The sequence below is a fragment of the Cinclus cinclus genome, chromosome 5 (assembly GCF_963662255.1).
Source record: "Cinclus cinclus chromosome 5, bCinCin1.1, whole genome shotgun sequence".
NCBI classification, from domain to species: domain Eukaryota; kingdom Metazoa; phylum Chordata; class Aves; order Passeriformes; family Cinclidae; genus Cinclus; species Cinclus cinclus.
Genome location: NC_085050.1, coordinates 5,827,563 through 5,971,741, shown reverse-complemented (window position 1 = coordinate 5,971,741; position 144,179 = coordinate 5,827,563). Strand labels below are relative to the sequence as shown.

Below are 144,179 nucleotides of genomic sequence, written 5' to 3'. Positions count from 1 at the left end.
ACCCTAAGGCATCCTGAAACCATGACACCTAAGGATCTCCACCCCTCAAAGCAATTCCATCCTTTCCCTTTTGGGAGGTGCCATTGGTTTAACAACCTCCTGCATAATGCAAACCTTCAGAAGAGGAATTTCAGGAGACATAGTCCAACTGAAACCTTTCATAAATGCCCCCTTTTCTTTGCAAATACAGACCAGAGGCAAAATTTTAGGGTATTAGTCTAGTTTCTTACTGCAGGGAAAGTTGTTTTATAGAGAAAAACCATGCCTGTTCATAACCCTGTATAACCCAGCTAAAATCAAATGTCAAATCCCCATAAACATCTGTCTCTAAGCCAGAAGTTGTTTTTCTTCACAGATGAATCAAACATTCTGAGTAAATCACATGAATCACCAGCGGAAACATCATCCTCACAGCTTCATCTCACAGTTATGAATAAGGAGCTTGTTTTGCAGGTCCCCAGAGAAGAAATAAAGCCCTTGGAGATCAGGGAGGGGCCCAGGATTTTCACAAGTATTTTTTTTTTTAATGGATTACAAACAATAAGGTGTCTCCCTTCTCCCATCAAAAAAGTTATGGCCAATTGCTTTACAAACCACCTTTCAATTTACAGTGCTTTTATTAATGAAAAAATGCCTGCACTGATGACATAGCTCAATAACCCGGTTATAAATCACATAAATCTGTTGCAACGGCTACAAATGAGCAATGTGATTTATGAGTGGGGCCACTGACTTCTACACCTGACATAAAACTTTGTAGGCAATCAGCCACATGTTTCATTTCAGTTTTATATTTGACATATAAATCAGTCAAGTGAAAGGGACTCTCTCTCCACCCCCACTCCTCCCCTTGAAACAGACTGAGACAATATTTTACAAGCAACATGTAAGTCACTGTAGCAAGGACACAATATGAGGTATGGAAAATATTATGCTGTGATTTCATTAATTTCATGTGAACCAATATGGGGCACAATGACCTGCCTTGGAGAGCAGGCAGTTAAGAGGGGAAAACCGTGCAGGTCATCGTGGAAAATCCAAGTTTTCTTGCTCTACACGCCCCATTTATATCCAGGCCTTTCAAACTTGTGGATGGTCACCAGCTTCCCCTCCTGAGCTGAGCAGGGTTTGGCCCTGCTTTTGAGGTCAAGGTGTCCAACATAACCCCAAAAAGGTGATGTGGTCACCAACAGAATGGAGCAGAAGAGAAAACCTGAGAGTCGCTAACTGGATTTTTGAGGTTGCTTTTCACAGGTGTTAATAAAATAACTCTCAGCCCAGCAGGTTTCACAGGATCCCTTCCCACTTCAGATTCTACAGCAGAAGTGCAAATTAGCTCAGAGCTTCCAGCTTGACTCCCAGCTCAATGCTGAATAACCATTTTCAAAAAAAAAAAAAAATGCACTGGGTACACGCTTTAGGGGATTCTTGGTATAAGTGGCAAGTTTAGTCTGAGTTTATGTGTGACCCAGCTCCAAAGTGTCTTAAAACTCCTTCATTCATCTGAATCTCAAGATGAGTCAGATCTTTGTGCAAAGTGCTGAGTGAAATTAGCCAGTTCGATGTTTGCTTCAGAAACCCAAGGGAATGCTGCTCCAGTTGTTTAAAAGCAAATTCAAATGTCTGATTTTCAGTAAGTGTAAAATCAGAGCAACAGGTGTGAGCAAGTGCTAAAGGTAGGATGTACAAAAGTGAGATGAAGTGTGAAATAATATATAACAACCTAAAAAAAACATTATTTTAAACAAGTGGTATAAATCTGTAGTACATTCATCCAATTGCATGAGTTAGTTTATCTCAGCTGGACAAAGTGCTGTCAAAGTTTTTATATGATCTCCTCCAGGGATGTGAATTTTTCCATAACAGAGGTGTTAGCCATTTCTGGAAAGCTCTTACAATGAGTCAGTCATGTACTGCTTTTCCATTTTCTCAGAAGAACTCTTTAAAGACACTTGAGGCAATGGAAAGCCATCTGGAGGCAGAGGCTGAAGGATGGGTTGTGACTGCCTGGTTCAGTGGATGGGGTGGGAAATGGACTATCCAGTGTCACAGCAAGCTTTTTCTCAGAATCAAATCCACTATTTCTTTACTTTTCATCTTCAGTGATTTTATGTGATATAATCTATAAATAATAGGTGTCTTGGAAACTTCAGTGGGGCTCTGATCAGCCACCTGGGTTTTACCACCATCTAACATCTAGTGCAGATGAGGTTTTTGCATATCCTCAGGTGGTAACTACATCTTGAACAACACAATTTTCTGCAGTCCCACTCAGACTGTTAATGTCTTGTCTACTCTAAAAAACAACATACTCGCCAGCTTAACCAGACACCATCTGATTTGTCTAGTGTGCATTCCAAGTGGAAAACAGATTATTTGTTTATAAAGATGAGCTTCTTGGGCCATAGCTGAGATCTCACTATATATTTAAAAATAAGTTGTCAAAATAGAGGAGAAAACAAGCTTACACCAGGTGAGAATTCCTTCTGCACATTTTTTAGCTGCTCATGACCTTACCTCCTCCTCCCTGACAGGAACAGAGTTGATTTTCCTGTACACAGAAGGAGCATAGGATACTGGAGAGTTTACACCTCTGAATGTTTGTCCTGATTGAATATTAAATATGTTGAGTGAGTGCTGAAAGAATGATAATTAAAATGTTTTCTTCATGCAAATTTACATTTAATTGTGGGTGATGGGACTGAAGCAAACTGAGCAATGAAACAAGTCAAGGTCAGTGTAAGACTGAGCTGCAAGTTAGTGTTCAGGTCTGGATCTGACAGCAGAGAAATCCAGTACTCACCAGTACTGCAAGCCATAGCAAGGAATGCACAAGGACAAATGTGTCCTCAGAAGTTCATAGCCCAATTTTGCTTATTTAACAGCCAGCCTTTTCAGACATTAATTGCTCTCAGCTCCTTACTATGTGGGTCTTTTCTTAAATTGTCCCTGCATTAACTCCTTGTAGTAGCAGGATTGTGCTGACGTTCTTCAGTGTCCCAAGTGAGTGTTTGCATTTCCAAAGGTCTCCCACTGGAGATCACATTCTTTTTCTTTTTCTCTCCTCCACACGTTGACTTCAAAGCATGAAGTGTACTCAGGGGTAGCCAGCAATGATTTACAAAGGGGAAATCGTGTTTGACCAACCTGATTTCCCCCACAATGAGGTGACCAGCTTAAGGCATAGAGGAAAGCAATGGATGTTGTTTACTTTGACTAGTATATATTTTGTCATTGTCTCCAGTAATATCACCAAAGTTAGGATGACAAATTATGGGTTCAATACATGGACAGCAAAATGGATTTAAAAATGGTTCTACCACTAAACCCAGGGGGCTGTGACCAGCGACACAAATTGAAGTAGGAGGAAAATCACTGGGGATATGTCCCAGAACACTGCCCAGTTCTGGGCTCCCTTAGTGCAAGAGTGACAGATTTATTGGAACTTTATTTATTGTGACCCAGCACAGGGTAAGAAAGATGATTACTGGATTGGAGCATCTCTCATATCAGGAGACAGAGAGAAGATGGGACTGTTCAGCCAGGATAGGAGAAGGGTCATGGGGATCTTATCAATGTCTGTAAATACCCAATGGAAGAGAATGAGGACGAGGGATTAGACTTCACTGACAGGACAAGAGCAACTGGGCACAAACTAAAACACATTAAATATTTACTGTGAGGAAGGGCAAACACTGGACCAGGTTGCCTGGTGGTGATTTGGAGATAATTCAAACCAGACTGGACACAGTTCTGGACAAACCTCTCTGGATAACCCTGCTTGAGCAGTGTTGGACTAGATCTCAAGGTTGTATTAGATCTCAAGAGCTGCCTCCAACCTCAACCACTCCATGATTCTGTGACTCTGCAACAGCACATAGCACAACAGCAGCACTCATCTTCTTTGAAGGCAAACAATATCCAAAGTACAGCATTGCTCATTATTAATTGTTCATTAGCATAGTTCTCATTGCCATAATAAAGTATGTATTATTTCAGACTGTTTTCAGTTGCAATTTGACACACTAGAATACATTAATTGTGACTGGAAGTCCAGCAGTGATCAGATCCAAGAAGCACTTTGGCTGCAGACTCCCAAATTTTCAGGAAGTTCCAGTGCAGATCTGCACCTTGCACCTGGTTCCTGTCTGTGTAATGGGCAGAACCAACATTTCTTATCTGAACAGCCACCTGCTATTTCAAGAAAACCCAAACCTCACAGCTTTGGAGACATTCTTGTTTAGATTCAGACTCAAGGTTTTTTAGCCAAGGTCAAGTCTGTTGCTGTATTCTATCTGCTTTATGATGCACTGTATGCTGCATCTCTAAATGCACTTTAAAAACTTAGGTTTTTAAATGTTTGAAAAGGGGACATTGAATTAGAGCAGAACAAGACAAGAATGAAAATGTTTTTAAACAGATTTGATTTTTGGGTTTTTTGGCAAGTTTTTCAAATAGCTTTTGGTGACGCATATTGTTAAAATGGAGCCAGAAATAAACTGTTTACGAGAATTTTTTTTCCAGTAAGTGAAAATCCAATTATTTTGATTTGAAGGTTTTGGAGTTTTGCACTTTTTTCAAACAAACATTCTTAAATATTTGGGAGATTGTTCTTTAAATGAAATAAGCAATCACAGTCTGCAGACGACTGCTCTCCCGAGGTGATGGTCCTTCTCTATCTGAAGAACCATGCACAAGAAGAGAAATCCTGAGTCTCAGATCTTCAGTGAGAAATTCTACATTATAGAAAGGTCTAACCTCAAAAGCTGAGAATGCATTTGCTTGGCACCTTTTTCAACAAGCATTGCACTCCATTACAGGTAAATGTCCATTATTACAGTACCACAATTGCCCTGACAGAGTGTAAATTCAGACTGCAATTCTCTTCATTTTGTTTTCTGCTGGGCACTTCTGGTAACGCTTGTTTTTCTTCAATTGCTTATATTTCCATACCACTGGAATTCTCTTAAACCACTAAAATCTAGTACGGGTCAGCTCTGAACCAGATTTTTGAAAAGTCACCCCTAAAAAAGAAAGCCTCATTTCAAGAGCATTACTGATAGATATTGTCTGCCTGCATTTCAGGGAGACCTTTGACACTGTCTCACTTAAGATCCTTATAGAGAAGATTTTGTTTTAAGTAGCCTTAAGAGACTACCTAGAACAGAGGCTAGACAGTGTTAAAGGAATAAAGTAGGGATTTATTAAAAGGCCTTAGAAGATACACCTTGGGCAGTACAAGAGCCCAGCCATGGCTACACCCAAGATGGACCCGAGTCACGAGTTTTTCACACTTTTATAAGTTTTGGTCCATTTACATATTGGGGTTATTTGTCCAACTACAGTTCAGGTTATGCAGTCCCATCCCCCAGACTGCTCTCCTCAATTTGCTGCTCTTTACAATTTTTCGGCCCAAAGCTTCAATGGTGTCCTTGGTTCTCAGGCTGGAAAAGGATTGTTTTGTGTGACTGAACTGTGAAAAGAACTTGCTAACACTTTACATGAAGTTCAGAGTTATGTACTAAGGCAGTACAAAATCTGAAAAGTATAACATCTAAAACTTAAGGCGTCACTGGATAAGCAGGCAGTGATTTGGTTTGAGAGGGGACTGAGTGACTGGCACCAGAGGTTGGTGGTCAGTGTCACAGAGTCTGGAGGATAACAATTAGTAATTGTACCCTGTGGTCCCACCTGGAGTCCAGCCCTGTTTAACACCCTCATTAACAGCTGGCATGATGGGGCACAGTGCACCCTTAGCAAGTTTGACAGCAACACCAAACTGAAAGGAATGGCTGGTGTGCCAGAGGGTTGTGTGTCCATCCAGAGGGACCTCAGTGGGCTGCAGAAATGGGACATTTTGAACTCATGGAGTTCAATAATGAGAAGTGCTAAATCCTGCACCTGGCAAAGAAAAAGTGCAGGCACCAGGACATGCTGGAGACCACCCAGTGGGATAGTAGCTTGATGGAAAAGGACCCGTGGGTGCTGCTGATTCCCAAACTGAGCATGAACCAGCAACATACTCTTGTGGTCAAGGTCAGTGGTATTCTGGGCTGCATTAGACAAAGTACTGCCAGCAGGTCCAGAGGGGTGATCCCACTTATTCAAGGCTGGCAAGGCAAAATCTGGACTTCTGTGTCCCATCCTTAGAGCAACAGTCAGACCCACTGTACCACATGGGATGCTGTCTGGCCATGTGCTCCTCATCTCTGACTGCTCTCCATCAGCACAATTTCATGCATTTTGTCCCATCTAGTTTAAAAGACACCTTGCAACCCAAACCATTCAAGGATTTTGTGTGCTGAGCCTCTTACCATTTCTTCTTCATGATTGTGTGGGTCCATGGAAATAATTTTGGCACCTAACTTAAACAAAGGGAACCCTATACTCTTTACTATGTTATGTAGACACTGCTAGCCCATGTTGGGAAGGTTAGCATAACCTGCATGACCACACACCTCTTGCTGTCTTTTTGACTCCTTTTGCTTTGTGCCAGTTTGGTTCAGGAGGGTTTTCCTTGAAGAGAGACTTTCAGCAGTGCTGGTGATGGGGATGCCATAAGGAGGTGCAGTGTCCCATCCACACTTGCGTGCCAAAATATTGTGGGCTACATCTCAAGTACAAGCTCCTTGTCCTCCTGTAACCCCTGGCACCAGCACAAATCATGCAGCAGGCTGCTGTGTCTGCCTTAGAGGCCAATTTGCTTTTGTGTTGAAATTTCATGAAGCCTTAATAACTCTCACTCATAATTTTCCAGCCAAAACTTCACTGCCATTGACCCTGAAAAAAATGAATATATAAACAAAAGTCTGAGAAGCGAATGCAGATGAGTTGAACTAACTTTCTGATTAGGACTGTAATGGCTTAATGAGTAAAGCATGTACCTTCTGAGTCTCTTGCTTTGGCTTAGCTGTGGTGATGGAGAAGAGAGAAAGACCAGCTGAACATAGGAAATAGGCAGACAAGATCCACCTGTCCTTGGCTATTGGTTACTTTTGTTACTTCAAGGACCCTCAGGAAAAAAAAAAAAACTTGATAACTGACAAGTTTTGTTCTAAGAACCATGAGCACTATCTCCCTATTACCAGTTTTCCTACATTCAAAGTGGTGGTGTTGGGTAAATAGTGTGCCAGAAAAATTACATATGTTAGTAAAAACTATCTCTTCCCTCAGAGCTGATCAAGTCCTGAAAACCCTGAGCTAAGGTACATCATGTAATAGGTAGTCAGGCATAAAACCAAAGAGAAAACATCACAAGTTTGGTTCACAGCTCAACAGCAGCTCCATACAACCTCATCTACCAAACAAATACAAAAAATAAAATATTTAAAGAAAAGCATAGGGCCATTGCTTTCCCTTCCTGGCACTCAAAACTTGGCCCCACATCTACTGTGCATTTCATTGACTGCTAAGAATGTGTCTGACAAATTTCGATTGAGTTTTGGGATTTTAAGTAAACAGCTGGTATCCTCTTTAGAATTAATTGTCCCCAGTCCCGTCCAGTTCAACGGGCACAGACAGTGCAACTCTCCTTTCAGCTGCTGGAGGAGTTGATGGTTGCTTGTTGCTATTCCTTTTGTTTCTTTCAATTCTCCTCTGGGAATTAATCTCATCAGTCTTGAAAGTAGTCTTGCAAAAAATAGGAATTATGTAAATTAAGGAACATGTTGCCCAGAGAAGCTGGGGATAACACATCCCTGGAAGTGTTCAAGGCTGGATGGAGTTCTGAACAACCTGGTACAGTGGAAGGTGACCCTGTCAATGGGAAGGAGTTGAAACGAAATGGTTTTTTAAGTCCCTTCCAACACAAACCTTTCTATGATTCTATGATGCTAAGATAGGACCTGGATAGTGTCTGGAGAGGGACAAAGTTATATAGAGAAAGAAGCAGCAATGACCAGGGGGAAAGGGAGGAGACATTTTAATGCTTCATGGACATTCAGGTTCAGCCCCTGAAGTCTAAATGTACTAATCCATTCTCATTTTCTGAAATGATTGAGCATGTACTTTAATAATATGGATTCTTGCTTTCAGAGCCCAGCCAGCATAAATCACAAATCTGCATTGTCTGCAATATATACGCCACATTTTATTACCTTTGTTCATGGCCGACACTTAACTTAATGCTCACCCTCCCATGTAATATATTGCAAGATATGCATCACTTCACGGTTCTGCACCACGGTGCTCAAATTGCCTATGGTATTGATCTATACGATGATTAAACCTCCGCATTCTTTAAGAACCTAGGCTCTCAGAGCACTAGATGGTGCTAGAGAATGCTCTTAGCCAGCTTCGGAGCTGCATCCCCATAAATTCCCTCCAGGTACCGTTTACTTTTGGTTTCAGGGAGACAAGGGCAGCCTGCACACAGCAAGAGGTTTTCTCGTGTCATTGAGGGCAGAGGGAATCTTTAGCTAGTTCAGCAGGGTTAGGCTGGGAATGTGTCCTGTTACGTGCAGAAAGGGAAAGCACATGAGCTGCACTTCACCTCAAGAGATGAGCCTGGCATCAGCATCAATGGGTCATTTTGTCACCAGCAGCTGCACCATGTGAGGACAGGCTCTTGGAGAGAAACCCACGTGTTGGTCCTTCTTCTCCTGCCAGGTGCCCAAGGACGTGGGGTGTCCCAGGGAACCAAGGCACATAGATACTGGCAGCATAACAAGGATGATACAGGCACTTTTCCTTCCGTGACAGCTCAGCTGTGAGGCTGCACGCTGGGCTCTACAAGACCCAGGTGCTTATAGGGCAGCCATAGAGCCTGGTGATATTAACACCAACCTTGTGGGTTCAGCCCCTGTATGAGCCACTCACTTCAGAGCTGGACTTGATGATCCTTGTGGGTCCCTTTCACTGCAAACATTCTGTGATTCTGTGATCCAAATCAGCAGTATTTTCATGGCATTGGTGCTGTGAGAGATGCTGTCCAGCTGTGCCTATCCATGTGGTGGGCACGCTGTGGGATGGCACAAGGTGACACTGAGCCACAGACAGCAACTGCTGCTGACAGCTGGAGCAGCCACAGGGACACAGGGACACAGGGACACAGGGACACAGGGCAGCCTTGGGGGTAGTCCTGGGGGTACAGCTGGCAGCCAGAACCCCTCCTCCTCCTCCTCCTCCTGCCTGCAGGGCAGCTGCCATGGCAGGACAGCAGCTTCCCCAGGTGCCAACACCGCATGGACTTGGTCTCATCCTGCCCACACAGCACGGGGGTGCCTGTTCAGCTGCAGTTCCCCCATCCCATCAGGCTGCAGGATCAGCCCAGGGACCCATCCAAACCACAGCTCTCAAGGCAGGTTGGATCAGGCATGATGGGGCCAAGCACGTGGTGGGGACATCTCCTGTGGCTGGCTCTTCCTAAATGTGGTGTAGCTACCACATGTTCATGCAACATCAGGGTGCAGCCACTGGCCAAGCCATGACTCATCCCACCAGGAGTATCAATGAGGAGCACAGATGAGTAAAAACCACGGCTTGTGAAACATGGAAATCCAGGTGGGTGCCACGGGCCCTGCATTTATGTGCCTCTGGTATCACAGACTGAAAGCAACCATTTCTTTTGTCTCATTTAACCTTGGTTTCATTGATGACACACATTCTCATTCTGCTCCTGCTTAAGGATGGCATTGAAACCTGATGGAAATACTTTGAAGAACTTAGATATGATGTCATGGAATTACGACATCATCATTAAATCAACCAATCAGACAATAGCTAAACAGTGATATATCCAGGGAACTGAACCTGTGTTTCAGCACCATTAAGATGTTTAAGGGACACAGTCAGATCACATTAGGCCCATAGCCTGTTCTGAGACATCAGTGGAATCATTATAATTTTTCTTCTGGTTGAAATCAAATGAATTGCTTGTATGAGTTTAAAGGTATCCCTCGAGCACACACAGAAGGTGAAACTGCAAACCAAAGGGGAAACCCCACTGCTGGACTGGTTCTCCCAGTTCAATAATGTGCTTGAAGTCTCTGCACTGCTGAGGAAACTTGCCGTGGTGTCTCATCCCCATCTCATGTTATATCACCCACAGCCTTCAACCATCACACAGGGAGGGAAATTTGCTTTTAATTGATTGTTAACCTACCCATGTCCCCTTGTGTGCATTTATTTACATTAGCAGTCTGAAAGAGCAAAGTATTCCCCTTCACATTTCACTCTGCTGGAGAAACGGGTTTGCTGTCATCACTCCTCATAAGCACAGCCTGAGACCAGCTTTCCCAAACTCTCCCTTCCACCATTTGTCTTTACTACCTCATAGCTGTCAGCTTTTCTTCTAACTGCTACTATGAAATGAGCACAGGGTCATTTTGAGAATCAAGAGGGTTGTCAAAAATCAAGAAGTAGAGGAGGAGGGGAGCAATTACTGATCTTCGAAGGGAAAACTGGAGAAAGCTGGGAAAGTATCCTCAATTGAGGGTTGCAACCCTCAGCCTCCAGATCAAAAATCACCATTAATCCTACCCAATAATGCATTCAAGGGAATTGTAAGCAAGCATCTATCCCAGCATCTCCAGGGTTCTCTAATCCTTCTGCCACAAAGAAATCTCTTCTCTTCGAAAATAATATGCTATGTGGAGAAACCCTAAAGTGGCATTCAGTTCTCTTATTGCAACAGCTGTATTAAACAAAGACTGACAGTGCTCTGTGACTGCCTTATCCAACAGAATTTTCCTTAAGCGATTTATTTTGTCCGTGCTGCCTCAGTTTCCCCACCTGTAAAATAGACAGAGTGGGAGCTTCTGGTTTGACCATGTGGGTCAAGATATGTCCAAGGAAAAAATTACTTTTCTAAGAGCCCGTTGATTTTCTTTCACTTGCTGAATGGGTTCTCAAACACATAGGGTCAGGTGAGAAACATTCCCAAGAACCTGGGAGAAGTAAATAGCCCAAATTACTACAGAGAGAGTCCTTGTTTGACCACCCCATGGAAAAACCAGCATGTCATGTTCAGGCTCTTTCGGTTGGATGCTTTAATAGACGATCAGATAAATACATTTATTTTCCCCAAAGAAAGAAACCTTCTGCAGAAAAGGCCACTATATTTTAATGTCACTGCAACTTCTAACTGGGCTAGCAAGTCTAAACATTTTTTCCTGGCCTTTGGTTTCCCATAAGGTGGGGGTTTCTCACTGGCTAGCAAAAATTCAGATAATTGCATCAAATACTGCAGGAATTTCAGAATGAAAGAAGAGGTCCATCAGGACAAGCAAAAGAAGTCAAAGAGAAGGCAAAGAGAAGGCAAAGAGAAGGCAAAGAGAAGGCACCTTTCTTTACTCTGTTCAAACTTCTTGGCATCCTGCTGGGTAGTTTACCCTCATTTTCGGGATGCAGAGAGAAGAGCCCAAGGAAAACTTGAAGATGGAAGGGGGTTGAATCCTCACTTTTTTAGTGAAGTCCTGGGTAAGAATAACCCACCAGAGGGGTGCTGGTTCACTACACAACTAGCTATAATCAATACAACACCCACTCTGTGTTGTAAGTGGGAGCCAGCAGGCACTGGTGGCTGTCAGGATTGTCACCTGGGTGCTGCTGGGTGCTGTCACCCACCTGTCTGCCACCAACCCCGTGCCTTTCTCGGGGTAGCCCAGGGTGGCCAGCTCGGAGCCAGGCTGTCCCCTCACTCCCCTCCCACCTCCCCCTCTCCGCCAGCCAGGACTTTGTGTCCTAAAAGCTCATTCTTTCCATAGCGTACAAAATAAACCAGCATGTGCTGCTCTCCTCCGCCGCCCGTCTCCACGACGGCCCCGGGTGGGTTGTTGTTGTCCTTCGGCTCTGCCTCTCCTTAAATACCAGAATTACAGCGGGTCTCATCCTGCAGAGTGCTGAGTAACAGCTCGTCCCCAATAAATTAAGCGGGCACTCAGCGCCGCAGCCTGATATTTGTATCCATGTCCTCCCGGATTATCAGTCTCTCCTCCTCGCTCTCTGCCCGGCCCCTCGGGGAGCAATCATCTGTGAATGAGAACAGAATAACTCTTTTAGCAGAAGGTTTCCACACTCGCGCACAAGGAGCGCTCTGAATGGATTTATCATGCTTGCTAAAAAGGGAGGTGGCAAAAAATCCCTCCCACCCTTCTCTCTCTTTTTTTTTTTTTTTTTTTTTTTTTTTGTTTTCTCTCCTGTATTTTAAGAAGAAATCCCTGAAGCTGCAGCCGTTCCCCGGTGGCTCCACACACCAGGGAGAAAAAAAAAAAGAAAAAAAAGTTGGGGGGGGAGAAATAGGAAAAAAATGGATATAGTAAAACTTTTTAAGGGAGGCATGAATCGGTTCTTCAGAAAAACAAGGCAGCGGTGCCAACTGGAAATGTTTGCTTTGGGGGTGAGTTAGATGGCTGGCGTCAGCCAGGGCTAAAGACATGCCAGCGGAATGCAATATTGGGGAAGCAGCAGGTCACTCAATCACTGGCAATTTGCCCAGGAGCAACTGGATGCCTTCGGATTTTTTTTTTTTTCCTTGTGTGTGCATGTTGCTTCTTTTTTTTTTTTTTTTTTTTTTTTCCTAGGCAAACAGAGCCCCAGCAGTTTTGAGGCTGTAGAGCTGTAGAATGGTATTTCTGAAAGGCACGTTCCTGCAGGAATACCCCCGTGGGTCTGCTCAGCTGCACAGCGGTGACATCTGGCAGAAGTTGGGATGGATAAAGCTGAATCCTGCCTGCTGCTGCCTCCACGCACAAGGCAGCAGATGCAGCACGGTGCCAGGGAGATGGGCAGATCCAGGGAGGGGATGGGGCAAGAAAATGGGGTAGCAGAGCCTCCAAAACTACCCTCCAGGAAACTAGAATATTATTTTCCTCCAGTAAGAAGTATCAAACACTACAGAAGAGACTTTTGTTTATATTTTCGGGAAGCAGTAGGACTTTTTTTTCAAGGTCAATATATTTTATGGGAGTGGAAAAATTAGGTAAAAGACAAAAAAAGCAAAATTTCCCCTAATGAGCAATCTCCATTAACTCCCCACAGCACAGGAGGAGGGAAAGACCCAACAGGCATTTTTGTCTTCACATCTGCAGTTTTTCATTGCTATATCATTTGTGCAGAGTGCCAGGCTGCACGCAGAGCCCAGGAAAGCCAGGAGGGAAAGTGTCCCAGCAGGAGAGGCCCTAAACGAGGTGGTGGCCTGACTTGCAGCAAGCAGCAGCATTAGGGATCTGCCTTTTTCTCTAACACGGGAAATCAGTGTTCAGGCAGCAGATGAATGCAGCGCAGTCACCAGCACATGATGGGCTGATGTCGACCGTGGCAGCTCTCCAGAGGTAAAAAGGAGCAGTAAAATTGCCCTCGTTGTTGCCTTCTCCATCCATATGAATAAAACCCAATGTGTAAGAGGGAGGGCACCTCTTGTGAAAGCAAACCCAAAGACGAAGTTTTACCTGAGACTCCAAACTTGCAGGGTTCAGCCCCACTATGAAGCATTTTCACAGTTAAATAACACCACCACACCCACCCAATTTCCACCACAATTTCATCACTCCACAGGAAAAAGCCACCCAGGAGATTGACCCTGCTGAAGGAGGAGAGGTGAACTACTGCAAAGACAAATCTTATCCATCCATGAAAAAATTGGAGGGAAAGTAAAGATGTTTGGGGGCAAACCACAGCTGTGGTCAGCAGGTAGGGATCCCTGAGGGGTGTCCTAAGCAGGGTCTGTACCTGTGCTCTTCTGATGTCTCCTGACCTGGCAGCTGCCCTTGCACTCTTTTGCCATGGTGCCCAGTGGCACAGCCACCAGCCCACCCAAGTCCAAAGACAATCAGGCTTTGAACTGCAACATCAGCTCAGGACACAATGTCCATTTGAAATACAGCTTTTTTTCCCCTAACTTTTGGTTTCCAGAGTCATTGGGCCAGCAAGGATGATTTTAGCTTAATCACTCTAGTCTCTCCATCAACATTTTCATCCTGATTTTACTCTTGGTCCAGCTATGGGACAGAATGAACTAAAATGCCCTCAGCATTCACAATCTCCTTTTCTACATCCATTTTCATCTTATTAAGATTCATATTTTGAACAAGAGCTTGTCATTAGATCACTGGACCAAGGCTTTATTTAAAATGGATTGCATTCTCAGGTCAGCCATCAGTTTCCTGTGTGATTTTGAGAATAATCTCCTTTCCCCAGATCCCACTGCCGTAAAATGGATATTGTAACTTTTCCTTTCTGTGCTTTTTTTAGTCTCAAGAAAGAAACTGTCCCATACAAAATGTATGCACAGCAAAACAGTGACAATCATTTGGTTGTATTGTAAAGCATCTTTAACCATTATTTTACAAAATACCCAAGTTCCTGACAATGTATGGGAAAAAAAATAAACATTTCATCAACTCCTTTTACACATGATTAATTCTTTCAAAAATATCACACTAGTGTGTCCAGCCCATACAACTGCTCTGGTTGCTGTAGTTGTCCACTCAACCTTGACAATTAATTGCCTGCAAGTGCCTCCTTCTTCCCAGGAACAGCCTCATTGTGGTCCAAGGGAGCACTGATGGGCAGTGAGGAAGGAAAGTGAGGGCACACTCAGTCACCCCAAAGGATAAATGCCACAGTGAGTTCTGCCACCCGTTCCTGTGCTCCAGGGCTGCAGGTCAAGCCAGGGTGGCCAACAGAGGTGGGCAGGACTGAGCCATTTGCTTCCCCTGCCTCAGTGCTGCTGTGCAACTTGGGGAAATAGGTTTTGTTTCCCATACCTCAGTTTCCCCATCTGGAACAGGGAAATAATTATCTTGTCTTCTTTTAAAGGCCTTTCACATGAACAGCCCTTTTAAAGAGGTAAGTTGTATTATAAGCAACGGACTCTCATGTCTGCCAAGAACCAAAAGTGATACGAGGGAGATGAAATTCAGGCCACCTCATCAGCAAAGCATGTTGACCTGGCCTTCAAGACAAGGTTAGGGCTCTTGGAGAGAGCCCATTCCTTTTTGGGATGGAAAGGAGTGGACATAGACCCAGCACATGCTTTCCTATTATTAGTCATTTGTATCCATGTATTGCTGCAAATGTGTACAGCCCTCAACAACCCACCAAAGCAAGGGCACAGCCTGCAGTCATCTAACCCAGCAGCTCAACCTCGAAACGGGGGATGAGGAGAAGTTGCCAGGTAACTTCCCCACGATAGCTCAGGCAGGATGGATGCAAGCAGTCCTCAGCACACCTGCAAGCCCCAGCACCTCCCTGAGCCTCTCGGTAGGGCTGGAGAGGGACAAGAGCAGGCAGAGGAACCTGCCTGGGGACCAGCTGGAGAACTGGGCATCTCTAGAGGACCAGGTGGGTGACTCACATTTGGCTGGGAGAAGCAGGCGAGGTGCAGGCACAGGCGAGGTTCCTGAGGAGCTCACAAACAGGGCTGGAAGCACGACCGAGAGCTGCTTTGCACGGCAGGGCCAAATCCGTCGCTGGCAGCGCTCCCCTGCAGCCGCCCCGGTGTGTTTGTGTAAGGATCCAGCGCTGGCCGGCAGGCTGTGCGGGGCTGGCATGCCAGCCTGGAGGCCCAGACTCAGGACAGTGCCAGATGCCAGGAGTGTTTTGTCAGCTGCTCGGGCTGCGGGCCGGGCACCTGCGCGACCCCGAGTCCGGCTGCTGCCATCCCCGGGCACAGGGATAAATCAGCCTCCCTCCCCGTTGAGGTCCCCGGGGCTCTGCTGCAGCCGGGACTGATGCAAATGTTAAATGTGCTTAAAGCTTGCTCCTCGTCGGGATTCGAGGTGTGCGGCTCAAGGGATGCCCAGTGCTCCTAATCCAGCCCCTGGAGCTGATGAGGCTTTAAAGGTCTCCTGATGCAATTCCTGAATGTTTGTGATCCTCCAAGCAAAGATGAGGCCAGCATAAATTTCAGGGAGAAGAGCTAACACAGGAACAACTAACACGAGATGTGAAGTGTGTTTAGTACCTCAAGACAAGGGCTGCATCAGGCACTCTTTGGGGGTTAAAATCTTCTCGGACATGGGGGATAGCATCTGAAGGGGTCAGGGAAGGAGGCATTGATGGAGAAAGCTGCATTTACATATTTTATCATCCCCTCCACAACAACCTGAGCACCAGCCCTGAGCAATCCTTGCACATCCAGAGGAAAAGTCCTGACATGTCCAGCCCCTTTGCAGGAAACACTCAATGGGTGATGGCCTTTGAATTCCCTCTCTTCTTCCATTGCTCACCCAAAGTAAGAGCGATCTGACTAATTACCAGAGCTAATTAGCATCAGGATGAAACATCTAACATGGACTGCAGACTCTCAGAAAATATATTTTGGTGCCTTAAGAGACAGAAAAATGATTTCCCAAGCATCATGTGCATAGCACAGCCAGATATGTGACATTTCCTCTTTATCCTCATCAGTTCTTGGTTCTCGCTTGAAGATGATTTTTAATGCCAAAGCATTGTGCTTCATCCCTCTTTATTTCAGGCCACAGGCTCACCACATTTTGGACTGGTTGCAACTCATCTGGTTTCACTAATACTTCTAATATAATATTTTTAACTAGCTGAGGGTTGATCATATGACGGGTGTAATCCATAAGTCACGTGCCAGTTGTGGTTATTCTACACCTCAAGCCATTTTTCTGTACTTTGGTGTCCATAGCCTGCTGGGGTATTTCTATGTTTTGTCACTGTTGTACCTTTCCACCTTTGTAGTCTGGCATGAAATAATTGAGAAAAAAAGAAACACTTTGTTTCCACACAACAATAGGAAATGAGATGAGAGAATCAACCAAAGCCTCTGCTTGCCACCATTTTTGGGTTTTCTGAAGGAATTTGTGCTTAGGGAAGTTGTTGAATCTAAACAAAATCATCTTCTCAACCAGTTCCTCTTTCCCTGTGCCAACAGGATCATCCAACAAAACCAAAACCAGGTCTGACAGCTTTAGCTCACCCATAGCCAGCTGTAGCAGCCCAACTTCATCTTCATTAGACACAGGACACTTCCTGACAGACCATCAGGTGCCAGGGAGGGGCAATCCTCTGTATTAAAGGGGGAGCTCCAGCTGCATGCAGGTACTTCCTCCTTGTTCTCTTTGCCCTTCTTACCCTACATTGCCAATGTGAGCAAGTGGGAGGAATCCCTGGAATGAAGCTCAGACACATCAAGAGATGTTCTTGACCCCTCCCAAATAGCACCTTATAAAAGACCTTGAAGAATTTTTGGATGAGACCATATTTGAGGGGAAATAATTCTAAATAAACAAACAAAAAACACTTTTTCCTTAGTTTTGGAAAGAATTAATATCATTAGTGTTAAGCCACTGGCACCAGGGTAGGATCTGGCCCCGTGTGGCTGCAGAGGCAGAGGTAGAGTGAATTCTCCCTTTCCATGGGTGCTTACAGTTGGCCACAGCCTGCAAAAGCAAATGATTTAATGGTTCATGCTGGCAAGCAGGGAAGGATGACTTCAGGTCTGAGCTTCCCACATCACTTCTAGCAGCTCCCCCAGGCAGATCCAACAGGTCAGTGGCCAAGAGGATTGCACAACGCAGAGCCAAGAGGTGTTGCCTTCTCAGCCTCTGGGGCAGGAGCACAAAGCAGGGTCACATGGGAATTCAACAGCAAAACAGAGGCTGTGCACCAACCCCTGGAGAAACTAAACCTCTCCTTTTTCTGCAGAGCCTTTCAGCAGCAGCAGTCCCTACCCCGTGGGTCAGTTTATTCAGAACAGCTCTGCAGTAACTGGATTAAGAAGCTCTTCACTACTTGGATCGCTTTGCGGTGGGAAGATCCAAAATCAACTGATGGAAAACAGGATAATTCTTCCTGCAGAGGGAGCAGGATTGTTTGTGGAATCAAATGATCAAACAATGACTCTGAGTACTTCAAGTGTGCCATGCCTGGAGACACGTACCCCAACCCTGAGGGCACCAGGCACGGTGTCAGCTCTTGGTTGGGACCCCATGGGGGCACTTCTGTGGGGCTGTCGGTGTTTGAAGGTAGCAGAAGGGACAGGGAAAAGGAGCAGTCATTCTCTCAGGCATATCTCAACCCTGAACCTCAGGGTTGGAGGCCTAGCGCCCATAGGGTGCTGTTGAAGGAACTTAAAAACCTGAACTGCCCCAGGATTTGTGACTGAGCAGTCCCAAGTAACATATCCACTGTCGTATGAGGATGTGCAAAGCACTTCTCTCCATTGCAGAACTGGGTTTCCCCTTCCCCACCATATGGCCTTGTACCTTGCACAAACCCATATCTCCAAAGAGAAAGATACTCTCAAATTCCTGCAGTATCTACATTGCCAAATTAATTTTCTGGTTCACCCAGCCCTCATGAGATTTGGCACTAAAGAGGGTGAATTGGCTGAGCAGCAGAAGCAAGCACCTAGAGCTTGTAAACAGGAGAGCAAGGCAAATTTTGGAAACCCACAAAGTCTCCACCATCAAGAACAGGAGCCACTCAACCAACCTTTCCAAGAACCTTCATGACTGAAAATATTTCTCACTAAAGGCAGCCATACATTTAACATGTACACATTACTTCAACTCTGACAAGATTTAGGAGCTTGTCAGAAATTATTATTATTATTAGAGGTTTTGTACATGTCTTGTTTTTCTTCAGTCTCTCCCATGACAGGGAGTGAAGTCTTGTGACAGTCAAGACCCTACTAACAGTTTCCAATGTTCACACAGAGCTTGACACCTCAAAATTACATTATTCAGGGTCTTCTTCATCTGAAAGAGTGAGTGGACTACAGCTGGTCTGATAATTGAGTTTTCTTCTCTCACAAAAATTCTGACTTTCACTTAAAATAAATAGAAACAGCTAAAAATAAGCTTTCTTCTTTTAGAAATAAAACTTCAGTAAACATCTGAAATTCATGCCAAAAACAGACACTTTTCAAGGAAAAAAAATTGCTTAATTCAAAAAGGCATTTTCTGACAAAAAGCATTTGAGAGGTAAATATTTTGGAGCGGCCCTGGAAATGCTCTTTTGCCTAGTTTAGTGCAGTCCACATTACTTATTTTAAATATCAGTTGGAATACTGACATCTGGACCTTTAAGGAGAGAAATCTTTATTATCCTCCCTTCCAAGTAAGCTCCATAATAGATCCTCATAATGATTCTATGCTTTCCTTCCATCCCACTTCCACCTTGATTGTGACCAGGTTTGATACTTATCATGATATATCTGTGGATTTGAAAGCAAATTGCTATTTATCAGGGGCTCTGAATGCCATTAGGAGCAACCAGTAGCAGGAAAATAGTTTTAAGTTAGGGTGGATGCAAAAATTAAAGAGCTTCAATGTCTTGTTTGACTGTGCATCATGTTTGGCTCTGCTCAAAGGTGGGTGGAAAGCAGGAATAAAAATGTCCACATGAAAACTGGAGTCACGTCCACAGCACATATTTCACTAGGCTCCTGTTTCAGGGCAGCTAAGGTTGGCTTTCTGATCAGTTCAGCCCTGGTATCACAAAGAGAAACATTATCAGCTCTTTCTGGTGTGCTAATATCCAATTTATTTTTCAGCAGTGCAATTTCCTGCCTGCTCTTTGAACAGCTGTCAAAGGACAAGACACCAGATCATGGCAGACATTCTTCTAGTGCTGACATCTGCTAAACTAGTCAGTCTGTTCCTATACAGCCCACTCAATGCATCCTAAAATATTTTATAAGCCACCAGTGGAACAGAGAATGGTAATGTGGGTCCCTGACCTTTATTTGAGCCACCTTGATGTTCAGTACAGATGGGGAATCACACTTCAGCAGACAGAATTTCTGGGTCCACTCAGTTTAGGATTTCTGTGTTACCTCCAAACCCAATAAAACCCACTTAATGCCATCTGGCACTTCATATCCTTCACTGTTTTTCATCTGAGAGCACTAGCAAATCTGCATATGAGGCTTAACCTAAAAGCCTCTGAAAGCCAATGGAAAGATAGCTTTGGATCATGCCTAAAACTGCAAGACTTTATTTTTAAAACTGCTTTCTACAGCTTGGCTGGAAGGTGTTCATCATTTGAACAAGCACTCAACCAGAAGCAAATACATTCCAACAAAACATCTGGGCACCTAGGAAAAGGTTGGTCTCATCACATTTGGAGAAGCCCAGAAATACCACTTATAATATATTGCTCCAACTCATGTGTTAGCTCTGGGGCTATTTTTGCTTTGGGTGACACCACTGATATAATGAATAAATATCAATGTTTCACAAAAAGGCAAGTACAGCGAGGGACTACTCCCAGCCCATTTTCAGAGTTATTCATGGAACCTGAAGTCTCTGTGTCACTGTCTCTCATGTCCTCTCTGGCTGTACCCCAAAATATTTCCCATACCAGTGCTGACTTCTGCCTTAGTTTTGAGGTCTGCAGCCAGGGGGAGAAAAATAAGAAGTACCTAAGCACCTGGGTGTTTTCTTGAAGGTTTGATTGCAGGTTTGCCTCAACCAGTCACTGTTCAAGGAGTCCTTTTCATTGCTTTCAGTTCTTCACTGTCCTTCTGGGTTGTGATGGTATCTCCTGAGCATGACCTCTCCCATACCTGATTCACATCTCCCTGACTTCATTCCCATTCCATCTGTCCTTGTCCTGGGTCCTCCCCTGTGTCATTGCTCTTCCCAATCTTCAACTTAATCCCAGGCTAAACTTCTATTTTCTTCTTGAAAGAGTTCCTAGATGTATTTTGGCCAAATTTCTAGCCCGTCATCTTGCTTATCCAGGCCACTGTACTCTTCAATTTCATATCCATTGTCCACATTTGTTCTCATTCACTTCTTTTGAGCCCTGCCCAATCCTGGCTACCTTGCTGAGACCTTCAGTCTAATGCTTTCCCTGTATTCTTTTGGTACACTGTTCAGCAAGGTCCTGATCAGGATAGAAGTGGGAAATTCACAGACCAAACTGTCAGAAAGTTGATAATGCATACAGAGTATGCATTTATGTGCTGTGAAACATGTTAGGAGGCCAAAGTGGGGAAACCATATTGCAGAACTGCCTTGAATTTTGGCAGGGGTCATATTTTATATCATATTAAATGTAAGAAGACATTTACTGACTAGTACTAACCCAAGCCCTGCATTAAAGTGATGTATTAGTCACCAGTCACATCTTTCATGTTTTAAGTAATTGAGCTTTTTCTCTACTTTCAAGATGCTGACAGACAGTAACACAAAACTGAAGAGTTGTACTGAAAGGAAGTTGAAAGGGAAAGTTAGGAGTCAAATGGTTTCAGGACTCACAGACTTTATTTAAACATGAATGTTTAAATAGTTAAAATGAATGTAAGTAGAGTGAACAACAGAATAAATTCTAACAGAAGCAAAGTATGGGAATTAAGTTCAGAAAGGGAATACGGAAGAAACATGCACACAGGTAAGCCAATGTTAGAAGTCAATATAAATTTATTAAAAAACCTTCTGAAGAGCAATTTTCTGAAGCTCTGAAAGCTAATAACAAAAGCTGCCTCAAAGCAAGTAGTTTTCCAGACATCTGTTCAGACTGATAGATGATCAATATGTGATAGATGAGCACTCAAGACACCTTATCTCATGATAGCAAAGTCAAATAAATACTGATGATGCATCCCACACTGCAGCCTTTCCTTCTCAAGAACACATGTGAAGAGATGCCTCAAACTGAAGCGTCAGTAGAAAAGATTCTCAAATAAGCTGATAAAATGCATAAGATCAATCTGCAAGACCAGACAGCATTCAGCCAAGAGCTCTATGGAAATCCAAAGAGGAAATTGCTGAATGGTTATCAATGGTGCAGAGCCAGCCTGCTGTTTAAATCAGCCTATGCCAAAAGAATAGAAGCAATAAATGTGATGCAAAATGAAAAAGCAGTTTCCAGACAAGGAATTAACAGAGACAAATGTGATTCTGTGTAAGGCAAACTGATAAACATTCTTAAAAAGAACATTAGAGACATCAATGAACAAGGTGTAATGGGGAAGAGCCAAGGGTTGTATCTGTAGGACAAAATCCTGTTTCACAAACTGAGTTTTTTGGGGCTGTCACTGAGGTAATAGGGATGTGAGTGATGCCATTCATTTGGCTTTACAAATGTGAGAACATATGAAAAATTTCAAGGTAAGAGCTACCCTGGATAGTTTTCTAAAAATAAGCACTTAGTGCTCCATGGGAATTAAAAAAGCAAAGAGAAAATTAAAAACTAGTAGGAAAATACTTCAGAGCAATATCACAAATTTGTGCACACAGCTCTAATGCACCAATCTCACACAGGATAGAGCAGAGCTACAAAAGGCAAGAAAGGGCAACAAGACACCAGAGACAGGGAACAGTTTCCAGACAAAAGAGCCAGAATAGGCTAAAGCCCTTCGTCTTGGGAGACAAAACAGCAGAAGGAATCTGGGAGAGGTCTGTGAAGTCACGACTTGCATGGAGAAGGTGGACAGGAAATAATTGTGCACCATTTTTCAAAACTTCAAGGGCCAGACAGACACTAACTAATGAAATTATGAGACACCAAGTTAAGAACAGAAAAAAAGGACATTACTCTCACAAATGAGTTATGGGACTGTCATGGGCACTAAAAATTACAAATTGGTACAAATGGGCTTAAAATAGTAATGGTGGCTACCTCCAGCAGGGCTGTTAAACACCATAATCCAAACTCAAACTCAGGAGATCCCTTAGCTGCTGACTGCCAGAAGCTGGAATGATGTACCACAGGCAGCACCACTCTGCACTCAATGTGCTTCTTACTTTTTTTCTTTTTTTCCCCTAGTTTCTTCAAATCTTTCTGTTTTATGATTTCAAGATGAGTCATAGCAGCATGACCCTGGACCCCACATCCTCATTCACTAACATGCCTCTAAAGAAATGTATCCCAGCATGGGGTTCAAACTTAACCAAAGGCAAGGTGCTACATGAGATTTTGTGGAAAGATACACGATTTGTATACTCTAATAATAAAATCAGCCTTTCTGATGAATGATTAATAGAAGAAAATAATAAACTTGAGCAGATGCTAAGACTTCCATGAAGAGGAGCCTCTCTAAACATCCTCTGCCTTCCCAAAACCACAATTTCTCCACCATGGTGGGAACAGCCCACTGGAGATGTGGGCATATTAGCTCATGTAAGTGAAGCTGTCACTGATAGCACTCTTCCCTTTTCATCATTAAAAGCTCTTTCACACCTGGAGAATCTGACCAGAGACTTTGGAATAAATATGCCTCTAATTGCACACTCTTTACATAACCACTAAGAGTCACTGGGAATTCCTGGGACCTTGCAGACCACAGTCAACATCCACCACTGAAAAATCTGGCAAACAAATGTTTGCATTGCCCTCACCCACAAAAGTAAACTTCCACCCAAAATTTATAGGTTTTAACTAAAAGAGAGTCTGTCCTGTACCTATGTCCTATTTAAGGTCAACTGCCCTTTTTCTGAAACAAAAGAATATTGAGTGAAAAACTTTAATATCTTCAGACCTTTAATATTTTTCATCCTTTTCACTTTTTCTCTTTTTTTCCCTTTTTTTCACATTTTTCTTTTTTTTTTTTTCAGGGGACCTGAAACTTTGAAAGAGAAAAGCCTAAAGATTTCTGCATGAACATGGGGTAATGAAGTTTGAGCTAATGTTGATACTGGGCATCTGGCTGGTGCTGTAGGGGACAGGGAGCACAGTGAGGAGGTGGGCTGGGAAAGGAAGGACATGTTACTGCTGCTTGCCAGGATCCAGGAGACCAGGGACACTACAGGGAATGGCCCACCAGGGGATTTTGGCAGAGCTGGGACCATACCTCATGTCCATCTCCACACACAACCCCTCTCCTGACCACAGGAACAACTTCCCATCCTCAGACAGGTCCTAAACAAACAAATGGGAGGATTTTTACTGGTTTTAATGATATATGAGGTCAGATGGAGCTGAAGCCAGACCAGCTGCCAGTGCAACTGTTCATAAATCAGTCCATTGGCTCACAGATGGAGAAACAGTTGTGGTTTTTGCAGGTCCTTATCCAGCCATTCAACCTCCCCTGCATCTCACACCCAAGCAATTTTGGAGCCAATACTGCTCTTGCTGAAGTCCATGGGTGACTTGTCTGTCGCTTTGATGGCCCCAGGATCACTGTCCAAGCTGCCACAGTGTGCTCAGCCTCTGACAGGTCACTGGAGACATCTATTGCCCTGCCTTAGCTGGAGGGAGGCATTGAGACACTGGTTTGGGTAAGGTAATAGTTCCGCTAGGGCTAGGGTGAGAACTTCAGCTTCTCTTAATTTTAAACTACATTGCTTCTTTATAAAATTGAGCCGCTCCACCTGCGGCAGAGTGCATCCAAACTGATTTGCAAGACTGCCAAGGACCCAGTGTTTCCCACCAAGAAGTATGGTGACGTATCAGAAAGTCAGATACCTGTTGGGGACTCAGTGATAGTAGGACTAGAAGGATCCTCCATGATTATTTAGTCCAGATTTCCACATAAATTGATACAGTAACTCCTGCATCTTGTCCCCAGCTTAAAATGTAACATCTATTTTTGAAATGTGTCCAGTTTTTATTTATACCACTCAAACAATATAGACTCCACTATTATTTTATGCATTGCATTGCAAAGATCATTATGTTTGGCATAACTGTATTGCTCTTCTCACAAGCTTCATTTGTTCTGCCTCTGGGTATCATTGCACTTCTTTCTGATAGACAAGAAAGCCACGGGACAGCAGCAACATCCTTCTCATGGAGATGTGAACAAAAGCATCTCACCCTTTGCTCTTTGCTGAGATACACTGACAAAACGTACTTTTCAGACCTCAGACCACTGTTACAGCCGAGGAGAGGAGAGGAGAGGAGAGGAGAGGAGAGGAGAGGAGAGGAGAGGAGAGGAGAGGAGAGGAGAGGAGAGGAGAGGAGAGGAGAGGAGAGGAGAGGAGAGGAGAGGAGAGGAGAGGAGAGGAGAGGAGAGGAGAGGAGAGGAGAGGAGAGGAGAGGAGAGGAGAGGAGAGGAGAGGAGAGGAGAGGAGAGGAGAGGAGAGGAGAGGAGAGGAGAAGAGAGGAGAAGAGAGGAGAAGAGAGGAGAAGAGAGGAGAAGAGAGGAGAAGAGAGGAGAAGAGAGGAGAAGAGAGGAGAAGAGAGGAGAAGAGAGGAGAAGAGAGGAGAAGAGAGGAGAAGACAGAGATCTCGTCATTCAGGCTAAGAGAATAAGATTAAGCTGCAGACTGTCATAAGCACTTTTCCCCTCTAAATGTATATTGGCTGTGCCAAGCAAAAAACAAGCATTTAAAAAGAAATGCAATTTTAAGTCAATGACAGATATGACTCCAAATTACATTGTGTGTGAATAATTCTCATTTCCTACCTCATTTCATTATCCTTCCTCAGTTTCATATTATCCAAGAGGACTCCCATAATCCTGCCCATGCACATTTGCCAAGTCTCCAAATAGCTTTAAAAAAACCCACTGATGAGAGACCACCAACTTTACGGGTTCTTAAAACTCCCACTGTACATTTTATGGGTATTTAGAAATGCTACAGGGTTTTTCTAATGCTGGAGAAATTTCACTTCTTTTCACTAATAATAGACATGTGTTTCAGCAGCTTTTCCTCACTTTTCCTCTCCTTGCCTGCCTATATTCTCAAATTGCTGCTTTTTAAGATGTATTTTTCATAGAACTATAAAACCAAAGACTTTTTTTTTCTTTTTTTTTCTTTTTTTTTTTTTATCCTCAGATTAAGGACTGGACAAATCCTTCAGCCTGCCAAGCTTATGCTTTCTTTCTTGCTTTCTTTTTTTTTGGTTGTTATTTAAATACTTCACAATAAAAGAATGTGCTCCCAATGGAATTTTTACTGCAAAAAGAAAAGTTCTCCCTTTCTTCTTTCTTATATCTTGTACATTTTGAAATACATACTCGAACTCTGAAACCTCCTGAGGAAGACGGCTGTTCACATGCTGTCAGACTATTAATGATAATGTCAGACCACATGACACATATTTAAACATTAAAAGAAGAAGGATTAAGGCTGCATCTCAGTCTCACTTTGATGATTCAACTTTACATTGATATCCTCAACATGCCACTTGCGATCAGACTTCTGGTTTTGCTCTCCAACAGCATTTTAAAATAATTCCTCTTGCCTAAGGAGGATGTTGGAAACTCTACATGAGAGTTGATGTTCCTTTTTAACAAGTGCAGAGCTCTGGTTTTTCACAGGATTTGGAGTGTGTTCTGGTTTTCAGAAGTACAAAGCTGTTACCAGCTGAATGATCTTTCAGAAATGCTCAGAATGCTTTCCTAGGGAAAATGTCCTGTCCCTTGGGCACTGCTTTGGAGGCATCTCCCTGGCACCCACCTGCAGCATGTCCTTCCTGGGCTCCGAAGATGCCTTTCAAACATCCCAACACCTACAACTAATTCTTGCCACCTAGCAGATTATTTCCATTTCCTATTCCTTCCTATTTACTTACCTTTCTTTTAAAAAATACACTGTCTGAAGACACATTCTGGGGTTCCACAGTCATTTCTTACAACCACATTAGTTTTTATCAGGGCAGAGAGCTGCCCAACAGGGTGTGTCACCCACTGGCAGAAGGCAGAGACTGATTTACGGTATGGTGCAGCAGTGCCAGGGAGAGCTTGACCCTGTATGGGTGGAGTCAATCCATGACTTTGAGTAGTTCAGTGACAGAGGATGCTGGGAGGAAAGGTTAACACTTCACCAGTGATTTTTACCCAGGACTCTTATGTCTGTCTCAGGGACTGTCAGAAGGTTTATTTCCTTATTTCCAATGCCTGACAACCCTTTTGGTCACAACATTTTTCTTAATATCCAACATAAATCTCCCCTGGTGTAATCTGAGGCCATTTCCTCTTGTCCTTCGTTTACCCTTGAAGGAAGAGGTAGCAGAGTTGCATAAGACATTATGCTGGTGCTTATGCTGAGGTTATTTTCTTAGTGGGTCTCAAAGCAGAAGTGCAACCCCTTTCCCACCTCACCATTGTGCAGCCATGGCCACGTCACCACATCAAAAAATGCCAGGCATATCAAACAGGCTGGGCTGGGTTAGCTTTGCTCACTCCAAGCACAGAGAACCTCAGAGCTGGCAAGGGGAAGAAATGGGAGTACAGCAAGAAGGAGAAAGGGCAATGGGATAGGACAGTGGCACAATCAGCTTGGCTATGCCAGAGATTAAACCCTCCTTGGAGGGTGTCATAGACATTGTGTCTATGTCCTGCAAGCACCTGCCTTACCCATATCTGTGAAAAATGGACCCATAGTGATGCCTGGAAAGGCAGAGACTAGGCAGAGCAAAAGGAATAAAATAGGTATTTATTGAAAGATACACCTTGAGCAGTGCAAGAGCCTGGCTGGGGTTATACCCAAGTCAAATCCCAGATGGACTCTGGTATGATTTTTTACACTATTATAAGTTTTGGTGCATCTACACATGGAGGTCAATTGTCCAACTACAGCCCCAGGTTATGAAGTCTGAACTCCCTGGCTTGCCCCCTTTCCCTCGCCATTGTTCATGTTTTTTGGGCAATGGGTGTCCTTGATTCTCTAGGTGGGAAGGGATTTTTTTGTCTAACTACCCAGCAAAGGGAACTTACTAACACCTAATATGAGGTTTCAGAGTTACATACCAAGCAGCAGAGAATCTGAAAAATATAAAAGCTAAAACCCAAGGCATCAATAGGGCACAGCATGACTGCTAAAATGGTACAGCCCTGAGTGCAGACAAGTGGTTTGCAGAAAGGAGAGGTCAAAAGTGTCACTACAAGTCATAGCCATGGTCCTGTCACTCAGCGTTACTCCCCCACATCCAGGTGATTCCCTCCATCTGTTGTTCACCTCATGCCATCATTTTGGCACATAGGCACTACACAGCAGAAGAAGCTGGTGCATCTATATGGCACAGAGCAGTCAGCACCACCTGCAGATTTTTTTTGCATTTGCTCCCAAAAGCCGTATTTCTCTGGTGGCATGGCACAAGGACACACTGCTCCTAGCCCAAATTCCAATGCCAGCACAGCCACAGTGCTGCGTGTTCCAGAGGCCAGGTGTGAGCTCAGGCATCACTGCCCATCTCCACTGCATGTGGAAGGCACATCAATGTCTCTGGGTCTACCATGGCATGCACTGAAGGGATGGGTTTGCTCTTTAGCAAACTCACCTTTGCTTAACTGAGTTAGCCTTCACCTAAACAACTTAAGCTGGTAGAAGAGGTTGCATGAACGCTTTCACTGCAGTTTAAATCTCTCTTCCTTCCATCTAGTTTCAGTTTCAATCTCTGTCAAGGCAAACAGAAGCAACCCAACTGGATGGTGACCGAGAGTCTCCACCCAGATTGCCCTGCTTTAACTATGGAAGCAAAGGAAGGTGAGCACAGTGGGAGCAGGTTTGTGCGCCCACAGAACGTGCGCTCTGTGGCTGGCAGTTGTCACTGCTGTACCCTCTGTGAACAGGGCACAGACAGGGACGGGCTGTGTGCTCCGCTCCGTGCGTCACGCTGAGGGACGAGGCCCATCGTGACTCAGCCCTGAGCTGTGCCACCCTGGCCATCCTGTGATACCCATGACCACAAGGATACTAAAAGGAGAGAAGGGGAAGGTCTGACAGGCGGTTATGTGACTAGGGACACTCAGGTTTAGGTTTCTTCTTGGAAGCACTCCGTAATGCAGTGACCGCCAAGGGAGCAGCTACATAACCAGCAGTGAGAAGATAAACATGGCTTAGGGGCAAAATGAGAAAAAAAATGGTGTAAATGACTGCAAATGCCTTTGGTTTTGATGGCCTTCATCTATTTACTGCCCAAATGGATTTGGTTCACGGATTCAAGCTGGAAGAGGAAAGGGATTTTAAAGAGGCAGAATTTAATGGCTGAGACTGCAATTTTGGGCCAAGGTCCTCCTCTCATGAGAAGCGCCACCAAATGTTTAACAGAGGATCCCACTGAAGATAGACCCTGCTGGAGGAATTGGTGCTACTGCCACTCACTGGGATGCTTGGGAGAAACATTGTCAAGCGAAAATCCCTCTGCTGCCTTTCAACTTTTAGAGTTAGAGAAACTAAGATGAAATATGGAGAAAGTCATTAAGGCATGCCCTAGCATTAGCAGCAGTAATTCACAAGCTCTAGCTGAGGATATCAGGGCGGTTTGCCAGCACCACGACAAGGCAGTGGAATGATGGTACCCACACTGGAAAGTCAGGAACTTCTGAGTTCAACTGACTCACCTAAAGTCCTTCTGCAAAGAAAATCAAACTGCAGTGATACTTGGGGCATGGGATGTAATGGAGGAGGCAGCACCGCTGTCACAGATACGGTGCTGAACCGGGACTCAGCACATCTTCTCCAGGACTTTCTCCACAACCTCTGCTTTCTCCACGTGGAGAAAACCTTGCAGTGTCTGCTGTGGGGCAGCCTGACCACAGCAGCAAGAGGAAATGAGTCATCAGGCAGAGCATGTCTTGCATCATGGACCTACACAAGGTCAATAGAAGCTCCTTCTCCTCACCCCACATAGTGCTGATGGCTGCTAGGTTGACATACTGTGGGAGGAGGATGAGAAGGTGGAGGTGGAGGAGGGTAAGGAATCAAAATCCCTTTCACTGCTATGAATTCAAGCATCTCACAGCTTTGCATACCACTGATTCTCAGTAGAACTCAACTCCTAAAGGGTTTTAGATGTCTTGAAAAGCCAGGTGCCTAAATAACAGAGATACTTTATAAACTTACAAAGAATCTTATGAAGTCCCTTCCACCCCAAAATTTTCCTACTGCCCTGAAAAATGCAGTTTATTCCCAGCTGTGCCACAGCTCTGACTGTGAGCTGCACCTCCCTCCCTCACATCCTGTCTGTCCACTCTGTAGAGACCCCTGGCCCTGATTTCCCCCAGGCTGAGGCGAGGGGAGTTGAGGGGTTTTGGGGCGCCAGCAGAAGGCAGCCCAGATCTGGCAGCAGTTACGCACGCATGCGGGCTCTCTCATTATCCCTATGGAAAACAGCGCAGACTGCTGCTGAGGAATAATTCTTCCTAGCGGGTCCGAGGCAGTGTCGGAACAGCAACTGGAGGATTCCGCGAGGGACGGGAGGGAGGTGTGAGAAGTGCCGGAGGTCCCCCAGTTTCCCATTCCTCCGGGGTGCCAGCTGTGCCTCCGGGCACATTTAGTCAGGCACCCCATGCCTCGCCGATGAGGGTCTTGATGCGGAAAACCAGTGATAAGGGAGGACAAGCGGGATGAAGTGGGTTGAGAACCCAAAGCAAATCACGTATTTCCCTGGGGAAGCAAGGCAGGGCGCTGAGGGGGAAGCGCACACGGTGGGTCGCGGCGAGTCTCCGGGGGGCAGGATTTCTCTTCCATCGCATGGAAGAGCGAGATTAAAGAAGAAAGTGGGAGTGGGGTGGGAGGGGAGGGAAGGGGGGGTGGGGGGGGATGAACAAAGGAGATTGGCAGCACAGCTGTTTTGGGAAGAAAAAAAAAAAAAAAAAAAAAAAAAAGGGCCAGCCTTCCTGTTTCTTTAAAGCCGCTCATCTGCGCGGCGGCCGGCTGCCGGCGGCGGGAGGCAGGCTGCGGGGAGCTGCGCGGAGCTGGGGCCGGGCGCACGGCTCGGAGCACGGACGGACGGAGCCGGCGCTCCGCTGCCCGCCGCGGCAGGGCGGGCGCAGATGGGCGGCAGCGGGGCAGCGGCAGCGGCGGCAGAATCGGGAGCGGCGCAGCGGCGGAGCGGCCGCGGCTGATCTTCACCGCGCAGCGCCCCGCGCCATGCGGAGCGCGCCGCTGGCCGAGGGCGAGCCCTGGCCGCGCCTCTGCCCCGCCGAGCTCGGGGGGCTGCGGCGGCTGCGGCGCAAGCACGGCGGCTGTAAAAGTTTCCGCGTGGAGCTCAAAGTGCTGAGCGGGCGGCGGACCGCGCTCCGCGCTCCCCCCGCGCCGCCCCCCGCCGCCGCCGCCGCCGCCCCGCCGCCCGCCTGGGAGCCGCGCAGCGCCGCGCTCGGCCCCGCCGCCGCCAGCGCCTTCCCCGCCGCCCCGCCGCCGCCGCCCGCCGCTTCCCCGCGCCCGCGGCCGGGCGAGGCGTCCGGCGTCTCGCCGGAGATCAAAGCGCTGCAGCAGACGCGGCGGCTGCTGGCCAACGCCCGGGAGAGGACCCGCGTCCACACCATCAGCGCCGCCTTCGAGGCGCTGCGCAAGCAGGTACCTGCCGCCGCCCGGGCACGGCCGGCCGCTCCGCCCGCCGCCCGGGGGGCACCGGGCAGCGCTTCGCCAGCCCGGCCCGTGCTCTGCCCGGCGGGACCCCGCGGGGGGCTGGAGGGTGCGCAGGGACCCCCGCGCCTGGGGCCGGGGGAGGTGAAGGGCAGGAGCCGAGTGGCCGCCTGACAGGAGGGGAAGTCCGTTCAAAATGCCTGGAAGTACCAACCCTAGAACTGTGCTAACACTCAAGATAAATAAATAAGGGGGTTTTATTTGCTTGCAGTTAGAAAGTTTTGGACTTTTTTTTTTTTTTTCCCCTCCCGAAGGGAGAGTGGTATAGAGAGTGAAAAATAAAACAAACCCGAGGAATCCCTCCGGGTGAGAACAGAGTGTGTAGAGAGGCACTTGGTCAAGCTGGGAGCTGGGGTGATGCTCCTGTACCAAGAGCACGTGTGCCTGCCAGCTGTCCAGATCCCGAAGGGTTCACTGGGAATTTGGGCAGCGCTGTGCTCCTCTTGACTTTGGCACAGGGTGCCTGATCCCTTACATCCCTTGGGGTTCTTACAGCACTCTGTGAACATTTCTATATGCCCCGTGTGTTAGGGATAGCCAAGCTGATCTGTGGTCCTCTGCCAGTTAGATTCCCATGATTTTTACTGTGGAGTGTGTTTGAAGTGTGTCTGGTGCTGGGCTTTCTTGCTGAGAGGACTTGAAAATCCTCATAGTTTTCTGTAAAGGATAATAGATGTGTTCACACTGACAGGGTGGCGCTTTTGAAAGGTAAATGAAAGGTTTTGATCAAAATCCTTGCATCGCCTCCCCAGGGTGAGGAGAGATCCAGAGAAGCCACAAGGCTGTTGTATCTTCTGCACAAGGGGAAGTCAGTGCCCTGGCCCCTGTACTCAGCCCTCTCTGCATGTAGGCACCACGTACAGCATAGTGATAGACAAAGATGTGCTGTCACATTGTGCAAGCCCAGCTGTGCTGGCTTTTCTGCCTTTCTGTTAAATGATGATGGGACTATTCCAGGTGTGCGGGAAGGAGGAGATGCACAGGGCTCAGAGGGCTGTAAGCTGCAGATGAGTCTGACTGTGAGAGGTGCTAAGCAACACCTCTCACAGGATGGTCCTTCCAGCCTGGTGGGAGCAGCATGTTCTGCTTGCTGCAGAGCTCACACACACAGGCTTTTCCCTACCATCTTCTGGACACTACTGATCTGAGCCATTCCCCAAGTGTGCTTGCTTTAGGACTCCATCCTCTCTCCTGCTTTGAGGAAATGTGCTTGTTCCTATCTTCAGCATGCTGCCTGCAGCCCTTCTCAATGACTGGAGTGTCCTGGGTAGCACCCTAAGAATTAATTCTTTCCTGTCATCTACTTCTGCAAGCAGATTTCAGGGGCTGGGACTAGGGCTGTATGTCAGGAGAGAATCGCTGGTGAGCAACTAAACTGGAGCATTTTTGATCACTATGCAGTGGTGGGATCTGACTGCTTCTGTTATCCAGTAATCCAATGCGTGCTGGGTGCTGTCCCCCGGTGCTGAGAGGCCACCCCTTGTAGATGCAAACTCCAGACTTGATACATTTTGTTTCTCTAAGGTGCTTCTGTATTTGGGTTGTTCGTGACTGCGTGTAACACGCCTGGAAGTGTCAGTCTAATTCTCCATGGACAGACATCTACACCACCAAAACCGCAAAGGGAAGTAGCAGTGATTTCCAAAATCACTGGCAATCTTGTTCTAGGCTGAGCCTCAAGCAGAAGTCAGGCAGGCAACAAATTAAAGCCGCACTCTTTTGGGAAATGGGCAACTCCTGAAAAGCCTCAGATTCCTGGCCTTGGCCCTACCTCTATAAATCACTTCAGCCATGGACTCAGCTGGGAGCCCAAAGAGCCTGGAGAACAAGTTGCAGTCCTCTCTTCCCATGAAAGCCGGTCTCTAGGGTCAGCACGGGAACGTACTGACAGAGCTGTGTTCAGTTTGCAGAGAGAAAGAAATCATTCTCTGGGAAATGTTTGCCACGAGGTTTTCCTAGCAATTTGCTGAGGGGTGGGCTGGCTGTCCCGACCATCATTGGATGACATTTGTATTCATTTCTTGTTGGGCTGCCAGCGGCGTGCCTGGTGCCGTACGTGACATCAGGTGACAGTCAGCTTCATTGCACACACGCGCGGCGCTGCCTTGTCACTCACATCGCTCTCAGCGGTGACAGCGGAGGGGTTTCTGGGGTGCAGATCAGCTCAAGAGGCAGTAGGTTGCTTTCTGTCCCACCTTGGCCAGTGGGTGGGAAGCAGGGGTATGGAGATGCCCTGGTGGAGGTACGTGCAGTAGGGGGGCTTTCTCTTGCCTTGGGTCAGCGCTGTCTTCCCACGTGCCAGGGCATACAAAGGGCCTTCAGCCCCTTGTGGGAGGCAATCCCTGTGTGCTGTCTGCTGCAGGCCTCCCTTTTCTTCTCGTTCCTTGGTTAGTCCTCCGTCCCCTCCTTGTCATCACATATCAGGCTCTTAAGCAGCTGGGAGGCTTTTTCTGAGGCCCTGAAACTGATACGTCCCCACAGACAGTCAGGCAAGGAGCAGGGGACTGTGCCGTGCTTGCACACAGCCGACCCTGGCCCCACGCCCCTTTGGGTAGGGGTCAGGTGCTGGATGTGGAGCTGCTGGAAGCAGGAGCCTTGCCCAGCCACTGTACCCAACACCCACACAGGTGTCATCCCTGTCCCTACCCTGTTTGGATGTGAGAGGCTGGAGATACCCATCCTCACTGGCACACGTGAGATAAAACCCCATTGCTTGCAGGATGAGACCCACCACAGCCACGCTGTAGGGAGCCCATCCATGAGGAGGAGGAGTAGGAAAGGGAAGTCACGCCTCTCTGCAGGACACTCTCCCTGTCTCAGCAGCCCACCCGAGGGCAAGCGACTGGCACGCAGCACACCGGACAGATGGGCTGACGGCGGCGTCCCTGCGCTCCACAGCTGTGTACATATGGCACACACGTTTTGGTTTGTGTCGACTAACTCTCCAGATGGCAGGAAGGGGTGTGGGTTTTTTTTTTTCTCCCAATTCTTGGTGGAGGAAGAGCCAAACACAGTTGTTTCACACAAGGAGAGGCTAACCCAGCCATGTCCCTGAGGACTGAGCTGTCCCCAGCTTGCCTTCTCAGAGGTGGGAGGTAGGCAGGCAGCTGCCAGCTCTGGGGAGCTGCCTGCTGTTGGGAGAGACGTGTCATTGCCATTGTGTTCACTTATTGGTGTCACAGCCACCAGGAACATGGATTTCTCTCCCTCTCTGTATTGAGCCTTTGCCATACGGCCATAGCACTGAAGTGGGACTGAAGAGCAGATGCTCCTGAGAAACGGCTCCTTCCTCCTGGTCTTGGTGCTTGTGGTCTTCAGCTATGAGGTCTGGAAGAGATTTCTCCCCCTTAGTCCTCCAAGTATCATTTGTCCAAGTGATCCTTCCACTGACAGACTCCTGAGGCAAACAGTGTAGTTATCCTTGGAGAGCACTGTCCTGCTCTGAAACACTTTGAGGTGGTGAGATACTTCTGCTCTACTTAGCTGTCCCTCTGCTGCTGCCTTTCTGTTGTGTCTCCTGGGGGCTGCTCCTGTCCCTGTGCCTGGGCAGCTCCTATCTGGAGCCCTGATCTCCTGCCCTCAAATGCCCTGGCAGGTGCTGGTCAGTGAGTTCTTTCACTGCCCCGGCTGCTGCAGGACCCTCCACGTGTGACATGGTGGGTTGTCACTTCCATCCTTCTCATGTTCCTCTCCTTGCCATGGTGGGTGGGAAGGACCCAGTGAACCCAAACATCTCTGATGCAGACAAGAGGCATAGCACTGAGTTCACTAGGACCTGAGGTCATCTTGTCCTCCATGTGAAGACTCCTACCAGTCCTTTTGCTGGTGGATGTTCAAATTCATGAAATCGTGCAAATGTCTGGAGGAGACAAGATGTGACAACAACATTGCCTATCTTCAAAGCAACTGTTCTCCATGCAACACAATTCTGTCTCCTTTTTTTTTTTTTGTCTGCAAATTGCTATTGGCAGCAAGAGACTCATCCTCCAGCAAATCCCAGCTGTGAAACTGAACCACTGCAGTGTTTATTACAGTGTGGCTTTAGCCACCAGATTTTCTGCTGGAGGCCTTGGCCAGAAGGGAATTGTGCTCTTCACCATAAGACTGCATGGACAACCGAGCAAATCCATATGTTGTACTCCTGGGAGCTGGATCGAGCTCCTCAGCTGTGCTGACAGACCCTAAGGTGGCAGCAAACTCTCCCTCGATGGATGGAGACAACCACAGCAGCCTTCCTGATCTGGAGCCTGCCTGGGCTTGCACATCTGGTTTCTCTCTGGAGCACTGCTGTCCAGCTCCTCCTGAAGAAAGTGATGCATTGAGCCACAGTGAGCTGGAGTCTGTGCCGGGAGCAAATGTGTCCCCAGGCATTTATCTTCCCTTGAAGTGTATTGGTGTTTTTCTAAATCTTTTCACCACCGCGTTGCCAGGACATTCTCTGCCTCGGCAGCTGACAGCCTCGCTCTCTGCACTGATGTGGGTTCTGGAGATACTTTAGGGTTTTATAGGGCTTTTTGGCTGCTGGAATGGAGGTTTTCCCCACACACACACAAGCTGCTGTGGCTTGTTAAATCAGTGCAGAAAAGACCCTGCGCACTCCCGTTGGGAGCATGGTGGGACATCAGGAGCAGAAGCCTCAAGGCTACAGGAGGAGGTTTTGTGGCTGTGAGGACAAACTGTCTGCAGGGGTTTGAAGGGACAAACCAGGCAGTAAATGGAGGCAGGACCTGTGGCTTGAGCAGTGCCTTAGCCACAAGCCAGCAGAGGCTGAGGCTGTTCTGTGGATATGTCACTCCCTGCTTGCCCTCTTTGTGTGTAAAATCCCAAGGGTGGCTGTGGTTTGTCACCTCCGCAGGCAGGACCCTGCATGTCACCAGTGTTGCTGACGTGTCCTTTCTGTGTGGTGGGGAGGCTGAGAGCTGTCCTCAGTCACCTGCTGACATGTCCCTGCCCTATTCCCAGTGATTCATCCTTCTGTTGATCCCACCAGCAGGAAACCTTAAGATGCCTTAAAACCCAGCTCCTGAAGACAAACCATCCATTGAGCTCTCTGAGGGTGAAGGCTGGGCAGAAAGGTTTGGCTGTTGGAGAGATGCAGCTGGACTTCAGGAGAGCAGGAGCATCTTCCAGGCACTGTGCAGTGCCATCACAGCCAGTTGTCATTGAACAGCCCAGCATTAACCAGGGCATCTTCATGGCTGCTGCCAGTTCCAAGTGATGCTAATGGATATTTAGAGCACAGAGTGGGGCAGCCCTGTGGTTTAACAGCTAAAGAAGATGACAAAATACTGGTCTGAAACAAGACAGGAGGAAAGAAAATAAGGGAGAAACCAAACAAAAAGACAAAAATCCTGAAAACAATAACTGTGTGTCACCAAGAACAGGGGTTTTTTGCTCCCTTGGCTGCTGTCTAGCTGATTTTATCCTTTGCTACAAATCCTGCTCCTGTTGGGAGGTATTGCTCTGCCTACTGCAGCCACCCTGAGTTAACCTCTGTGTTTTCTTATGGCTCCCACTGAAATTGGAGAAAAAAGTCTGCTTTTCTCCATCAAGCTTTGAATGCAGCCTCTGCTCGATGCCTTAATCCACTGTCAAATTCCTTTCTGGGCCGCAGTGGGGAGGTGAGACACTTTTCAGTACCTTGCAGCAGAGCTCCCCAGACTCTTTGTTCCCAGCCTGCATCTCTCATCATGGTCTATGCCATGTGTATTCCCCAAGTGATACATCCCGTCCTGGTCCTGGTTTGCACTGTTCCCTGTGCCATGAAAGGATGCAAGCAGAGCTATGTATGTGCTGTGGGAGGTTGTGCTCCTCTGCAGCTGCCACGGGCTCATGACAGCTCCTGGGGCTCAGCAGCGATAGCAAGGGAGGGGAAAACCCTGTGGTGTCCAGCAGTGGCTGGTGACTGAAGAATCACCAAGGCCAAGCTGGGGTAATGCCATTATCTCCAGTGGAGCTTGCTCTCCTATTTACCAAGGGTTTTGGATCCATTGGACCTCAGAGGTACAGATAGCCACTATTAAACTACCACCCAAAAAAGTGTTTCCCCACTATAGTGCTGGAAGGTAGCTCCTTTCAGAGGAGATTTTCTGTGCCCAGTAGCCCAGGGATTTCTCCTGTGATAATCCCAATAATTGTCTAATTATTTTGGGAAGTGGTTCAAAGAGCCAGCAATAAAGTAAGAGTTTTGCTGCAGCCCAGTGATGTGATATTTTTCAGGCATGATACTGAGGGGGTATGTTGTGTGCCCTGAGGATGTGCAGGAGGCTTTGGGGGTGCAGCACATCTGTGGGAGGTACGGGAGGACTGTCCAAAACAGACTGGAGCCAGGCCTGGGGCAGCATTAACCAGACTGCCATTTGGAAGAGATTCCCGGGGTGAACTCACCCAGCACCACACCTAGGTTTTGTTTGGAGGAAGCCAATTCTTTCGCTCCAAGGAGTGAACTCATGTTTTTGTAATGTGAGCGATGGGGGAGCCAGGAGCTGGGAGGGAACCAGGAGCTGGGTTGTTTGACAGCGTGGACCCACCCAAGAGGCAAAGGCACCTCGGTCAGGACTGGGGCTCCTCTTGGCCTGAGCAGTGCTGCTTTTGTTCTTGTTGGCATTTTTCAGCTGGGTTTGGGCCTGGGCTGGACACTTTGCTCCCTGTGGTGAGGCAGGGGTGAGGCTTTCTTTCAAATTGTTGGGATTGCACTGCTAGCACAGGGCTGCCCCTTTTCTGATGCTGCATTCTGGTGGCAGAGAAGCAAAAGTCTCTCAGACTCAGGGCATGGAATAGCTGCCCATCGTTGACTGGAATCGAGCTCTGTGGAACATCTGACACTGTGACACCCCAGATGGTCAGGGGAGGTGATTCTTCCCCTATACTCTGCTCTGGTGAGGCTCCACCTGCAGTACTGCATCCAGCTCTGGGATCCTCAGAACAGGAAAGATGTGGATCTGTTGGAGCAAACACAGAGGAGGCCACCGAGCTGGTCAAGCAAATGGCTGAGAAAGCTGGGATTGTTCAGCCTGGAGAAGAGAAGGTTCTGGGAGATTTTTTCAGCCCCCTCACCCCTTCCCCTTAAAGGAGGACTATAAGAAAAAGGAGGACAAACTGTTTAGTACACCCTGTTGTCCATGGACAAAGCATAATGATTTTAAACTAAAAGAGGGTAAATTTAGACTAGATATAAGGAAGAAAGTTTTTGCAATGAGGCTTGTGAAGCCCTGGAACAGGTTGCCCAGAGAGGTGATACATATCCCATCCCTAGAAACATTCAAGGTCAGGCCAGACAGGTCTCTGAGCAACCTGATCTAGTTAAAATGTCCCTGTACACTGCAGGGGGTTGGGCTAGATGACCTTTAAGGCTCCTTTTCAACTCAAACTGTTCTGTGATTTTATGGGGCCCTTTTCCAGAAGCAGCCCTCTCAGAGCCATGCCATGTATCCACACGGTGAGATCTGGTCTTGCTGACCTTGAGTTCAAACCCAAGGGTGCTGCCCCAAAGGTCCAGCTCGGTGTAGTGAGCACCAGTGGCACAGGGGAGCCGTCGGTGTATCCTGGTTGCTGCTCTGCCGTGGGTATTTGGGAATCAAGTCTGAAGGGTTCTGGCAAGACTGTGAAAGGATGTCCCAGGAACACTTGCAGGCTTTTCCATCATACAGCTGTGTAAATTATCATTGTCCCACCTGGAATATTAGAAGGACTCGGGGCCTGCAGCTGTTGAGAGTAAGGTAGGGAAGCCAAGTCACCTTGCTGGTGAACCTGAACATACCAAGCAAATCATCACGAGTCCTGCAAGAAGCAAAAGGACCTATATGTGTTCACTTTACCCCCAGAACTGGGTGGAAAGGGAAAAAGGCTGGCACCAAAACCTTCCCAAAAACACTCTACAACATAACACATCTTGAAAACAGGCAATGATCTTCTGGGCAAGGCCATCAGCTTAAGAATCTTACTCATAGAGTCACAGAATGATTTGGGCTAGAAGGGATCTTAAATATCATCTAGTTCCAACCCCACTGCCATGGGCAGGGACACCTTCCACTAGCCCAGGTTACTCAAGTCACATCCAACTTGGCCTTGGCATGGGGCATCCTTCCAGGGATGAGGCATCCACACATCCACAGTAGCTCTACAGATGCCAGCCTGGCATTAATTTGAGATCATGAATGAGGGGCTTCCCCTGTGCTCAGGCCAACAAGCAAGGGACACTGTCAGTCCTGCTGCCCCACCCTGCCACTGTTCCCCAAGGTGTCTTAGCCCCAGGAAGTGTCTGACTCATCCTGGGTTAGAAAGGGACATACAAAAGCCAGAACTATTAAGTACTGGACATTTATATGAACCTCTGGAAATACTTTTGGCAGGAAGCGCAGCACAAACAATGAGACAGCGCCACTGGGCTGCATGTTGGGATGCAGGGGAGAGGCAGCCAAATGTTTTCCTGGGGAGGGGGGCAAGGAGAGGGGCCCTGATGTGTTTTAACTCCCAGCATAAAAATAAACCAGATGAATTATCAGACAAGTAGATTCAGCAGCTTACTACGGCATGTTGAGGAGCTAGGTGTCAGGGGCTTGGCTTGTGCTGCATCACAAACACTGCCTTAGAGGTGTCCCATCTTCCCTGCTGTGCCCTGGGGGCCCAATTCTGCCCTGTATGACCTTCATGTGGAGGGGAACTGTGCACTTTTTTGTTGCTAAATCACATTTTGAGCACAGTAACAGAGACATCTGGACCCCCAGCACTCAACACACTTCTTTACCCCAGAATTTTCATTCGGTGTAAAAACAGACTTGGTTTTATAGATGTTATCTGTACAGGTCCAGAGGGTGTTGATGGAAGCAGTATCTTATTGATAAGGACAGAGCTACACAGACAGAAGCTCAATTATGTGAACTGGCTTAATGCTCTCAAAGTGCATGGGGTGCTCCTGGTTGTTCCCTTCAGACCCATCACAGTGAACCTATCCTGTACCCTCATATGGCAGGGTGATAGTTGTACCCTTTCACTCATCTCTAGTTGTTCCCCAGCCTCATCCTGCAGCCTCCTCTTCTTTGCCACATCAGAAACAGCTCCCAGCCCATGTCTGGTGGATGACAGTGACGCTCCAGGGAGCTGCAGTGGGTCCCTGCCTTCCTCAAGAGGGCTGGCTGCAGGTCAAGAGCACAGCAGACTTCCCACAGACTTCAAAGGGAGCATCTCTAGTTTTCCAAGGGCGCTGCCTCTGAATCTTAGACGTCAAGGATAGAAAAGACCTATTAGGTCACATCCCATTCTGTTTCCCTGCCAAGGAAGGGCTCTTCTGCACAGGAATATGTCCCAAGAGTGTTCGTCTTGTCTCGCTTCAACTCCTGCCAACCTGGGGATCTCTGATAAGACCCATTAGACTCTGCAGAGCCCTTTGCAGGCACAACCAACAAACATCCTCTGACTGGAGCTCTGGGTCCTACTGGTCCCAGCTCACTCGGTGGTGATGTCCCAAAGCTGAGGATGGTGCTGGTGTCCTTGCCTTTCTAGCAGACAGCTGCATTCCTCAGGATTGGTATGAAATTTCAGTTGAAGCTCCTTCCTAATTCCTTTTAATCATTGCAAATATTGCAGGCAAGATGGTGAGCTGTGCTGCTGCTCGGCAGAGACCGGTGAGGTCAGATAAGGGAAATACTTTCATTAACTGCACAAGAACTCGAGCCTGGCTCTATATGGACCTGCTCAGCTCACAGCAGCCCCATTAAAGCACTAAAGTCTGTTCAGTTCAAGCATGAGGAGCAAGGTGACAGAAGGAAAAGTCCTTGCCAGGAGCATGACAGATACCTGCTCACGTTACTGCCTGCCAGAGATCTGTGTGGAGACTCTGTGGGAGCTGGGAGGGTTACACCTGCAGGACCACACCAGCCTCAGACTGGTTTTCTCAGCTCTAAAACCCTCTCTCTGTTTTAAGTTGGATTTTGAAGATTTCTTGGCATCCAGGTGCATCATTGACACCCTTTCTTGCAGTTTGTACAAATCTGTCCCCTCTTTCCTGTTGACTTTATGTTAAAGAAGAGATAATACCAAAGTTCCACACAGACATGCTTGGGGAAGTTTTGACTCTGGGTCTGAACTAAGTGGCTCATTCCTCTCTTAATTTCCCATGTTTAATTCAAAAGGAAACATTAAAATGGCAGGAGCTGAGCCAAGACAGGGAGGGTTCCTGTGAAATAGTTTTTCTAACACTGTTACCATGGCAAAAAAACCTCTTATCTCTTAATGTTGGTGCCCCGCACCCATCACAGAGTATCTAAACACCTCAAGGTGAACCTCTTCCCATGGGCATACAGGGCAGCTCCAGTTTGGACTCTGCTGCAGTAGTGTGGGAAAAGTGCTGTGTAATCCCAGTTGAGGGTTTTGCGGGTTTTGTCGGCTGTGTTAGCACTGAGATCGTCCTTGCCTTTTGTAGCAAACACGTCCTACAAAACAGTTTGGGTTTTGTTTTGTTTCTTTTTGTTTCCTTAAAAAAAAAAAAATACCAAAACACAAAAGAAAGAGCAAAACAGATGAGGAAAAGAGACATTAGCCTGCCTTCTTGTGTTGTAACTGGACAGCGTCTGTGCATCAGTCTCAAGGATTTCATGGTCTATTTTCCTTCCACTCGATTTAACTTCCTTCTTGCTCTAATTCTGAAATTACTCCCACATTTCACTGAATCTTTCCATTTTAGTTTCCATCTTGCTTTGTTCTTTCCTGATGCCGTTTGATCTGGGGTCTCTGCTGTTTTTGTTGCGTTGGCGTCGAAAGAGACTTGGGTGTTTCTGGTGCCTGAAGCTTTTGCTTTCAAAATAACTCAGCTCATTGCATCTGGGGACCAGGTACTGAGGGCAAGGGCGTTTCTTGGGTGCATAATGCTGTCAAAAATAGGGAAGGCAGGGATTTAGAGAGAGGTTTTGTAAGACAAAAAGGGGCTCTTAAACAGATTCTCTTCAATGTCCCGGTGCATTGCAGGGGGGAATTTGGACTAGGCGACCTTTGAAGTTCCCTCCCAACCCAACCTATTCTGTGATTCCTTGTATTTTCAGGGGTATCAGTAGTACATGGTGTGTATAAAAAAAAAGACCATTTGTAGTTTTATGGCTGGTTTCTGGAGAGGCACCTCAGCTGTATCACACCTCCAATCCTGTGTTCACTTTTGGGTCCCTCTCTACGAGAAGGACATTGAGGTGCTGGAGCATGTCCAGAGAAGGGCACAGAGCTGGGGAAGGGTCTGGAGCACAAGTCTGATGAGGAGCAGCTGAGGGAGCTGGGAGGCTCAGCCTGAGTAAAGGAGGCTTGGGGAGACCTCCTGGTTCTGCACAACTCTGTGACAGGAGGAGGCAGCCAGGTGGGATTTGGCCTCTTCTAGCAGGTAACAAGTGGTAGGACAAAAGGAAATGGCCTCAAGTTGTGCCAGGGAAGGTTTAGATTGGATATTAGAAAAATATCTTCACTGAAAGGGTAATCAAACATTGGTACAGACTGCCCAGGGAGGTGGTGGAGTCCCTATCTCTGGAAGTGTTCAGAAAATGTGTAGGTGTGGTGTTTGGGGACATGGTTTAGTGGTGGCCTTGCAATGCTGGGTTAATGGTTGGAGTCCTTGTCCTTAGGGGTGTTTTCCAGCCTAAAGGATTCTATGTATTGTACAAGACATGGCCCATAGGGCCAACAGTACTAAAATCCTTGTGTTCATGACCAAGTCATTAGTCTGGATTTCCATAAACACTATGGCAGAGGCCTTCCCTAGGAAAGAAGAAACCAAACAGCTTGGATGGGAGCATGGATTAGTGATTAGTGTACAAGCAAAGAATGGTGGGTAGGGAAAAAGGGCCAGTACCTGCAGGGAGCAACATCATGAGTGCATAAAACAGGATTTGGCTTTGAGCTTAGCTCTGCTTTAAACAGGGAATGTCAGGTCCCACCACCTGAGATTGTGACTGTGCAAGTTGTGCTGAAATTCATGACTCTGAGTGATTAGGTAATCATATGGTGGATGAAATAAATACCACACAGATAAAGTGAAGTGATGCATATGGAAAAAAACATACCACAGTCCACATATGAAGTGACAGACCCTGAGCTGACCATTATTTCAGAGAAGGGAGACCTTGGGGTTTCTCTAGATGGTTCAAGGAAAGTCTCAGGTCAATGTCTGGCAGCAGTCACAAATCAAATCAGGAGTTAGGAAGAAAGGAATATTAAACAAAACAGAGAACATAAGCATCTGTTAGATATATGCACCCCCAACATGAACACTCTGTGTTGTTCTGATCATCTCAGCTCCAAAGGGACTAGGAAAGGTTCAGGAAAAAGCAGCAAGGATCATCAAAGATATGGCATGGCTTCCATAGAACTGTCTGCTAAGGAGAATTAATGTTTCTCTTTTGGAGAAGAGGCTGAAAGGATGATGGTGAATTAAAAACGTATGTCACCTCATGTTATGAGGTGAATAAATATCTGTTGTCCTCTCTTCTAATACAGAACTGTAGTACTTCAAAGGGAGACAGTAGGAGCCAAGTTCAAAACAAGCAAAAAGAGAAAAAAAATATATAGACTGGAGAGAACACTTTGCAAAAAGGTGTTGTGGCTACTCAAAATCAACAGGAGTTCAACTTACCAGACCAAGTTCATGGACAGAGAAGATCTCTCATGGGTTGCTAAATCCAGGGATGGCACATGTAGCTGAAGTGAAGGAGATGACAGTAGTTGGAGCCTGGCAGAACACTTGGGGAAATCCTGTATATGCCTGAGTTGTTCTGCTTCTCCTTTGGCATCTGTGTGTGGCTGCTGTGGGGCTTGTGGAGGGGCTGAACCCATTTGACCTTCTGTAAAGTCAAGGAGAGCATTCTGGGGGTGATCCCACCTTTGTGTCCCTGTGGAGGAGAGAGAAGCTGAGGCATGAGCATGGCAAGAGGCAATAAAAATCTCCAGCCCTAAGCAGAGAGAGACACCCTAGAGGTGTGTGGGGGCTGGAGACTGATACAAAAGCAGGTGGTGGAGAAACATTGAGGTGTTCCAATGATTGATCACTATGAAAACTTTGACAGGTGGTTGGACAACCTGAGGGGTTCGGATGGATTTCAGATGAATGCACAGCTTCAGTTTGCTGTAGGCAATGGACTCTTGTGCATTAAAGGCTGAGTGATCTTCAGCAGTTTTGCAAACTAGAAAACGGGGTGCCCAAGCCTGTCCAACTCAAAAGACCTCTCTTTAAACTGGACATATTAAAGTTGTATGCCTAAAATCAAGTGTAGAGGTAGTGTTTACTGGATCATGATTGGAAAGCAATCCACCCTTCTGCAGAAGGAACCATAATACTGCTCAGTTATTGAGACACATTCAGTTTAGTTTGAATTGTTCAAATGTTTCACATTACAGTAGAAATCTTTAATCTTTAACTAATCTTCTACATTACAGTAGAAATCTTAAAGCTCCCTGAAACAGGCTTTGTTTTGGTCTCTTCTGTGGGGTGAGGTACCATGATGGAGTGTTCAAGCAGGTAGAAATTGCTGCTTCCTCAAGGTCTTGCTACTCAACAGCATCATATTTTTTCATGGGCTGAAAGTCACAGTTGATGTTGTTTGAGCACAAAAAATACCAGGTTGTGACGTAGTTTGCTCATACCTTCTTATTGCCTTATTCTGCAAGACCTGTGATGACATGGGAGCTAATCATGGGGATTGAGTTACTCAGGACAAGTTGCTGGGAGGCATGGGGATGCAGGTTTCTTAAGATACAGGGCCTCCAAGAAATGAAATGAGCAGCAGGCAGATGTCCCGGGGTGTGTCCTGCCATCACATTTTAAGCAGAACTGCTCTGCTGAAATCAAGACTGTTCATGCTGCTTTCATCCCCATGGAGATCAGCGGGGGAGTTCTTCTTAAAAACCTGTTGGGACCATATGGCATTTTATCACTAGAGTTTCTATTTATGTTAAAGCCACTAAAAAAATAACTCACAGTTGTTTTGTCATGCTTCAAGCAAGATATGTTGTTTATCTGCCCTAATTTTTAATTATTTCTTTTTCCCTGTTACCCTTTCTAGGTTCCCTGCTATTCTTATGGTCAAAAGTTGTCCAAACTGGCCATCTTGAGAATAGCCTGTAACTATATCCTTTCCCTGGCCAGACTAGCAGACCTGGATTACAGCGCTGACCACAGTAACATGAGCTTCTCTGAATGCGTGGAGCAGTGCACTAGGACCTTACAAGCAGAAGGAAGATCTAAAAAAAGGAAGGTATGTTACAGCCTGTCCCCCAACTCACCCCCTAAATAATGGTACAAGTTACAAAAGGGAGGGAGAAAAAGGGAAAAAAAAAATCCAAAGTGGTTTCCTTCCTTTCTGAATCTTGTGAAATTTTCCTGATTTTTTAATCTCTTGCCTTTCTCTCTCTCTTTTCCCTCCTCCATCCATCTGATCTTGTAATAGCCACATTCCTCCCTAATCAAAAGCTTTTCTCTCCTCCCCGTCCTCCGCGCCAGGCTCTTCCTCGTTAGTTGCCCATCGTGTGTTTCAACACCAGCATGATCCTATTAAGAGTCATCTTGGGACTGTTACTTGTTAAACCAAACCAACCTTGAGTTGCCTTTTGGAGCCTGTAAAACACTGTCACCCGCCTGTGTTTTCTGTTTTGTTTAATCTAACACTTATCTCTGAGAAAAATCACCCGACAACAAAAAAAAAAGGTAGCTAATGGAGACATTGTATGTATAAACACATTAGTAAGATGTATGACCTGAAGGACATGTGGGTATCTTGAGGAAACAACGTTAAATCTAATTATGCCTTGCATTCCTTTAGGTTACTTAACACTGAACCAATTAGGTGAAATCATCGTCAAGCGGCGGGAGGAGGAAGCAGAGCGTTCTGCCAGTTTTCCTCTCAGAGAGTGACATGGGTGAATTAAAGGAGTGATTGATGTCTTTGTTCAGGCTTTTATGACAAAAGAGTTTTGTAAACTTGAATTGAACTTCCCCCTGCTCTCTGAGCTTGCTTGTCAGGCGGGATAATAAATCAGCAGGATTTTAATGGATGAATGGGCAGCTAAGCTGGGGAGCAGGCTCCTTCCCCGGTGTTGTTAAGATCTGCCTCTGATTCAGGCAGGTTTCCTCACTTTTCCTCCTCTTTAGCCCAACAAATCATCCTGCAGCAATCCAGTTTATAAATAAACACAATAGCACACTCCCTGTTCCTTCCTCTGGCTGTCACGGGCTGTATTTATGCCCACGGAGCCGCGGTGCCAGGCGGAGACGCGGCATTGCTTGCCCACAGCTGACGGCACTGCCTGGGACTGGGAGGTGTGGGGGAGCTCCTGGGCACAGCCCGGAATTGGGGGTTCACTCTGGGGTCTGCAGTGCCACAGGCAGTGGTGTCCCGCAGACACTGAAGTGGTGCTATGGACCCTGGGTATGGTTCTTGGCTCTCCTGTCCAAGTTAAGATGGGAAAGAAAAACATCATTTGTGGGGCTTCAGCTGGTTGCTGGTTGGGTCTCGGGACCCCTCTCCACGTCAAGAAGGGGATGAGCATATTTTGTGAGGCTTTAGCAGATTGCTAGTTAGGTTTTGGGTCCCCTCCCAAAGTCAAAATGGAGGGAAAGGAGAATGAGCATCCTTCATGGGGCTTCAGCACATTTCTGGGCTGCTCTTCAGGCTTTGGGTGCCCAGTGGGCTGAGACCCGTTGTCTTGACATAATGTAAACCAATACAGGCTTAAAGACAGAAAACAAGGAGCCAGATTTTAAATGGCTCCAAATCCCGGGGTGTTCACATCTGAGGGTTAGGGCTGGTCGCATCCTTAATTTAAAAAATAAATTAAGAATTAAAAGCCTTCCATTTACGGTGTTTACTCGCTAAAGTTCTCTCCAGAGCAGAGAACAGCCCCAAGCCCATTCAGGGTACCTGAACAATGCAACTCTAGCAGGGCACCTCCTGCCTCCCAGGCACCACCAGCCCACAGAAACAGCATCACCAGGAGAAAATCTGCCTTTCCCCAGGTTCTTGAAGGGCACCCACCCTAACCCTTCTCCAAAAGCCCTCTCAGAAAAGAAAGTCAGGCTTGGTACCCAAGGTGGGGTCTTAATCCTTGCTCTGCCTTGCTTTCCTTGTTGAAAATCATAGCTCTGCTGCAAGTTTAGATTCGCTTATGGATGACAAATACAGTTTTATTTCTAGCAGTATTTGCTCAGGTCATGGCAAGAGCACATACAGCTGCTGATGAAGCCAAAACCATCAAGTACCACTAAGTAAGTCTGGTAGTTCCCAGCAGACAGGAGTAGGGATGCAAAGCCTGGGTTGGGAGGACCTTTCTCCTTGAGCCAAGGAAATCATGAGCCCACGGGACGAAAAGGCTGTTCTCAGAGGGAAATTACAGATGTGGGATGGCTGTGCAGAGACCATCCAAGCTCTGGATGTCAGGTGGTGTGAAGGGATGTCACTCCTGGGGGGTCTCACACGGGCAGCTGGATGAGGATACAATGGCTTGGCCCGAAATTGCCGCGCCCTTGTTAATGTTGAAATCGGCACGTTTTTGCGAGCTCTGTGTGTTTTTAATCAGGTCTCTGAAACCACTACTCACTGAGCAGTTCCTCTGAATTATCGACTTTGGGGTGGTTGTTATTTTGTTATTGTTTTTTGGAGTTTCCTTTTATACTCTCTCTTGAAAAAATGGCAGTGATCCTTGAGCTCCACGTTAGGTCCACAACACACTTATCTCCTGTCATCTCCATTTTATTGTGTGTCTGCCTCTTGTGCTCTCAGCTCTCTGGTTGTGATGTGCTGTGGCACCGTGAGCTTTTCACACAAAAAAGTAGCTGGTTGGAGTTTGTTTTGGCAGGCAGGGACTCCAGATGTTGCATTTGCTGGATTGTTCATGGCTTTTTGCTTTGTTTTGGGGGTGAAATATACTGTGTCCCTAACATTAGGTTGTTGCTCAGATTTTGCAGTTGCAATAGGAAATTTACCGAGTCATTTTATCCCCCCCTTTCTATTCCAAATTTGTTAATTAGAAAAGTTAGCTTTAGTCTTTCAAAGCTGACTAGGAAAAAAAAATGCCCTTCTCTGTCCTAATTACAGTTATAAGGTGATTTTAGTTCTTGCAATTGAGACTTGGCCAAGGGTGTTTGGTGACGGGAGATCTCATTTATAAGCAACAAAGGAGGCTTCAGATGCCTTTATTTAAAAAAGAAGAAAAAAAGCTGACTGGGGGGTGGGGGGGTGAATTCTGATGATAGTTTTCATTCTTTAAGGCTGCCTCTTGCTTGGTTATACAAATGATCTGGACTAAGCCTTGTCCTTAACTGTGCACCCAAGAGTTGCACCATGCTGGAGATCTGGGTTGCAACACCCTCAGCAGATCCCCAAGTCCTGCTGGGGCCACACTGATGTCCTGGAAAAAGGGGAGGGGGACCTTCAGTTCCAGCCAGGAGTATCCTCCATCAGCACAGAGGGTGCAGGAGCAAAGGAAAGGGAAGTCCAAGTGTTCCTTACCCCCAAGGTACCCTGTTTCTGCATGGCGTATGATCCTCAGTGGCCAGGGGTCATCTGAAAGCCTCACAGGGATTCTGTAATGTTTGGGGTCCAGCTTGCTGGTCCCACAGTCTCTTATTTCCAGCTTCTCCCCCACAGGGCTGAATTCTGGTGCCCTGCAGGAAAGCAGCTCAGGGTCAGCATAAGGCTGTGGGGTGCATGGCTGGGGGCTCTCCCTGGAGACTGACAGCAGGGATGCAGACCTGTGCATCACAGCCCCCCAGACCCCTGTCCCCACAGAATCTGGCCCCAAAGCTGTGGGGCAGAACTCATTTCCCCAGCAATCAGCACAACCACAGCCGCTCTGTCTACACCGAGCAGCAACCGAACACCCCTCACAGCACAGCCAGCACCCAAAAACCCCAAACCCCTACGGCAAGGCTCCTTCTCTTCCCCTTCCCCTTGTTCCTTTTGTCCAGCCCCCGTGCTAGGCAGCAACATCGCAGCCATGGGAGCTCAGCCGGAGCAGGGAGGGACGGGTGAGGGATTCTTTTTTTTTTTTTCTCTCTCTCTCTCTCTCTCTCTCTGCTTCATCCTCCCCCCCGTGCCGGCTCTTCTGGCAGTCGCAGACTCCAGATGTTCGGAGCGCGAGCTGGGAAGTCCTGCTGGCGCCACTTGGGGCAGAGGGCAGGGGAAAGGCACGCGAGCTGGAACCCGGAGTACTCAGTCACTGCAGGACTTGGCGCATTCCCCAGCTCGCTGCTGGCACATTCCCCAGCTCTCTCCTGGCCATCTGTTCCAAAAAAACACTTTCAGAACCTCATCATCACTCAGGATACAACACTGCGAGCAGCTGTTAGCGAGGCAGAAGGAAAAAAAAAAAAAAAAAAAAAGAAACACACACACATTAAAAAAAAATAAAAAAAAAAACAAACCATGCGAAAGGTCTCTTTGTGAGAGAGGAAACTGGGTTATGAATAACAGGCGAGCAGTTGGAGCTCAATAAAAGTTTTCGGCTGGAATTTAGTTTCTTGTTTTTGTGCCTGTGTGTGGATGAGCACAGACGCAAGGAATTAAAAATTAAAAATACGCTGTATATATATTCTCCCAGATAATTAAATGATATAGAAACGTATATGGAATGAAAAGCTTCTCTGTTGCAGCCTGCTGCACTAAAAGGGCTGACATTATGCATGTAATTATTGCATTATGAAAAATAGCTATTGTGGTGTGCCATGCCTTGATGCCCCCTCATTGCTACTCTGCTAAAAGCAGAGCTCCTGCTGCAGGTAACACTCCCACTGAAAAAAATTGGAGGGAGGGCATTCTGCAAGCCTCACTTGCAGAAGTGAACAAGTTAAGGGTTTACATTATAAAAGAGAAATGATAGTGGCAGACTTGATTTGTACAGCACTGAAACCATTTGCTTGGAGCATATTTTTTTGATAACGCTGTATCATGGCTCGTGATTTATTTAGACAAAGCCCCGAAATAAAGCCACAGCTCCCACCCCCTGTTTTGTGCAGATGATCCTAGCTGCAGGATCTTGCTGTTATTGATCATCTGATATTGATTATCAGAACCATTCAGAGCCAGCACAGTAAAACCTTGATGATCTGCCTGGCATTTCTTCCTCGTGGCTTCCCATCCTGTGTGGGGCGGAGGGGGTCTCATAATGAGATTCGACCTCCCTTTCCCAGTGCAGTTTGACTTAGCAGAGGTTCCTTTTTAAAAATAGCTTCATTTCCCTGCTAGGACATGCTGGTGAGAGGGGGCAGCCAGCCAGTCTGATCTGCATGGCCACCAGCCTCCTCCAGGGAGGAGCTGGACCACAGGAGAGCAGTGACCTGCTCCCAGCTGCCTGTCCATCTGTCCATCTGCCATGGCACAGCATCCCTGGGGGGACAGAGGGACCTGGGTCTGCCCAGCCATGAGTTATCCCTGCTGCATGCTGGCTGAAGGATTATCCACCCAGCAACCTGCTTGAAAACAAGGCAGTGAGAGCATAGTGAGATTCTTTTGTTTATCACTTGTGTCTTGTATGTTCCTGCAGCCCAAAACAAGGATTGCAGGTGGGGCACAGGTGCTAAGGCTCATGACAAGTTCTTGAACCAGATCACCAAACTGTGGACAGGGAGGCAGCAGCAGCTACCCCAAGAGCATGCCCTAGGGCACTGCACACCCTGCATTGGCCCATTGAGCATCAGTACCAAAAAGAGCAGGGCCCAAAGCTTTTCCTTACAAAAGGACGTGGTTTGGGACTGCCCTGTTGCATCACAGCACCCCAAAAGCTCCTTTGCATTAAGGGGATTGCTTTTTTGGAGCATCAGCGTATGTCACAGCACACAAAGAGAGACCAGGGATTTGCTCCCATGGTGGGAGCAGGATCCCAGCAGAGGGTCCACCCCCTTTGTAGCGAGGGTGTTGCCAAGAATAGGGTATGGTCCACCCCACAGATATTGGATAACTGCAGCAAAAGGAAAATATGAGTAGAAGAGACAGGAGAAGCCCTGGAACAAAGTCTGACTCAATTCCAGAAGTGCTTTGATTTATAGAGATTGAAATGCTCCGGGATGCTGCAAACTCACCAAGGTCATTGGGCCAGTTGTCAAATTCAAGAGCCATGGGAGTTCTGATGTTATTAGTTTAAAGCAGACCCAGGCTCATAAATCTGTCTTCAGAGCTCCTGGCTGGAGTGAAAAAGGGTGGAGGGGGAAATAAAAGAGCCTCTTCCCACCAAACATAACCCATGGCCAAGCATTGGGCAGTGCCTGGGGACCAATTGAGTGGTGCCAGTGAGGTGTGCTGAGTATCTCCATCATGTTGCAGGGGGATCTCTCCATCTCCCTTTCCATTTCCTGTGTCTGGAAGGTACAGCACAAATGCCCTTACCTGCCCTTGCCTGGTTTGTGCATATTCCCTCTTGTCCCTCCATGAGTGATCTTGCTCAATTGCAGAGACTTCAGAGCAGAGACCTGACCCTGAGACTCCTCTTCCTAAAGCCATCCTGCTTCCCCAACCCCACAAATGCTTTTGATCTCTGCTGTCTTTTAATATTAATGACAGCAGTCATTGCTTCTCTTCTTTTACATTTTCTTTCCACAGGTAAATGTGGGATAAATTAAACAACCCACTTTTCTATTACAGATTATTAATATATACTACATATCATTGAAAACTCCCAACAGAAACATTGGCAATACACAAGGCTGTTTTTCATTCTCCCACCTAAACCTCATTTATTCAAAATCCCCAATAAGGCTTTGAATTAGGGCAATAGTTTCTACATCTTCTCTGAATGGTGCTGGATAGGATTGTCCAGAGACGACTCCAATAATCTGGGGTCTGGCAGACACCAGCATTTATTGCATGGAGGATGACCTGGGTGCTTTTAGTGAAATATTCTTATCAAGAGAAACCTTGATGGTCCTGGAGCAGTCCTGAGCTTCCCCAGGTCTGCACTTGACAGGAGGGGGTGAAAAGGTGGATTTTAGGTTGCACTGTCTCTTGGCTTGTCGTGGATGATCAGCTGTAATCGTTGATCTCACAGCAGCTGGACTAATGATAGTCATAAATCAAATAAATACCAGTAGGTTACTAGTATTTTATACCCTGGTGTTAAAATGTCCAGTGATGGAAAAGGAGAGGCAGTACAGAAACAAACCAGACTGGGGAAGAAAGTTTTTCAGGCCAGGCTTTAAGGAGTTTGACCTTGTTAAGACTGACAGAAAGATGGCTGACCTGTCCAGGGAATTGGTGACTGTGTCCAGAGGACTTTCAGAAGCTGTACTGCAGGCTAAAAGGTTCTTAAACCCACTGGCAAAAAGCAAGAAACACTGGCACTAGCTAAATGTGATCTCATTTCCAAGTTTCTAATTCCCAAGTTATTTAAAGGAGGATTTAGAGCCCACGTGATGAAGGCAGTTTGGACAATGGAGATGTGATCTCATGAAATCCTCATGCCCTGAGGATTTTCCTCTGTTTTGAACTATGCTAACGATTGTTTGTGGGATATTTGTGCGGCTTATTTTAATGCTGAAGGGGGTTTAGATGAGATTTTCCTTGTCTAAAGCTGCCATGGTATGGAGTTGACTGTTTTCCTATGGACCTGGCCATAATATTCTGTAGCCCAGTGTAATTTCCCAAGTGTCTGCCACAGCTGTGACTCACAGGGAATGCACAGGCACACATAGGACCTATTGGACCTGTTGCAGTCCCACAGACTGAGCAGCCATGCCTGCAGAAAACTCAATGCAACTAAAATGTGGAAGGGAATCTCCTGCATAAACACATCTAGTTGCAACTCCTTTACTTTCTGAGATCAGCTCCTGAACTGAAAATAGCAGGTATTTTCCATCACTTCTAATTTTTTTTTTTTGTCCCGTGGCAGGAGTTCGACCCAACACCAAATTACTATGTTGCTTTTCTTCCCCAAGCCTTCCTCTTCCTCTCTGCCGCTCCCTCTCCTCTGTGAAGGCTCTGGCCTCCATTGTGGCACCTACAGATGGTTCCACTGTGAGCCCAACTCTTAAAAATTGCAAATCTGTGGCCAGCATTCCCCAAGGATGTTCCCGCGTGCTTCAGTGACCATCCATGCAAGGAGTCACCGGGACACCACATGTTCACTGTTCTCATGGTGCATCCTTCTCTTTCCAGGAGTAATAACCAGGAAGGGAGGATTCTGAAGAGCTTCCAACCACAGTTACATCTGGTCTTGGCAAAGGTTGCACGATCCAGATGAAGACTGAAAGCAGCTTTTTTGCAGAAACCCCTACTGGAGATGATGATTGGCCGAGGAACTTTCTTAATCTCTGGAACAGAAAGGAAAAAAAGGAAAAGAAAAAACAAAAAGGACAGGGATGCTTCTTATTGTTGTTAAGCCAGCCACCTTTTAGTACGTGCAATTTATTTAGCACTTTTCCCTTTGCTTAACTGGGAAATGTTACCCTCTGAGCTCATGTGTACAGTAATTTGTTGTTGTTGTTGTTGCTGTTGTGCCAAAGATTTGATGGAGCTTCTACACTGTGTCTTATTTTTGCCTTAATGTTAAATCTTTGAGCCAAAGAGAAGTCAGAGGTGCCATTCAGATCATGGCAAACAGGCCAGCCAGCTGTCGGTGACCAAGCCCAATTTCTGTATCCTTCTGTGAGTTACCTCTTATTTCTTCAGCCTGCACTTCCCTGCCTGCAACCTTGGAGCCAAAATTTGGTGTGGGCAAGAGCTGGGACAGCACCAAGCCATGCTTTGGCATTCAGGTTTGCTTCTTCCTTTGAGCTACTCTGTAGTTCTGCCTTTTGGGCAATTTCCTGATGTTCCTGCCTGTGCGACACATCCAGAGAGTAGAAATACTGACATGATGTGAGAGCTGAAACAGGAGCTACAAATTTATTTTTTAATAAAGATATAGAATTAAACAAGCTAAAGCAAAGTGCCATGTAAAGCAAAGAGAGAGAGAGAGAAAAAAAAAAAGGAAATCATAAGAAAGTTCAGCCAGGCAGCAAGAAGTGCAGCAAAATTATTCAGACGGTGTTTCAGGTTTGCAAAGTCATTTTTTCCATGGGGTTTTTCAAGTGGTCAGAAACCCGTGTAATGCAAAAGCATTTGAATCCTATACTGTACCTTTCACTTCAAATTGAAGTAAAAAAAAAAAAAAAAAAAGAGAAGAGATGGAGAAACATTTGCTTGGAGTAAGCAGACTTTATAGCTAATGCAGTTCGTATGCAGGACATCTGCTAATGATGGAGGGACAGAGCTCTGTGTTCAAGTAAAAAAAAAAAATAGGAGTTTCCAAACCAAGAAGATTAACATGTTTTGTTAATCTCAAAGGGAAATATTTTTGTGAGGCCAGATTCACATCCTGGCTACTTCAGTGTGAATCAGGTTCCCGTGTGTTGACTTACTCCAGTGTGGGTCTGGCCAGGCATCACCAGGCACTGGGGCGGGCGAGGGGATGGGACAGGCAAGAATCACTGGGTAAGGGAGGGAATGGTCTCTGTTTTACTGACATGAATATATGAAACTTGAACTCCTCAGTGCCTGCCTGTTTATTTCCCGAGCTGAGCAATTGGCTGGTGAGCCCTGAGCTGGGGAGCTGCTGTGCAAAGCCTGAGCTCGCCAGAGCAGGGTCTGAGTCTGGGGTGCCAGGCTGCTCAGTGCCAAGTCCCCTGGCTCCCAGTGAGCTCGAGATGTCTTCTACCAGATTTCTGGGACACGTGGGACAGCTGTGTCCAAATCCCCTCCCAGGAGCTCATTATATTTCTCCCCCCTCCACTCTCACCGCTGGTCATTATTAGCAGCCCAATAAAATACATTTTTAGATTGTCATTTGTATTTCTTTATTAAAGCACAGTTTTTTTTAATGATGTCTTTTATTATATACAATAAAAACATCTTTTTAGCTTATAATGGGGAGAGGGGCCGAGCTCCCTGACTGTGAGAAATGCTCCAGGGCTGTTTGCACTCATGTCAAAGGATTGGGTTTAAAATGCATTTGCTTTCAAGAACCAGCAAGCAACTGGACCTCATGTGTGTGGCCCAGCCAGAGAAAACAGTGAGAAAAAGGGAAATGGAAGGCAGTAGGAAAAAAAGAAAAAAAAACCAAAACCTCAGAAGATGACCTAAGGGGAGAACAGTTGGTTTTGCGATGGCCATGCTGCAATTCTCCCATCTGGGTTTTGAGCAAGAGCAATGAGGACAACCCCAGGTTGTCGTAGTACACACAGGAAACCCTGTGGGCATTTCCTTCTTTGAGCAGAGTGAAACATTCACCAAGCATTTTTAATTTGAGAAATTCCATCATATTTTAGTTATGAGTTGTGCAGTAGCTCTCGGTTTGAGAGAGTTAATAATTATCAGTAAAGCAAGGTCTGCAGGGAGAGTCAGCGATACAATACTGCTGATAGGTTTTATTTACCCTTTTTTTTCCTTTCAATGCCTGTTATAGATAAGGAATTGGCTACAAATACATAAGTCACAAGCTGGACAGCATCATTGAGTTGCAATTGGGGTTTGAGGTCACACAGTATTCTTTGTCCCCCAGTTAGGGAAATATTAACCCTTGGGATCATGTTGCTCACTTACAAATTCCCAAATTCACTTTCCTTAAATATCCCCTGCTATCCCCACCCTCCAGTATGTGATGGCAGAGCGATACTCCCTAAAAGCTAAAAAAATAAACTGGTTTGCCTGATTTAAGTAAGCAAGACTCTGAAGAGGCTGTGTGGGTGCTTTTGAATCACAGGGAGGTCAAGCAAGGCAAGAGGAGCAGCAATGCCACCCCTGCCACTGCCCCTGCATCTCAGCCCAGCTCCACCAACCAACCCTGACAACAACAAGAAGGATAAATGTTTACCAAAGGGTAGCAAACATGTGAGTTTGAACACTGTAGTGCAGGTTTTCATGGCCGGGCACACAGTGATGTCAGCTGAGGTACAGAGCTGACCTTGCCTCACTCCACCCCTCCCTGAGAGATCTCTCTCTCTGAAGATAACAAGGGAATGATGTTTGTTTTCATGCTGGAAAAGCAAAACAACCCTCGTGCCATCACCTCCCTGGGGTCAGTGGAGCCAAAGCCTTTGCTCTCAGTTGGCACTGATTCCCAGCTCCATGTATTGGGAAGAGAGGGCGCAGGAGCCTTGGAAACACAGCCCCCACAAAGGATGACATCTCTGCTCAGCTGACCATGACCCACAAAGGGACAAGGAGAGATGACATGCATTATGTAAAGGGGACATATTTGGGTTTTTCATGGATACTGTATGCCATATTAGACCCAGATGCCCTATGTAATCAGAAATCACACACCAAAACATTGCCTGGCTGTAAAGCACTGCACCCATTGCTCATACTGCATCCACTGCAAAGGTGCCAGTCGTGGTAGGTGAAGGGCATCAGCATTGCACTTAATTCTGATCTAGCAGTTGCTGAAAGAATTTAGTGGCCAAGCTGATACCAAACCAAAGAATACCAAAGGATCTTCTTATAAATGTGACAACACTTCCAGACTTGTTTGAAGTACTGCACAGGATTTTCAGCAGCAGTCACTGTTTACCTGCTTGTTAAATAATCTCCTTGCAGCTGACAAGTCCTTCTTGCACAAGGAGCTCTGTTCTGCAGACACCTCTAAATCCAAACGTTTTCAAACCAGGTTTTGTATCACCACCTATATAACGCTTGAAGTTGCCAGGGGTTGAAAGGCAGTCTGTGAAGGCTGTCTATGAAGGCTCAAAAATGTGTGGAATAATCTGCCCCACAAAGCCAGATCCCTTTCTTTTGAGGGTTTACTGTTGCTCATGTTTGGTAGGGTCAGTAGAGATTCAGGGGATTAATATGACCTTTTCTTACAATTTTTATCCTTGAACACTAAGTTCAAAGTGGCTTTCAATTTTGGATGTAACCACTAGGACCTGAAGGAACAGCATGAAGTTGTGTCAGGGGATGTCTAGGTTGGATATTAAGAAAATGTACTTCACCCAGAAGGTGGGCACTAGAACAGGCTCCCCAGCAAAGTAGCCACAGCAACAAGCCTGACAGAGTTTGAGGCATGTTGGGATAATGCTGTCAGGCATATCGTGTGATTTTTGGGCTTCTCCTGTGCAGGGACAGGAACTGGGCTTCGATGGTCCTTGTGGGTCCACCCCAGTTCAGGATATTCTATGATTATATTATTTCTAGACCAACACAACCACATTTGCACAACCCTCACCAGGCTCAGCTGAGCATCTCCTCCCACTGCCCCACATCAATAGAAATACTCCCACTCAGGCTAACCCATCAGTTTTTGCATGGCTGGGTAAAATCACTTTGGTAGGCTGGTTCTGGCTGCCATGGTTTCTGTTCATCATCTCTGCTCTAACTGGAGTACTTCCATACCAAAACAGGGTGGCAAAACAGAAACTTTCTTCCCAAACCAAGCTGGCCAAGTGCAAATTAGGTCCTGTTAATAACTCCCAACCGTGTGTCCCCAAGTATTTGCCTCAGGGCAGACCCCAGCCTATTGTTTTTTTCTCCTCCTGTTGTCACTGAAGTGCTCTGGAGACCTGAACAGAATGAGAGTGGCTGACCCTTGTCTTGCTGCTTGTGGAAAATGGGAGCTCAGCATTGTAAATCCAGTTTAGTGCTGGCAAAGGTGCTGGTGGGCTGCTGCAGACAGACCCCAGAAAGCAGGTTAACCTGTCAGCAAAGGAAACAAATTTCAGCTTGAACTATGCAGCAGATATAAATATGTAGATGTTGAAACAAAAGTCACTGCCTGAACTTTTTGTTATAATAGTACGGGAAAAAGAAATATCCATTGTTTCCACCCTCCACCAAGCTGCCCTCACACCAAGGGCTGAGATCTTGAAATGCCAGGACAGCAGTGCTGAATCAACCCATTAAGCAATGTGCATCAACTCATAAAATCATAAAATCACTCATAAAGCCTCTTAAACCCATAGGTATGGACCCAAATCCCTCACAGAGCTGCATGCAAAGGTCAGGATTGGCCTTGAACCCCTTCTGTGTCCTTAATCCCCACCCAGGGCTGTCTGACAGATGCCAGCACTAACACCTTCTCCCTACAAGCTGCACACCTTGGGCAGGGATCACTGGTCACCTTTTTGGGGGGGGTCTACCATGACTCAAAGCCCTTTTATTACAAATCCTGGGCTGACCCCAGCTTTTCCAAGCTGGAAGGTGAGGCATACCATGTGCACAGCTCACCTGGTGACTTGCTGCCTCAACTCTCTTTGCTGTCGCATTTATAGGATTCCTTCCCTCCACCCACAAGTCTGGAAAATTATCTCCCCTTCCCTTAAATAACTATGAGATCCATCATCTAAGCAAGACAATGTGGATCCTTCTTCCTGGGTGTTGATGAATCAAATTCTCATATATAAATTATAAAAAGAGGGTTTCCACCTTGGTTTTGAGATGTGATATTTCATGAACTCAACCATATTTTAGTGAAAATTTCCTTACTCCTGCCTCTGCCCGCTACATGTCACAGTGGCACCAATTGCACCTCAGCTGTAAGATGGGTATTGTCATTATTAGAAATTGCATTCACTCTCTCCATATAAAAATATCAGCACAGTAACATGAATGATTTGTGTAATGATATATTTGCTGTTATTAGGACCTAATATGTTATGCCTGTAATTACATACTATGCTCCATATAATAAGCTTGGAATTACTGTGTAAATTTTGGGTAATTGCAGAAAACTATGCTACAAACAGGTCCCCCTAGACCAAGTGCAGCATTCACTACCAGGAAATAACCATTATTAAAGGCTCTGCAATAGACAAACCAAGAGACTAAGAGCTAAAAGCCTTTTAGCAGCAATGAAGAGGAACAAATAACCAGTGCAGGAAAGCAAGAGAAACACCAGTCCAGGTAGTGCCATCCCTGGGGAATATTTCTTCTAACTCTGGTTTCAGGAATACTCCAGCAAAAACCCAAGGAACTTCCAGCCCGTGCAATGTAAGCTGCAAGTAGCATAAACCCATTCAGATGAAACTGTTTCAAAGGATTTGGAAGCCATGCTCCTCATTAAAAATAAAGTTAAAATGGTCACATCTAGATTAAAAGCCTGCCAGAGGTCATTACAGCTTAATGCATAGTCAGGCTTTCCTGAATCAGCTGGAAACATTGACATTGATTAAATTTATCCTCTCCTTCACAGGCCCAAGGGCTTGTCCAGATTTCAATACAATTTTCTGGTGAAGCTGATCCTTCCCATCCTCACTGCAGTATCTGCACATCTTCCATCTAAGTCAATAGCTATAGCATGGGTCCCCCTGGGCTTCTTGCAGTTTTGAGCGTTTCTCCCAAGGACAGGACGTGATGGGAAGAAATGAGATCAGCCACTTTTATGGCCGAGTGAATAGTTATGGGCTTCAAGGGCTCTCTCATGATCATGAACCTCAGAACAACTTCTGATTGTTCAAATTTCACTGCTGCCTTCCAGCTTCGTCATCTGCACTGCCAACTTCTATTAAGGTTCCATTAAAAGGCAATGAAACATAGGGCCTTTTACAATACCCTTGACAGAACAATTTCCCTTTCTGGATACAGTAAAAATTTTCAGCCAAAAATACAACTTTTTGGTTAAAGAAAAAAAAGAAAAAAAAGAAGAGAGAGAGAGAAAGAGAGACAACTTCAAACAGCTCAAAATAAAAAATTTTCATAAAATGCTGTCAGATTGTCTCAACCAGAAAAGGCTAATTTTCAAATCAAAACATTGATTTTTCTCTCTGCCTATCACAATTACATTTGTTTCCACTTGCTTATGAAAAGGCCTAGGTATCAGACAATATTTTGTTTAGAGCTAAGTGTTTCATTCAGACCAAAGTGTTTTCCACAACACTTTGTCAGTGGTAGGTATTTTATAATTTAATTTTACTGTTATTAGTTGTACCTTTTCCTTCAAGGATCACTTTAAGTGTAACCACACTTACCAGTAGAGAAGGATAAATGCTGCCCTCAGATATAACCAGGTGAATTCAAGCAAATCCTGATTGAATCAAAACGCATTACAAAAGTTAAGGGTGGTGGGGGGGGGAGGGGGTATAAAATTAAACCCGAAGTTACACATAGAATAAGCTTGCCCAAGACACTGCTTTAAAAGTTTTAACCCATAACACACCAATGACTTTTAAAATCTGTGTCCTTCTGTAACAATATTGAAACAAGTGTGATTTGGGGATATCAATGTACTTGATCTTTCTGAAGTCCAAGGGATTTCTCATAGCATTAAGCACAAGAAACCAGTTTGGTGCCCAAGTGACAGTGTCAGGGATGGGTTGTGTGCAAGGAAAGATCATTTACTTCAAATACTGGCAGGTCCTGTTTCCATGAACATGTTCCCTCTGATAAAAATCATAGACCCATAGGATCATTAAGGTTGGAAAATCATTAAGTTCAACTTTTGACCAAATACCAACTTGAGCCATATCACAAAGTGCCACACCTACTTGTTTTCTGAACACTTCCAGGGATGGTGATTCCACCACTTTCCTGGGGACCCTGTTCCAATGCTTAACCACTCTTTCAATTAAGAACTTTTTCCTGACATCCTGGCCCCCATCCCAAATATGTAAGAGTGTAAACCATGGGCTTAAGTTTAGGGGTCTTTGCAACGAAGCAGAAGATCCCATTGCTCTACCCCTTTCCATGATACATGTTGTAACAGTATATAATTCATGAATTACACCATAAATCATTCCTGCTGTACAGAGGAAAGCAAGGGAGTTGTTTTGGAAGAAGGCTAAGAGGACTGAAAGTGAGACAAGTTGGCAAGACCCATGCACAGCCCTGAGCTGGCAGAAGAGAGATAGGAATTGTGGGGTGAGCAGGGCCCCAAGCAGCCAAGGCTGAGAGGGGTAGAGCTGTCCCATCTCTTTGGTAGCACATTGGATCAACCCCGAGGCTGACATGAAATGCTGAGTGGGTGCTCCTTGAAAGAGCAGTGCCTCTTTGGTGAGCTGAAAGGAGCAGATCCTGCACAAAAACCCTGCAAAGTGTCACGAGTCCTTCACGAGACATATGTCTGTGAAAGCTAAAGGAACACTGGAGATCAAGACTTCACTCTGGAACCTCCTGACTTCTCCATGATGGAGTTTACAGCCTCAGGGTGCCTTACAGATATGTGCTACCTCTGCACTCCTACACTGACCTGAGTTTTACAGACTGCACATTTGCAGGTCTGCAGTTCAAAACTAATTGCTGTGACCTCACATAAAGTAGTAATAATCAACTATCAATAATAGTTTGGGAACTGCGGGAAAAATAAAGGGAAAATGTTCATTATTAGTAAAACCTGGTGCTGACGGTCAGGAAATTGAACCTTCTGCAAGCATTAGTCACGGGAGCCAAAAACATTGCTGCTGAGTGTTTCTGGGGAGCATATGCTTCATATACTTGAAAGATATTCTTCTATATCAAGTCTTTGTAATTACAGAGACATGGCAAATAAAGGCAGAAATAATAAAGATTTCCTTTTCCTCTGGTAGATAATCAGTCCAGGGTGTATTTATGTACAAGCAGAGAGCTGTCTCCGTCCCAGCCTCTGCTCCCTGCATCTCCAGGATGCAGTCCTAGTGTTTCCCTGATGAATCAAACCATTTGCTGCAGAAACACAAGATACAGGGCCAATATTTTCAAAAGCTGCCTTTAAAACTCTGGCAGCAATTTAGTGTGGTCATGTTTCCGAGTGTGAAGTTCTTCATGTATGAATGCTTGCACTCAGGATTTATTTGCTTGGACTGCACTCACATCCGTGCAGGGAGTATGACCGTGAACCCAAAGTTTTCCATGTGCTATCTGCTAGATGGGGGAAAATGGGTTTAAAGGATTAGAAGCCAGGTAAGGACTAGAAATCTGGTAACAATTCATAGCTCCAGGGTGGTGTTTAGAGATATAGGGCAGTCAGTGAATTAGAGGAAAGGAAAAAAATTACATTTACAAACCCAACAGTTTTGCTGCATTCACTACTACCTTTATTTCCTTGTACTTCACTAAGTGGAGGAACAGTGTCTTTCTGTGCACACCTGGGAGCACAGCAGCACAAAGCACAGTGCACAGATCCCAGAGGTGACCTCAGACCTGGAAATGGTCTGGCCACATCAGCATCATCCAGAATAAAAACTAATTAGTCCTTCTGGGAGCACATCAGCTCCAGTTACATGATGTTAACATGACATGAGACTGCAGTCAGGACCTGAATGGGGACCTGTTGTTTGGGTGTACTAAACTTTTCTGACTTTGCTTAGGGACTCCTTGCACAGCTCTGCCTCACACCTCGTTTTTTATCCACAGTGCTTAGAAGACAAAGGCCACAGCTCAAACTGAGCAAGATGTTTGCAATGTGCATCTTTGAATGTTCAGTGATGTGCAGTGTCTCATCCACAGGCGAGGACCACACCACATTATGCAAACCAGAAAGATGCCCCAGCCCACAGGCAAATCCACCCCATCTCTGTATCACCCCCATTTTAAGCCTTGTCTACTTTTAAAGAAAAGCTAGATTTAACACAGAAATAAACCCAAGAGTCTTGCAGTTTTCACAGAGAACAGTGTGCTTGCTCAGGAAGCGTGAAATTAAAAGCTCTCGAGCGTGCATTTGCCCAGCTCCACATCACATGTACCTTGTCAGCTCTGCAGCAGGGCACGAGCTCAGTCACCAATTCACTCCATGGCCTCATCCTGCAAGCATGCACCCCTGCAAGCAAGGCTTACTCATGGAAACACTATGCCTGCATTCCCAATAGCGGGTGGCTTGGGAGGAACCTGCTCCCTGGGCTGCCCTGGGGACACGGCTGGCACCTGGCACTGTCCGAGAGTCAGCCTGGCACCATCAGGAGGGCTCCAGCAGCACAGCAAGCCACCAAGCCCAGCCAAGAAATCCCACATGCTCCGAAGGACACCCTCTGGCCGTGATCAGGACTCACTTGGATGTTTTCTGACAACACACACCAAAATCTCTTCTCAAAATAAAGTACCTCCAAAGAGCTTCCAACAGGCTCCAGAGACATGCCCAGGAGTTTTACTAAAAGCAGCTTGCCTGCCTCTCCATCCCTGTGTTATCAGAGTTTGCTTCGTGGTGTGCTTTCCTTCTCCTGAGGAAAATTTGGATATTGGAACAGCTCCCTTCAACTTGTCCTCAGGGCTGGGCATGAGAAACAGAAAATGGACTCCTGAGAGCTGAATCCCAAATTACAACAGCATCTCACATGTTTTCAAGGCTGAGTGATGGCCAGTGTCCTGCTCCTCATCAGCTCAGACACAGCAGGGTGGGAGAGCCTCCAGTCCACAAAAGTTTTTTCTGGGGAAAGACAGGACCACAGCAGGTTTGGAAGCTCTGTCACCTGTGAGAAACCCATGAAGGCTGTGAGACATGTCCCTGCCTGTGCACCCTCCCATCCACTGCTGGGAGGCTCTACCCATGTGGAAGAGAAGAAAACCAAGGGAAATAAAACTTGCCCATTCTTTGAGGCATGCAGTAGCAAAAACCTAAGAGGGTTCAAAAGATTTGTGACCCCTGGAGAGAACCCCTCCTTGGGTTTCAGGGGTTGAGCTACCTCCTAGACCTCATACATCCCCCGTGGACCACGGTGGCTTCCCTGGGATTCAGGGAGCCCCTGCTGTGCCCCCTCTCCCCACGGCTCCAGCTCTGCTGGTCACGGTGCACCAACACTCACGTAACACATTCCAGACTCCTCTGGTTTGACAGATGGGTATTTTGACAGCTCAGAGAAAACATTTTGCAAGATGCACAGTCAAAGGCTCTTTCAAGCTGAGATGTTGTGGAAAGCTGTGTGAGCTCTCCAGGGCGCTATCTCTCTCTCTCTCTCTCTCTCTCTCTCTCTCTCTGCCAGCTGCGCTAATGAAAGCTCCCTGTGCAGGCCAGAAGATGCAGCAGGGAATAATACACTCCTTTAAATAGCATCCTAGCTGGCTTGAGGAGGCCATGGACATTTTAACTCACTTATAATTTTCCTGTGGTTCAACCCTCTCTCCCACAGCAGCCTGCTCTGGGCACCGTGGCCAGGCAAAGACATGGGAAGCCTTGAAAATGGCATTAACCAACAACCCGTGACCATTCTGGGAGCGCTCGTGCTTGTGTCCTTTCCCAAGCAATACCCACCCTGGATGTGCTGCTCAGATCTTCATTACCTGGAGGTATTTGGCATAGAAGGACACAGCACTGAGATCAGCAGAGATCAGGAGACCTTGTTCTGCCCACAACTGAACTCAAAGTGCTGATTGCTTCAATGACACAAGGCCAGAAAACACTCCCCTAACATCTTCCATGTGACATTTTTCCAGAGGCAAAGCCAGCTAAAGAGGTCCCTGAATGTTTTCCTCCTTAGGGCCTGTTCAACCATCTGTAAAGCAGGTCAGTGAAAGAAAACACTTGGCACTAAAGGGGGGGAAACAAAATAAGAGAGATTTAAAGAAATTCCGCAGACCCCATTTGCAGCACGACCCATGAGCAGTTGTTTTGGTATGGCTGCAGAACAGAAGACTGCCAAGCAACAGAAGGAAAATTTGTGGGGCTAAGAAGCATTGGGAGCCCCTTCAAGCAGCTTTGCTCAAGGACAATCTTGAATAGGAGACTGAGTCCTGAATGAGGAGAAGAAGGATGAGGGCAACATTGAGAGGTTTAGAACTTCCATATGGAAAGAATTATTTAAATTAATTTCCAGTCTCATGCCCCACAGGAAATTTTGAAGAAAATTTTGAGATTCAGTGGCAACAGCAGCCTAAATAGAAAATAGAGGAAAACTTCTTTGGGGAAAAAATATCAAAAGGATCATTTTTTCTGCTGAAAGCCGAAATTCTTCCACAAAAGAGTCATTTTGCCACTCCCCAGAAAACCAGAAAAAATACCAGCATTTTCCATTTTAATGGTTGCCTCATTGTCTTCAACTTCAATGTTCCTTCTGCAAAGCCTCCTAGCCCTGCCCTGGCCTGCTGGTGCCTGTCAGATCTTCAGAGCAGAAGGTTTCTCTTTTGTGCAGTTCACAGCACACAGTGTCAGTGTTTCAAACAGGTTATATCCCTGATGGCAATACTCTGACACAGCCATAGCTTCATAGCTTTATGATGCTGAAAGTGTGTGTTACCTGAGCATGTCCAAAGTCCTGGGCTTTCTCTCTGCTTTAAGTTCTTCTTGCTTTTCTCTGCCACTGCCCCAAAATATGTCAACTTCTCATCCCAAAGGTTTGATATTATGGATATAATTGTGGCAATGTGATATTTTTTGTGAAGCAAATGGTGTCAAACAGCCTTAACACAAGTGTTCCATATTTTACAGGGGTGTTTTAGGGACTGTCCGTAAGCCTTATCAGATGTTTCACTTTGTGGTGCAAGTCTATAAAGAATATTTTAAATCACCCATCTATTTGTGGGGTTTTTTTTGGTTTTTTTTCATTTTGGGGGGTTTTTTTGCAGGTCTGAATGATTTGTGTTGTATAGATCAATCAGCAACCTGCTCAAGTTTATTATATTAGAAAAAGGGTTTATGGAAGTGTCAGTAGAACCAGATCTTCTTTTATCTGGGAACATCTGGTTTATTTATGAGCCTTTACCCTGAGAAAAGCAGTTCTTTGTATTTATTACAAAAAGAAATTTGGCCTCTTCCTCACTTATTTTGTTTTGGGAACAAATAATTTGCATTAAGCTAACCATGGTCAGGATTTCTCAAACTTAAAGCACGACTCTGTTTGCTATGAATTCATCTCCATGCAGCACTTCCAGCGCAAGAAAAAGACATCTAAACAGTTTTTCATAGGAGATGGACTACTTTCACACCTCCAGCTGCAGCTGTTTCAGAAGGAACCATTCTGAAATATCACGGCTCTTCTGGTGACAATGAGTACAGGTGGCTTTCCAAACTACCGTTGCAACAGCTCCAGCTTTTCAGGCTGTAAAACAGCCCTTTGGCAAGTTTGTACTGAGGGTGCACCATGCCCTGTCACCATCCCAGCACAGTGGGGACCAGGGCATGTTGACAGCACTCTCCCATTGGGAGTGGACCCATGCCCAAATCAGTGTCAGCACCAGGCATGGACCTGCTGCTGTAGGACTTGCCCTTAATTGCAAAGGTTTACTCACAAGAGAGCAGGTTTGGTGCCTGGTCTGATCTCCTCCAGCACCTGTTTAAAACATTCAATGTTCACAGTACTCAAACACAGAGTTACTCTTCACACAAGTTTTGATGAGGCCATGTCATAAAATCCTCATATGGTTTAGGTTAGAAGGAAACCTTGAAGATCATCTCTATCCAAGATCCTGGCCACGAACAGGGACACCTTCCACTAGTTCAGGTTTTTCAGAGACCCATCCAACCTGGCCTTGAGAACTTCCAGTGATGGGGCAGCCACAGCTTCTCTGAGAAACCTGTGCCAGTGCATCACCACTACAGAGTAAATGATTTCTTCCTCATATCTAATCTAAATCTGCCCTGTGTCAGTTTGAAGCCATTCCTCCTTGTCCTTTCACTCGATGCCCTTGTTAAAAATGTCTCTCCAGCTCTCTTGAAGCCTTTTTAGGTACTGGAAGGTGCAGCCTTCTCTTCTCCAGGCTGAACACCCCCAGCTGTCTCAGCCTGTCTCCACAGCAGAGGGGATCCAGCCCTCTGATCACCTTTGTGACCTCCTCTGGACTGGCTACAGCAGGTTCACATCCTTCTGATGATGGGAGCCCAGAGGTGGACACAACACTGCAGGTTGAGCTTCATGAGAGCAGAGCAGAGGGGCAGAAGAGAACAGTAGAGGTCAGGGTCCCCTGACTTTCTGGTCACCCTTCTTGTGATGCAGCCCAGGAGACAGTTGGCCTTTTCGGCTTCATGTGCACACTGACAATCTTCTTCAGGGGTTATGTTTAGCTTCTCAACCAAGAACACCCCCAGTCCTTCTCCCCAGAGCTGGTCGCAACCCATTTTCCACTCAGCCTGTGTTTGTGCTTGGCATTTCCCGGGGCTGGAACATACGGAGGTGCCATCCAAGGACCTCGCTGACATTTGTGACCCCCCCAGCCAGGAGGAAGCAGCCTGAGAGCACATCCATGGCTCAGCTGCAGGAGCCTGCAGCCCAGAGAATTAAGCATTCAACAACCACTAAACTCAAAAATAGACAGTAGGCGCCAAAATCCTCAGCTGTGGCTCCTTGGACTACACTGGATTTACGCTGATTTAAGCCAGCTGAGGATCCACACCACCGGGCCAAGTCCTGCTGTCCTACCTCAAGCTGATGGCTAGTTGACGTGACTGATGACTGAGATTTCCATTTAGCCTAACTTGAAGCATGAGCAGGGCCTATGTAGTGCTACCATTGTTGACTCCAGCCTTTTGTCTCGGGCTGTAACCGATAGGCCTAATAACCGAAATCATACTGCATGCATTCATTCACCCTCTTCACAAACAGCATGTTATTGAGCTCCGTGGTGAAAAGGCATGCACAAACACAATGGGGCTGGGATTAAGCCCAGCTGCATTACCAAAGTAAATACTTCTGCTGCTGACAGTTTGTCTGTGGGGATTTGGAGAAAAGTTTTGTGCATCTACTTAGGCAACATATGGTTTTATTTTTCCTGTTAACAAAAACAGTAGTGGTCAAAAGTCAACACCCTCTGATGACTGTTCGGTGGCCAGTGTGGAATGGGCTTGGTGGTCTAAGTCCAGTTCCTTACATGTCCACAAAAAAAAAAACTCATCCTCTTCCTGCATTCCTCTCTCACTTGGCACTGTGGTTTGCAGTGTCCAAAAGGAAGCCGGGAGGGTTTCGAGGTTAATCTCATCTGTCCTCCTTTCTGATTGAAAGCAATGGGTGACGTGGTTTGGGTTAAGATACTCTGCTAGCTTCTTTCATTCCCCTTGTGATGAAAACCCCTGCACAATCTGTTTCCTTGAAGCTTGAAGAGAGTCAGAATTAATCCACATTAGCTGGCGGCCGGGGCATGTCAGCCAGTCAGACTTCTAAAGCAAACACACAGTGATGAGGAGGAGCAGCATGCCAAGAGCACAAATGGTCTGAATTTAGCCCTTCATCTCCAAGCTGAATGCACACTGTTCTCCAAAGATCTCTGCAACACTCAATCAGCAGCTGGTCACCTTCACATCTGAAACCAAGAAGAAAACGCACAAGGGCCTGGCTTTATATTTGGCGATGACTTCAGCAGGCTGGTAAAGGGCAAAAAGTTGGCAGAGCTGCCACAAGTGCCCATCTCACATAGCTGCAGTGAAGGAACTGGCAGGTACTGGCACTCAGCATTTTTGGGAAGGAAAAAAACCCCCATCATCAAACCCTCCGTAGGGACTCCCCTAAAAGATTTTAAAGCTTTTAAGGTGCAAACAGGTCTTGTCTACACTGAGGTAATGAGAATTACAGCAACTAGAGCACAACTGCTAATATTTAGCATCTGCAGGGTCAGAGGCAGCTCAGAGCTGGAAGAAGTGTTAACTAGATCCACCACATGAAGTAATTGTTTTTAAGGGAGTGTATCCAAGCTGGAACACAGCGATGCAGAACATACACAGTCAAGACAGGTGTAATCCCAGGCACAGTGGGTGGTAAGCAAGGCTGAAAAATCACAATTAGGAAGCCAAGATGTGTTTCCTAATCCAGGGTTCCCCACCAAGATGAAGGTAGATTTTTAAGGGCCAGATCCTGCATAATGCCCAGCTAGTCCTCTAATGTGTTTACAATCCTCAGATGCTCCTGACATCTCTGGAAGCTGAAGGCCCAAAGTGTTTTGCAGAGGATGCTCAAACCTGCCCAAGAACAGCCAGAAGTGGGCAGACAGCCAGGGCTGGAGGAATTAAGCCAGGCAGAGAAAGTGCTGCAGCTCAGGTTGACAGGCAAATGGAGCTCAGAAATGGAACATCACAGCTCCATAGTCACACACATCCATCTACGGAGGAGAAAGGGGAAAGGCAGAAATTGTTTCTGTTCCTATGAAAGACAACCAATGACAACAAAAGCTTATCTTAACATTTTTCTGCAGAAGTTCAAGGGTTTTCCTTCAAGAAGCAAAAACTGAAAAATATTTGGTTTCTGGCAATCAAAAAATGGAAACATTTTGGCCTGAAACCAAAACAATTTGGGGTTTCTGGTTTTTGGTTTTTAGTTTGGGTTTTTGCCAAACTCCTTAGCTTACTTTTGCCAAAAAACTGCACATTTTTCAAGCTTTTTCTTCCTCAATGACAACCTTGAAATTGTTGTTGAAATTGGACATTTCCCACAGATTTTTTGTTTTGATGATTTTTTTTTACGGCATTTTCAGCAAAAAGAATGTTTTGAACGAACAATTTCACCCAAGAGCTCTGTAAGCAGATCCATTGGAGGGACTATCATACCCTCACTTTTATCTCCTCTCCCTTCCTCTCTTTTCTCACCCAAGGGACTCACTGGTGGTTCTGGTCTGGTTTTGGCCACCACATGGCCAAGCTTTAGAGATGTGGAGCTGCCTTGGGGTACTGACAACTCTGAGCTTTTTCTGTGAGATACCAACTCTCAGGAAATAAGAAATGTAGCAAAGGAAAATAAATATCTGGAGTCTGGATTCAGCAGTGTTTGCACTGGGAACACATTTGGGTGACTGGTTCTGGTAGAAGAAGGTGCTGGTACATGTCCCCCAAAGTGCCTAATTGCTCACAGGATTGTTAAAACTGCTGGCCCTGGATCTACCAAAAAGAACTGGTACAATCTGTATTAATGTTCAAAGTTAGGCACAAAAAAAATGTGGATGTGAAAGACGGACAAAAAAAATTAGATATTATGAACTCCTGACATAAATATAGTGCTAGGGACTAAGCAGAAAATGAAAAACACTAATCTATGTCTGCTCTGAACACTGAACTTGGAGGTGGAACTGAGGAGCAAACCCAGATCAGAATGAAGGTGTTGGCACCCTGTCTCCAGGGATAACTTTGATCTGACCCAACACTGAAACCAGAAACTGCACACAACAGGAGGAAATCTGGACAGGAGTCAGAGTGCCAGAGTTTAATGCCACCTTTAAAAAGCAAACTACAATAAAAATTTGGACTGGGTTTTGAATTTCAGTCATCCAACCAAAGAGATCTTGGAGTCTTTCTATTTAAGTAGAGCCATCTTATGGCTGTGCTCCCTCTTTAAGTACCCTATTTTTCTTGCTTTTAATGCCTGTTTGGATGTTTTCTGTGGTTGTTATTTGATGCCTTGCCAGAGCAGGCAGAGGAAGACCAGGCAGAGGAAGGCCAGCACAGGGATGGCAACCACCTGTCAGTGACAAATGGAAGAGGAGAGGTGAAGTCTCAAATTTAGGCAAAAATGGGATTGCCACACAGCAAAATGCCAACTTGGAGGACTTTGAGCAGGATGTTTGGAGAGATCAGGCAAGACAATAATTGCTGACAGAAGGAGATGGATTTGGGGTGGGTTGGAGAAGGGAAGGAATAAAGAATGTGTGGGTGAGGAGGAGAGTCAGCAGCTGGTTGTGAGGATGAAGGTATTGTCAGGATTTGGGGATGGGTCAGGGATAGGGAGGAGGGTGTGAGGGGCTGGTAAATTCTCATAGTCCAGGCAAGAAAGGAGCAAGGAGGGATTATGGGGGGGCTAGGTGCTCAGTGAAGAAGAGGAGCAGATGAGGGGCTTTATTTTTCCACATTTGGATAATATTGTCCCTTTGCACTCTTTTATCTCTGATTCTCAGCAAAGTTTATTTAAGCTTTGACACAGTGCAATGCTGTCAGCTGAGCCGTGGTTAACAATGCTGTCTCCTAAGCCCAAGGCAAGCAGGGCAAGGGGAATAAATTAGTTTAAATCTCTACAAAGTTTTCCCAGTTGCAACAGGGGGAAAGCACAGGCACAGTAAATTACTGCGATTCAGCTCACTGTTAATTCAGTCTGAATTCTCCAAACACAGAAGAGACACTCTGTCATTGATACAAAGCTAGGAACAAGCTAAAACAACAGCACAGGCTGGTTTCAGATGCACTCACAGGGAGCAGTTAGCTTGGGTGGTGAGCTGGAGCTGCTTGTGGTGAAAGCTTCACAAATGGAGAGGTGGGTGAAATGCCAGACAGCCCTGGGACAGAAGGAAATGTTTATATTGCTTTATCCTGACATTTTGAACTGTAATGTCCTTGCAATAAACCATGCTCCAGGAGCGGGTGTTACTTGGATTCTCCCCACCCCAGGCAGCAAGAAAGGCAAGAAGGGGAAACTGAGGCAGGGCAAGAACTTGACACCCAGCTGCACAAGCTCCTTTTGTGGCCCTTTATCAGAGCTGTTTTCACCCGTTGTGTACTCACATAGTTAAGAGGATCTAGGAAGCTGCGATTGCTTTGCTTTCCAAAGCCTTTACTCAGGAAAAGACTAATTAAGTGGCTGTGTTATTACAGCAGGTCCTGGAGTCTCCGAACACAACCAGCGGCGATTAGGCAGGCGTCAGCTACTGGGAGGGATTTCCCACTGCCCAGCTGTGTGATTATCACCGCAGCTCAGCCAAAATCCTCTCACAAAGAAAACCAGCTGCGGGCTGCGGGGCTGGGAGATAGCACATGTCCGGTGAAGAGAGAAAGAATAATCTCTTCCCTGTATTTTTCCAAAAGAAAGACCAATGAATATGGCCACGCACATTCCTGCAGAGGAGCAGATAGCAATAATGATTTTTGGGGAGCTCCTGGAATAAGAATCAGGGGTGCAGCACAGCTTGCTGCACCCTTTTTGGGGAGCTGAATACCCACTGCCTTCCTCACTTAGGGGCATGGAGGTGGCAGGTGAGAGCTACCAAGGAGAGAGGATCTGTTGTATTGTTTTGAAATATGGACCCCATCCTGCAGCAGCAGCATCCCTGCAGAGAGAGGCTGAGGGCTGACTTTAATGCACTGAAGTGCACTTTTAACAGTAGAGAAGATTTGGATTAGTTTCTAGAAAATATTAGATTTCTTGTTGTCTGTGACCTTGACAAACCTCCTGCCTCAGTGTCCCCACCTCTAAGGTGAAGGTATCTGTGTTAGGTACCCCACAGGTCTCAGCCACATGATGCCTTCAAACAAATGGGGCAGAGCCCTGACTACCACCCAGGAGCTTTCTTCTGTCTGCTGGTGCCACCAGATGCACCTTCAAGAGATGTCTTCCTTGTCTTTAGTCACAAAGCTTTGTCAAAAGTCAATGTTTTTCAGAGTATCAGCACAAAGACATTAATTTCCATGTATGTGTGGTAGCTCCCTTCCCAATTTCATATCATCATTGAAAGCTTTCTTTTCATCCACATCTGAATTTATTTGGAGCAATCCTCTCCCTTCCTACAAACAGCCTGACAGAACCTTTTCAGCAGGTCCCTCACAAACACTGCTTGGTGGAGCCTGTGAGCAGGGACAGATCTCACCTGATCTGCTGCATGAAGAACCCATCTCGTAGTGAAGGTCCCAGCCTCCCACTACATCCTCAGTGTCTGTGCAAATTTGCCAACCATTACCAAATCCCTTCTCAGAGGGCACTTCAACCCACAAATCCATTTGCACTTAAATTGCCTGACACACAGCTTGGATGAGTAACGAAGACTGTGACCTTCCAGTAATCAAGCATTGCTAATACCTCAACTATTTCAAGTGTTTAAAAACCAAGTTTAATGCAGTGAGAACAATTTGATCGAATGCCATATTTGTAGCAGCTAATTAACCACAGTAGCCCAGAGAGGTCTTGGACTTTATACAACCTTTCAATATAATTACAAATTTTTAACAGCAAAATGAATTTAAATCCAGTCTGACACAGCAATCCATCTTCATCTCCAGACAAAAGGTAGCACATGTGGTATTAACATTTAAACAAGAGCCATGGGCAGTGGAGAGAGACAAGGAGCATTAGCAGATGTGCTGAATTAATTACTAACAGCACCACAGGAGGGGGAGGTGAGGGATGAGTACTTTGCATTTTACAGGTCAGACTTATAGCCACTCATTCTACTGGCTTTACCTGAAAAAAATTAGATTTCATGTGAAATGCAAGGCCATTTAGATCTACCTGTGTCTCCTCCACAGACCTTGCAGGGTCAAAGTTTGAATTCACTTGTTCAATTCATGATGGCAATTAAACATTAGGGGATTCATGATCCCCTAATGAAGCATGCCAGGTAGTCTGGGGGATTTGGGGTGTGTGTTCCTCTCCATTGGATGTAAAATATTTCTAGACAGGAGAGGGTTTATTCCATTCCACAAGCAGAGCATCCTGGAGACCAAAACTGTTGCTGGCATTAATGGATGCAACAGGCATGGGATAACTTCCTTGCAAAGCCCTGACATCCAGCAATATCTGACCTGAAAATTCACCAACATTAAACACCTTCCCAGCCCTCAGGCAACAATAACAAGAGGGGAAGAATACAACACTTTCAGTCTTAGTTTGCTTTCTGGGTGTGAGACTTCTGCATTCAGAGAGCCTCTCCTAAAAGCCAGGAAGGCAGGAACCCGATTTTAAGTGAAAGGTGAGATCTCTACTTCGACAAGCAACCACCTGCCCTCAGCTGCTTGGATGAGGCATTTTTAGCCTTTCTGGAGCCTGTTCTACTGTAAAGCCAGCAAAGTCAATTTTTGTGCAAGTGCTCCCAGTTTACACTGGTGTAAATAATATCAACTTTAGACTCACAGTAAAGCAGACAAAAATCCCCGATGAGAATAAAACGCAGGCATCCTACAATCATGGCAGTGAGCAGCATTGGTGAATATAAGTAGTTCTGAATAAATAGTAGGATGTGAAGGAACTATTTGTTTGTACTGTTGGGAACCGTTTTGATTCCCACTTAGCTTGTATCTGTCAGAGACATTTTTTCCCCCAAGAGCTCATGAAGCATTACCATAAAATGTAGGGTTTTAATTGATGAGTTCAAAACCAAGATGACACTGCCAAATGTGATAGCATCAGCTGGTGGCATCATTTGTCATTGTTACAGGCAAATAAACCAGTGAGTTAATCAAAGGGGATGAAAAATGAGGTGGTTTTAATTTTTGGAGTCCTGAATCCAAGTCCTTCTCCTTTCTTCTCATCAGTCTAGACCAAAATGCCAACAACACCAGCTGCCCAGTAGGCACTCATTCAAAAATCCAGAGTAGTCAACACATTCTCAGTTGTTAAAATCAAGGACAAACAGAAGGAGATATTACTAAGCAGGAGACAAAGTGAGGAGGGGGGGGAGGAGGGAGGGGAAGAGTTCTCTGGAGAGTGTGCAGCTGAAGGAGATGAGGAGAAAGGCAGGCACTGCTGCTCAGTCCAAGGTCCCTCAGTATCAAACTGACATGAGGTCTCTCTGGAAGGACAGAGTGGTGAAACATTTCTTTCAAGAACCCCTTGGACTACTGCATACAGAGATCAAAAAACAGAGATCAAAATCTGAGAGTTTGTGAATCCTGTTTTTTAGCAGTATGTTGTCTGGAAGCTCAGTTCTGGGCTTTTGCTAATCCTATCAGGATCCCAACCACCAGGTGTTGTTCCACCCCACAATCACTGCCCTTTGCCTGCAGACAGGAAGAGCTGCTTTCAAATATTTGCTCTTAATATGCCAGTGCTGATGTTCAGCAGAGCCAAAGTAGATGAGAAGATAATGTATTTGGTACAAAGGTGTCCTGCTTACCTCTTTCTTAGATCCCTTTGGTGAAGAGACATGAGTTATTTCCCTGATGAAGACCTAATGTATTTCATGTGGTGCCTCAAACTGCTCAAACAAGCTCCCTAACACACAAGGGATTCAAAGGGTCTCTTATCTTGTACAGATTCTGACTTCTCTGAACCACTGTGAAGAAGTTATGCACCCAGCATGTATGTCCAAGTCCATGTAGCTGTACAGGCACTCCCAAAGTAATCATAGAATCATGGAATATCCTGAGCTTGAAGAAACCCATAAGGACCAAGAAGTCCAACTCCTGGCCCTGCACAAGAGAGGCCCAAGAGTCCCACCCTGTGCCCAGAGCATTGTCCAAACACTCCTGGAGCTCTGTCAGGCTGGGGCTGTGACCCCTGCCCTGGGGAGCCTGTTCAGTGCCCAGACACCTCTGGGGGAAGAACCTTTTCCTAAGCCTCTTAAAACTGCAAAGCAAATGTATGAGCTGAAACCTTTGTGTGGCGTCGTATGATTGATCCCAGAACAAAACCAAGGTCTTCCAAACCCATGGCCAGCATCAGCAAGAGCATCTCTCCTCATTCTGAATATTTTGAAGGCATCTTCTCATAATTTCCCCCCCCCCCCACATCCATCCCTCACTACTTGTCCTAGCAAACTTCACTACAAATCCAGTCCCAATAGTACTGAACTTACATGTATTTATAGGCAAGTGAAAGTGTAAGAGTAAAACAGCATCTCCTGCACAGCTCTGTCCTCATCCTCCACCCAGCTGCCTTTACTCCAGCCACAAAAGCCCAAAAATCTATAATAGCATATTCCTTCCACATTTTTCCCTTTCTTAATTTTCCCTCTCTTTAACATGAAAATCACACTTTACTTTCACTGTCCCTTGACATGAAGTTTGATTTTGCTAGATCAGAGCAAATAACAGGAGAGGACCAGATACTTCTCCACAGGCAGGTCTGATTCCTTTAAACTGAATATTCCTAGTATCCTCACATTCAGAGGTGTGCAGGTCTGGGCTGGGGATTCAAATGGAGCTGGGTGAACTGCTCAGCTTTGCACTTAGAGATGCTGAAAGAAAAAAGCTTTTTTCTTCAATATATGTGGAATATCTTCCTCAATAGATGTGGAATAGATGGAGAGAACAATGATATTCTCTTTGCTCAGACATTCCAGAGTTTTAGAACTTTAAGCTCTCCACAGAAAAATAAGTGAAGACTTTCCACAGAAAAATAAGTGAAGACTTACCCCAGAACCCAACATTTTGGGGGGGGCGGGGCGGGGAAGGTAATTCAAACAAAAACAAAGTTATCCCTTCCAGGACTTGATCTTATGTTCTCTGAATTTGACCTCCTCTCCACTAATGTGTATGAAAATACCCTTGACAATGAAACATTTCTTCATAGGCAATTATCTTAATTTTTATTACACAGGAATTCCTTTTCCTGTCAGACAGGGTTTGGGTGAGCTGAGCACTGCACATGGCATCTCTAGTTCCTCCCAACAGATATCACAGTGGATGATCTCACAGAATGTGCATTTCCTGTCTACAAAATTTCAAAATGGGATTACCTCCCTACAGATTTCCTATAGCCTAGAAGGAGGTTGCACCAGATTTGTCCCTCCATCTCAGTGGGAGCAGAGTCTGGACTTACTGTGAGCTTTTAGGAAGCAAAGGTTGAGTCAGAAGAGATAAATGCTGTTCTCTCTTGTAATAAACAAGTGGAAAGAAAATATATGCTGGAAAGAAGAAATAAACTGCAAGAAAGAAGCAGCATGAAGGGAATTTGGTATCAGAACTGGTAGAGCAGCAAGGTTTTGTAGTTAATAGGCATGACCAAAATGTTTCCTGTTCGCCTAAAATGCAGCGACCAGCAGTGGCTTAGTGCATGCAATAATAATTGGCCTCAGAGATCAAATCATCTTGCTAGGCTCAAGGTCACCTCCTTTACCACGGAATATCTTGAGCTGGTATCTATTAAGGGTTGTCTTTGTATCCCCAGGTCTGGCATTGCAGAGCACTGGTCACGGCCTCAGACCCCAAGTGCTCTGTGCCAATGGCTCAGCACATGAGCACGTTCCCCTTCTGAAAAAAAGAAACCAAACCAAAACCATGTATCATCTTGCCAAAACTCACAACTCCACCCTAAATCTCATGACCTTTGGAACCTCAGATACTAGCAGCAAGTCTTTTTTGGAATACCTGGAATATACCTGGAAGGAATTCCTCGGTGGAGAGTGCCCTGTCCCACACACCCATGCAAAAAGGGAAATACTGCATGTTTTCATACCAATGAGCTCTGAACCCCACTGAAGAGAGTCATTGTAGAGTGACTGCATTATAAAAGTTGTTAAGACCTCTTCCAGACCATAAAATATGCAGCAAGACAGAGTGCCAAATACCAGTCCTCTCTATGGCTCAAGACAAAGAGCTGCCCTGCAAAGCATTAATCCCTGCAGCTGCCTTGAACTATTCATGTCTCTTGGCTTTATGTAAGGAGCCATTCCATTCTAGCTACCAGTCTCTCCAAAACAGAGATTTGCAGAGCCTTTAACACAATTAAAGGTCATTCTGTGAACAGAAAACCCAAAGATTTGAATGGGAGGCTGTGACTTAGCAGAGAAGACCAGACTATTTATCTTCAGTGGGGAGTAAGTTTACCCAAAAAAATGCAGTTATAATCATTTCTCCCTTACACACATCAACATCCTTTTCTTTCATCCAACAGCTTCATGTGTAGTACATGCACTGGGGCTATGAGATTATTTCCTCCTCCTCCTGGGGCCATCTGAAAATCTCCCATCTCCCTGCCTCAAACCACAAGACCACAGCTTCACAATTAGGCATTTCCAAAGCCCCATGGGTTGAATTATTGAGGTCAGCATTGCAGGGGCAGCATGTTGTCCCCTGAACCAGTCACATACCACCTCCTACTACTGGGGATGACAGGACCCAGCTTCAGCTGCCCCCAGGGAAAGGTGAGCTGTAGGAGACACAAAAGCAGCTGCAGAAATGTGGGAAGCTTCATGGTTTGCTGAGCTCTGTGTAAAATATACTCCCAGTCTAGATACAGGCTGCAGTGTGCCATCTGAGTCACCCTGTTAAAGGCCTCTGGTGGGATTTTTCATTTTCTTTTACTGACACTATTAAACTTCTCATAGATCAACATGAATATGCAGTGGAAAGGGTGTCCCTTTCCATGGCATCCTTGTTGGTGCCAGGGAAGTTGGAACTACATGATCTTTAAGGTTCCTTCCAACCCAAACTCTTCTATGGTTCTGTGAATATTGGGAAATTTAATCTACAGGCTGGAGAGAAAGCCATGGGCTCTCCTTCTGTGTCAGAAAAGATTTTTAGGGTTTCATCACACAAAGCTCTTAGAAGTAAATTTCAAGAACATCCTCTGCCTGAAGATAAAACATTTTTCTTTAAACCAAAGGAACATTTTGGCTTGACACAAGAATGTTTGGATTTTTTTTTTTTAATTTGTTGGGTTATTGAAATAAAGCTACAAATTTTAAGCTTGGCCAGAGCAAGACCTAAATTTTTAACAAATGTTGGGTTCTGTAGCTAAGGCACACAAACAAACAAACAAACAAATAAACAAATATTTGTTTCTCACAGCTCAGCTTCTCATCCAAATAAAATATCTTTCTCCAAACCACTAGTTTTCAGTGGATATGAGATGCCACCTTTGGTGTTTGCTTATTTGAAGGCTAGAGAACCTCTGCTTAAAAATGACAAGAAGAAATTCACCCTAGTGACAAGAATCCCATTTTTCTGGCACAAAAAGCAAAAGCAACAGGTGCACAATATCACCTTCAGGTGGCAGCTTGTGACAAGATTTGTAATAGTGAAAGTCATTGCATCCAGCATCCAGCCCTTGCCTCACTTATTTTCAATCAGAAGGAGGCAAAATGAGAGGCTGTGATCCTGTACTTCAGCTGGGGTAGGTTACATGAAGGGGCCTAGTAGGCAAAAAACTCTCTGGAAGAGAAATCTCCAGCTTCCAAACAGCATGGTCCCTCTAATTTGCCCAAATCATTCCCCAGGGTTCCCAGCTCACACCTTTGGATGAGCATTGAAGACTCTAGGACCAAAAAACTAAACTAAACAAAACAAAACAAAAAGCAGAAAACCCAAAAGCCACTAAGAGCTGGAAAGATTAAGCTAATTTGTCCTTCCCTGTGAGTCATCAAAGTATTTTTAAATGAACTTTGAATAACAGAGACCTCTTTTCTTGTGCCCATGTGGCAGATTAGAGCTTCTGACTCCAGGCAATGTCTTATGGGCATCATTCTGAACAGGAAGCAAAAATAAAATTGCTCCATTAGCAAAGGAACTTGTTTTCCTCACCACTCTGGTCTGGGCTGTCCCAAAGCCCCTAATGGCTCTGGTGCTCTTGCTTGCTAATGCACTGATGAAATACTACCAAATCCTGCCTCCCAAGCCCATCCCACACCAGTTTTATGTGGCAGCAAATCCTCACTTTAGAGGGTCCCAGAAGTTTAATGTGCAGTGACTGAAATAACCTCTCTCTTTGGTGACCCAAAATGGCTCAGACAATTACATATCCATTGGGATTCTCAGAGCTGTGGGGTGCATGGAAACCAGTCCACATTGAGCCATCAGCTGTGAAAGCATTTTCACTTCTAAATATGTGAATGAACCAGGGGGGAAAGAAATCAGGTCAATATTTTTCCAATTATTAGGGCATTTTCAATTCCGTTTTTGGGTATGTTACTGACACCAGCTGGACACAACACTAAAATTTCAGGCATGTTGGTGCAGACTCATCTTTCCTGTGTGCCAGCTCCAGTGGAGTTAGAGATGATGTCACCTCAAAGACCCCAAAACAGAGGTTAGTAACTGGTGAGTGCTTTATACTGTCATGTGTCAACACACCCAAGTGTGACAGTATATTATGTAAGCTGGTCTTAGAGAGGAACCATATCTAGGGTTATAGATGTCATCAGCAATTTGAGAAAAGCATCTTTTGGAGTCCTTCCCCAGCATGGCCAAAAGGCTATTGGAAAGAGATGTTAAAAAGCAAAACAATCCTCCAGACAGATGTATTTTGAGATGTACTGTAACAATGGATTTTGAACTGCACAGAATAAAAAAAAATAATTTGGAGTAGCAGGCCTAACGAAACCTATTTTCCTAATGAAACTATTTTCCTGAAGACCTTTCCCCTACAGATTTTCCCCTTTTTCCCAGGACAAGAAAAACATGCCCAGCAGTGGAGGGGGCTGTGGCCTCATTCTGGGGACCAAGTCACTGCTCTCCCCACCAGCAGTTTGCACAAATCCATTAGAAACCCAAATTATGTATGATGCCACCCTGCCTTTGCTAAATTTGGTCGACCAAGTGCTTCGGGTGAAAATAATGACTGGATGGCAGAGTGTTTGCTGAGGAAAGAGAAAGGAGCAAAGGTGGGATGAAGCACATCCAAAGCACTTGGAAAGTCTTTGATCTATCTACCAGTGAAAAACCACAGGCAATGTGACTTGTGCAACAAGCTGCTTATGAGAGCAGACAGTACTGAAATCCATGGGCAGGGACATATTTCAGTAATGTTTCACTGATGTGCAACCCTCCAGCCTGTTCTGTCCAAATTTACAGGGATGCAGGACTGAACTGCACTCAGCTACAAGCCCAGACCCACATTCTGTTAGCAAAGGAATTGGTAATCAGGACCAGATTTTGAAGTTCTGGGTATCACAGGTTTCAGTTAGGAAACTTCAAGTGGAGGCGCAAACCTCACGTGGTGGGTGAAGGTGTTGCTCGTCTGCTCCTTTCTCCTGGCTAATTTTCTGAATACTACAGAAATGCACCAACCAAAGGCACTTTTTAAGCCTCTGTGGCAGAGAGTGAATCTCAGTCTTCACCCCTGGATTTTGGGTTTTTTGTGTTTTGGGGTTTGCCCCTGAACACCTGTAAAAAAACCTGCCAATGTACCACTGTGGGGAAAGCAGTACTTGAGATACTCCTGGAAATACAAATGCTGATGCCTGCTGGAAGAGAGCAAAGGTGTAACCCCCATGGATTTTCCACCTGATCCAACCAATTCCAAGGCAAAGTTCAACCACCAAATCTCAGAGCTGGGAACATTACAGCCAAGCAGACCTCTTTGGCTCACGGGCTGCGTTTGCCTTTCCTTGGCATTACCTCCTTGCTGCTCTCTTAGTTTTTGCTACTGCTCCCTGTATTCCCCTTCCCCAGCCCAGTCTCTTCCCCAACTCTCAAGTTTGCATCAAAGCAAGGACTGCATCCAAAGAGGTGTGACCAGGAGGTCAAGGGAGAGGACTCTGCCCCTCTGCTCTGCTTGTGTGAGACCCCACTGGATTGCTGTGTTCAGCTCTGGGATCCCCAGCATAAGAAGGACGTGGACCTGTTAGAGCAAGTCCAGAGGAAGTCAGAGGGATTCCCTGAGGGCTGGAGCATCTACCCTATGGAGACAGGCTGAGACAGATGAGCTTGTTCAGCCTGGAGAAGCCCATGGGGAAACTTTCTAGAACCTGCCAGTACCTAAAGGGGCTACAGGAGAGCTGGAGAGGGACTTTTGACAAGAGCACATTGTAACAGAACAAGGGAGAATGGCTTCAAACTGAAAGAGAGCAGGTTAAGATTGGATATTAGGAAAAAATTCTTTACTGTGAGGGTGGTGGGACCCTCACAGAGACAACCTGTCACAGGTTGTCCAAAGATGTTGTGGATTCTCCATTCCTGGAAGTATTCAAAGCCAGATTAGACAGGGCTTGGAGCAACCTGATCTAGTGGGTGACATCCCTGTCCATGGCAGGGGCTTGGAACTACATGGTCTTTAAGATTCCTTCCAAGCCAAACTGTTTTATGATTCTGTGATGTTTATCTCTCAGCCGGGTCCTTTTCACAGACTTTCTTGACCTGGAAGGGAAGCCAAAGGTTTTACATCCAGTCTCTGGGCTCATTCCTGCATGGGAGACAGCAACAGTTCCCCCAGAATGGGCTGCTCTCCTCTCCAAAATCACAGCTCAGCCTCCTTTTCAGTAGAGAACAACATCCCTTCTCACAGCATTCAGCCCAGCCTCACGCTGCAGGGTTGATGTGAGCATCGCTGGCAAACTCCCAGCCCAATGTCACTCTGTTATTAAAACGTGCCTCACCCTCAGCCAGCAAAGTCCTGGGCTGTTTTGGGTTTCACAGTCCTCACTGCTGCTGCTGAGATTTTTGCAAATATCTGATGATATGGCACCTCTCCTACAGGCACAACAATATAGTTAGTCAAAAACATGATGGAAGCAAAGATAAAGTGAAAACATAGGTAGATCTGACACAGAGCCTGCTGCTCTCTTCCTTTGTTTATAATATGTGCAAGGGAGAAAAAGCAGAGGAGAAGGAAGGATTTTGTGTATTTGTGGTGCACGCAGGTCTCACAGCATTATTAAAGGCTAATTTGATGATCTGTAGTTTTACATTCTGTTCTTCCCGAGATCTGAGAGAAAGTACATGGGACAGACAAAAAAGCACAGTACAAGGGGACTCTAAACCTCTCTCCAAAGACAATTAACTGCTGTGATCATTCAGTAATAATGAGTCCGTGTTTGCAAACTAGCCTGACCACAGAATATGCTGAACACGTTATCATCAGCTCCGAGCTCTCTGAAACCTGATCGTGCTTCAAAACACGCCGGATTCCTCGCTGTGAGGAGCGCCGCTTGCTTTTTTATCCTCTGCCTCCAAATTTCAGTATTATTTTAAAACTATAATTGAATTTCAATCCTCTGTGCGTGTGTGTGTGTGTGTGTGTGTGTGTGTGTGAAGAAAGGAAACACTTCTCCCAAGATTTACTGCATGTCTGTTACTGTGTGGGCTGTTTTGACTCTGCAGAGTAGCACAGACCATGCAAACCGCGCACTATTGGAATCGGTTCAAACTTTTACAGTCCTTCAAATTGGGGCTGGAGCCGGAGAGGAAATACTAAAATCCTGTATATACAACTTCTGTCTGTGAGGGGGAGAGAAATTCCATGAAAATTAAGAACTCAATGATGTATAAATTTATATTCTGTTTAAAGGGTGGGTTGAGTTTTTTCTTTTTTTCTTTTCTCTTTTGAGTCTTTTTTTTTTCTTTTTTTTTTTTGCAGTTGAAAAAACAATTGAACTCTTATATAAGGAAATCCAGGATCTTTAAATAACACTGGGTCCTGTGAGCTGGTGGCAGAATAGGGGCTCAATCTTTTTTAAGCCAAGCCATCTAATTAGCATGTGAGCCAAGTTTTATGAAGGTGAGTCAGTTCAGATGTGTTGCTCCTGAGAAAGCGGAGCCAATTTCTCTTAATGGCATGTGCTGTGAGTAATTAAACCGGATTCTGCAATCAGCATATTGTCCTTCCTGGCTGCAAACAGCCGCCAGCAGGCTACAGTCAACAGGCCCATCCACAGCAGCTCCTGCCTGGCAGGCACTGGGAAGACCCATGGCCAGGATGGGAGGAGGAGAGAGTTCAGGATGCTTTTAACACCCTCTGATGGCCTTGCCCTAAAGAGCATTTCAGTACAAAACCCAATTCAAATATAATAACCTCATCTTGGGCTTTCCTATCCCACCAGTGCAGTGCCCAGTGTCTGGTATCCAAATGGCTCCACTCCACCGGTCCTAGTGCAGCACTGATTTTGGAAACAAGGACACAATGACCTGCCCTTGTTGGCTTTCCAAAGGGACCTCACAGCCTCCCCAGCTACTGCATGCAGCTCTCATACACAAGGAAGCTGCTCTAACAGGGACTATTCCCATATTGTTTCCATTATCTTTTTATGACTGTCATGTGGACAGGGGAAAAGGGGAGGCGGGAGGAGACAAATAAGAGGGAAAGAGAAGCAGGATGTCAAGTTCTGCCTTTGTGGAGGGAGCTGACAAAAATGCAGCTGTCAATTCCCTCTAGCACATATTTGCAGACACTGAAAAATAGGAGTGAGCACAGGCAGCCCCACAATGGGACAGACCCAGCGCTTTCCTCAAATGCCATTTTAAGCCTCCCCTTGCAAGCAGGAAGGTTGTAACCTCTATCCCCCTTCATTTATTCGCTTTTTTTGTTTCGTCCCGGGCAATTTGCTCTTGATCACACAGGTCAGGAGAAAGTAAGCACAAGAGGTTGATAAATTGCTTTCTGCCTGGAAGCCCTGACACGGCTCCAGCAGGACGTGGCACTCAGCCCGCCCCAGCCAATGCCACATCCTTCTGCCCCAGTGGTGACACACACGGCCCCGTGGGTCACTGCACCACCACGGGCACCCCACAGCAGTCCCCAGCACCCTGGGTGTTTGCCCCTGCATGTCCCCAGATCCTCACAGGCCAAACCATCTTCTTCTCCATCCCTGTGACAAACATCTGACCTGCTGAGCGCTGTTTGGAAAATAGGATCATTTTATTTCATTTTGAGTGGCTCCCACTGGTGCTAATGGGTTAAAGTGGTGCAGCTTGTCTTCATGTTGATGCCACCAGACTGGAGAAAAGTTCATCTGTCCTACCCCACATGGGTGTCCACACCACCAGGCTTTGGCTCTGCTGCACCAATCTCCAACAACCCCTGCTCCCCATCCACATGTTAAAATGTTCTTGAAATTCTTCCTTCTGTCAAAGGAGACTAAAATAAATCTCACAAAATTAGTCAGTGAACATAAGTTTGCTAATGTGGTCAGAGCAAGAAAGGCAGAACTGAAGAGTTCTGATTTGGTTGAGAATCATGTGGTGATATCAGACAGGCTGTCAAAGGAAGAGACAGGAGACAGATGAAAAAGGGAAATCATTGTCTCCAAATACTATTCCTAGAAAAACTCTGTACTGGTGAAAGGTTTTTCTATAGCTGGTCTTTACTGTGATATTTCTTAGAGCTGTGTGTGAGAACCTCATATGAACTCTCCAATATATCCTGAAATAAAGCATCTAGAATTATTGCCTTTGTATTAAGGTTCAGACATATCTGAAAGCAGCACATCACGTGCAAAGTGTTGTATCTAATACTCCTGAAACATGGCAGCAAACATTGGATGCACATAACTAGGGTGGATTTTTTTGTCCATGTATGGTCACATTTCCATTGATGTTTCAACCTTCCCTCAAAATAAATAATTTTTATAATGGATTTTTATTTTTTTTGACCACAGGAAAACCATCAGACCAAAATGCACATTGCAGTGCTTTGAGTGAGCTTCAGTTTTCTCCTGGGGTTTCCATTTTCTACAGGGGCAAGAGGTGCAGCCAGACTGCACTGGAAGAGCAGTTTGAGACCAAAAAGGAGACAGCAGGATGGACAACCAGGTGGCTGAAACAAAATGGATCAGGAAAAGCAAATTACTGCTGCCACCCTCAGCTGCAGCAGATTCAGTTCCGTTTTAACAAACCCAAGAAGACTTCTGTTTTCATCAGAAGTGTCTGCAAAAGAAAAATCACTTTCAGGCAAGGACTCATTGTTTCCTTCCTTTCTGCTGAGTGATGACAGATCTCACAGAAGCCTTAAGCATAGGTGAAGTAGGAGAACCACATAAATATAAGCTAAAATGCAGCTCTACTTCCTTCCCATGGAATACCGTCAGCCCTTGTAAATTCTGCAATGTGAGCAGCTGGCTCAGAGGCAGAGGGGAACAATAAACAGCACAGGAAGCGACTGCTGGCATTGCTGGAGAAGGTCATAGGAAGCCCAAAAGCAGGGTCCCTGTGGTGCTGTGGGCTGTATGCTGAGTGTATGCAGTCCCCAGGGGGGACACAGGCTAAAGGTGTGATGAGAAAGCAAAGAGAGGTGCAATATATGTCACAGGGTCACCTAATGCATCAGTGGCAAAACCATGCTCTCCATCTCTTCACACCCTGTCTGGAGAACTGTGTGTAGACACCAGAATAGGTAAAAGATGGGCAGAAACCTCTTGTTCCCACAGTTTGTGGCTCTTTTTCCACCCACAAGTCCCACCAAGACTGCAAAGAATGGGGCAAGCTTCAGTATATTCTTTTAAAAGTCATCTGAAGATAGAGTGCCCCACCTCTCCAGCTGAGTGACGTGGGAGGAATAGGCATCTCTGAATAGAAATACCAGTTTAGTCTCATGCTGCACCACTTCTTCAACTTCTTAGAGGAAAAAAACTGGCTTTGGGGACTCTCACCAATAGGTCATGCTTGGTTCCTGAAACACCAGCACAGCTTCTTCCTCATTTGTTAGCAACGACTTTTGGGCACAGCAGTGTGACTCCAGCACTGCTGCCTAGGAGATGCCAGCAGGGATATCAGCTGCTCAGGTTGCCCTGCAGCTCTTTGTTGGGTCTGCTCCTGCCACACTCAGCTCACTCTGCCCTGACACCCTGGGGCTGCCGTGGGCGCCAGCCACTGTCAGACCAGCTGAGATGTGTCTGCACATCCCTGCTCCCTAGGTAGTCATGTGCCAAAAAAGCTCATTAGACCACAGAAGGAAAGCTGGGAGGAGACACGGTTGCTGGCTATAAATACATTGGGGCAAGCATCAGAGAGGCAGCTGAGCTATTGAAGCTAAAAGACAATGTTGGCACAGGAACAAACGGGTATGAAGAGGCCAGGAATAAATTAAGCAAAAAATTAGAGAGAGAAAACAACCCTCTGAGAAGCTCTTGCCTGGAACAGGCTTCCAATAGGGACTACATGACAAAAAGTGGTTTTCAGTGAGATGGATCTGACTAAATTAATGAAGATGTGGAGTCAGTGTGGGGGTGTCTGTACATCACTGCTGTTTGGAACACCAAAGGTTACAGCATCCAAGTGATCCTTCCTACTCCTACATCTCATATAATTACATGAATATGGAGGTATCAATATGCTGGACACGCAGGCAAATACAGAGACATGGATACACACATTAGATTTGACCTAAGATGTCCCAATGACATTATAGAATCACTGAATGGCATGGGTTGGATGGAGACCTTGAAGACCATCTCGTTCTAAACACCCTGTCATGGGGAGGGACACAACACCTTCCACTAGACCAGGTTGCTCAGAGCCCCTTCCAGCTTGGCCTGGAGCACTCCAGGGATGGGGCAGCCTGTTCCCATGTCCCTGAGCAGACTGTTCCTGTGTCTTCTGACCCACACAGTACAGAATTTCTTCTTAATATCTAATCTAAACCTATACTCTTTCAGTTTGAAGCCATTACCCCTTGTTCTGTAGCTATATGTCCTTGTCAAAAGTCTTGCCCCATCTTTCCTGTAAGTTCTTCAGGTACTGAAGGAATTTAGGTGACCCTAAAGCTTCTCTTTTCCAGGCTGTGCAATCCCAATTCTCTCAGCCTGTCCTCACAGCACAGCTGCTCCATCACTCTGATCACCTTGGTGCCTCCTCTGGACTCACTCCAGAAGTTCCAGGTCTTTCCTGTGCCGGGCTCCAGGGCTGGAGGCAGGACTGCAGGTGGGGTCTCACCTGAGCGGGGCAGAGGGGCAGAATTCCCTCCCTCACCCTGCCCACCCTGCTTTGGATGCAGCCCAGGACACGGGTGGTTCCTGGGCTGCCTGTGTACGTGGCCAGCTCATGTCCAGTTTTCATCCACCAGCACCCCCAAGGTCTTCTTGGCAGGGCTGGTTTTGGTCTGTCCATCCCCAGCCTGGAATGATACCAGGAACTGCCCTGACTCAGGTGTAACACCAGCACTTGGCCTTGTTAAACTGATGAGATTCCCATGGGCTCTGTGCTCAGTGTGTGCAGCCCCCAGGGCCTGGGGAGCTCCCTCTGGATGGCATCCCATCCTTTAGGTGTGTCAACAGCACCACGCTGAGGTCCCATCAAAGTGTCCATGTTTGGAAATGTAGGTAAGGGTAAAAGGCCCACTATAAATTTTTCCATGAGTTTGGCCATTTTTGTAACCAATTTTGTGCTCATGCCCACCAGGACTCTGTTGCAGAAGTAGATTTGTGCTTAATTGTGTCTGATGCATAAACATATGTGAAATACAGGTTCCCTGATATCCTTGAGACACCTAAATAATTCTCAGTTTAACTCAGGTGCTGTAACTCAAATTCATTCTGTAAACACTCCCAGGCTACTTTATCTTTCACATCTACTGCAGCTGCATTATCCCAGTCATCCCAAATGAGGGCAACTAAACCCTTCCCACCACACACCCTATTTTTCCATAGATTTAGGTTCAATCTTGGGGATGCTGTTACCAAGCATAGCACTCATTACATGTATTTTTTCAATAAAAATCCATGGCTGTTCTCACAGGTACAGAATCACTTTACATAAAAGCCTACCATTCCTACACGGAATTGAACTTCTTCTTCCCTTCCATGATCTACAAGTCTTTTTAGGACTTTTTGTCCATTGCAGACTGGAAATGTGAGGAATCATATCAGATTTAAGAGAGGGTGAATGTGGAACCATCAGAGAGAAACTGTTTTTTGTAATTCTTCTGATTCCAAAAGAGCCACAAAAAGCTCCACCACATCTACAAGTGCATCTAGAAGAAAATAACTGAATTTTATTCACTTTGACAACAGAGAGAAATGCAGTCTTGCAGCTGTGCAATTATCCACCATGCAGTAGCCCATGTCTGACTGGTTTAATATTTATTCCAAAAATATTTTCACCTCAGATATACTCAATGTGCAGACTTCAGGAGCATGCTCTCCCTCCTCCCAAGAAAGATGAAGGCACAGAATATTTGAAAATACTCTCCATTGTGAGTTGCCCAAAGATATTCTCCTCCTCATCATTTGCCCTGGAGAAACACTGTGTGAGGCCAGGAGCTAACCCCACACTTGTGAATTGAGACCATTTTCCCATTTAAGCATATGGCTCTTGCACATTTTTTTCAAAATGAAATGATTTTAAGGAGACCTTTGGGAAAAGAAAAAAAAATGGCATTTTATTTCCTTTTTTGGTTTTCTTTTTTTGGGTTTTTTTTTGTTTGTTTGTTTTTTTCCCTACCCATCACTTCTTAAGACCTGAAGTCCCAGGACATCCTGCCTGACACAGTCCAGAGCTGGCCCCTTCAGGCTTTAAATAAAGTCACAGCTTTGGGGTTTCTAGGCAGACAGTTCACTGGAAGAACCACAGTAGGGGTTTTGTCCTTCCTACGAAGGATGAGAAATTGCAAGAGAAACATGGATTCTGGTTGCAAAGGTAGGAATTAAACTCTTCTAGGAGCAGGACAAACCTATGAATATTTTTCTTCTTGTGCCCATGTTGATGATGTTTTAACAAAGTATAATTTAAATTGAGAGTGTTCACAGAGCAGCTCACAATGGTGACAAGAATAAATGAGCCATGATATTTCATTCCAAGAGCAGTAGATGGGGAATTCATAGACGGGATATTGTGAAAACTATGAGTTCCCTACAGGCCCCTTCTCTCTCCATGTTCATCTGAAACACTCATTTTTCAGCTCCCTGTTCTAACACAGGAACTGCCTCCCCTGACTCATTAGGGAGCCACAAGAACAAGTGATGCTCAAGGATTCCTGCATGGGAACAACTCCCGTGCACCCAAAGGACATCCTTTTCTCCATAGCCACCCACAGAGGATAACAAGCCCTAAATCTGCCTAAGGAACTATCTCAAGAAGGAGGAAAGGAGATGATCCCTCCTTTTTCCATGCTTTTCATATTCCATAAGTAAAGGAGCATGGGAGAAGAACACCCTGCACCTAAATATGCTTCCATTTCTGGAGATATTTCACCATTTTATGATCCTGTGTTACATTGCTGTCACTGTGCAGGCACCTTAGTAGTTAGAACTGCAGTGTCTTCAAGCACAACTCTTTGAAGCTATATGATGACCTAAAAGTCTCTCAATTTCAAAGTCAAATTCTTTGCTCTGTTTGTCTTTCAGATGCAGTGAGAAAGAAGAATCCACCTTGGACCCAAATGACAGCAAATTGGCCCATTCCATCCCCACTCACAGCAGGCAGGAACATGCAATGTGGAAATCATCATCACCTTATAAAAGTGGTCACTTATTTTGAGGACCCGGTAAGTCAGAGCCTGCTTCACACGTGAAGCTTGGCACAGCTTTCCTCCCAACTTTCCTATATGAAATTTTAGTCTTAACACCTTTTTTTCTGAAAGATTTGCTTTTGAGTGCTGAATTATTTTCCTGCTAAAGTTTGCCTCATGCTGAGATCTAAAAAAATAGAGCTTTTGGCTAAAAATGAATCACTGAGGTCAGAAAGTTTCTACAGACCTCATAAACTCCATGGTCCTAAGTGATTTAAGGCTGCAGCCCTAGCATTGCTTTTGGGACAGTCTTTGAACCAGAAATTTGGTTGGCTACTGTGGAGACCATCACTTTAGGAGGTATTTTACAATGTGAGGTGTATTTAAAGATGGTGGCTCCGACAGAAGCGTCTACTGTGCTCTGTGGGCTTTAGAGACAAAGATGACTGCAGCAGTGGAGCTTTGCTGATGTGCACATAATGAAGCTGCACAAGAAGAGAGGAGGGATTCCTTCCTGGGCCTCTCTCCACCTCTGGCCCTCAGCATCCTAAGTTACTGACTTCCCAAGCCACGCTTGTATTTCTCAACAACAGAGCACTGAAAGCTCATTTTTGCAAATCTTCCACCATTTGCCTCTAAATCCCCCTCCTCTCCCAGCTGGAAGGTGACTTCCTAACCTCCCACCTTAGGATGCACCCCCCAGCACAGCCACCTGGGGACCAGCAGCCACTCAGGATGCCAGGGCTGTGGTTTCCAGCGCAACAAAAATAACATCAGGGGTATCAACCTATTTCAGGACCGTTCCCTCATGCAGGGCTACCCAGCCAAACTATTCCAGGCTGCTACTGTACTGGCTGATGGACGCTGCCTGCGTGTGCCCTGCATACTGTACATTCCCTTGTAAGGGCTTGCCCCATTCCCTGCTCTGCTCTGAGGTGTCATCTGGCCTTTTGCCCCACACCTGCTGGCAGAAGGGTCCCCACAACACCCACTCTTGAAATCCCGCTCCCAAGGCTTTCCTGGGAGTTCCCTGACAGGATACAATGGCTTTGAGCAAAAGGTGCTCCCAGGGCAGAGCTGAGATGCTGTGTTGTGTTCCTGTGGTGCAGGGACTTGGTTCTCTGGCCAGGCAGAAGCTGTGCTTCTCTATAGGATACTGTTTTAAAACCCACTCTTCTTTGCTAGGTCCTCTGCAATGAGCCAGGTCCTGGCACCAGGGTGTGAGAAGAGGGAGGGAGACATGAGAGCCAGGCTCAGCACAGGTGTCCCCAGCTCAGCTATCCATGAAAGATCCTAGAGCTGGAGCTTTGCTCAGGGTTTATTATCACTGATGTCAGCAATCCATAACAGCAAACCCAAAATTTTACAAGATTCACAGGGCGCTTTGATCATGTCTGAGGAGCAGGATGGCAACAAGGTCTGCAGGGATAAGCGTTATTAATGGTGTAGTCTTGAAAGAGAAATGGGCAAACATGATGGACAGTGGGCTTTACAAGTGTCAAGAGTGCTGAGGACTGGAGCCATCCTATCCCTCCGTATTTTTAGTAAGATGTCCCACCATTCTGTGTTTTCTTTATAGCCTGTGGAGACAATTCAAACCTTAGGTCTAGAGCAGCTCATCTCTACTGACTTCAGAGGGAGCTCAGACACTGCTTCAAAGTCAAGGAACTGAGTTAGGGGGTGAACCTAAGCTGAAACCTTCAGTTTATCACCAAAGAGCTCCTACATGAACATCCCTGTAAAACAAAGATATCTGATAGTGCTGACCTGTGGAAAACCCCTCGAGCCCAGGGAGGAGCTGTAACCTCCACAGCAAACCAGTTGTGGGTCCTCTCTGTTGAATGAGGAGGGTCATATCCAAAATTACTGCCATGGCAACATTTCATAGAATCATGGAATATGCCAAGTTGGAAGGAACCCACAAGGATCATCCAGTCCAGCTCCTGGCCCTGCCCAGCCCCATCCCCAAGAGTCCCACCCTGTGCCCAGAGCATTGTCCAAACACTCCTGGAGCTCTGTCAGGCTGGGGCTGTGACCCCTGCCCTGGGGAGCCTGTTCAGTGCCCAGACACCTCTGGGGGAAGAACCTTTTCCTGATATCCAGCCTGAACCTCCCCTGCCACAGCTTCGGGCCATTCCCTCAGTCCTGTCACTGTCCCCAGGCACAGGGCAGAGATCAGTGTGTGTCCCTCCTCTTCCCCTCGGCAGGGATTTGTACCTGCACGGAGCTCTCCCCTCAGTCTCCTCCAGGCTGAACAGACCAAGTGCCCTCAGCCTCTCCTCACACAGCTTCTCCTCAAGGCCCTTCTCCATCTCTCCCAGTTGAGCTTTCCAAGGGAACATCTCTCACAGTCTGTACCCACCAAAGATACTGGTCACCTGATAGACACATAACAGGAGCTTCCAGTGCTTAACTCAAAATTCACATGCCTCAAATCTGCCCAGCTGCTGTTTACTCCTGGAAATACCTGAGATTTGTACAGACCATGGCTCCCACCAGCCAAGTGCTTTCCTGCCTGTTAGTGTCTTTCTCTGTATCACTGGTTTTTTACTCCCATTTTACTACTGATTTAATGGAATAAAATATTTAAATATCCATTTTAAAAATGAGCATTGTTCTCATGATGTAAGGTACACCAAGTGCAGCATGAGCAGAAAGAAAAGCACACTAGAAAGGTCTGGTTTGCCTATTCACAGCCATAGTCCTTGCAAAAGACTCAAGACACATTTTGACATTATTCATTTTGGCATTGCTCATTTCCCACACTGCATTCAAAGAAAGTCATGATGCTGGAAAGTGCTTGGATATTGTTCTGGAAATGGATCCCGCATCCATGGCACAGCAACCATGACAATACTTGTCCCAGGAGGCACTAAACACCTGCCAAGAGCAACAGGAACAGATGGGGCAATGTGCAGAGGTGACCTTGCAGCAGGAGATGCTTCCAGCCAGCCACCACAGTGACCTCACACTCATTCCTGAGGAGCTGACTGTGTGACTAACCAACACTGAAACATGAGATTTTGTATCTAAGGAGCACCATTTGCTGCAGAACCTCCTTCTCATTTTCAATGGAATCATAGGTTGGCTTGAGTCAGAAGGGACCTTAAAGATCACCAGGTCCAACACCCCTGCCATGGACAGGGATGGCACCCACCAGGCCAGGTTGTTCCAAGCCCTATGCAATCTGACCTTGATCACTTCCAGGGATGGGGCATCCACAACTTCCTTGGGCAGCCAGTCCCAGTGCCTCACCAATCCATCCGTGGGGGTAAACTAATATGGATAATTCAGCTTTCAAAACCAACAGAAGCTCTGCAGATTTTAAGCAGCAATGTGTCTCTGCTGTCTCTGCAATATTCCTTCCAGACAGGCACAGCCTTCAGTCAAAAGCACTGCTCAACTCTGGGCACCCTCAGAAGCTCACACAGCAATCCCAAGCCAGCTCGCTGCCCCACTGCCTCCTCTGAGAGGAACCACTCTGCAAAATCTGGGAGCTGTTCCCTTGACCCATCAGATAAGGCTGCTGCAGGATCCAGTTTCTCAGCAACACTCCTGGCCAGCAACTGAAGCAATTCCTGCAGTAGCCCAGCCTGATAAAACCACTGCTAGATTCCTCCCCTTTTGGCTGAACAGTTAACTTGAGATCTAGTATCCCACTGTGCACTCCCCCAGACTTCCAAAATGTTCTTCTCTAAACAGCCTTCCTGTCTCGTGCTGCCAGGCTTTGCACATCTGGACTCCAGACCTCATTGTCACTGACCCAGGACTCACCATAGTTCTCCTCCTCCAGCTCTAAATTAAACACATACAGTGGCCCCGATTTGAGCACAGCCCCTCTGCCAGGTGGTGTCAGCATCCCACAGGGTCAGGTCCAAGAGCTCATGTTTGCTTTTAGAGCAAAACAGCCCTGGCTGAAGGCACCCACGCCAAATTCCTGGGAACCCCACAAAACATCAGCTGTGTCCTCAGTAATTCATAGAGCCTCTCCACCCACATCAGTCTGAGGATGAAATCAGGAAAAATCTGTTATTTGGTCTTTGTTTCTGCTGAAGATGGAAAATCATGCCAATAGCCCATGGAAATAGTCTGAAATTGCACCCCCTCAGAAGCACCAGCAGTCACCAGCTAAGTCCCCACCTTCTGGGAAGCCTCTGCAGGTGAACACACAGGTGTGAGTGTAATTTCTATTCAATGCACTATTTTGGAGTACAGAGCAATTAGGATCAGGCCACAGGGGCCAGGCTGTCCCCAGCCCTGCAGGAAGAACCAGAATCACCCTCTCCTCTCCTCTCCTCTCCTCTCCTCTCCTCTCCTCTCCTCTCCTCTCCTCTCCTCTCCTCTCCTCTCCTCTCCTCTCCTCTCCTCTCCTCTCCTCTCCTCTCCTCTCCTCTCCTCTCCTCTCCTCTCCTCTCCTCTCATGTATTTCAGAGAAAGGTAGCCAGCTCCATACTGCTGTGTGCAGAGTGTCTTTTGCCTGTATGTCACCCTGGCCAGAGTCAGCAAACTGACATCTTGGAGCTGTAAGCCCTTAGGATGACACAGGACCACAGGAAGAAAAGAAAGATCCATGTCATACAGCTGCTTTGCTCTAAAATAATATCCTACCCTTGCTCCATACTGTACCCTGCAACCAGTTGTGCATTTGTGTGAAGTTTCTGGTGACCTTCAGGGTGTTGCTGGAAAGATTCCATGCAATAAACTTCTGGCAGTAAAACACTTTCTTTTGTCTCACCAAAATGAATCCCTTTGCTTATGGAGCTTAGCTCCCTCCAGACATCCAGCTCATTCCAGCAAAGAAACTCTCCAGGTGCAGTTTGTCCTGCTCCTGTTTGAGGAGAACATCCTCATCTTCTCCATCTTCTGCTCTGAATCACCAGGTGTAAATCAGCAGTAATGATTCCCACCTGGAAGAGTCTGGGGGAAACAGACTGGACAGCTGTTCTGCTTTTCAGAAGACAGCAAGTGATGTATCTGTAAGAGCAACAGGCACAGTGAGAGAAGTGAGGCTGCTCCTAGCAACCCTTGGAGGGAAGGGTCAGGACCAGCTACCATCAGTTTGGTGCTATCAAGCAATACATAGAAGCACAGGGAGATCTGAACCCCTCCTTCAAAGTTCCTTCCTCTGGTATCACCTAACCTGACCCTGCTGTATTAAAAATGTCATTTTTGCTCAGTTCTTGAATTCCAAGGTCCTATCCATCACTGAACACTGTGATGGGTGCCAGGACCATGTCCTGCACATGTGTCTTTCCTCTTCAGCAAACACCCAAAGTAACTCAGTGCATCTGGTGTTGACAAGATGGGCTTTAACTTTGGAGAGCTCTTGGGTGCCAGAATGACAGCACTGAAGAATGAGACCTTCTGCTGCTGCTGGAATGGGAGCATGTTCAACAATGACTCAGGACAGGAAAATGCCACTTACAAAAACTCCAATGCTTGTTTCTCAACCAGCCAAAGCTCTTGGAGGTCTCCCATCTAAATGCTAAGCAGGCCTTGAGCTGCATGTCTTTTGAGACCTCACAAGAGCAGCTGCAGTATAAGGAGGACACTCTGCTATTCAGGGCAAACCAGGAGACAGTCAATTTGTAGAAAGACCCTCCTGGAATTTTTAATAGGTTAATATTGAACGTTTTATTTCAGCTCTCCTGCTTCAAATTTCACTGATCAGTGGGTTTCTGGGGAACATACACAGGTTTTGTTGGTGCAAATTAGTGCCTGAGTGCAACGCTTTGGGGCACAGAGTCTGTAACCAGGGAGTCTAAAGGGAGGAGGAGGTGGCTAGTCAAAGGGAAAGAAATATGTTATTATATTTATGCATATGTTAGGGTGGCAGTTCTCTCCTGGCATCTTCTTCTAAGGTCTCAGTCTGCAATCTGCTCTCAGTATACGTGCTCAGGCAAACATCTATGGTCAGAATATGGTATTTCATCTGTGTTTTCCCCCAGCCCACACTGGAACACTGAAACAAAATTAATTATGCCAAAAAGATAAATCCTCCCTGAGAATTGTGCAAGGATTAGCATTGTGCAGGGAACTCTTTAAATCCTTCCCCCCCACCCCCTGACACCCAATCCCAGCAAAGACCCGCACCAAGCTCAGGTTTTATGGGTTGGAGCTGCTGGCACTGCTATAGAAATGGGAGATGGAGCCCTGACCCCATCAGCCCGGGCTCCTCCAGCCACCCACAGGACTCATGCTCAGGCTGAATTGGCCCTTGATCCTGGATAAAGAGCCTGGGAGAACACCCTTGTCATAGGTTGTGTGTCCATCCATCCATCCACCGGCCCACCCACCCACCCACTGATCCATCCATCCCTTCATCCATCCATCCATCCATCCATCCATCCATCCATCCATCCATCCATCTATCCATCCATCCATCCATCCATCCATCCATATCCATCCATCCATCCATCCATCCATCCATCCATCCCTCCATCCATCCATCCATCCATCCATCCATCCATCCATATCCATCCATCCATCCATCCATATCCATCCATCCATCCATCCCTTCATCCATCCATCATCCATCCCTTCATCCATCCATCCATCCATCCATCCATCCATCCATCCATCCCTTCATCCATCCATCCATCCATCCATCCATCCATCCATCCATCCATCTATCCATCCATCCATCCATCCATCCATATCCATCCATCCATCCATCCATCATCCATCCTTCCACCCATCCATCCTTCCACCCATCAGTCCGTCCGTCTGTCCGTCTGTCTGTCTGTCTGTCACTGCCCTCTGCCGGCCCCGCGTGTCCGGGGCGGTCACACAGACCCGAGACCGAGCGGGGCAGGGCCAGGCTGCGGTGTCGGGGGTGCAGAGGGGAGGATGCAATCCTGCTGCTGCTGCTGCTGGTGCTGCTCTCGGGCAGCCTTGGCTCCCTCCCGCAGCACGCAGAGATGATGGAGCCCGAACCGGAGCAGTGAGAGGTGCCGCGATGCCGAGGCACCCGCACACAAAAGCCTGCTCAGATGATGAAGATACCTGCGGCACCCATAAATTATAAACAGACTGAGCAGTGTAAAATTAGTAATAACTTCCTTTGAACCACAATACAGGCTTTCTTAAACAGCACAGAAAGCAAAAGCATGTGGGTGCTTTTTTAGCCAGACACAATTTCACATGTATCAGTGCTGTGATTCCCAAAAAGGCAGACAGAGATGATGTAGGTGCACTTAGGAAGCATCCTAGTAAAAAATGTTGCCAGTGGGAAGCCAAGATAAACACAAGGGGCTGCAAAAAGGCAGAGCATCCCCTCAAAACACAAGGAAGATGGCTGGTAAAACAATAAAAAAATAGGTAAACCATATTAGGAGCAGAGGAACATACCACCATCAGCACACTTCCCCTTTATGGGACTGGACAGTAGCAAATCAGGTATAAATTGGAAACTAGAGGAAAGAATAAAACAAGCAGATTGGTTCTGACTCGCTTCCTCAAGCCTGGCCCCCTTGACCTGGGTGACTGGGAGCCACCAGCACTCACTGCACAGCAATCACCAGCTGTGTGCTCTTCTCTGGGGTGTGTGGGGTTGCTGGAGACTGACCATTGGATGGATAGATGGATGGATGGATGGATGGATGGATGGATGGATGGATGGATGGACTGCTTCAGAAGCAACACAAGGCTCTGCTGGGGAAAGACTACAAGCTCCTGATCATGACAGCCTCCTCATAAACTCTAAGCACAAGACAGCAGCTAAGGCTGAAAGCACAGTTCAGATACGCTCCAAAACCTGTTAACATAATCCCTTACGGATCCAGACTAGTGCTGTGATCCATGCAAATATCCCATCTCCCTTTGAATTTTGCTAAGTGCCTGGATTCAGCAATACTCCGCAGCAACACGTTCCAGAAAATGATTGCACTTTCCATGAGAAAACTGTGCAGATGCCCCTTGAATGAGGTGTGTGACAAAAAAAAACCCAATACAATCACATAAAACAGCGGGAGACCCTTACTTTGGAGAGCAGACCAACAGCTCATCTCAGAAAGGAAATCCTTGATGCAGGGGCCAGGTCCTCAGCCTGGATTTTTCCTAAGCTCTGCACTTCTCTAACCACATAGCCTGGGAAGCATTGTAATAGATAAAAAAGTGAAACTCATTGCTTTTTAGCTCCTCACCCCTCCTTCTCATCTGGAAGGATGCTATTTCAGAGCTGAGCTCCAAGATCTAAAGACCACAAATTTGGGCAGCAATCAATGGAAAGACTATCTGAGGGTGTGAAGGAAAAGAGATGCATTCACACAGGAAAATCTGGCATCAGTAGAAGCAGCAAATGGAACAGAGAAAAAGGTTTCTTCTTTCTTGGGGGAAAAAGAACCAGAGCTATCCCAGCAACTTTTATGGACTATAGTCCTATAGCCAAACCTGGAATCTCCTGGCTGCTGCAAAGGACTTTCTGATATTCCCCCAATACACATACTGAAATAGCTTGTTTCATACACTGCACTTGTCCCTTTTGATTTATGTCCACTAAGCTTTCTCTGTTGGATGAAAAACAAAGCCAATGGCAAATGAGGTTCTCCAAGGAGAGCACAAATGTCCACAGGAGTTTCCTTCAGGATGGGCTTTGGTGGAGAAGCAGTGCAGGTTGGATAACCACAGCAAGTGAGAGCATTAGTGAGCATCCACTTCTGCTGATCCTTCCATTCCTTCCAGCTCAACCCAGAGATGAGGCAGGGTTGTGTTTCCTAATCCTAACATGATTCCTTGCTCATTGCTATCAAGGAAGCCATTAAAATCCATCAGTTCTGTCTGGTGAGGATGAAACTCTTGCCTGTAAAGACGCCTGGTTAAAATTTCAAGCATCCTCTTTTCTAGCAAATTGAAAAACCCCATGGATCATGCTTCTGTAACTCTAAATTCACTCCTAAAACTGCACCTGCAAAAGCCAAAGTTAGAAGGTGTGTGAGCAGCAGGATTAAGCAAGCCTCAATTCCCAACAAGTATTTCAGCCAGAGCTGGCTGGCAGAAACTGGGTGGGAAATTACTTACCTTTATTTCTTCCCTGCCCAGGCAGAGATTTTTACATTGTTTATGAACTTGTAATACCTTTAACAACTCTCCCCATATGTAAGGTTTATTTTTAAATGGTCATGAGCTAGTTGGGGGACCAGCGGGCAGAGGTCTCAGTATATAATCTTTATTTTTCAGTAAACCTAATGAAAAAAAAAGAACAAATTCTTTTCATTCAATTTACCAATGACTTGTTCAAGGACTAAGTGAAAGCCAGGTGCAGGCAACAGCAAAAGGCAACATGCTGAGTGGCAGCCACATCCCCTCTGACCTGCTTGCCCTACCTGCTGTGGCCATCCTTGCCTGCAGGCGCATTAAAATATGAACTGCTGTCATATTAGAATTGAGGCCCAAAGCAAGGGTCCCAATTCAATCTGGGCTCACGGATATTAAAAACAACAAGCAAACAAAGTAGCAACAAAAACAAACTAACTAGCTAAAAAAAAAAAAAAAACACACAAGACAAAATAAAACAAAAAACCACAACAACCACTGGGGGAAAAAAGTCATCAAAATTTGACCTGCTTAAAAATCCACCAGTTTAAAACTTCCCCTAGTGTTCTTCAAAGGTTGGAGGTAGTCCATGGTTCTCCAACAGGAATGCAGTGCTGGACCTGCAGGTCCTCCTGGAGCAATGTCTGTACACATCAGCTGGACAAAGGGCCTCAACACTCATTTGCCTCCTTGTTTCTGTATAAGACCACACTTTCTTGTCCTCCCTCTTTCCAGGGAGCTGGTAACACAAGAGGTGACTGCAGGCTTGCAGTTTCACCTGCTGAGGTAAAGTGCATGTTACATCTCCCTGTGATTTTTCTTCCTTTCTTTCTTCCTTTCTGCCACACAGCTGTTTTTTGAGATGGTGAATTGAGCACCATTCAGCTCTTGCCTAACAGCTCTTACAGATGGGCAAAAAAAAGTCAGAACAGAATCAAAACAGTCCAGGTGCATTTGCCTCATTCCTGGATTTTGCAGCCATGTTCCTAGCACCACTGGTTGAGAAATTATGTGGTTTTGGATTACATTTTCATGGCAGCTTTGCACTGGGAAATATCTCTGTCAAAGGATTGAAAGCTGCACAGGAAAGTATTTCATTTGGAACTCTGCATGTTGATGGTTGCCAGTTGCTGGGTTGAACATCAGGATCTCTTCATAGATACATCAGGAAGTTGTACTACCAGGTGTGATCATTTTATGGCAACTCTGTCTTTTGTGGACTGCAGAGGGAAATCACAGCAAAACTCTGATCGGGAAATGCTCTTTGGATAGAAAGCAGTGGTGTTGTCCCTGTCTAGCCCACATATGCTTAGGATTCAGCTTATGTTAAAAAGGATGAGACCTCCAAGCAATGTCAGCTGGAATAGGGGCCCAAAAGATGTCATTGCACTGCCTTAACCCTGCAGCCATTACCAGCAGTCAGCAAAGGAGCCCACAGCAGGGAGGAGACTTGACTGCCACATGGGCTGGATCAGGGACAGGCTACATCCCCCAACAAGAGTCACAACAGGCTCACAAGGCTAGCTAAGGGGCCAAGAACAAGTTATGCTTGCAAGTATATCCCGAAACAAGAGCAGCAGTGGTATGCACACAATCCCTTTAGAGTCAAGGTTTGGGCTGAGGGTCAGAGATAAACAGAGCTTGGGAAAAATGCTTGAGATTTCCAGGCCGGTGTCCTAACCAGTGGTGTTTTGCTTATCTTTCTCTCTTCACTGATACAGTGATCAGAAAACCTGGAGTAGAGACAAAGCAGAGGCTCTTCAAACACAAGGAAGAGATTCCTCAGGGGTATCAGACATGGCAGAAGCAGCTGCAGTGGATACTGATGGGTGAGCTCACACCCTGCTGGGGCATCAATCAGTGCAGCTCCCAGCTGTGCAAGTGTGTACCTGCAAAGAACCCACCCCTCCCCTCACTGGGGTGGCTTCATCAGGTGTATGCTGTACACAGACTGAAACACATCTCCCCTGTGCCACCCCACCCCACCCCACCTGTGCTGTGAGTTTCACTGGCAGTTCCTCCCACTGCCACCCCTGCTGCAGGTGCAAGGAGCAGCTGAAGCAAAATGCCAGCTGAGAGAGCAATGAGCCACGGAGCAAATCCTCCCTGGACAGGCTGCAGGCAGGATTTCACAGGGAAGTGTTTTACAGTGTCAGGGTCGATTACATCCTTTGGCTCCAACTGGCTTCTCCAGATTTCACACATTATTTTCACAGGAGGAGAGAGAAAACAAATGCAGAGAACAAGTTGCCTGCAAATTTTGAGCCTTCTCTTTATTTCTGCAAAATGGGAACCTTTTTTGTCCCCACACCTCCTCTTCTAAGCTGACATTCCCAATCACCATTCAATTTGAAAGGTAAGTTCTAGTCCCAGCGCTCAAACATACCTGAAGACACATCAACAAAATAACCTGTGCAAGTGGATAAGGTGCTTTTTCCAAGATTGTACATTTCAAATCAGTCCAGGAGATGCTCTAATTTCAGCCATGGTGGGGTTCAGCTCGCAGCTCATTCTGAATAAAGGATATAAAGGAATAAAGGACTTACATTTCATCCCCTCTGCCCCAGCATCAGCTTTAGCTACAGCAAAGAGTCTGTCCCTAGTTCTATGACTTTTTCATGGCATGTCCTATAAGGAAAGAGCCAAAAATGCCTCAGGAGTAAGAGTGAGTAACCACAGCCCCAGTATCAGTGTCTAATATCATGCATCAAATCGAAAGGACAAAAAGAGAGGCTGGAAAGAACACTCCCTCCCTCAGGGCAACTAAATCCATCCCCTGCCCACAGTGGGATCAGCTGCAGCTGAAACAGTCCTGGCTGGAGCTTATCCAATACAGTCTTCAAACTTTCCAGTGCTGGAAGACCTCCCAGCACAATTCATACTAATGCTTCTCTAATCTCTTGTTAGAAAAACCTCCTTATTGAACCTAAACCTCCCAGGATGCTTCTTCGGTTTTTTTTTTTTTTTTTATTTTTTGTCCATTACTTCTTGTCTTTTCCCCAGAAAGATGCAGAGAGAGGAAGGTAATCACTGTCTCTGCTATTGATTCTTTATGGTCTTCTCTGGACTAGCTGGTCTCTGCTTGCCCAAGTGTCCTTGCCAGCCACGTTTTCAGAGATCTCAGGATTTTTGTTGCCCTCCAAATTTCTCTGGTGACATAGAGGATTAAGTGAGGCTGGACAGACCTTCGTGCATCAGCCCCGTTCCTGGGAAACGGAACGACCAACAACCCGTGTAGCAATGCTCCCTCTAGAGCTGAAGACGGCTCCCTTCCACAAGAACTGTACGAACCACGGGATAAAAGCCCTTATCTTGAGCTCCGCTTGGGCGCTGAGCAAGGAAAGCGACTCATTCCCGTGCCCTTCACTTCAGTCTCACATTCCAGCAGCAGCCTAGGTTTGTTGCGCGTGTAGCTGAGGGTTTTTTCCCGCTGGGATGCTCGGGCGGGTGCGGCGGGCGCTGGGGCAGAGCCTGCGCGCATCCCGCGGCACTAGATGGGGCTGCGCGCCCGCTCCTCGCTCCCGCTCCCCCTGCGCTCGGAAAATGCTTCCCACAGCTCCAGCTCCGAGCAGAGACCAAGCTGCACTTGCTAACCAAAGGGAGCCCTCCTCGGCTCCTCGATTTCACCTCGTCTGTTTTTATACCACCGGGTAACATCCGGCATCTCTTATCTGCGAGCCCCCAGGTCTGCTGTCAGGCACGGGGACAGCTTTTCGGTACCCAGGTATTTAAAATAATTGAAATTTCTAATGCAGCCTGAGCTGTTAGAAGCAGTGGCTGGGGATATCCCGTTGCAGCAGGAGGTTCCAGCCCAAGCCATCCCGCAAGCGTCCCCCCAGGCTGCAGAGTTACAAACTCACATTCAGTCCCTCTCATCTCTGCAGGCATGAACATAGCAAAACCTGTATCTAACAATAGTCCTAAATTCCTCTTCTTCCGAGACAAAGACTCATCTCCCTTGATTGTCTGACAGCTGGACCAAGGTACCTGAGAGCTTCTGAGGGACTTGGGTGTCCAACTGCACCTGTGTCCCTTGCCTAGCACAAAATCTGTCTAAATCAGGTTTCCAAGAAGAACTGAGAGCACGGGCTATGTGCTAGATGGGTCAGAGTAGGTTTAGAAATTAAGCCTGATAAAACCAGGCAGCAGAAATGGTGACAGGGTTCAGACTCTCATGACCATGCAGAGGAAAACTGCTTGGGGTTTTGAGCTAAGCCATGATCTGACCCAATTTTCTGCTTCTATAAATAGGAAAGGACTTACTGAAAAATAACCTCAGACCTCCCTACCCAGCCATAGAACTGAAAATGCTCACGATGATCTTGTTACTCAACTGATAGAACCAACCAACCCTTCTTTCTTTGTGAAGATTTTGCATTATAAAAGGGCACAATATGAACAACGGTGGTAGCCTGTACACTTCTTTCTTGGACAGAACAGTACAGCAGGGTCATAAAACTGCCCAGGACATATATCCTGATTTTTTCCTACAGGTAGAGTAACACCAAGCTCTGAAAAGCCACACTGGCTGCTTTTCCTGAGCTTCTGCTCTCCTCAGTGAAAAGGAAAATTTGGCCAGGAGTTTTTGTTGAGCTATTTTGTGGTCATTTATTTTACAGCAGCATGAGAGGCCCAAGCACACAGGGACACAGAGGGCTGATCCTGGCAGCCACAGCCCTGCTGCAAACATTCCTAAAGCTGCACTCTGGTGCTCAAATGAGATGTGTGTATATTCCTCCCTCTCCACACCTGCTTATCCCAAACCTCCTCCTCCTCACCCTATCCCTTGTCCCCCCAAGTCCTTTTCTCAGGTTTCTCTGCTGCAGTCACTTAACCCAGCAGCCAATGCCTTCATACCACTCGAACACAAAATTCATTGCAGCTTCTCTATCTGTTCCACCAGGTCCTCACATCTCATCCTTAACTCAGCCTAAGGAAATGGGAAAGGAATTCCAACTTCTGCAAAATGGGTTTTTTTGGGGGTTTATAAGCTCAGATCAGGTAGGAAAAGGCTGGAAAAATGGGTATTTGCAAATAGCAGTATTTCTGCTTCCCTCCAGAATGGTTTACATGCTGAAGGCCCATGCTAGGGCTCAAGACTCCCCTGAGTGACAGAATAAGTATTGGAATGGTCTGCCCAGGGAGGTGATGGGAATCACTATTCCTGGATGTGTTTAAAAAAGACTGGATGTGGCCCTCAGTGCTATGGTTTAATTGAGGTATTAGACATGGGCTGGACTCCATGATCTTGAAGGTATATTCCATCCTAGTGACTCTACAATAATTATTTTAGATACACAGCAGGAACATAAAGATCACTGGGAAGGAAGTGTCTGATGCTCAGCCCTGCCACAGCTGCTCAGATTTCCAATTTTCCTTTTTCAGAGACATTACTCCAGCTTGTGGAAAATTGGTTTTTCTTCAGCTTGCCCACCACATTCTATCTGAGCCTTGGAAGGCCCTTCCAACAAGCAGCTCCAGTGCCTGACTACTGCCAAAGCCATCTCCTGAAACTGGAAATGCCTCCTTGCAAAGGCCAGGGCTCCTCACTGCCCACAAGGAGGGAGCAGGAGTGGCTGCACTGAACAAGAAGGCTTTGTTCTCCTCTATGGAATATGCAGGAACTTGGGAAGAAGTTGGTTTTGGCCTGAGCACAGGAGAGGGAGGCTGTGAAAACAAATGCCCAGGCAAATGACCCCAAAGGGAGGTAAACTACGTATGTTCAGCCCTGCTCAGCTCACCAAGCGTGAGCAGCTTTAGTTCTAGTTCACAGGACAGAAAACACAAGTGTTGACAGGTATCAGAATTTCAGTCAAGATTAAGTCACAGGTGTGTTCGTTTTTGGTTTTTTTTTATTGTTAAACCACAAAGAGAGTTGATGTACCAATGCTTGGACAAGGAGAAATAAGTAAATCTCTGGAACAAGCACTCCCCCACTTGAAAACTCAGTGCTGTCAATTTTTGGCTTTTCACATCCACATAAACTACAGAAGCAGTCATAGCACAGTTGATTTAACACCTGCCTACTATATTGACCAGCAGAGCAGCCACTAATGTGGTCACATCCTTAAGAAAGTGATAGTTTGGATGCCAGCTTGTGAGGAACTCAAGCCAGGTCCCCCCCCACAAAAGATCCCTTGTCATCTTTCAAGAAAGGTATTTTCTTATATTCTTTCAAATTAAGAGCGTTTTTTTGCTTTAAGATCACAGGTGCAATAAGCTGTACAGAGAGAAGCAAGGACTACAGGTAGAGCTGGAGTAGAAGGATCCCTTTATGGTAAAGTACAGGTCCAGCACCAGCACAGAGCTATGAGCCACTCCAACTTCTTCTCAGGGAATGGTGGGGAGGATCATACACCTATAAAATGCAGGAAGTTCTGTAGCACCCACCCCCCTTTTGTCTAGGGACATGCTGAAATGCAACATTCAATACTACTTCACATCATCGTGGGACATGGGTGGATGCTTCAGTCCCTGCTCACAGGGTTGTTTTAGGAAAAATACAATGGTCACAGAGGCAGAGAAAGGAGAGGACAGTTTGTGACAAGAAAAGCACATTTGTGTAGCTAAAAAGGACAATAAGAGATATTAGGGGCATTAGCCCCTTAGGGACTCTAGGGGTGGGCTGTTTGTCTACCAACACCTCAGGAGATGTGGGACAAGGCTGATGCCAAATGGCTCAAAACTTTTTTGACCAGGATGTACATACATTTCATAGAACCACAGAACAAAATGAAGGGACCCACAAGGATCATCCAGTCCAGCTCCTGGCCCTGCCCAGCCCCATCCCCAAGAGTCCCACCCTGTGCCCAGAGCATTGTCCAAACACTCCTGGAGCTCTGTCAGGCTGGGGCTGTGACCCCTGCCCTGGGGAGCCTGTTCAGTGCCCAGACACCTCTGGGGAAAGAACCTCTTCCTCAGCTGGTAAAGTCCAGCATTTGTACAAAACCTTGCTGCTAGCAGGCTGGAGGAAGGCAGGCACAGCATCACATCTGAGCTGGTCTTAACAAAGATGTTCTTCTTTCAACCTTCCTTGCACAGGCAAGAGGATCAGACTCATGCTACATAGCTGCCTCCCCTGGTGCCCCTCCCATTTCCTGCAGGAGTTCCAACTGCAGCACAAGAGCCGGAGTTATCAACACACATCCATGCACTGGAGAGGCTGAACTCTCTTTATCTGCATCTCACCATTCTCTAGTTGTTCACTACCCAGTTTCAATGCCAACCCGTCACAGACTGCAGTCACCCTTTTTGGCACTTCCCCACTCCATAGCCAGGCAGTTCTTCATGGCTCCTTGTGAAACTTCCTGCACAGGAACCATAAAAAATAGAGCACCAGAATAGATAAGGCATATCCCTGGCTGGGACAGCTCCTGCAAAGAGAGTTACAACGAGGAATTCAATGCAGAATACAATGGCTTTATCACAGCTCCCAAATGCTTTGGTGACTTTTAAACCAAACACTATTAAGACCTACTTGCAAAGGATGATGCAGATTCTTTGCAAAGCATAAATCTGTGAAACAGCAACAGAACACATGGGGCTTTGTTCTTATCTCACTTCCAGCAAGGCTGAGGCACAGATCAGAAGCTGCAGAGTTTATAACATTGTAGGAGACACACCCCTGATTTTAAGGCCAATGCTATAACCCAGTCCAAAATATTGTCATCCACATTAACTTCCGATCTTGGACGCCCACAGTTTGGTCAGTGGTGAGAGGATTTCCCTTTTCCAAGTACCAGAGAGATAATTCCACTGGCAGGAATTAAAAAGGCATAAATAAACAGAAAAAAAGTTACCAGCTACCATCTCCCCTAGTTTTGGGTATGTGGGATTGCAGCAAGACTTTCAACTGGATCATCAATGTAAAATCCCTAATAAAGGAGGGAGAACAAATGGCAAACTGAGCAACAAACACGTAAATAGAAAGTGGTTTCATCAGTTTATTGCTTTCTGCTGCCATTTCATGGAGTGTCGAGTCTGCACAGACTACCATGGAGAACAAGGTTTTATCACAAGCCATAAAACAGGTAGGAAATCTAATCCTACAGCCACACAATTTGCAAATTTGACAGTAAATACAGCATCTCCAAGAAGCTATTGGCATTTACATTAATCAACTGATTATTCTTAAGTTGCTGAACAAAAAGTGGTGAGGGACCAGGTGCTCAGAAACACAGATTTCTGGTGTATTAAAGACATCCTCCCAACACACATATTCTGAAATCTTCCAAAATTTCATTAATACTAAATGAAATTAAAAGTATTCTGCTTCCAGTTTAAATACCAGGAGAAAATAGTTATTGCATTTTAATATATTAACACTAGGACTATTTGCATAAAATTCTTCACACATGAAATAGTTTTAAATTAAATAATATAATATACTTACCAAAAAAAAACCCACAAAAAAAAAAAACAGACTAGAACTTTATTGCTAGTATAAAAAATTTACTCTTTTCATGAAGGAGGAGGCTGGATTAATATAATATTATTGCTATGAACACAGTGCCAGAAACAAGAATTCCTGATTTTAAAATTTGTTCAGTCCCCACAATTGACTCTAAAGGATGTGTAGACATATGGGACTTAGGAAAGATGAGGTTCACAATTTTCTTCAGTTATGCTTTATGGTCTGATGTCCTTTCATTGCTTCTTAGGGCAACAGTCTGCTGCTCCTGCATTCTAACATGATCAGTCATTAGATCTCTTCTTTGTTTTTTTGGTTTTTTTTTTGCAATAAAAACCCAACACATAATCATCATAATCCTGCATTTCCACATGAGGATTTTTAAAATTTGGAACTACAACTTCATTCATATCTTTTTCCACAATAAAGAAAAGTGGGAACATTCACCATGTGAAGAGTCCATGACTATGAACAATGTTTCTAGGCCAACTTTTGATTGATTTGCTGACAAACTTTCACTTCCAAAGGAAGTTTTTTCACAAACTGTAGATTGAGTTAACACCAGTCCTCAGTGCAGTCATACCTGATACTCTACTAATAACAGAAATATTAACATAAAACCTTGCTTACAGATCTTGACAGCCCACTGCCTTTGCAGTGCACTGATTTCCATCCCCAAGAACATACATCTATAGCTTTCTTTTCTCTTTTTGCTCTTTTTAAATTTGCTGTTTTCAGTAGTTATTTGCCTTGTTACTAGATGATGCTACTTTCTTAAAGTGATTTTCTTCTTAACTTATACACTCACCCAATTACTGACTCAGGGGAAAAACAACAACTCTACCTCTACAATTAAACAGTCAATACTGGACTTCACAAGGGTTTATCAGCATTGCAAACTATTAAGGAGATGATAACTATAAATAATAACTTAAGGAACATAAAATTAACCAGTGGAAACTGTAGCCTATTCATAGATTTTAGCATTGCTGATACAAACTCTGTTTTATAGAGCCAGCAATTCTAAAGTCACTCAAAAATATTTTTAAAAGGGGCAGATTTTGTATTAATGCCACTTCTTTAATTTGGGTAGCTGAACTTTGCTGCAAATCATCTGGTTTGAAACATTTAGGCAGGTCTTCAGGAATGGAAATAACAAATGACCTGGTTTGGGTTAAAGCCTCCTCCCGGCTAAGTCCTCTTCTAGAGTGACCAATTGTACTTCACAAAGCAGGATTCTAATCCAAAATATTAATACAACAATGTTTTTAATATCAATCATGAACATCAAAGTACTTACTACTCAGTTGCTGCTACAACAATTCTTTTTCCTTCAACGCCACTCCTACGTTTGTCCTTCACCCTCCAAAAAATGTGTTAGGGAAAGAATATAAATATTTGAGGAGTAAATGCAATGCTCAGGTTCAAGACATTAAAGACTTGAGAAGCATATGCCTTTCTTTTCATGGCATGCATGAAAAGGAGTCAAGATACCAAGAACTGGATCAACTGTGACAGCAGATCAGGGGAAAGTAACTCCTGTGCACTGTTAGACAATTCAGGCCAGCCATGTGCATTCCATATACATTTGAAAACAAAAACCCTGCCTTTATTCAGAAAACTTCATACATTAAGTATTTTAAAGGGACATCTTTCAACTCTGAGTCATATTTACACAGCTATTCACAGAAATGTGCAAAGTAAAAACTGACAGGGAAGTCAATTTAGAAGTCCAACAACTTGAACACAGCATTAAAATATGCAGCAGGGCTTCCACATCCATTTCATGTACACTTTAAAACTAAAGAGAGGGAAAGGGTTGATCCAGCTGAATCTCTGGAAATGTAACAAATCCTATCCATGCTGCAAGTCGGTCACTAGCTGTCTTTGCTGCAGAATTCACAGTGTATCCCTCCAGTGAGGTCTTTGACAACTTTTTCTTTGATCAGTTTTTGCAGGAATTTTGTTTCACTTGTCACATTGTGCATAGTTTGTTCTTTCATGGCAGCCATGCAGAGGTTGTTGTAATAGTGCAAAGGTGTGCTGGGCTGATCCAGGTCATATCCAAATCCTGCTAAGCTCACTTCATCACATAAGTGTGTGGCCAGAACAACTGCTGTGACCCCAATTGTAGGTACATTCTAAAAAGGGAAAAAAGTGAAATTTGCTCAGTTCAAACATGTTGTCCTCTACCAGGTTTATAAAAACTTTACACAATTCAATAACTTTGCCTACTCCCTCTCCTCATTTAAAACTGAAATCAATTAAAACTACAACCAGAAATCAATTCAATGATCAAGTAAAACTTAAAACTCCAGGGCAAAGTACTGATACCAATTTAAGTATTTAGCTTTTGCCTGTCAACACTAATTTTTTTTGTTATGTGAAGGCAAGATGCACTGTGTAGTTAAACTGCAAGTGAACCTTCACTTTGAAGAGTCAAACAACTCCTGACACACAGTTAAATTTGACATTTCTTGATGTACATTTATTGAAGTCCTGAGCAACAACAGGCTCTCTAACAGTATTCTTCACAATACAACCTTTGTTCACTGAAAAACCCATGAAGAAGGCAAATTTACTACAGTATCATTAAGATCTTCAGCTTGGTATATTATGTAATTTTGATAAATAAATGTGAGAAGGTTCTTCAGATATTTGTGCAATAATCTTAGGTGCTTTCACACAAAATGTAAAAAGATGGTGGTTGGTCAGTACTTTTTGTAGTTCAAGACAACTAGTGGCACCCAAGTTCTCAAACATACAAATTAAAGTAACAAAAATGCACTGTATGATTCAACCAGAGAATTCATCACTTTACCACTGCTGGAGCAAAGGAGATGGAGGGAGGAAATGCCCATCAGCTGCTACTGAGCATTCTCTGGCACACACAGCAATTCCAGCAGCTGGAAGGCTGCTTTACACTGACCTGGTTTCCAGGCTCTCTGCTTTCCCTGCAGCCAGAGACACATCTGGCTACAGCTGATGTTTAGCTTAACAGAGCTGTTCTTAACAGGCTTAACAGACATCAAATGCATGTTTTTAAGCACTGAAATGAGTTTATGTCTCATTGCATCTGAATGCCATTTCATATCAGCATACACAGGCAAAATAGCTCACCCAAAAAGGTGAGCTGAAATCTTATTTTGATTTTGCACAAAAAAATAAGCGTCCTTTGAGAGCCCATTTCCCTATTACCTGAGAGCAGCTCTGAAACTGCACAGAGAAAGTAAAAAGCCCAAAACTTTTTTCGGTTTCATATTTTATTTACTTTGTATTTTACTGTATCCTTTTAGTGCAAGGAAACTTCTTACCTTATCCCAACCCCAGAATTTTGATCGCGGCTCAGGGAACTGCAAAATGTCCAAAGCTGTCTCTTTGATAATGACTGGATTCAGAATCCGAAACTGCTTCGATGTGAAAGGAATTTTCTCAGCAACCTCCTTCCAAAAGAAGAGTCGCACCCAGAGAGGCTAACAGAAACAAAAAAATACAGTTCAGAGGGAAACTCTGAGATAAAACAGTATACTAAGTTACAGAAGTCATCAGTGACCCTGAAAAATTTAGGAAATAGTTTATAGTTAAGGTGGTTCAGAAATATCAGTGAACAGATCAAATGACTGATACAAAAGAGGAAAAACCTTCAAAACACCTGGAATTGCAGAGAGGACAGCAGAGGGAATAGTTGTTTATTCTAAATATTTGACTGCATTTAGTGTTTATCAGTCAACATATTCATCAGCACCCATGGGTTCCTTGGGCTGCCCCAGCACAGCTGAGCAGGTAAGAGTATTTAAAGAAATGGGGAAGGGAACCACAGTTTCCCACAAACATTAACCAGGTATTCTGAAGCAAGCACTGGATTTAAAACAATTGTGCTTGAGCTCTGAAGGGCTGTTGTTTGACAGCATCCACCTAGTGATAAATGCAACCCTTCAGAAGAGGATTTACACAGGACTCACAAACCCAGATTCTGATCTCATGCCACTGCAGTCAGTTAGATGCCTGCTAATGGAAGAAAAAAATACTACACCACACTGATTCTACAAGTCTTTCCATGAAATGGACAACATTAAGCAAATGATGAAACTGATACAGCTCCAACATAGACTGGTATTTTTTTAAACAGGCTTTATGGAACAACAGCTTGAATTGATCAAATACATGGTTTTCCCAGCCATGCTCTAGATCAGTTCACTTCAGTGCCAGTGCCTGTCCAGACCTGAGCCAACTGACAGCTGAGTATTTGAAAGAAGTAGGGTTGCAGTTCCCAGAATCAAAGAGCCCCTGCAGTTAGACAGGGCCCCTGGAGACCACATGATCCAACTCCTCTGGCTCAAGCAGATACCTCAAGCCAGATGTTCAGCACCTTGCCTAGATGACTGTGAGAAAGATGACCATGAATATTCAACTTGACAAGCTTCCTCATGTCCTATCACTGGGAACTTGAGCTCCAAAAAGAGCCTGGCTCCATCTTCTTTGCACCCTCCCCTCAGACATTTATGTACATGAATAAGATCCCCCCCCAAGCCTTCTCTTCTCCAGGCTGAAGACTCCCAGCTCAATCAGTCTTTCCATGGTAGAGATGCTCCAGTCCCTTAAGCATCTTCCTGGTTCTTCTGTGTAGTACTAGACTGTCATGGTCAAGATTAAACAGACCTTCTCATACTGTAAAAATCACAGAATTAAGAAGGGAATTTGGAGTACCTAAACTAGCACAGATCAAACTGTTAACTTGACAGGCCTTCTTCTAAATCTCTCTCAGTAACTTTTACTTGCTGAAATTATCTGCCTGCAGATTGAAAGAGGTGGAACCCAACAATTCACATTAATTTGGAAACATCAAACCCTTCCATCACCTCGTTAGTAATCTTAGCATTTCTTTAAATGTTTAGTGGAAAATAAGCAACCTCACAATTTAGGAACCTCAGACAAATGTTCAATTGCTTGTTAACTCCATGTATGTCCATTGTAGCAGTACACACTAGCAGCAAAAAAAAAAAAAAAAAAAAAAAAAAAAAAAAAAAAAAAAAAAAAAAAAAAAGAAATGGACTGGCATTCAGAAATCTCATTTCTATTTTGGGCTCTGCAGACTTTTCAAGTCACTTAAACCAAATGTGAAATGAATTCCACTTCAGTAAACACTCAGTATGTCACATAGCCTGGTGCAAACCACCAATATCTCCACAAAGAAGTGTTACTGTCAGCATGGGGCTTTAACACAAATGCTGGTCCCACTGTAACTAGGAGACTGAGCTAAAAAAAACCCCACAAGGTTACATAAAAGATCCTCAGCATGATAAACCAGGAAATAACAGATCAATCAGATTTTTTAAGCATTAGAAAACAAAACAAACAGAAATACAGCTACGAGAGAATGTCACATTACATACCAAAGTTTCATTTTTTACCATGGCTTGAAGCCAGTTTAAATCAACTCTTTTAAACAGAACAGCCACAAACAAGCTTGCAGGAGGATACTCGTGTTCAGAGAGAGGAGCTCCTTCAGGGTAAGTCATCCGTATTGTTGTTTTGTTACCAACATGATCTGTGTAGCCTTGAACTGGTGCATCATTTAACCTGGGGAGAAAGAAAGCCACAGTAGAGAAGTATTAAATAAACAGGTTACAATCTCATTAAAATATCAGACACTAAGCAAAAACGTGTTATTTGGCCCAAGATTTTTAACAGAACAGACTGCAGCGTTTTCTCACAACCCCCATGTTCTTGCCTCATGCACTCCTCCAGCCATTATCTTTGGGAGGAAGCCAATTCTATTTCTAGAGTAAATGGCACAAGTGCAGAACTTGGGGGAGAAAAACTTTAAAGTGACTTAAGACAGCATTGCAGAATTTAACATCCATTGCTTTGTGTCAACTTAGAGAGGCTTAGAAGTGGAAGAGGAAGAAAACACTCAGAAAGTTGCCTGTGTTATCCTTTTCATATACATATGTATAAATTTATATATACACACATACTCATGATTATTCCACACAAAAAAAAAATCATTAAACTTATCCCTCCAATGCAATGTAATGCATCCTGTGGGTTTGTATCATTTCCAGCTCACCAAAAACTTCAGATGCTGGCACACTGCTGACAAGAATGGCATCATCTCCCTCCACGAGTTCTGCAGAACAGCTCAAGACCTGCAAACTTTTCAGTGTCAACAGAAAAATCACCTTCATCCTGCCAGCCCTAATTTCAGAGAACAGCTAATACAAGTTCTCTGTCCCTCCACAGGCTAACAAGGTTTGTTTACCTTTGAATAAGGGCCACTGATTCTATGAAATATTCCCTTAATAAGATGAGAAAGCCTCAGTTTACAAAACAAGTTGGGAAAATGCTTGTACGAATTTTATTTGTGACTTTACACGATTCAAAACAAGAAGGAGGTTAAATCCGTAATGTTCAGAAGGCACAAATATAGAGCATGTAATTCTGATGTCAAAAATTGTGGCAATCACAGAAAGCAGTTACTGACCTCATAAAGATAAGGGAAGATAAGTGTGCTATAAAGTGTGTGAGCAAACTGTGTACTGAGACACCAATTAACTTTTATTGTGTTTGAAATAGCTGTTATAAAAAAATCTTTCAAATAAACATCCAAACAAGCCATGGGGAAAACAGCAGAGGTGAGTCCTTAAGTACTGAAGATTTGAAAGCTTTAAAATGTGAAAGGATAAACCCAGTACTGGTTACTTGCCTATGATGTCACTAGTTTCTATCTAGTTTCTGCCCATGTGAGTTTTGTACCTGAAGTCCACAAATAATTACACTGAATTAATTTCCTGTAAACAGGACCATTTATTTTGCTCATAAGACTTCAAATTCCACCAAGTCACAAGTAAATTTCTCAAAAGCACTTTCAGAAATAGTTTTTTTAAGTTGCATCAGCGTTGGAGATATTTTCCCCTTAAAAAACAATGCTGGCTCATAAAGTAATGATGAAGTAGTTGGAGTCCTTACATGGAAAACACATACCTTATAACAATATCAAACTGATTCAGTAAGTACCCCAGCTCTGATCCGTGAAGAATTCCACCACTGCCAACAACAACACAACGCTTACAGCTCTTTGACTTCAAATCTTCTGGTAAATCATGCTCAGGTAAGAGTTCAAGGAGATCTTTTAGTTTATCAAACAACTTGTGAAATCCAAATGGAGGTTCATATTTAAATAAAGCTTCATCTTCATTGATGTTTTTCCTTACAAAGGGAGATATGTCCATGCTGTATTTCTCTGCAAACAACTTCCCCATCCCCTTCTTTGCATGGGAAGGTCGGCACTGCTCCTGCAGCACAGCACGGGCAAATTCCTGTGCCTTCTGAAACAAAACACACGGGATTTCAGCCAGGAAAGCCAGCTGCAGGAATGCACAAAGCCCTCAGAATGTGGCCCACCAGCTGACCACCAGTTTAGCAAACACAGGGGTTATAAAGAAAGCTTCAGTGTGGAAGTACAACAATTTTAAAGCATTGGCTCAAATGTAGATATGAGCCAGCGCACAGTGAAACCTGCAGAGGAATTCCTCCCCACTCAATTCTTTAAATCAAGATATGAGCTTTTCTGAAGAAAATATTAGGCCAGTAGAAGTGCTAAGTGAAAATGAGCTGTTTGTACTACCATTTGCAACACCAAATAAAATCTAGACATACTTCTACGTGTCCAAATGAGCAGCAAGTGGAATTCCACTCTGCTCAACTGCATGACCTGAGTTCTGCCCATGGTAGGATTCCACCAGAGACATATCCATTGGGTAGAAGTTCTGCAACAGCAGCTGGACTCACTTACTCAATCAGAATGAAGCAACACTTCTTCCATAAATATTCGTAAAGTGCTAATAACTAAAACATGACTTTAAAAGGAATGCCAAGTGGGGTGTTTTGGGCCTTCTCTCAAAGACTAGTCATCAAAATAAAAGACTGCAGTTCCATATTGCATTAAAAAAATAAAGTGACAGATAAAACTATACATTGATCCAACTCATAGTAAAAACAAGACACTATAAGTGTACATTTTTAGAAATCTGTAGTGGCAAGTTGGTATCTGATATAAAAAGAGAAACAGCAAAGGTATTACTTTTATCAGTTAAAATAAAATCCTGTTTGCATCATATCTTTCCCAACTCTGCTAATTTTTCCTCCACTGTAATTCAAAAAAACTCACGAGCAAACACAGAGGTCATAGACATGAGATTCAAATCTATAGCTAATTTAGCTCTCATCTACTATTAAGGAAAATAGTGTTTATCTGAGGCCACAATGAGGGAAGTTCTGCTGCTGGTTTTTTAGGGGTTTTTTTGTTGTTTTTTAAACCAAGATTGACCTACAGAACTTCCTCTACCACCATTACAAAGACTTCTGCATAAACACCACACTGAGCAAAGTATGGCTGAGCAACTTCATAATGTACTTTTTGAGATAGCAATAAACACAGTCCATTAAGTCTTCAGGTTTGCTTGGTTTAATGTGTTTGTTCTTCAGAGTCAAGAATGTTACTGAAAAAATAAGTAAGTCAAATGAGGAAAAAATGGGAGGCAAAGGGGCTTAGAAGGGGAAAGATATGCACTGATCTTTTTGTGATCAAAGTGGGGCAAGTGGGGGAGGATACACATGCAGTAACGTTGAGACTGTCTTAAGCCAGGGCTTCTACTGGAAGTTGCATTTTAGCATTTAGAGGTTCAAAGACAGAAATATAACAACCCTAAGACAGGTAAGTTCTGTTATAAAGTGCAAATAGGATAAGTAGCAAAGGCTTTAGTGGTGTCTATTACAACTCTTTAAGCAGAAGCTGCACACAAAACTGTAGCTAAAGTAAGTAGCTGCTACCTTGAATTAATAAATTAAATAATAGCTGCACCATCCATGACATTTGCCCTGTGATTCCAAAAACATCTGAGCAACTACAAGGCAAAACAGACTGGGAAAGTGGCTTAGGTGAAAGAAAAAACTGAAAGAATGAAAGCTCTTTGGTTTAATAAGTTAGATTTGGGTTGTTTTGGGATTTTTTTAAATGTTACTTTTCATTTGCATCAATCCTCTTGTCACCTGTGTCATCTGCACCGACACAATGGGATGATGACATGTCTATTACAAATATTATCAAGTAATCTTTTACCCCCAAAAGTAAAGTTTCTCTACCCCTATTCAGTTTCTCCATATGCTTCTGTTGTCACTTTACAAGAACAAAAAACACAATGTCTATGGCATGAAATAAAGCAAAATATACTTCTGCTCAGATAATTTCAGCATTCTAGTTCTTTGTTGTAGAGCCCTATAACTCTCGTATGGTCAATTAATAACTTTAATTTTTAAGCCAAGTGGAAAAAAAAGACAAAAAATACCAACCCTTACACGATCGAGGTCCACATATGGCATTTTTGTTCTGTCACATTCCTCAGGCCCAAAATGCAATTTGAGGATATAAAGGAAGCACCCTCCAACCACAAACAGTGGAAGAATTCTAAAAACAAACAGGACAGTGGGGGGTAGGAGAGAGAAACAAAAAAACCTTTTTTTTTCTGATGTTCAATCAACTACTAAACCAATATTTTAAAGCAAATTTAAGACAGTTGAACTTCATGTGAATACTTGCATTTGAATAAACAAAAAAAGCCCCTGTTGCTTTGTTCACTTCAAGTCTTGTGTAACTCTTCAAAGTTATCTGCAGGAAAACATGAACATCTAGATGCATGGAAAAGGAAAATGCCTGCATCATATACTTTAAATGCATCTCTGATGAGTCAAACATTTCTCCTCAGAAAATGAAACCAAGAGTGACTTTTTTTCTTCTTTAAAGGTCATATATTGGAAAACATATTTCCATGCAAGCTGAAAAAAAGGCTGCAACTTCAAATTACATGATTTTGGTTCAATGACCACCACCACTGAAACAAAGCTTCCAACTCACTGGCAGGTCAGAATGCAGAACTTAGACACTCAGGCTGAAAAGCCTTAGTTACTTAGACCCCCAAAACTTGTAGCAGAAAAAGTCCACCCAACTTTAAAATCAAAGAACACAGACTATTCATATTTTTGATCGACTAATTTCACATTCCTAAGGAATACCACTGTTGATATCCAAAAAGTCACTTAGGTCATTTCATGTTTAAACTCATCTGTAAAATACTTGCATCATTTTCTGGTTAAAGTTGAGGTTGCTGCTCAAGTATATAGTTTGAGCTTTCTTATCGATTTTCATTTTCTATTTCTTAGGACTGGACACTTGCTTAAATATCTTTTAAAAATGTACAAGTTATTAAGTGCCCAATGCTTCCTGAAACTCTTTCAGATTAAGTTAATACACATTTTCTTTTTTTTTTTTTAAAAAAAAAAGCTTGTACTATATGAATTAATAGATGCAATCCCAGCACTCAGTATGCAGTACAGGTTGCAAACAAGATGACCACTGGAAAAGCAGGACTGTTCTCACATCTCACTTAACTATATTACATTTTCAACTGATAGGTGATATAAGAGCTTCATTAGCATGTTAGGCTGCAATCCCTGGAGAACAGCCAACAGGCAGAAAGCAGGGGATTCACAGCTGACAAATGAGGCTGGTTTTCCTCCAGAGGTTTATTAAGTATCCCCAGATTCAGCTGGGGTTGCACCATTCAGGTTATATCCACCTGTGTAGGTAACAGTTTGGGTTTTTTAACTTTAAGACCTAAAAATTCATGTGGTACGACAGTAGTGAAAGTTTTAGGTATAAAATATGGTCCTGGATCTATGTGTGCACACACCCTTTAATTCTAATGTTATGTCTAGCTATAAACAATGCAGTAAGGTTTTTGATGCAGCATTCCAGAAATCTTCATAACAAAACAACTATATGAAAACACCTCCCCAGGATACCCACTCAACATCCACTGGCCTTCCATTCCTTCACTTATCAGGCTGTACAGAAGTCTCAGCATTGTTATTTATCTGCATACAAAAAAGATTGGAAATACCTGTGAGTGAAGCACTAGGATCTCATTTTGGCTTGGGAAAACAAGTACTACAACAAGTTAGCTTGGGCTCCACAAAGTGTTTTCAGTGTCCCACAGAAAGCTGTGTGCTTCACCTCCATTCACAGCCTGTGATAATCCCATGCCTTGATTTCTGCATCCATTTTGTAATTGCCCAGGTTGGGGGTTGTTCTACTGTTGTCCTCTCTGTAGCTCTGACAATGACACTTACTTGCGAGTACCTTTTAAAAACCAGCTTGGTCTTCTCATCTTTATGTGCAGCCACCTTACACCATTGCACAGGAGGTGAATGATTACTTTTCAGCTTCACAGAGTTATTGTCACTCAGCATTGCTGTAAAAAAGAAAGGGTTATCGTAACTTTTGCTGAATTTAAGAAAAGTTCACAGGACATCCAGGGAGTAACAACTTTGTTTCCCTGAGAAGACTGCAATTCTTAGTTATGGTGCCAGGAATACTGAATTGCTCCTGAGCTCCTTATGATCAAGAACTCAACTTATTTCAGCTGCATCACCAAAATATGACACTAAAAACGTTGTCAGGTCTTTGCATTCTTCATAAGCCTGAAATCTAATAACTGTCGATTACATCAGTTACTGTGAAACACTTCGGTTTGAGATGATCAAACAAGCTAAACAATATGCTTAGGGTATTCAGGATCCCTAAATCAAAATCAGATCCCTGTGCTATGCTTCCCACTAGGCTTCAAGGATGCTCTCAGCATGCAGAACATGTACAAGCCATCCTCAAAACAGGAGCCCACGTTTCAAATCATCTCCCCAAGCAAACATATCTCATCATCTACCAGTCTGAATCTACCACCAATCTCTTCAGCAGCCCCAACAACACAGACAGCAACTTCAACACCAGGCACCAGAGAGGGTATGGAGAGAATTTCTCCCCGGCACACTGCAGGACCAGGAGGCTATCAGTACCAGGGAAGCACAGCAGCAGCTCCATGCAAAGAACATGGGAGAACCCAGCAGGACAGCACAGAGCTCCCTCACAGATGGGCAGGGAACTGCTCATTAGCTGACAAGAAGCAATCTTGCTGCTCCCACAGTTTCTGTCAGCATGCTCTAATACTGATTTGGGGAAGTAAAATGCAGCTTGGCACATCATCATCTCCCAGGCTGTTGCCAGTAACCAAAGATGTAAGAATGGAAACCCCACAACGAGCCAACCCATATGAGCCTGCTGGTTTTCCCAGGGAAAAGGAACACAGGCAAGGGTTTTTCCTGTCCTACCCACCCGAAGCAGCACTCCCTTTGATCAGCCAGCCATGGAAAAGGTGCAGCCTGCCCCTCCACAAGGAAAAGAGGATTTCAGCCCTGCTCCTTCCTTTGATCTCAGTGCTTGACTCTCTCTACTCTCCACTGCAAAGGTGTTCACCTCTTCTGTTCTCCTGCCAAGAGTTCTGTCACAAGATCCTCTACAAAAAAGCAAGACGAAGGGAAGGCTTTTCTCTAGGGATGACCTTCCTCATTCTCTTTTCCACCTCTTTTTGTTGTTTATGGTGATATGACCCACTTGAACCACCCTGTACTGCCACTTGAAAACACTGTTTGATTGGACAAACAACTGATGTTCTTAAACAGCAGGTTGAAGGAGCTGAGGAGAGAGAAGTACCCCCTCCAGATACCAAGTCCAGACCACTGAAATTTCAAGGGTATCTAACTCAGAAGATGACTCAAAACCAGTCTCTTTACACAATCATCATTTCTCAGAAACAAGTTTGATAATCGCAGTAGAAGGTCAAATGCCAAAAACCACCGGGAGGGTTGGACAAGGAGAGATAAAGATCAACAATAGCATCTGAAGCCCTTTGAAGAGCATGCAACAATCAAGTTATGCTTTCAATGATCACAAGCCACCAAACAGAGCAAGGCAGGAAAACCCTAATGGTCTTAACCAGCAGGAAACTTGACCACTTACCTCAAACACAAGTAACTTGGTTATTATGGCATCACTAAGTACCTCCAATTCCCCACCTGACTGGATTTATTAATTGCATAAACTCTGAGCTGTCACACCCATTTGCAGGCCTTTGTTACAGACCCTTTGAGATCTGAAAGCACTATAAAATCTGAAGTCAGTACCATCATGTTTGTCTTGAAACAGAGTAAACTGAAATTTAAGGGATAATGACATCCCCTAGAATTCAAGCAGTTAAGCTAGAAATCAAACCCAGCTTTTGTCTACCACACAACCAGCCAGGACACCAGGACACAGGAGAAAACAGTATGTCACAGGGAACCTAGGAAGCCTTAATAGCTCCTCATTTTCTCAGAGCAATACCTCATCTTTACTGGCTGCATCTATACCACTGAATAAAAACCAGCACTATGGTGCAAGACTGGGTGTTGACACCACCACCCCACGGATGTCATCCACATCCATTTGCTCTCAGCTAGTATTGGCAGCAAATCATTCAAGCTCACGTGAGTAAAGACGTCAAAAAATTTGTTACAAGGACCATATTCTAGGGTCAGTTATGGATCACCAACTTGAACTGCTCTGCCTTGAGATGTTCAGTGCCAACCCAGCAGGACAGGCACCATCACCTTTTACAACTCCCTTCCTTCCTGCCACACTACACAGAGAAGTCAACTCAGCAGCTCTCATCCAGCAGCCTGATACTAACACAGCTCAGAAGTGACAGATATCCACAGAGATTACACTGTCAGGATGCACAGGGAGCAGCCCCAGTTCATGGAGCAAGATCACACCAACACATAATAGAAGCTGTGATCAGAGGGTGCTGCAGAGAGTGAACACAGCCTGCAGACCATGTGGAAGCTCCAGGACTGCTCCACATAGAACAGAGGACATTCCACCAGATCACCTCACAGGACACTGCCCCTCACCAGCACAAACAAGAGGCACTCAGCACTGTTTGGGAAAGGGATGGGATCACTCACCAACACCGATGGCTCACAGCAGGGATGTGACCACTGAAAGCAGCTACAGCACAAAACAGGGCAGCAATTACATCTGTCTGCCCCACAGCTGGGGAGAAACATAAAATGGAACCATTTTAAAAAGGAAAAAGCAGGAAAGAAGCTTCACCTGTTTTCACTAGAGAATAATGCAGGCATTAATTCTCTCTCCGGTAAACATAAAGAGGTAACTTGACCACAGTCCATAGGAAACTAGGTCAGAATGGATTTTGCACAAAAGAATCAGTCAAACTTGGTACCAAGGCTGCAAGAGATCTGAAAGGCAGAGAAGGAACTGAAGAGGTGGAGGTGATGAAGACAGAAGGGAATCAAACAGGCATACAACTCTACAATAGGCTTGTGCTATCAGAAAGCGATCCCTGCCTCTGAGCAAAATAAATTCCAGTTGCTCCCTGCTTCATTAATCCTGGGTGTGCAAAAAGAAACAATGAAACAGAAAATTCAATTAAACACCTCAACACATCCTTTCCAAGTCCAACTCTTAGTATGCACAATGATTTTTTTTCTGTTACATAATAAACAAGTGACATTATGTCAGTTTTCATTTCCTTTGCAACAGTTTACTTCAGTTTGACTTTTGCCAGCTGTGATCATGACAGATGACTCCTTTCTCAATCAAGTCTATATATAAAGACCAACACATAAGTGAAAATGCATCTGTCCAGCACAGCATTTTTAAAAAATTACTCAGGGTTGGATCCTTCACTCTTATTCAAGTCAATAAGTCCTTCCACTGGCTGGAATGGTGTAAGAGTGATCAAAACAGCAAGGTGGCAGTAACAAGCACCTTAGAGTGCACTTTTCCCACAGTCTTTCTGAATTAAAGAAAAAAAAATTAAAAATCTCCAAGTTTGCAGAGTGAACCAGAGCAGTCAAGATCCCAGGAGGACCAAAGAAATGTTGCATACAAACACCATTACATGCTTTCAGAAAGGGGCCCTGCTACAGTTGTTTTGAGAACCACAAATGCAAATGTCTCAATTTGTGTACAAAACACAGCTCAGTAGTATTGCAGTATTACAATCACTTTTTGCACTGACGTTTCTATAGCTACTCATAGTGGTGTAATTTGTGAGGACTCAGTGGATTTAAATTTGTTTCATCTACTGAACTTAAGTGATCTGTGCAAAGCTTCTACGAAGGCTAAATTGTCCATTAATACAATGCACTCCAAAGTTTTTTGTGGTGTTATTCTTTTCACCGTGATTTACTTTTGTCTCATTGTTATTCCTAAGTAGACAACATTTCCACACTTGGAGTATTTCAGAAGCAATTCATTTGAGCCTTCAGGAAGTCTTTTCATGTGGGAATGCTAAAAGCTAAAAAGCAGCATGTATCAAGTTGTACAAAACCACTGCCACACCCTGCAAAATGCATTTGGTTATGCTCAGCACCTGGATTTACCCAAAGACAAAGCCAAGGTCTCTCAGCAGGCATGAGGAGACAGGAGCAGGCAGCCTGCACATGAGTGCAGGATGATGCACACATCTGAATGCTCACCACGCTCCCAATACCACAACCCCACGCAGGCAACGCTTCCACTTAAACTTTCTCCTCTCACCAGAAGTACCACCAGAAGCAGTGGAAACACACAGCTTTACAATGCCATCAATAGCAAGGTCTGGCTGCACAAAGCAGCCTTTGAAGTTCATGTAACAAGATCAAGAAGCTTGCAGGGCAAACCCCCAGAAAACGAAACCCAAAAGTCACACTTATGTAAAGGAATTACAAATCATGAATGGTGGGGCTCCAGCAGGCATTGAAACAAAAGCTAAAACTAATGCAAAAATACCTAAAACCCACCTGCTCACTTCATGCCTCTTCCCATAAATCAGATACACATAAATTACTTGAACATATCTCCAAAATCAGTAAAGAATAAGACGAAAGCTACTTACTTGGTTTAGAGCAACATTTGTTTCAAAAGAGAAAGGTAAAGCTGAAAAGCAGAAAAGGGGTTTTCACACAAGAAACTTGAGCAAGGCACTCTCTATTGAGATGTGATCATTATTCAGTAATGAAGAATTCTGTATGAATTTCCTGTTCTGTGGCTTTTAAACAAAAAAAAAATCCCCCAGATACTGCAAAACTTTATGCAAGAAGTTAGAAGAGAATAATTAAGAAAACTTAAACCAACTACATATTGGTTTTGGATACATTTGAAGAACACAGATGGCAAAAAACTGACAACTGCAACATCAATGTTTGACTACTTGCAAAAATTGGGCCCATTAAAAAATTACACATTTCAATCTATCCTCATTATTGACCAAATAGACAAGTTATTAATTTTCATTAAGGTTTTTGAAATTGATACAGTATTTTAAGAGAATGTTATCAATTTTCATGTCAAAACATGAAAGAGTTTGGTGACATTTACAGTTAGGATTGATTTTGTTTGCTTCTGCAGGACTGAAATCCACAGCAATCAAAACATAAGGGCTGAGACATTAAAAAAGGGAATGAAAGGAATGACTAATTAGGTGGTAGCTTTTCTGGTTTATGCTTCAAAGCTGGTCACTAAGCAGAGCCTCTCAAATGATACCTACGAATATGAGAAATTTAAAATTCTTCATCTTCTGTTCTACTCTAAGACCATCATCACAAAACTGGTTCAAAAATTGGTATAAAATTCTCCCAGTTCCTTCCTACATCCATTGCACAATCTGTTCAATTCTCCTTAATGGGCAAACCAATCTTGATTCAGGTAATTTTTAAGCAATAGGATTTTTGTCAATGAATACAACTGCTAATCATCAATTCTAATATTGGAAAGAACAAAATAACTGATGAGTAAATATTGTCTCTTACCAGATTACCTACTGTGGCATAGGAGGCCCACAAATCTCCCAAGGTGCCCCTATTCAGGGATTCTCCCTCCCAAGTCTCCTTATCAAAGCATGATACCTTGAGATCCTTCCCATGCTTTCAAGTGTCATCATCTCTTCATTGGAAACAATAAACCATAAAAAAGAAATTTTGAAAATAACCTCTATCTGTTTATATAAAACACGATAGAAAAATCTTCTTAAACCAACAGTGGGTCAAGCCTCATCCCAATAACAATTAGGAGGGAAAATGGCAATGCAAAGAAAAGAAAAGCTAAGCAGAGTTATTTGTGCACTCCACTGTATACAAAGGACACCACAGTTACAAATGTACAGTCAAACTGCTGCCTTACAACTGCAATTCAGGGTATTTTTATCCATACAAAAATAAAGAGTATTTCTTAACACAATTTGGAAATGTATTCTCTTGTGACATGAAGAATTTGTTCAACCAATTTGAAAAACCAATCTGGAAAATACATGAACACCCTCTAGCAAGAGGCCCTCCAAAAGCTGCAGTGTAGTGAAGAACTGCCTGGCTTTCATGGAATCACAGGATCATTCAGTTCCAACCCCCTGCCATGGGCAGGGACACCTTCCACTATCCCAGGTTGCTCCAAGCCCCATCCAACCTGGCCTTGAGAACTTCCAGGGATGGGACAGCCACAGTTTCTCTGGGCAGCCTGTGCCAGAGCCTCACCACCCTCAATGTGTTAATATTCCTTCCTAATATCCAGCCTAAACCTGCCCTCCGTCAGTTTGAAGTCATTCCCACTTGCCCTGTCACTCTGTGCCCTTGTCAAAAGACCAGGTCATGTCCAGCCTCTCATCCACCAGCACCCCAAATCCTTCTCCTCAGGACTAATCTCAATCCATTCCCTGATCAGCCTGGATTTGTGCTCAGGATTGCTCTGACACAGGTGCAGGACCCTGATGGACTTCATGAGGTTAACTTTACAATGACTTCTACAGAAATAAATCCAAATTTTTCAGCTCAATTTTAACCACAGGTTTAACAGATCAGGAAAGCTAACAACCTGCACAGATGTTGAAATTATATTTAAAGTCCATAAAAGAAAAGTAAAAAGCCTTTCATCTGGATGGCCCCATTTCTCCATATTGACAAAATACTCAGGAAAAGTGGGGAAAGAACAACAGACAAGTTATCCCAAAGGAACTGTGTCTGACTGGAAAATCTCCTTCTATGACACAATGAATGCTGAAATGCTTTCTTAAAGGATTTTTGTTCAATAGTACATGACGAAAATCCTTTAAAACCTTTAAAAAATTCCAGTGATGTTAATGATCTGAGGAAGACTTACTAGGAACATGCTAAAGCCTGAGAGACCTTTTTGTTATTATTTGTAGCAATATATTCACTCTTGGATGTTTATCTTCAAATAATTTACTGATCACCATCCTACCACTTCCCATCACAAGACATAATAAGACAGCATCAAAGGAGCTCTTGCAGATTAGGGACTGACTTCTCACCAGAGGAAAAACATGAAGCTAATTTTAAAAATTAGAGACTTCTGCCAATTATTTCTTCATCTACCACTATATAAATCCCACAGTAAAGTTGGCACTTTAACATATTTAAACACTTGAGAAACTTTCTTTGAATATTATCTGCTTAGTGCCTATTACTATTGAATGAAAAAAGCATTTGACATCTGTTTTAATGAACAGTCAGTTGTTTTGGTTAATTGAAGAATACGTTTGTGATGGAAGAAAAAAAATTAGCCTAAAATATCATTATAAGCACCTACAACAGGATACTGATTACATTAGTAATGCATAATGCATCTTACAAAATGAACTTTGGTAGGAAAGATTTTTTTATCAGACAATAAAAATTTAAAACAATGCTATCTGTATGAGCTGCAGTTCATTTAATCCATCTCAGAAAATGAGAACTTATTACTGAACCTTATTTGTGTGGACACAATTGATAAAAAGTGAAACAAGGAGCAAAGGAGAATTTCAGAGCAGTTGACAGAAACTCTCAAAGGCACCAGCAGCATGACAGGTGAAAACAGGTGAAAATTATTTTTCCTGGAATACCATCAAACAACATTAGTGTCCTAGAGGCATCATGATTTTTCTATCTTTGCCTTGTGAGACTACTTGTGTTTTCTTCTAATTGTTTAATGGGTCACTCCTACATCCCCTTTGCAACATCAACCACCAACTCATAAAATCATTAACAACCTTACATAATTGTGTCTACTTGAGCACTCCTTTCCTTTAGGAAGGATACACATAGTCAGGCTACAATTTGCTGTTAACCTTGGATCATCCAGATAGCACATCAAAAGAAATTGTTTCAGTTCAAATAGGGCCCAATTGTCAGCTTAACTAGAGATATTCAGAATGTAACACCATCACTTCCTCTCAACATCATTAACAGGAAGCTTTTTGGACATTAACAGTGCCTACTAAAATAATATTATAGGGAAAGAACTCTTACTGAGGTTCTAAATGGCAGTTCAGTGTTCAAAACAGAGATATTCTCTTAATTTCACATTTGCCTTAGCACCCTCTTCTCCAGTCAAACTTTGCAGGAAAACTCTGTCAAAACTCTTTCAAACTCTGTGAAACCTATTTCAGGTGGTCTCAAGTGAGTAGCATCAAAAAAAAAACAAAAAAACCCCAAAAAAACAAAACAAAACAAAAAAAAACGTAAATAAAACACGAACATAAGAAACATCAACAAGACGTGCTTCAACACTCAAGTGGGCTGTTGATGATTTGTGACAGACAAAAGCAGTATCTGAATATGGAACTTTTCTGAATCACAAATGAGCCACAGAAAGTCAGTGCCCCAGCCAAGCAGGAAGAAATGGATGACTCAAAGTACTGCTATTGTGAACAGTGTGCTATTAAAAACTTACATTTCTTTCTTACAAGGGAAGTTTTCAGACCCTCTTGTCCCTTTTCCCTTTGGAGCAAATCCCAGTTTTCCCTTCCATACTGCCTGTGTAAGAACCAGTGGCCTGCCTGCTCCAGATGCTCAGATGATGTCAGCCACTCCTCAGCATCTGCTGAAGCCTATAAACACGCACAGTGAGTGAGCTGCAGCATAACAGCAGGCAGCTGCTACTCAAAATTGCCCCTTTGCACACCTCTCCTTTCTCATCCTCCACCTCAGAGGAGGAGGAGGATCCACACTTGAGGAAGCACTGCACCACTCGGAGGAAGAGCCATGCAAGCCAGGAAGGGAAGAAGAAACCACAGTGCACCAGGACATCACCCTTCACCAGCTGGGTGAGCTCATCTAGCACAAGTGGTAGAGATTCCTGAGCCCCTGCAAGGAAGCCAAAACAAATTATGTCTTTCCCATTACATGCGAAGTTTGAGGAAAAATTCTTCCCTAAAAGAAATGGTCTGAAAAGGCAGGGCGTAGTATTAATCTTTACTGGGCTAAGGAAACAGAAGACTTGCACAGCCAAGATGTTTTATATTACATCTGAATTATGCAGCAGAATAGCACTGAACAACTGGTAATTATGGAACAAGCTTAATAGTATAGCAGCATTTTACCACACTAACATCTAACATTCCAAGACATCGTTGGAAAATCACACTTGAGCATACAGAAGCAAGAGAGGAGATGCCAAAAGCCTCCCATAAAGAAAAGGCAAAAAATAAAATTGCAATACAGCAAGAAACATTGTTACAATTTTAATGCTCAAGTTCTGAACCTAAGACTTCAGGACCTAACAGGCTGCAGAGTGCTGAAGGGATGGGTAAAGGAAGAATCTCTCCCAAGGAGAACAGAAAGCTTAGCTTGTCCAGCTTTGCAAAACAAGAAATGAGAGCTTCTCCTTAGATACACCAAGCATGTAAAGACCAAAGCCAAAATCAAACCTTTCAAACAAAAGCATAATGTTAGCACACAGGAAAAAGTAGACATAAACAAAGAGGGACTAGGGGCAAGAGATTCCTGAGCAGCAAAGAAATAGCCTTCCCATAGGAGTAATGGAAAATAACAGACTACACAAGTTTTAAGGAAGTCTTTAATATTTTATGAATGACATTATCAGTGAGAGCTGCTTGTGACAGAGAAGACTCCTCCATGATCCTGAAGTCCTATGTCGGGTTACAGCTGTGTGGTTTTGAAGCACTGCTGGGGATGCTTTAACCTGTTCTGTTAGAGCAAGTTTCATTCAGACTCACACATAATTTGAAAATTACACCATGACAATTTTAAATCACTGTCTGGGCCTTTTTCAGTTATTTAGCCTTTATTATAACTCAGGAACTACTAGAGTCTTCCAAAGTCTCTTAATCTAAACGAACAAACGCTCACCAAATCTGCCCACCAAATGCTCCAACTCTGCAGCAGTCTTGGCATCTGATGTATGCAAAGCAAACAAAATTGAACATTTTTAGCCCATTCTCCTCAGTAAAAGGAAGTTTCTGCTACCACACTGTCTTCCAACATCCTGCCCCTAACTGCCTGCCAATCATTTGGCCAATCTGCTGGAACTCTATGGAAGGAAGGAGGCAAAAACTCAAAAAGTTGCAGGAAACCAGAGGAGGGATGAGCTCACTTCTCACAGCCCAACAGAAGCAGACAATGCACCAAACTGCTTCGTGTCCTATCTCTCCAGCTGCATTTTGACCTCTTGAAAGAAATTCCCTGAATTTGGCTAGCAGAGAGCTTGGGAGATAGCTCAAGGTTTCCTGCTGCATGATCCAAAAGGGAGACAGTAACCTCACTGCAGCATAACAGATGGAATAACATACTTATTCTGTATGGAAAACAGCCCCTCTAAACTGAATCTGCACAGTCCCACTGTAAGCTGCAGTTTAAAAACACGCATCCACTTCAGAAGCATAAAAGAGCTCTTATCTCAACGAGTTTTCTTTAGAAAAATAATGAATATACATCTTTATCTACCCTTTTCCACAGAACGAGACAAAGCCAGGCATTTTCCACAGCAGAGCTGTTTATATCCAGTAATTCTGAGAACATTTTCTAATCATTTCCCTAACTAAAGAGAGCTACAAAATAAACATCCCTCCTCCAGCAGCCTTATGTTTTGATTTTACCTACTGAAATAGAAAAAAATAAATACAAAACAAATCACAGCACAGAGGAAAAAGAAAAAACTCTTGTTAGCGAGTAGCGCTGAAGCAAATAGGTTTTGGCAGTAACAGCAGAAGCCGTATCTGGTTTGCATTCACATCACTCCAACCATGAAAAGACAGAATCCCTCACAAAACGCCTATCAGAACCCGCAGAGAAGCAGAAGCCTATAAATTTTATTCCAGGGGAACAACTCGAGACAGGCGCAGCTAAGACATCCTCTCCCTTCAGCCCAAGGCAAACACGACTTCCACCGCCCACCTCCTCCAGACACGCAGCCCCCACATCCCCATCCCCGCTGTTCCCTGCCTGGACGGGAGGGAGAGACCTGGAAGCGCTGGCGGTGGGGCACATCCTGCAGACTGCTCCAGCCCAAGCCCGCAGGCCCCGCGCTGCCGCATCAGCCTCGGCCGGCGCTGTCCCCGCTGCGGTGCCCCTGGCTCGGCTCGGCTCGGCTCTGCTCGGCGCGGTGCGGGCGGCCCCGGCGCTCGGCGGCCCCGGCGCTGTGAGGCGCGGGCGCGCGGCGGCCCCGCCGCAGGTAGCGGAGCCGGCGCGCGGGCGGCACGTGGCGGCGCGCAGCCAATGGGGGCCGAGCGCGGCGCCGCGCGGGGCGGGGGTGCCGCCCGCGTTGAGGGGCGGCAGCGCTGAGGGGATGCGCGAGGGCCGCGGCCCCCGGCCCGCCCCGTTCCGTGGGTTCTGTGCGGCGGTGGTGTTACAGATAAGCGCTTGCTTCGCCTTTTTTTTCCCTTCGCAATAAAGCGTGGATGTGGGGATTCTCCCACACGCACGCACAGCCCCCCCGGCCAAGAGACGCGTTCCCGCCGCCCCCTCCTCATGTCCGCCGCCTTCACTCGCCCTCTCTGGGAAAACGAGGTCGATCCCCCAACCCCCAAGTTACAGGGTTTTAGCTGATTTTATTGTGCCTTATTCGCCCAGGAGTTTTGGTGCATGAGGGCTTTCAGGCCTCTCCGCAGCTGTTTCAGGGAGCTATCATGTTTTGTGATTCGACGTGTGACAAAATGTGTAACAAAAAAAAAAGCTATTTAGTTGTAGATTCGGGTAAGCGAGCTGACTTGCAAGGGAGGGGAAACGACCTTGCAAACCCATCTGACCACGGCTTTAGAAGTCACAAGTTACACCACCGAATAAAGAGCTGGAAAACCACTGGAGCAGAGCGAGGAAACCTAGGCACCGGATGAGGGAAAGCTGATGAAGCATGAAAGTGAATTAAGCCATTACAGTCTGTGTGATGCTAGGAATTTTCCTTTTTAAAATGTCTGACTTACTGCTATGGTATCTACAAATTGTTCCCTAACCTAGATGATTGATGCAAAACAATCAGTTATTCCAGGCACAGCAGCTGCTAATTATTAGTGCTGGTAGTACAGTGCATAACACACTGCAGAGGCTATGTCAGGAGAGACAGGGGAAAAGCTTGCCCTTAAAGAACATGGGTTAAAACTGTCTCTGAGGTGCCATTGTCAATTAAAAAGGAGTGATATGATTCAGTGAGAAGAACTGCTGCACAAAGGGATCTGAAAACAACCACCCTTTTCTGACAGGTGTATAGATGTTCCCTCACTGTAAGGGATGGATGGGTGCATGTCCTGAAGGAGGATAGTCTAGATGCTTTCAAATCTTAGACAGCATAAACACAGATATGTTTTCTATCCTTGTAATGGTAGTTTAACAGTTCCTGTTAAACTACACCTCTTTGTTTTCTGCAATGGATGAGATACTGCTTCTCTATTCTGTCAGCTGTTTGATAGTTTGAGTTGTAGCCAGGGCAGATCCTTGATCACTTTTGGTATGATGCAAGAGAAAACATATAAAAATCAGAAACGAAATATTCTCTGCTCTTTCAGCTATTGAAACAACTGAGAATTAGCTCTTATCTTTAGCCCTCCTCTGTAATTGCAAGCAACTGTTCATTAGTTTGGACTCTCAGATGAAGCCAGATGTAAATAAAGACCATGACTGTAGAGCCAGGCATGCACAAGGGTGTCACAGGCCTGTCACATTGGGCTTTGGCCAAGCGACAAGCTGGCTTTGCAAGCAGCTGCAGCACAGATGCATCAAAGATGCATTATGGTCATGTCTTGAAAGCTGATAGGAAAAGTGAACAATCAGTTTTGATACGTGTCATATTTTTGAGGCAGGACAAAGCACAACAGTGAATGAGTGATGCTGTATTTTAAAGAAAGCTTAGAGGATTCTCCAATTAGCAGTTAATTCTGTCAATAAATAGGATAAGGTCTCAGTGGACTGAAGTCCCAGAAATAAATAGGAAAAATGCAGTATTAGTGCATCACCAGTCCAGCTAACAAGGCAGGGACATCAGAACCTGAGAGGCAGAAAACACAATCATAAGTTACTTCAATAACCCAAATTAAGTTGGATAAATGGCACAGGAGAGGGTAGGGCTGGAGCTAACATTTTAGAAAGTATCTGTGACTGCTCACTGGGAAGCCAGAAGAGGAAAAGTAATCCCTGGTCCTCAAGAGGACATTGATGAAGACCCACACTGCAGCAGGAATTGTAGCATCCTTGGTTTCAACACCCTTGTAGCACCACGACAAAGAAAATCAGTAGCATTCGACTTTCTTTTCAAAATCAGAGGAGCAATATAAAACAAGACACACCTTTCATTAAAAGAGAGTAAAAGGAAGTACTCGTAACCTCTGATGGGTTAAGTACAAAACTGTGAGAAGGATACAGAAGGAAGTTTCAGGGTCAGTTTGCAAAAGTTTTAAGAAATAATAGCAAGTCTTTCTAGAAGAAATCAGGGAGCCTGCTGGAGTTTGACAGCTCTGTAAGGCAAATAGATTGTTTCATATACAGAAGAAACATCTGGAGAAGATACAGCCATGAAAGAAAAGCTGAATTTATTTTTGCATTTGTGAATGAAATAGATTAACATGAGTAAACTCCAATAATGGTGTTATAAGTTTGGGTTTGCCAATTTTTAATATGTTTACCTTCTGTTGTGAAATAGAAATTGGAGTAAAAGAAAAGCAGGTTCAAAATTTAACAGGGGATAAAAACTTGAACAACACAAAGGAAAATAATAATAAATTCAGAATAGATCTTCAGACTACTTTCTCCTTCCTTTTTTTACACTTGAACAACATACAGAGACACTTCAGTCAATCCCTTCCATAAATAATCTTTTTCAGTTCACTTTAGAGAGAGGAGTTTCTCCTTGTTCAATTATAAGGGTCTTTTTTTCAAGAGAGGAAATAACCATTTCTCTCTTGACTCCACTTTTTTTCATGAATAACAGCCACCCGGGATCTCCCATCAAGAAACTCCTCCCCACCTTCACAGCCTTCCTGGAGTTGTGCTTGTGGGTCATGTAAAAGCCATGGGGTATTACTTTTAAGGATGAGCTACTCAAAGGCAACAGTTTCTTCAGCTCACTTTTCTCCGTTCACATTTCATTCCTCGGAACAGAGATCTCTGGGTTTTTTCCCCCCTCTGGGCAAAGGACCTTCCAAACCCTTTACACCTCACCCCACCATGTCTTTCTCCACGGTTTAAAGGAATTTTTTCGCGTAGTCCAGCCCACCACTGTAACTTACAAAAAGATTTTTTTCAGCCAACTTTCACGGCATCTCCTCATTCTCCTTCCATCTAGAAACTTAGCTTTTGCTTCATTGACTTTGGTGTATCCTTTCTGGTCTTCTTCCTCTCACCCAAGGAAGGATGGAAAGTCTGGAAGTCTTATCTGAGTACTGGAAAAAAATTAAAATCTCACCCAGAAGTTGCAGGGGGTGAGCCAGGCCATGCTGGAGCTGTGTCAGGATCTCAGGACGTGCTGGGTGGGGGGGGCAGGACAAAAACCGCAGAGTCCATGCAGAGGAGAAATGGGTGACGAGGCTGTGTCTCCATGGTTCCCTCCGGCGCTGCCCGCCCCCAGCTCCAGCCGCAGCCCGGGGGTTCTCCCTCTGCCCTGCCCAGCACACAAAGCCCTGGGGGCTCTCCCGAACCGGGCCCGGCTGCCTCCCCCCAGCCCGTGAGGGCGGCCGGGCGGGCTCGGCCACCCCAGGGCTGCTCCGAGCCGGGGCAGGGCAGGGCCACACCGGCAAAAGGCGAGAATCCCAGCAATGGGCTCTGCTCCCCTTGGACACTGGGGCCCCTGGTTGGAAATGGGGCCCAGCAGCCTCTGGAGCCCAACCTTGCCTGGCCCGGGCCGCATTGGAAGGGGCCCGGGCCAGATCGGTGTTACCCTGTAAGAGGCTGGAAGTGCAGGAGAGCTTTCGCGGCGTTTGCTTGCTTCAAATGGGATTCACAGAGCGAACTGACTTTTCCAGTTGGTTTCTCAGACTGTCAACAACTAAACCAGCCTCCAATTGTTCCCATCAATTCACAGAGGAAGTTCTCATGGAGAGAAACTTCCTAGTGTGCCCTCCCCTCAGGTGTTTCGAAGGTCAAACTAGCACAAATGGGAAGCTTCTTTAAGGGAAATAATTAGGAAAATGTGTCTTGGATTACAGTGCAAATATAAAAGATGAAGGAACACATTAACAAGCAAGCAGCAGCCAACTGCTGTGACCAGAGGGTGTTCAACCACGAGGTGTCAAGCTGCTCAGAGACAGAGCGGTTCAGGTGAACCTGAACTGCTGTCTGACTTCTCACTTAAAGTTACCTCAGCATCAGAGGGGTCTGGAGAGTTGCTCACATGACACCGGATTTTTTAAAGGGTTTTGGAGAAGAGTGTGGAAGCTGTAGACCTGGAATCCCAATCTCCTTGACAGACATATAAGTAGAAAGTATGCTGAAGAACAGAAAAAAACTTAGTGGCCACACAGAAAAGATGAAACATTAGGGAAAGTCATTATGGCTTTTTTAAAGCAAATTAGTGTCTCAGGAAAGCTTTTTTTGAAGAAGTCAAAAAGCTGACGGACCATGAAGATTCAATTAACTGTCTATGATAATTTCCAAAAGCAATCAGGAAGATTCCTCCCCAAAGGAAGTAAAATACAAGGCTGCTAATGGATATGAAACTTGGACAAATCACTGATAGAAATTGAGGTCAGCAGTGATTTACAAAATGTGTTGCTGATAATGAGCTATTCAGAGTAGGGCTAACTGGGAAAAACTGAATAAATTTATGCTACTAATACAGTCAGTGGCAAAATGGCAGATGAAATTAAATCTGATAAATATGAAAGGCTGACATACCAGGAGAAAAAATACAATCCTGAATTTCACATATATACTGAGGAACTTTAAATTGTTTTTTACCAGTGAGAAAAATGGCCTTAAGGTTGTAAAAGGTGGTTCTCTAAGAAAAGCAACTCAGGGTTCAGGAGTGATCAAAATGGAAATTGAGAACTGTTAAGATAATTGCTAAAATTTATGAAGAGAGAAATAGAGATAAAAAGTGTCATTGTATCAATCCCTCTTTGCACCTGCATCTTTAATTGCCTTTGCAGTTCTAGTTCAAAAAATAGTATGATAGAACTGGAATAGATTAAATAAAAACCAGTAAAATATCAGAAATAGTAGGAGCTATTGACTCAACTGGGTTTCTTCAGTCTGCAGGGAAGGGGAAAGAATATCAAAGTCTGTGTAAAATCTTGAGAGATCCAAATAAGAACTAGGAATCCAGACTGTTCGCTGCCTTATCAGACCCAAGAACTGAGTTACAGCAAATGAAAGGATAACTTGGAAGGTTCAAAACAAACAAGAGGAGATAGTGCTTCATTCAGTCTATAGTTAAGCCAGAAGTCTTTGCTTCAGGATATAGCGGGTACCAAAACTTTGCATGGGCTTAAAAAGGAACTGGAAAATCATCAAAGACTCTTGATCTAACTCAGCAGGTTCTTGACTTGTAACTTGCTGGGGCTGGAAAGACATTTTGGGGAAGTACAGAACATGTTTTCCCAGTTCTTTCTGTCTTCCTACTCACATCTTATCCACCTCTATCTGAAACTTCTGGGGTGGCTGGAGCTTTCAGCCAACCCAATATCAGTTTCTATAGATTTAGGATTATTTTTTTTACCTCCCAACCCCAGCTCATCCAGGTGTTATAATCTCTCCAAAGTATTTCTGGTCATTAAGTAATTGTGAGGGTTTTTGCACTGACTTTTTGTTTTCCCTTTCACCGTATTCACTGCTTTTAGTATATTTAAGCCCACACAGATTTTTGGCACTGCCTACTGTTTTGAACAAAAAACAAACAAACAAACAAAAAAAAAAAAAAAAAAAAACTCATTGAAACATTAGAACTAAGTTATCACCTGCAAGTGCAGTGCCTTTCTCATTTCTGGGATAATGCAAGTTGTCAGCACAATCCTAAATACCATCTACATGGAAGGAGTGATGTTATAGGTAATGTGCTACTCTGGAGAGAAACAATACATTGTAGAGTAGAGAAGCCAGTGGTCCAAAGGGGTGGATGCAAAGCAGTTTGTTATTCTTCAACCAAGTTGGCTTTGTGACTTAATGTGAAACAGAATAGAAATATTCATACTTCCCATTTGAACTGGTACAGACAGGCTTAGAACTGCTGAAGCGTAGACGTATCAACACAAATACTTAATTTGTAATGATGGTAGACCAGGTGTGAATTGTGTCCTTTTGAGTTTCTTTTTCCTAGCAGAAAATATTTTCATGCAGTTCAGTGTTTTAAGTCTATTAATAAACATACAAAGCCTTAACAGCAGAGATTGTAATGTATATATTAATAATGCATTTGCAGAGAAAAATATATTAATGCTTTTCTAAATGCTCAATTAAGCAATTACCTAATGCCACAAAGCATTAGTAACAGAGAGCAAGTATAACCTTAAATCGTTTTATGATACTGTCGATGTCTAAGAGTTTTTCTAAGAAATCTTAGAGACGAGCACATGGAGTGAAGCGGTTTACGAGGAGATAAGCATCCAGCCCACTGTGACAAACAACTCCGGGAGGTTGTCACAGCTCCTCCTCTGTGGCTTAGCTGGCCAGGGAGTGTACCGAGGCCACAAGACTATCTGTGGTCCACCACGTCCAGAAATACTAAATACAATCATAGCAGCCTGAGCTAAAAAGGCTTTTCTAGCTTCTTCTCCCTCTTTCCCCCTTGCCCCAGCCCTTCCTGGAAATGTCCACACTAAAATAGAAAACTGAATCAATATAAAACATCAAGTACAAGGAACAGCCTGTAGGTTTGTTTATGTGCTGGTTTTACCCTGAGGGGAGGGCACACTAGGAAGTTTTTCTCCATGAGAACTTCCTCTGTGAATTGATGGAACCAACTGAAGGCTGGTTTAGTTGTTGACAGTCTGAGAAACCAATTGGAAAAAGTCAGTTCGCTCCGTGAATCCCATTTGAAGCAAGCAAACGCCGCGAAAGCTCTCCTGCACTTCCAGCCTCTTACAGGGTAACACCGATCTGGCCCGGGCCCCTTCCAATGCGGCCCGGGCCAGGCAAGGTTGGGCTCCAGAGGCTGCTGGGCCCCATTTCCAACCAGGGGCCCCAGTGTCCAAGGGGAGCAGAGCCCATTGCTGGGATTCTCGCCTTTTGCCGGTGTGGCCCTGCCCTGCCCCGGCTCGGAGCAGCCCTGGGGTGGCCGAGCCCGCCCGGCCGCCCTCACGGGCTGGGGGGAGGCAGCCGGGCCCGGTTCGGGAGAGCCCCCAGGGCTTTGTGTGCTGGGCAGGGCAGAGGGAGAACCCCCGGGCTGCGGCTGGAGCTGGGGGCGGGCAGCGCCGGAGGGAACCATGGAGACACAGCCTTGGCACCCATTTCTCCTCTGCATGGACTCTGCGGTTTTCGTCCTGCCCCCCCCACCCAGCACGTCCTGAGATCCTGACACAGCTCCAGCATGGCCTGGCTCACCCCCTGCAACTTCTGGGTGAGATTTTAATTTTTTTCCAGTACTCAGATAAGACTTCCAGACTTTCCATCCTTCCTTGGGTGAGAGGAAGAAGACCAGAAAGGATACACCAAAGTCAATGAAGCAAAAGCTAAGTTTCTAGATGGAAGGAGAATGAGGAGATGCCGTGAAAGTTGGCTGAAAAAAATCTTTGTAAGTTACAGGGGTAGACTGTACAACACAAAAACATTCCTTTAAACCATGAAAAAAAGAAAAGCCTATGGGAGTGGAGCAAAGTGTAAAGTGTATAAAAAAAATCCTTTGCTTCCCCCCCCCCCCCCCCCCCAAAAAAGGAGAATCGCTGTTCCTAAAAATGAAGTATAAATTTAAAAAAAAAGAGTGAGCTAAAAAGAACTGCCTTTAAGTAATTCACCCTTAAAAGTAATATCCCATGATCTTTTTTTTTTTTAACATGGCCCACTCCACTCTAAAAAAATCTGTAGAGTAGAAAAAAATTCCTGATAACAAATCCCAGGCAGTTGTTATTCATGAAAAAAGTAGAAAAAAAAAACCAACTAATTACTTCCCTCTTGGAAAAAAAAAAAAATCCTTATAACTAAACAAAATAAACCTCATCTCCCTAAAGTAAACTAAAAAAAGTTTATTTAAGTAAGAAATTAACTGAAGTGTCTCTGCATGTTGTTAAACTGTAACAAAAAGAAAAAAAGGACTAGTCTAAAAATCTGTTTTAAATGTATTATTCTTTGTTTTCTTAATAAAGTTTTTCTTTATTCCCTTTTAAGTCTGCTTTACTTTTACTCCTAATTTATTTCACAACAAAAAGTAAATATATTACAACTAGCAAACCCAAACTATTACATTTTTAATGCATTGGCCAAAAAAGAAACAAACTAAACCATAACAGTTTAGCAAGCTTTCTTTTGTATTTAAGAGAACTTTAGCTTTCTTGTTCTGGAACATTACTAATTCCTATGCAGTTTCTGTAGCAATTATATTTAAAATCCAATAAAAATCCCTGATATAGTTCATCAGTTTGTTCGTAGATTTCTTCAGAGAGAAGTGTAAGCACTTATCACCTGCTGGTTTAAACTTCAACACTGTGGGTTTGATCACCCTGTTTGCTTAGTACATCCCCTGCAACCTTTGGTATTTATGAGGCAGAAACCTAAAAAAAAAAAAAAAAAAAAAAAAAGTTGTTGAATAGGAAGTATGTACACACCACAGCTCACACTCTGTTTTGTTCCTTTCTTTATCAGTTAAACAAACTTTCATAGCACACGGTCTACCATTTTGTAGATAAGCTACTCTACAAAGAAATCACACACATTAGAAACATGGTAATTTGAGTTAGAATGGATTTCAGGAGGTCTATTCTCCAATCTCCTTAAAGCAGGGTTGGCTCTGAGGTCAGACCAAGTTACTCAACATCTTACCCAGCTGGGACTTGAAAATATCCAAGGACAGATTTTGCACAACCTCCCTGGGCAAGCTGCCCCACTGCTTGACTGTTGTCACAGTAAAAAAGCTTTTCCTTATATCTAGTCAGAATCTTTTGTGTTTCAGCTGATGCCCATTGTTTCTTCATCTTCCCACCATGGATCCCAAGAGGAGCCTCCTTTTCAATGACCTCACAGGAGGATTGCAATCAGATCTCTCAAGCAATCCTTTACTTTCACCTTCATCCTTTCCTGTGTACATTTAAATGTCATAGGTTAGTATTTTGCAGCTGAGTTGTGGTAAGCCTGTGTTAATTCATGCCCGTGCTCAGACACACAAAACACAGGCAATCTGAGGTACCAGCTTTGCAAGGCGGAAACTGTCTCCACTGATTCAGCCTGCTGTGAACGGCTGAAAAGCACTAGTGCGAAAACCATCACTCTACTCTTCACAGCAGTTTTGCCTGAGGTAAACCAGATCTGCAGTGATTGGAGCAGTGAAAAGGGAGAGGCTAACAAGGCTGTGATTGAAGGAAACCTCCTGTCCCTTCCTCTTGGCAGCCTCCAAGAGCACTGCTGATGCCTGAAATGCGTTCCAGATGAGCCAGAGGCAGAAGATAGTTCCTTCATGTGAGGAACAGAATGGCAGATTTCTGTGATTATGGCTGAGCTGCCACAGACAATGAATGGATAAAATAGAGAACTGCACTGAGGCTACAGCTGCTCTGCACAAACTGTCACGCTGCTGTAGACATACAGCTGTTGTAGAAGAAGAAAGTGTTTTGTTAGCTCAGCTTTAGGGCAGAAGGGCTTCTTTTCAGGCAGTGGTAAGATCTGGAAAACTGTAGTACTTATGTCAAGATGGACATGACTAGCATCGTCACCAGTCCTTTATTAAAAGCTTTTAATGCATTCTTTCAGTGAACTTCTCTCAGGCAACTCTGACTCCTTTCGTAACAGGTAGCTCTACACAGCACTGACTCCTTCTCTCCTCTCTGCAAGTTTCTTTCTTCCTTCTGCATGACTAGCTAAACCCCAAGCTGTCCCTTACCCAGCCACCTAACCCTGTCTGTTCCTCACACAGCATCTTCTTACCTTATCTGTCCCTTGCATAGCCGCATGTCACTTCCTCACAGCCAGCAGACTCTGGATCTCAAGCTACAACTGCAGCTACAAGTTGTAGCCAGCTAGCCCACTCTTTTATCACACCAAACCTCATTGGGCAGGCAAGGCTGTTTCTACTCCTTGGTAATCAGTACAGGTGTAATTCTTTGGGAAAGATTGCCTCCTGCACTATGCTTACAAACTGTCCTCCCACAGAAAACTGAGCAGATGTGCAAGCTATTGATTGCTTTAGTGTATGCTCTCTCAAAAGTGTTTTACCTAATATAAAGTCTATGTTAACTCTGTCTGGGCATAACATATAATGAATAACTGGGCAACAATGCTACAACTGCTGAACTGCAGGTACATCTGCAGGGCAGGTCTGAGGAGATGTCCTGAGATCAAAGTCTGTGTCTTTGCTCTGGGAAGAAGGGGATTTTTGCTTATTTGAGACACTGAAGGGTAACCATTGACCTCCAACTAACTGAACACAGCCAAACATGTCTGTTTCTGCTGACATGTGTTGCATTTTCTCTGCTTTCTGTAAGCCCAAAGGAGTAATGAGGAGGAGGAGGAAAGAGTTGATTTAGCATTGCCTGACAGATGCAAGAGCAATTACCAGAACCCATCAAGGCTTTTCTCAGCTGCAGAAAGCGTGAAGACCGTATTTTGACAATGTGCCACAGGCAGACAGGGTCCTGCTTTGTGTTATGTTGTGAATAAATAGTGCCTGTCCGTGTCAAGAGTTTATGCAGGGTTTTCAGGATCTGCTGAGGATCTGTTATTGAAGAGTTTCTTTTACTTCCTGAGCTGCGTAACGAATTAAATAAAGCATTCTCTGCACAGCACACAGTTTTACTGTGCCATAATAGGAATCAGAGCAGGACAAAACAATTAAAGGGCTTGAAAAAGAACAGGCAAAATGGAGACTGTGTGAGGGACAAATCAGAACAGTCCTGTTCATACTGTGGAGATGTGAGGCTGCTCTCTGGTGTCCAGAGAGGAAGGACACAAGCTCTAAGAGCATAGGGTTATTGGTGCTGCACTGGGCACTTCTCATATAACCAGCCATAGAAATCCCATAAGTGACCCCTCTTCTCCAAAAACAAGGCTATTTTCTCAAAGACTCCATTTGAGTCTTTAAGAAAATGTCTCCATTTCCCCACCTGTGCCAAGCCCAGCAAGGGCAGTGTGGTCTAGGACCTACCTGTCTGCCATCATATGGTCAGATGTGTAGATCGCACATGATGACATCATCTCCTGCACAGGTCCAAACCATCATCTTCTTTTTTTTTTTCTTTTCCCCCATTCTCAGGCTCAGGTTTGCTTTTGAGCTGTACTTATCAGCACAGGCCACTCCAAGTCATTGTTAAATCAGATTATTTTGGTTCAACATCTCTGAGGAAAAGAACGTCCGTCCACTTTTTCTCTGTAAATCTGGAGAGGTGTTACAGCAAGGACCAGCGGGTGTCCATGTCTTGCCCTAAAAATAGAGGTAGGAGGCAAGGTGTGCATTTAGCACTGGGGGCTCAGCAGTGCTTCTAGGATCTCCCTTTGGAGGGTGGACTCACCTACCATCCTCTCTGCTGCAGTAAGACCACCAATATTTTCTGCATGTGGAAGATATCCTGGGAGCAGAAATGAAACTGCTCCTCCTAGAAATGTACAAATGTTAAATCACACTCAATCACTAATGACACTGTGCCAGAGTTCTGCTTGCGCCAGGATAAATCAGCCCTGAAAGCTGAGAGGAGTGTTGTTTGCCAGCTAGGCTGGTGAGCCAGTTCAAAACCAAGTGCCTTGAGCCAACACGTGCCAGTTTTACCCTTCCCACTGCTGCCAAATGACTTGCTTAAGATGTGGCATTTCAGATGGAGAAGCAGACTGATGTGGTTTTGATACTGTAATAGATTTATGAAGAATCCTTCCTGCAAAAGCATGTAATGTGAAAACCCAGTTGCAGGATTGCTTGGAGGCACCTTTGGACCTCCATGCTTTGGATGTTCCAAAAAGTATATTTTTACTTTGACTTAAATTTGCATTGTCTGTTCTTTCTATTTTTGGTTCCCTTTTGTTTTTATTTCTGTTTAAAAAAAAAAAAAGAAACACCTTTGGAATGTGTGTTGTTTTTGAACACTTTGCTGCAAGGTTTGTTGCTGAGAGATTGTGGCTAAAGGCTGTGAGGTCCTGGGTGTTTAGATGCTGCCTCAGTGAAGCAGCAATACAAATATAGCTCTGTGGTCAGACCAAGAGAAAATACTGCAGGTTTAGTCTTTGCTTTCGAGGATGGGTTGAGTGAGAAATCATCAAAATAATTGGTGGGAAGCATTCTGTGTTTTAAAACACAAGCAGAAACACATTTTGGTTTTTTTGCATTGTTTTTTATGAGAAAAAAAGCTGTCATTCACATCTCTTGAATACTGTTTTTAAGCCTTGATAGTAACACATGTGATCTCCATGAGCTGACAGCTACAGGACACCAGTTCTACAGGGACATGGGGAATACTTAGGATGGACTGATGTACTCTGGAGCAGGTGAACGTGGCAGCATTCACATTGCCTTGCTTTGCTGAGAGCTCTCTGCCTTGTAGAGACAGAAGGATGTCACAGAGTCTCTTGTAATGCACCCCAAGGGCTGCCCATGCCTGCCCTGCATTGCAGCACCCAATGTGAGAGAGGGACCAGGGCTTTTACTTTTCCCCCAGCAGTGTAGCAGCATCATCCCCTCCACCAGCATTGCTGTTTCCCTGCTATATTCCCTTTTTGCCCATTATCCCTTCTATCCAAATAGCAATTCCCATCTCTCTGACAGTGCCCACAGTGCTTCCTTCTGTGGCATTCTGAGCTGAGCCAAGAAATTTCCTTGGCAACCCAAGATCAACCCAAGCCTTTTTTATTTTGAACTGAGACTTTAACTGGCCTGGAATCTGTTTGCTGAGAATGGCAGAAAAAGAGAAGCCTTTCCAAAACATGTGGGAAATATTAATGTGGAAGAGATACTCATTGCTAAAATGCACTTTTACAGACTTTTTTCTTTCCTCTGATTAGAGACCAGTGATCCTTTTCTTAGGCCTAAAGTTAGTTTTTATAAAGAAAACACCACCCTAGGCCTACAAAAGGTATAACACTTGAAGCAGAGCAGAGCTAAGGCATGGCAGCATCACCGTGGTGGTGCCAGTACCGCAGCACAACAGGCACCAGAGCGGCTGAATGACACTGCAGTTGTGCCTCTGAAAGCACTTCCAGTTCACTTGTCAGGAGGCTTTCTGGCACAGCTGAAAGCAAGGCAACAGGCAACAAGCTTTGTCAGTAGGACTTCAGGAATGTCAGCCTGGCCTTTGGTGTTAATAATTCCTTGTAAAGATTATTACTGCTTTAATTAGGAGAATGAACTTTTCTGTTTGCATGAGGTTTTCTTTCACAGAGGCATCCTACCAGGAAAAGCCACAAATATTTTAGTATAAACATCCTGACATCATTATAGTTTATTTCCCTGCCCAAATGGAAGTGCACTTATGTTACTATTAAATACTTGCCGTTCTGAAGTTTACTAGTTTAAGGGCATTAGAGAGAAAGCAATGCTTTAACAAGCACAAGGGTGAAGTGGTTTCAGGGGAAATCCAGAATTGCTTTTTATCCTAATTTTCTCTTCCATAACAAACAGCAAGCACTAAAGACATTCACCACCACTGTGGCCATAGGGGCCAGGCTCAGGCTTTAAACAAAAAGATGTTTTCTGTGACTTATTTTGAGTGAAATACTGGTGGGACATGCTCCCAGAACATTTGCTGTCCCCCAGCAGACTGAACTCGATGTGGTTATGTTGACAAACATGTTTTCCACAGCCAGTAATGAAAAGACATTATAAAATTCATTACAAATGTCCCCCTTGATTTTAGGAGATGTTTGATGCAACACATATGATTGTGGGGATCCTAGTAATAGTGTGGGGTCTTATCACCCTGCTGCAAACCTTGCTACATGAAGGACAGTCAATCCCACCTTAAACATGCCTATTTCTCTTGGCTGCTGCCAAAGGAAGCCCAGAACGCCTGGCTCAAATATCCACATCACTGTGGGAGGCCCGGAGGCTGAGTCAGATAAACCTCAAGTGAAACCAGCATCAAATTTCAGATAAACAAGGTCAGGCAAACAGATACACAGACTTTGTCCTAAGTCTTGAGCAAGGCTGAACAGAATTAAAAGACTAGAGTGGAAAAGAAAACTGAAAAAAAAAAAAAAAGCGCTAATTTAATTAGTCATTACAGGAAAAAGAGGAACAAGGATCTGCAGAACTGGAGATGAAAAATGTGATGTTTTAGATGGCTCATGCACGACTGTGGCAGTGAGTCGCCTCATCACAGCTTTTCTTCAGCAGCAGCAGCAAGCAGAGATGTAAAAATTGATCCAAGTTCATAGGGAGTCACCAGTTTGCAAACCACACAGAAAAGCCATAGAATACAGCTATTTAAATCAGGTTAAAGTTATCAGTGTCACTCATAAAGTAATGTATTCTCTAGTAATTACATTCATATCAATATACTGCTGATCACTTACCTTGTGTTGGGGAAGGTGTTTCTTGCTTCTGGTGAAAGATATGAAGAGTAAGGTGGATGACTCTTGGAAAATGAAGTATTTGGCTTTCTTTCAATCAATATTGCTACTATTTAATTAGTGGTAAGAAGACAGAGCTCAGTTTACTTACCAGCCACCTTTACTTAACCCTACCAAAAAAAGTGGAGTTTTAATACAGCAGAAACCCCTATAAAGGGTCTGGTGAAGATACAAACTAACTCAATGTAAGCACCATTGGTTCTTCCTGTCCTCACAAATGGCACAGTTTGACATTGCTTATGTCATC

At 44.8% G+C, this 144,179-nt stretch overlaps 2 protein-coding genes across 2 annotated transcripts; one reads left to right on the top strand and one right to left on the bottom strand.

The window, feature by feature from the left end:
- Nucleotides 1-30,680: 30,680 nt before the first annotated feature.
- On the top strand, nucleotides 30,681-99,954 carry ATOH8 (atonal bHLH transcription factor 8). The gene is made up of 7 exons (XM_062493232.1): nucleotides 30,681-31,106; nucleotides 45,209-45,400; nucleotides 94,305-94,360; nucleotides 94,444-94,542; nucleotides 96,443-96,592; nucleotides 99,418-99,468; nucleotides 99,909-99,954. Exons 1-7 carry the CDS (start codon nucleotides 30,681-30,683, stop codon nucleotides 99,952-99,954), a joined length of 1,020 nt encoding a protein of 339 aa, XP_062349216.1.
- Nucleotides 99,955-107,717: 7,763 nt separating this feature from the next.
- On the bottom strand, nucleotides 107,718-118,401 carry ST3GAL5 (ST3 beta-galactoside alpha-2,3-sialyltransferase 5). Its single transcript, XM_062493315.1, has 6 exons — nucleotides 118,290-118,401; nucleotides 116,444-116,558; nucleotides 114,077-114,420; nucleotides 112,486-112,672; nucleotides 110,407-110,565; nucleotides 107,718-109,233 (listed from the first exon to the last, which is right to left on the bottom strand). Exons 1-6 carry the CDS (start codon nucleotides 118,397-118,399, stop codon nucleotides 108,970-108,972), a joined length of 1,179 nt encoding a protein of 392 aa, XP_062349299.1. The 5' UTR covers nucleotides 118,400-118,401; the 3' UTR covers nucleotides 107,718-108,969.
- Between the last annotated feature and the right edge of the window lie 25,778 nt (nucleotides 118,402-144,179).

Coding starts and splice junctions, on each gene's coding strand:
- ATOH8 (XM_062493232.1), top strand. CDS start 30,681: ATGCGGAGCGCGCCGCTGGCCGAGGGCGAGCCCTGGCCGCGCCTCTGC. Junction 31,107..45,208: donor TCGAGGCGCTGCGCAAGCAG/GTACCTGCCGCC, acceptor TACCCTTTCTAG/GTTCCCTGCTATTCTTATGG. Junction 94,543..96,442: donor TCACCAGGTGTAAATCAGCA/GTAATGATTCCC, acceptor GCGGTCACACAG/ACCCGAGACCGAGCGGGGCA.
- ST3GAL5 (XM_062493315.1), bottom strand. CDS start 118,399: ATGCTGAGTGACAATAACTCTGTGAAGCTGAAAAGTAATCATTCACCT. Junction 116,559..118,289: donor ACCAAGCTGGTTTTTAAAAG/GTACTCGCAAGT, acceptor GTTTGTTTTTAG/AATTCTTCCACTGTTTGTGG. Junction 112,673..114,076: donor CAGTTTGATATTGTTATAAG/GTATGTGTTTTC, acceptor CTTTCTCCCCAG/GTTAAATGATGCACCAGTTC.